The sequence below is a fragment of the Scleropages formosus genome, chromosome 24 (assembly GCF_900964775.1).
Source record: "Scleropages formosus chromosome 24, fSclFor1.1, whole genome shotgun sequence".
NCBI lineage: Eukaryota > Metazoa > Chordata > Actinopteri > Osteoglossiformes > Osteoglossidae > Scleropages > Scleropages formosus.
The window spans coordinates 12,402,158-12,530,975 of record NC_041829.1 but is presented as its reverse complement, the minus strand read 5'-3'; the positions used below and the strand labels follow the sequence as shown (position 1 = coordinate 12,530,975).

General features: G+C 40.0%; 14 protein-coding genes across 16 annotated transcripts; 7 read left to right on the top strand and 7 right to left on the bottom strand.

Annotated features, from left to right (window-relative positions):
• Positions 1-36,000: 36,000 nt before the first annotated feature.
• emx1 (empty spiracles homeobox 1) lies at positions 36,001-42,838 on the bottom strand. Its single transcript, XM_018726481.2, has 3 exons — positions 42,289-42,838; positions 38,230-38,414; positions 36,001-36,551 (listed from the first exon to the last, which is right to left on the bottom strand). The coding sequence occupies exons 1-3, from the start codon at positions 42,632-42,634 to the stop codon at positions 36,384-36,386; spliced, it is 699 nt and encodes a 232-aa protein (XP_018581997.1). The 5' UTR covers positions 42,635-42,838; the 3' UTR covers positions 36,001-36,383.
• A 13,552-nt stretch (positions 42,839-56,390) lies between these two features.
• LOC108918853 (M-phase inducer phosphatase 1-like) lies at positions 56,391-65,256 on the top strand. Its single transcript, XM_029248576.1, is given in 14 exon segments — positions 56,391-56,754; positions 57,565-57,644; positions 57,997-58,048; positions 60,523-60,553; positions 60,985-61,110; positions 61,236-61,358; positions 61,562-61,669; positions 61,774-61,891; positions 61,923-62,096; positions 62,161-62,264; positions 62,840-62,902; positions 63,010-63,108; positions 63,994-64,239; positions 65,116-65,256. Coding segments are annotated over 14 exon segments (1,707 nt in total). The 5' UTR covers positions 56,391-56,512.
• A 4,542-nt stretch (positions 65,257-69,798) lies between these two features.
• ap5s1 (adaptor related protein complex 5 subunit sigma 1) lies at positions 69,799-74,196 on the top strand. Its single transcript, XM_029248871.1, has 4 exons — positions 69,799-70,044; positions 70,646-70,907; positions 72,652-72,943; positions 73,286-74,196. Exons 2-4 carry the CDS (start codon positions 70,726-70,728, stop codon positions 73,412-73,414), a joined length of 603 nt encoding a protein of 200 aa, XP_029104704.1. The 5' UTR covers positions 69,799-70,044; positions 70,646-70,725; the 3' UTR covers positions 73,415-74,196.
• LOC114909430 (gamma-crystallin M2-like) lies at positions 73,963-74,998 on the bottom strand (the record flags this gene model as incomplete). Its single annotated transcript, XM_029248575.1, has 1 exon — positions 73,963-74,998. A coding segment is annotated over one exon (780 nt), but the record flags the coding sequence as incomplete, so codon positions are not given.
• Positions 74,999-79,406: 4,408 nt separating this feature from the next.
• On the bottom strand, positions 79,407-81,458 carry LOC108918890 (gamma-crystallin M2-like). Its single transcript, XM_018726496.2, has 2 exons — positions 79,923-81,458; positions 79,407-79,747 (listed from the first exon to the last, which is right to left on the bottom strand). Exons 1-2 carry the CDS (start codon positions 80,199-80,201, stop codon positions 79,466-79,468), a joined length of 561 nt encoding a protein of 186 aa, XP_018582012.2. The 5' UTR covers positions 80,202-81,458; the 3' UTR covers positions 79,407-79,465.
• Positions 81,459-82,826: 1,368 nt separating this feature from the next.
• Positions 82,827-84,314, bottom strand: LOC108918889 (gamma-crystallin M2-like). Its single transcript, XM_018726495.2, has 3 exons — positions 84,300-84,314; positions 83,840-84,079; positions 82,827-83,578 (listed from the first exon to the last, which is right to left on the bottom strand). Exons 1-3 carry the CDS (start codon positions 84,312-84,314, stop codon positions 83,297-83,299), a joined length of 537 nt encoding a protein of 178 aa, XP_018582011.2. The 3' UTR covers positions 82,827-83,296.
• Positions 84,315-86,166: 1,852 nt separating this feature from the next.
• LOC108918886 (gamma-crystallin M2-like) lies at positions 86,167-102,152 on the top strand. The gene is made up of 4 exons (XM_018726492.2): positions 86,167-86,203; positions 101,172-101,254; positions 101,445-101,684; positions 101,871-102,152. The coding sequence occupies exons 2-4, from the start codon at positions 101,240-101,242 to the stop codon at positions 102,150-102,152; spliced, it is 537 nt and encodes a 178-aa protein (XP_018582008.2). The 5' UTR covers positions 86,167-86,203; positions 101,172-101,239.
• Positions 88,073-89,182, bottom strand: LOC108918884 (gamma-crystallin M2-like). Its single transcript, XM_018726491.2, has 3 exons — positions 89,168-89,182; positions 88,649-88,888; positions 88,073-88,443 (listed from the first exon to the last, which is right to left on the bottom strand). The coding sequence occupies exons 1-3, from the start codon at positions 89,180-89,182 to the stop codon at positions 88,162-88,164; spliced, it is 537 nt and encodes a 178-aa protein (XP_018582007.2). The 3' UTR covers positions 88,073-88,161.
• LOC108918887 (gamma-crystallin M2-like) lies at positions 92,102-93,735 on the bottom strand. Of its 2 annotated transcripts, XM_029248802.1 has the most exons (3): positions 93,138-93,152; positions 92,617-92,856; positions 92,102-92,411 (listed from the first exon to the last, which is right to left on the bottom strand). In XM_029248802.1, the coding sequence occupies exons 1-3, from the start codon at positions 93,150-93,152 to the stop codon at positions 92,130-92,132; spliced, it is 537 nt and encodes a 178-aa protein (XP_029104635.1). In that variant the 3' UTR covers positions 92,102-92,129. The 2 variants fall into 2 exon arrangements, with proteins under 2 accessions (XP_029104635.1, XP_029104634.1); XM_029248801.1 differs by having other exon boundaries at positions 92,617-93,735.
• On the top strand, positions 96,944-97,810 carry LOC108918888 (gamma-crystallin M2-like). Its single transcript, XM_018726494.2, has 3 exons — positions 96,944-96,964; positions 97,161-97,400; positions 97,529-97,810. The coding sequence occupies exons 1-3, from the start codon at positions 96,950-96,952 to the stop codon at positions 97,808-97,810; spliced, it is 537 nt and encodes a 178-aa protein (XP_018582010.2). The 5' UTR covers positions 96,944-96,949.
• A 3,684-nt stretch (positions 102,153-105,836) lies between the features above and the next one.
• Positions 105,837-109,717, top strand: LOC108918861 (gamma-crystallin M2-like). 2 transcript variants are annotated; one of them, XM_029248795.1, is made up of 3 exons: positions 105,837-105,965; positions 108,951-109,190; positions 109,436-109,717. In XM_029248795.1, the coding sequence occupies exons 1-3, from the start codon at positions 105,873-105,875 to the stop codon at positions 109,715-109,717; spliced, it is 615 nt and encodes a 204-aa protein (XP_029104628.1). In that variant the 5' UTR covers positions 105,837-105,872. The 2 variants fall into 2 exon arrangements, with proteins under 2 accessions (XP_029104628.1, XP_018581982.2); XM_018726466.2 differs by lacking the exon at positions 105,837-105,965 and adding an exon at positions 107,398-107,406.
• A 4,894-nt stretch (positions 109,718-114,611) lies between these two features.
• On the top strand, positions 114,612-115,804 carry LOC108918862 (gamma-crystallin M2-like). Its single transcript, XM_029248797.1, has 3 exons — positions 114,612-114,626; positions 115,097-115,336; positions 115,523-115,804. Exons 1-3 carry the CDS (start codon positions 114,612-114,614, stop codon positions 115,802-115,804), a joined length of 537 nt encoding a protein of 178 aa, XP_029104630.1.
• A 4,427-nt stretch (positions 115,805-120,231) lies between these two features.
• On the top strand, positions 120,232-123,167 carry LOC108918854 (gamma-crystallin M2-like). Its single transcript, XM_029248799.1, has 3 exons — positions 120,232-120,246; positions 122,401-122,640; positions 122,886-123,167. The coding sequence occupies exons 1-3, from the start codon at positions 120,232-120,234 to the stop codon at positions 123,165-123,167; spliced, it is 537 nt and encodes a 178-aa protein (XP_029104632.1).
• A 3,007-nt stretch (positions 123,168-126,174) lies between these two features.
• LOC108918867 (gamma-crystallin M2-like) lies at positions 126,175-127,150 on the bottom strand. Its single transcript, XM_018726475.2, has 3 exons — positions 127,142-127,150; positions 126,784-127,026; positions 126,175-126,447 (listed from the first exon to the last, which is right to left on the bottom strand). Exons 1-3 carry the CDS (start codon positions 127,148-127,150, stop codon positions 126,175-126,177), a joined length of 525 nt encoding a protein of 174 aa, XP_018581991.1.
• Between the last annotated feature and the right edge of the window lie 1,668 nt (positions 127,151-128,818).

Here is a 128,818-nt window from a genome sequence, read left to right as displayed (position 1 = left end):
TATATATATATATATATATATATATATATATATATATATATCTATACCTATACCTATATATACATATATATATATATATGTATATGCAAAGTGATATATAAATATATGTGTGTGTGTGTCTTCAGAAGTGGAATGGTTATGCAAGATATTTTATGGAAAGATGAAAGCTATGAAGGGTTTTGATATATGCTGCAGACTGAGATCAAAACATTTTATTTTTTAAACAAATAGTAATGGTGGGTATCATTTGTAGCCAATTTTTTTGGATCAGACAGTTTTCACAATTAGTGTCCAAAGTCTTTTTTCTTAGGCTACCTTTAATTGCCTGCCTCTGGTTATTGCAATTTTAAATAAAACTCTGTGAATTAATAACAAAAGTAATAATTTCAGTTTCTCAAAGCCACACAGGTTCATGTGTGTGGTGATGAAGTCCAGCAGTTAGAAATTACCGCTCGGTACAGAATGCACTGTTTCTGATGCTCTAAAGAGGCTGGTCTTGGATTCAGAAAAGCAAACAGGTAAGCAGCTGGAGCAAGGAATTTGCTTTTAATTTTAATTGCATTAATGTGAGTTTCTTGAATGATAAATAACATAAAAACAGTTGGTAAAGGACCTTAATAGGAAGCTGCCACCTGGCTTTCAAAACATCTGGCGTGAGCAGTGATATAATTTGCAGCACAACATCTGGAGGACACATCTGGAGAGAGCTGGGTCTGCAGAATTTGTCATGTTACAAAATCTGTGGTTCCTGCTGAGAGCTACAGTTTGCACTCTGAAAGTTGTTAGGTGGGAAACGGTAATGTATGAGAAAAGTGTCAGGTCTGGCAGAACATGGCATTGTTCTCACTCATATCTTACTTCTCCTATATGCATGCTCTCCATGCTTATGTTTTCATTTTCACAAGGAACATACAAATAGATGGCAGATAAGCATCTTACATTTACATTTATTTATTTAGCAGATGCTTTTCTCCAAAGCAACTTCCAATGAACTCTATGTAGAGTTACCAGCCCACACACCTTATTCACCAAGGTCATTTACACTGCTAGATACACTACTTACACTGGGTCACTCATGCATACATCAGTGGAACACACACACTCTCTCTGTCACTCACACACTAGGGGTGAACCTGAACAGCATGTCATTGGACTGTGGGAGGAAACCAGAGCACCTGGAGGAAACCTGCGCAGACACGGGAAGAATATGCAAACTCTGGGGATCAAACCCACGTTCTCAAGTTCAAGTTTATTGTCGTAGGTACAGGTATCATGAAATTCTTCCTGAATGCTTCTCCACAGACTATGGACAAAGACAGAGACAATAGAAATACTGCACAAAAAAAACAATGACAGTGACAGTGAGTAGTGCAACAGCAATAGCAATAAATAATGGTAACAGTAGTAACAATAATGCCAGTTGACGGTCAGAGAACTCAGAACGAGAGAATGAGGATGAGAATGCTTAAACTGGCAGTGTAATTTACCGATGTGCTTGGGTGGAGCAGTCCAACTCTAGTTACTAGAGGTAGCACATTGGTTAGTGTTGTATACCCTCACAGCAGTGGGGTAAAAGCTGTTCCTGTACCTAGCCGTGCGGCTTCGAATAGACGTAAGCCGTTTTGCAGATGGTAGGGAAGAGAAAAGTGCTCGTGCGGGGTGACTACGGTCTCTCACGATGCGCATCGTCTTTCTGAGGCAGCGTGTGGTGTAGGTGTCCTCGACTGCTGGTAGCTGTGTGCCGATGATTTCCTGAGCCGTTTCGACCACCATCTGTAGGGCTTTCTTGTCCTGTATTGAGCAGCTGCCACCCCAGGATGTAATACACCCTGTGAGGATGGACTCCACAGCACACCTGTAGAAAGCGGTGAGGACTGTAGTGGACATCCAGGCTTTCTTCAGACGCCTGAGGAAGTGGAGGCGTCGATGGGCCTTTTTGATGGTCGATGCCGTGCGCTCAGTCCACGTGAGTTTGGCAGCGAACTCTTGCACCACTCGGGTGCTGTGAGACAACAGTGCTACTTGCTGTGCCACTATCCTGCTGTTCTTGTAGTTTCAGTTATTATTTCCCATGAAACATTGCTGTAAGACTTAAATATTCTTTGGACATGTGTTTTTAGTGAATTCTTGACTATCAGTTCCCATTGTGCGTGTTATATTACTTTGGTGTGTAAACTGATTTTGAATATAGGGACTGTATCTAGCACTGTAAGTCACCTTGAGTAACCAGGTGTCAACTAAATATCAGGACAAGATTTATGGGACAGCTATTATTATATTATTATTAGCTACTATATTATATGGGACAGGGGGTAGTGTAGTGGTTAGAGCTGCTGCCTTTGGATCTAAAGAGGTTGGATCCCCACCTCTGGTTGTAGTACCTTTAAGCAAGGTACTTACCCTAAAAATTGCTGCAGTAAAATTACTCAGCTGTATAAGTGGGTAAAGAAGTGTAAACTTGTGATAATGGAAGTTGCTTTGGAGAAAAGTGTAAATAGTACACGGACTTCCTTTTAAGTCACTCTAGGAAAAAAAAGTGGCCACCAAATGAATAAACGCAAACCTGGAATCGTAGGAATTCAACACCAACTCCTACATTGCCCTTCATCCAGCTACAAGCCTAGAGTATGTGAACGCAGCTTCCGCTATGAGAGATCAGAGACACCAATGGATTTGAGACAGGGTTGTTTCCTTGTCCTACAGCTGGCGGAGAGCTGAGCAGCGGCAGATACGAATGCGGACCGAGACGACGTCCACACCCCTTCCTGCTCCCTACTGGCGTCACCTCCCAATGCAGCGTGATGGAGCACCGTGCCGTGTTTGAGGTGAATAATGCATCAAACATGGCACGGTGCTCCATCACACTACATCGGGAGGCGCGCACCGCCGTGACATTAAATGTCTGTCGGGTGCTTCGGCTGCCAAATTTCCGACGGCAATATATTAGTGGTTATTAATAGAATAGGGGCTACCTGCCGAAGGCCGCAAAATAGTTACAGCCCGGAGTGTGAAAACGTCTGAGCCGGCTGATTTGCCTAATTCAACGTGATTTTTGATAATAGCGGCTGTGCTGGGGAGCCAGTCAGACCTGACCAAGTCCTGTGGAGTGAGGGGTGCAAACGCGGGGACCCTGGGGAGGGCCCCGTGGTGCTCAGTAATAAGGAGGTTAGGCAGCGCTACAGCCATGGTAATTAAAGTGTGGGCTTCTGCAATGAGACAGGGTTGTGGATGTGTGATGCTGCTCCCAGGAAAAAGCTCCCTCCCCCCCAAAACTCTCCACTGCCACCAGCCCTGCTGATATGGCTCCAGGCAAGAGGCCTGTTAATTAGGGCTGACCGGCCTGCACCCCACCCAGTAACATTCACAGCTGCTTCAGCCCTCAACCTGGTTGCCGCACGGGGCAATTAAAGTCGCTCCGGTCTTTCCAGGAGATAACCGATGCTTCACGTCGGGAAAGTAGCACCGAAAGACAGAGGATTGAGTCAAAGCAGTTCTCGGGGTTCGCGACCGGAACCGACCACAACTATTGAGATACTATGACGGAAACTTTTCGACTTTTCCCTCGTACCAAGCAACAAAGTTTGAACAAAATAAGTAATGCACAAATATTTCAAATATTTGCAGGAATATGTACGTGCGTATTGAAGTTACGTGACCGTGAAAGTGGAAAAGGCAGCAGTAGCAAATATATATAATTGCAACTGACAGTACATTTAATAAATGGATTGCATTGAGACATACATTATGTTACCTGTGGAAAGTGGAAGTGCTAACTGTGTTCTTTGTTATTTTAGGAGCCGGACCAACCAACATAATCGTAATGTCCATTTATGTGTGGCATAGATTGCAATGTGAACTTCAGAAGGAAAAAGCAGTTTTTGTGCCTTGGTGTTTGAGACCTGGTTGACCTATTTCTCCATCCACAACCTTGGAAATGTAATAATAAGGGTGGGAAGGATCTGGTCTTGGGCAGCTCACAGAGAGTGATCCTCTTTGCTGACTGTGTAGTTCAGAGTATTCTGGCCTTGTCACGTGTGATAGCTCCTCCAAAGAGATTCAATGACTGGTTGAAAATTTCATTCTTGGGACTGATGACAATTCTTTCACAGGGATGGTGTTTACCCCAACCGGAGGGGCTGTTTAGTTCTATCAAATAATACTGTTAAGAAATTGTTGCATGAGAGATTTGAACAGTGTGCAGGGCAATACCTGAATATTTCAGTCCTTGGACTGATTACCTTATGTGTTCTCCATCACTCATAGTGCTTCCTTGAAACTTAGTTACAGTTACCTGGAAGTTTGCATATATACTGGTTCCTGCACTTCTAACTGAATCAGCATGAATTACATTTACTTTTATTTATTCAGCAGACACTTTTCTCCAGAGCGACTTCCAATGAACTGTATGTAGTGTTACCAGCCCACACACCTTATTCACCGTGGTGACTTACACTGCTAGATACACTACTTACACTGGGTCACCCATCCATACATCAGCGAAACACACTCTCTCTGTGAGATTCACACACTTCGGGGAAATCTGAACAGCATGTCTTTGGACTGTGGGAGGAAACCAGAGCACCCGAAGGAAACCCACGCAGACACAGGGAGAACATTTAAACTCCACGCAGACTGAGTGGGAATCGAACCCACGTCCTCCCGCACCACCCAAGATAAAACAATAAACCTGTTAAACCTGCTTTCTGGGATTCTGCTACTCAATACATGTTTTAAGTGCACTAAAGCTGTTTTGTTTCATAACATTCTGCTGGACAGTAAAATAGACATGTTTACTGCACTGGGAACGTGGCTTTAACCAGGTGTCACTATTTCGCTAGTGGAGGCCCCATTGCTACTTCTTTTCGCATAAACCAGCAGGCTTTACCTAAGCTAAGGGTCTCGGCACCGTTTTTAAGGAGAATGCTGAGACTGCTGAAAGAAAGGATTATCACTTTTCTTCCTTTGAGTTACTTTCTTTTGCACTAAAATGCAATTTACTTGTTATTATTACTCTTATTTATGGATTGCCAGGATTTAACGGCGCATTTATGAGTGTTTGGGATTTATTAACAAAGCCTGATAGCCTTGTAGCTCTTGGCAACTGCTGTGAAGAAACTTGTGAACATTTATAATGCTGTCTTGAGGGAACCCCTTGAGCAGACAACATCTCTTGAAACTGAAGCTATTACAATTAAGAATCACTGCTTGTGGTTTCGGGGGGTGTGCGGTGGATTTGGCTGGGTCTTGCTGTCTGGTGGGTCTGGGGTTCAAGTCTTGCTTCGGATGTCTTGTGGCAGACTGGCGTCCTGTCTTGGGTGTATCCCCTCCCCCTCCAGCCTTGTGCCCTGCGTTGCCAGGTTAGGCTCTGGTTCACTGTGACCCTGCTCAGAACAATTGGTATCAGCCTGTGCTGTTTTGGATTCTTTGAGCCTTTTGATGAACAGGATCTGATCGGTTATGAGGCAGAAGCAACCATAGGAGCAAGACTGCAGCACAAGACAGCAGGATTTTCCACCAAACAGGTTTATCATCAACTGTTAAGAACCCTTTTTGGGCAGGCAACAAGCACAAAACCACACCGAGCCTCAGGCTAATAATCTTCCCAAACCAGCTGTTCCCCTAGTTCCTCTGGTCATCTGCCTTTATGGCAGATATGAGAAGAGATGGAGTGACTGCATTGATAGCAGTATGGGATGCCCCAGTGATGAGTAATGTCATTCGGCATCAGTCTGTGGGGAAACTAAAGCTATTACGTGTAATTTTTTTGCCGGAGGTCACCTCTAAGAGGTTCTATACAACCGTGTTGAAACATTGACTCCATCCCTACGTGTTTCGTTCTAATCTGATTTCGCAACATCAAAACAATCACAGCACTTCCTCAATCTTGCAAACAAAGCAGAGCTTTGGCAGGTAATATGTCTAAAATAATGTAGAACAGTTTGTCTGTGTGTGTGTGTGCGTGTGGAGGAAATGTGAGGGAGTTTGTCATGATTAGAGCCATTTGAGGACTTCTGCATTAAAAGGTGTGGAAGGCAGTAGCAGGATTGAACACCGCTGTGAGGATAATTAGCCAGGCTAAGAGGAGGCCCTGGCAATGGGCAGCGCTCTGCAAGCTCCAAGGGTCAAAGGACGAGTTCAAGCAAGGAAAAGTGAACAACTGAAGTTCTCACTAGTTCGTAGCGATGCCCCCGTAGATGCGGACTGTGGGAAGCAACATGTTGCGCTATTGCCGAAACTGGTTGTTTGTGTGAACTTGTTTGCATTTATGGTGGCTGTAGGGACAGCGGGTAGTGTGATAGTTGAGCTGCTGCCTTCGGATACAACGATCACACCTTTGATCCCCACCTCTGGCTGTAGTACCCTTGAGCAAGGTACTTACCCTAAATTATCCAGCTGTATAAATGGGTAAATAATTGTAACCTCAGCAATGTAAGTCACTTGGGAGAAAAGTGTCAGGAAAATGTTAAATTCATCTTTTAAATGGTTTCAAATTAGCTTTCTTACTGACAGGTACCACTTAGCATCAAACTACATTTTCTCAGGTCAATGTTTGTAAATGACGCATACATACTCTCAGAATTTAAGTTGCTGTCCTTCACATATCCTCACAACTTACCCGTAGTATCACATCTGAAGCATAAATGCAGACGTGTGACTGACGGTACGCTGTGGACAGAATGACTGCTTTTGCGAAAGCGGCTGCACTACTGAATGTATATTTCTACTTTACAAAACAACACCTTTAAACCTTAAGGCAATTTTAAAAATGAGACGAGATGCTAATTTTCATTTTCATAGTTCTGCATGCATACAATGAGATTTGATTGCATTCCTTTCTTCGAGGGTGGTTCTACAGAGCAGTTGAAGAGAAGAGGATGTTATGGACTGTGACGGGTTCAGGTTCCTTGTGTTAGGAATGTTTGAGTAACAAATCATGCATTTATTATTATTATTCTTATTATTATTATTATGGAAGGCTGTCTTCATTCAGTTTGTTTCTGCAGTGCTTACAGCTGGTTTCCGGTGCTTGTGAGTGTCGGAACTCGTTAAAATAATGAACACCGCACATGTTCATGAGATTATCTGGTCAACAATCTATAATAAATATTACTTTGTACAGAGAATTTGTTTTGTTTTCAGTCATTTAAATTAATTCTGAACTACATTAAAATGAAAACTAAGAAAAATGTTAAAATTATAAATATTTAAAAGTATGTTGATTATTGCTATAACCAAGGTTTTCACATGACCTTTTAACAGCTTTGATTTGAATTTAGAATTTGATTTTGTTGATTTGGCTTTGGCAGTCTTAGTTGACAAGAGACTTTATTTTGCAGGAAGTTCAGGTCCTTCAATCCAGATGTATTCTAACAACATTCACACACACACACACACACACACACACACACACACACACACACACACACACACACACACACACACACACACACACACACACACACACACAGAAACCACTTGTCCCAAGCGGAGTTGAGAGAACAGGCACAGGTGACCAAACCTGCCATGCCACTGCATCCCCCCCACCAATATTCAAAGCTCTTTAAAATCTTCCTAAATTTAGAAGACAATTCTACTCACTTCTGTTCTTTCTTGATACTTAGAGGACTTCAAAATCAACAAAAATCAAATCAAAAGCACAAAGGTTTCTGGTTCTGGCTCCAGTGTGGTGGAATGACCTCCCGCTTTCACTCAGAACTGCTGACTCTCGCTCAACATTCAGTCAGAATGTTTTTTTTTTTTAAAATCTATCTGAAGCTACTCATTGGAAGGTGGGATGGCACAGGGGGTTTGGCCTGTGCCTGCTCTCTGGTGGGTCTAGGGTTCGAGTCCCACTTGGGGTGCCTTGCAGGGGACTGGTGTCCCATCCTGGGTGTGTCCCCTTCCCCTCCAGCCCTGTGCCTTGTGTTGCTGGGTTAGGCTCTGGCCTGCTGTGACCCTGCTTGGGACAAGTGGTTCTAGTGTGTGTGTGAAGCTATTTGTGTAATGTACACCAGTTTAAAGGGTAGTATGTGACAAATTTACTGTAATCATGAATCACATGCCTGCATCTTGATCTAACCATATGTTGCTGTAATACACATTTGCTCTGTTTTCTGAGATATACATTGCTTTGGAGAAAAGCTAAATCAATGTAAATGTTAATTTAATGTTTTCTGAAAGACTCATATGTGTTCTGCACTTCACAAAATTAATAACATGGATTAATTTTCTATGAATAGGTGGAGTAAAATGTGGTCTTAAAACAAAAAATCACACCTATCACAGACTCATGAGATTCAATCCATATTTATACATGGAGCCATTCATTCAGCCCCGACTACCAGATATTATGACATCACTAGTTCAGTTAGTGGTGCGCATGCACTTTGGCTGAAAAGACTTTCTCCACCAGAAACCTGACAATTTGGCTTTGCAGTCTTTCAAATGCCTATTAATGTGCCATTCATAATATTGGCCGATGTGTCACACGTGTTGAAAGATGTCTTGCTTGCTCAGTGGGTGGGCCTTCGACTGCCACAAAGCCCCCCATCCTCATCACTGTGCGCTTTAGTGCCATGGCAGTGGCTTCATTATCAGCCTAATTACAGGCCGTCATCCATCCCCATGCGAGGAAAGGAGGTTTTCGTGCCCTTTCACGTGTCAGGTAAAGCAGCTCGTTATGCCCACTCCGGCATGGCCTTTGTCCTAGTAAAACGGCAACACCCAGCAGGGCGTCAGAGACTCAGCGAAGACAAGGTTACCCACAGCTGGACTCTGATTAACATGAGAGGAACATATACATTTTTAAGGAGTCTGGTTTGGTCAGATGTTGAAAGGGCTGCTCAAAGCATGCCAGGCCTTATAAAAAAAAAAAAAAAAGTGAATATGATATAAGATGCCTGCTATTAGAAAGAAGCACACCAACATCCTGACCCCAATAATCTCACCACAGCTAGTTCTACCCATCTTCTCCCTCCTACTTTAGCCCCTCCACTTCAGTCATGAATCCATTAGTCTCTAGAATGACTCTGAAAAGTCTTTCTGTAACTGTATTTGTACCAAGATATGTGTTTAAATTAAAGGTAAAACAGTTCTTCACTTTGTCTAAAACATAAATTTTTAACCCAATTCAAGTTCAGTTTGGGGTTTCGTTTCATTTATTCATATAAAGTTCAAGCATTTCAATTGATACAATGTCACCATTCTCATAGAAAAAATTTGCATTTTTATTAATTTATCTTTAGGAGATACATTCATAAAACTAGATAAACTTCACTAAGCTACTTATATACTTGCATACTTTATGTATATGTCTTATTCTACAGTAAGACATTAACTATTATAAAGCAACAATCAATCAATCATACAGACATACACACAGATAAACAAAAAAACCCGGTACTGATTTTTTCACCATTTGAAAACTTAAGATTTAACTGAAAGCAATAAGTAAAATGTGCAAACTGTGCAACCTGTAAAATGTGCAAATTTTAACATTTTGAGGAGTACATAAAGTACTCTGTAGATTTCTTTGGAGCTTACTTGTCTGCATTTGAACTTACTAGATAATTTTCACACTTTACATTTCATCCATGGCCTATTTGTATAGGATGCCAGTTAAAAAAAAAAAAAAAATAAAGCTACACTTGTAAAAATGTAAAGTTTCTCCATCTAACACTAACTCTTGAGTGGAGCAGATGTGTTGATGCAAAGAACACAAAGCTGCCTCAGAGACACCTGTGAAATCAATATCTGAAAAGATATCTATCTTAAAAAAGATGCGTATGTACAATGAGGGTTGCATGCGGACAACAGCAAACAGACGGAAAACATGTAACTGTGATAGGTGTGATAACCCTGTGATAAGATGTCTGCGTCCACGTCCTGTGTATTTATTTACTGCCTTGTACTCCTGTTCTGTGTTGCACTGTGGTCTCCGGAGAAACGGCATTTAGTTCCGCTGTATACAACCTATATAGAAGAATGACAATAAAACAAATTGAACTTGATTTTATGAATATTGCTTGTGCCAGTAACTCACCTTACAGGCCTGAACTGACATACCTTTAGCACTGAGTTGCACATGAATTTCCCATCTTCCCCGGAGATAACAATTATATCTGATCTTGCAGTTTTGTTATGAGATGGCAACTGGGTGATTGCCAGGATTATGGAAAATGGGAAACTTATGTCACTGTGTTCCTCAAACCTGCAATTCAGAGTCTTTACCCTAAGGATTGGAGAACGGTGGAGGACACAAATACTGTGTTAAGGGAAGCAGATGAAACACATTGATGGACTAATTACCTTTCAGTGAAATGAGAAGACTCACCCATTCCAGAACATGTTACTGAACCTCAGAAAGAACCACCAGAGGCGTTCACAGATGAAGCCACCACACAGATTCTTGGGCTGTCTTCTTAAATGCTTGCTTGTCTTGGAACAAATTGCATTGCAGAGAGATTAAATTAGGCCATATGCCACTCACAGCTGTGTACCATGCACATCAAAGTAGACACTTGACATGTAGAAGAAAACTAGTGTTTCTCACTGGCTGGCTTTGTCATCAGTCAAGAATTCGAAGGAAAAAAAGAAGTTTGTCCAAATGTGTATGACTCAGGTCAAGGCCTCAGGTGGGCTGCAGAAAACCCAGTCTAAAGCAACACCTCCTTGACCAACTGCTCTCCACCGGCCGGGCTGTGTTGGTGTCTTGGGGGAGGGTCCCCAGACGGTCCTGGCGTGATCACAGGGCCAATTAGCCTCCTGCTGAGAGGCTGCAGGAGACCAAGGGCCCTGACAGCAACAGATTGCTTGAAGCCAGGGAGCAGGAGAGAGGGGACTAATTAAACCTGAGCCCCTCAGCCTGCCTCAACGGCCCTTTCTGCAGGCCGGAGATGAATTAAGAGTCATGACAACATACTTGTGGCTGCTGCCACAGCTGTCGGCAAAAGCAGAACCCAAACACTTGGGAGGATGCAAATTTAACCTGCAGATGAAAGGTAAAAAGCTACTAATGAGTGATATATTTTGGTGGCAACTACAACATCTAAGGCAGACAGTTCGCTTACACTGACTATTCTGAAAGTTTAAAGGGAGGTTAAAAAAAAGCCGATAGATGAATTTTCTCACACCAGAGTTTCACTTGCTGAGTGAGACTGACAGCCCTATTTAGATTCCCACCGAATGGATAGCAAGCTAAGCTAAGGAACGAAGGAAGAAAAAAACTCCCAACTGAAAGGCAGGGAAGAAAAAACCTCTGGGGTTCCAAGTGGCAGTGGCTGCCCACCCCTCCAGGGCATTCTAAAGACTTTTAAGACAATTTACAAGTAATAACGACATTGTAGCCGATTGTTAATATTTCGATGTCCGAGTTCACGTAGACATGTCTCATCCATCATCTCAGGCAGTCATAAGCTTCAGTCAATATGGGGTGCTGCTAATACCTCACCTTCCCATGTCTACCTACATTTCCCATGTTGAACTGAGACAAGAAGCACCTGCATCCACAGTATGAGATAAAAAATGGTGTAATGTAAATCTTCCAGTATTGTGACCAAAATCTTTTGATTTATATTCTCAGCAAAATCTCTACGGTAGCTCTTAGTTTACCAACTTAAGCCCTTGGGTGTCAAATAGCTCAGAGTGGTTGCGTTCAAATTTTGATAAGACACATTCCCGCTTGCGCTGTTACGCAGGTAGACTGAAACATGGAACTATTAGATTATACAGCTTTTAGAAACTGTAATGTTTCCCTATGAGAACTTTAGGGTTAATTGTTAAATTGGGAAATTATCCATTTATCTCATTTACAGGGTGCCTCAGTAATGGAGATAAATCAAAGTATAGGAGGCTAGTGAAGGACTTTGTCTTTTTCTGTGGGCCCCCCTCACTATATCTGCACCTCAACATCGGCAAGATAAAGCAGTGGGTGGTGAATTTCCAGCATGTTAAGGAGTGCCAGGGAACTATACAGGGGGAGGAGATGGAGGTGGTGCAGAGCTACAAGTACCTGGGAGTCCACTTCAGCAAGAGACTGGACTGGTCACACAATACAGTAGTGCTATACAAGGAAGGTCAGAGCAGACTACTTTTTGAGGAGGCTCAGGTCCTTTGACATTTACAGCAACCTACTAGAAATAATCTATCAGTCTGTAGTGGCCAGTGCATTTTCTTTGCTTTAGCCTGCTGGGAAAGCAGGCTTAGTTCAGGTGAGACCAAACACCTTAATAAACTCATAAGAAAAGCCAGCTCCATCACAGGATTGACCTTGAACCCCTGGAGGTAGTGGCAGAGAAGAGGATGGTGGCAAATTGGAGGCCATCGCAACCAGTTCTGCCCATTTCCTTCAAAGAGAACTATCCTGGAGCACTTTTAGCCACCGGCTCATTCCGCCACGGTGTGTCTGGAAGTGCTGCCACCAGGAAATATAATGCCTCTTCCTCCTGATGCACCCCAGCCCAGCAACAACTCGAGTCAGGATGGTTTTTCAGGAGTTGCTAATTCCGGTAATGGTACATCGTACCAGCTCATTTATACTTAAGGTACACTTAATATATTCTTCATTTATACTGCTATTTGTATTTTCTGTGCACCTTGTCACAAGTCTTTGTTCTATGTGTTTGTGTAGTGTTTCTATCTATCTATCTATCACTTCAGCATAAGTGTCTTCATGCAGAATAAGCAGACTAGAATGAATTTGTAGGACTGTTTGTAATAGGTGTAGATATACATACTTCAGGTAGATGAAGTCTAGAGTTGGCACAGACTTTTTCTTGTGCTGCTCTGGTGTACAGACTGGAGAGCACAGAGTCAAGGGACGGCGTACCTACAGTTCTGAACACAGATATTCCTGTTGATGGCTATTGTGGACCTGGAGAATGGCATAACAGTAAACCATTAATCAAAATAAACTTTTAATGAGAAGCCAGCCACAACAGGTAAAGTGAAAGAAAATGTGAAAAAGAATAGTTAGAAGGCTAAGGTAGAGGACACTTAATTGGATGTTTTGGGGAGTGTTTACATTATATATGTTTATTTGTTTGGACTACTTTCCCTCTTAGCTAAGAGGTTGCCATAGTCTAAATGTGTCAGAACCCCATGTGCCTTCTTAACCCTAGTCCTACCTATTTCTTGCCCAAAGGGGGCCATAATTGATTTCCCAATGCAGGCCAGTAGCTGCTGGTCTGTAATTAAATTGTTTGCATACTACCCTAATTAAATCAACAAGTTTCTGCTGCCCTTGGGCTTTCCTCAGTAATTGGCACATCCTTAGGTCTGGGCTGCTGCAAACCAACTGGATAATTACCCATAAGTGGGTTCTCTGTTAAGGCTGCATTTTCTGTTTGTTTGTTTGCTGCTGTTATTCTTTTGACGTCTAATAGAGATTTTGACATGTAAAAACGTCATTAGATTTGATTAACCGCAGTCAGCAGAATTAATGGCTCTTAAAGAAAATTAGTCTTTACTTATGAGAAGCTATGACACCATGTTTCATGGTTATAGCCTAACTGTTCTGCTCCAATGGTTGGGATTCAATTGACTGTAAAAGAAAAATAACCCCCTATTGGTCCCCTCAGGAGAGAATCTGCCTGTTCTTAAGGTAATTCATGCATTCAGTTCTGATATCTTACACTCAGAAACCAAGCAATGTGTTTCATTTTTTCTAATCTTTCTCATTGTTTTTTCTGACATAGGACACAGTATACGGACTCCTGGTTTACAGACTTTGTGTATAACAGCGCATAGAACAGTTGTACCCATGTGTAAAATAAATTTATTTCAGAGCATTGGAAGTTCTTTCCAAATATTAGGAGAGTATAAAGCAAAAGAAACGATGAAAAACAATTAGAATGGAGAAAATATTATCAGCAAAGTAAAGCATGATTTGTCCAGAGGGAAGTTCTGAATGCTATCCATATTTTCTGCCATGGAAAATTGAAAGATTGATAGGGGAAATATTTAAAACTGGCCAATATTGTTTATTTCCCAGAAAAACTAGGAGACAGGCCAATCTAAAGTGGTCTGACCTAACATCCCAGGATAGAAAATTAATTTTTTTAAATGACTGCTTTTATTTAACTTCTTCCAAATAACCTTCTGCTGATTTAATTATTTGATTTCAGTTTGTCAGTCATATTATTGAGTCACCAGTCATAACATGGGGCAGGGGGCGGTGGTGGCCGGGTCCTGCTCTCTGGTGGGTCTGGGGTTTGAGTTCTGCCTGCGGTGCCTTGTGATGGACTGGCGTCCTGTCCTGGGTGTGTCCCCTCCCCCTCCAGCCTTACACCCTGTGCTGCAGGGTTTGGCTCTGGTTCACCGCGACCCCACTAGGGACAAGCAGTTTCTGTGTGTGTGTGTGTGTGTGTGTGTGTGTGTGTGTGTGTGTGTGTGTGTGTGTGTGTGTGTGTGTGTGTGTACTTCTTCTTGCAAGCAAATGGTATTAAAGAATTATATATTATGGTGACAAAAGATGACTCAAAACAAGGTTTGGATATTTGCTCTTTCATACATGTAGCAAAGTGCAACACAAGCACAAATCCCAGAATCACACAAAACCCTCTGAGAACACTGTGCTGCAAAAGACATATACCAGCCCAGGACAACCGAATAATACAAAATGTGCACAATAACAGACCCAACTAACTAAACCATCAGTGACACATAACACCAGACCCTTATTAAGTATAATTGGAACAGCACATATACAATGACAAACGCTGATCAGAAGCGTTCAACCATGTTGCTGCCGCAATAGTTTAACACATAATAAAATATAATTCCATTACATTTACATATATGCATTTAGCAGTTGCTTTAGTTCAGAGTAAACAAAAGTGCATCTCATAACAGATAAAGTGCTTAGATACACATTACTGTACATGCATCATTTTAGGATGCTCTTCCATCAAGAGCTTGCATACAACAGAAACACCAATTCACAAAAGCAGCAGATCTTTAGAATCTGGGAGAAAGGCCAAGCAGCTGGAGCAGAACAATGTGAAAACCTGGAGAAAATGCAAACTTCTCTAAAACAGACCTGCATCAAAATGCAAACAACTAACCCAGGAGCTACAATGTGACAGTACACTGTACTGGTTACCTGAATAATCAGATAGCCAAAACTTTGCAGTATGAGCTTAACCTTCATCTTCAAACGCTAACATGGAGTTATAACATTTTGAAATAGAAAAATAAAAAATCTAACAGTTAAAATAGTGATTTAAATGTAAAATTATTCAAATAATTTTCTTTAATGAGTAACTTCCTAATTGGTTTGTAATGGTTTTTATAGGGGGCATGGTGGCGCAGCAGGCTTGGCCGGGTCCTGCTTTCTGGTGGGTCTGGGGTTCGAGTACTGCTTGGGGTGCCCTACGAGGGACTGGTGTCCCGTCCTAGGTGTGTCCCCTCTCTCTTCAGCCTTGCGCCATGTGTTGCCGAGTTAGGCTCCGGATTTCTGCGGCCTCGCTCGGTGTGTGTGGGTGGGTGGTTTTTTATACTGATAGTGCCAGTGTCAAGACCTGTAGGAGCAATAACCCCAGTGACCACCCTGTTTATCAGTCCAAACTCATTCACCTATTTCTACTACAACAATTACCAACCACCAGGTAAAACGGGCAAAGAACATACCCAAGGTTATAAACTCCATTTCAGCCCTCTACTGCCTTGTTTGTGATATCCTAGTGATCCTTGTTTCCAGTTTCCCAAGTCCCGTTCCTAGGACTTCCTGTCCTGTCTACATCAGTCTCCTGCACTCTTGTTCATGTCTGTGTTCTAGTCCAAGTCACATACCCCCGTTCCTTTTACAGTCCTTGTACGAATACTCTACGCGTCTGTTCCGTGTTCATTGTATCACGTCTGCTCTCCATTTCCCACTTTGCACTGTGCATTTGTAAAAACACTCTGCACTTGAGACCATCCTACTTTACATCCGTGTCTGTGGTTTTAAAACCCGTAACTGGAGTAATTTCGAGAGAAGTCTTGTCCTGCAAATGTCTGAAACATTGACTGGCTTCTGTGTGGTTTCACGTGGTTTGTTAAAGGTAAAAGAAACAACCGCAATCACAACAGAGAATTGTCTTTTTCTGATAACCTAATCTTCACTCATCGAAGAGTACTGCTGGCAGGCACTCTGCCAAGTAATGGACTGTGGGTGCATCACTTCACCCGTTTGACAGCTAATTGAACCGTTCCTACCATCAGACTGCGAGCTTTGTACCCTGTGTATGATAACAAGTACTTAGTCATTTAATGAAGGAGTTGTTAATGTTGATGTGCAGAGCTTCGCGAGCCACAGCTGTGTACAGCTTTGTTGCTGTGACAACGTACATCATAGATCGTAGATTATCCCAAAATTCACAGGATGGCTCGCTCTTAATGGCCCTTGCAATGATGGGGCCTAGCCAACCAGTAGTGATGGCCCAGGTGTGTTTGGGATTCCAGGGGGTGACCAAGCTCTAGAATGAGTGAGAAGGGTGAGCTGCAGATGCCTCTCCCAGAGGACATGACCGCAGTCGCAGGTGAATTGCACTTAGCAATTTGCCCAGTCCGTTTGCTTTCAGTGACTTTCAATGGAGCGGCACTGGGGATTGTGGGGGATGGGAGTAAAGGGGATAGGTATCAGACAGCACCCGATGATGGATGAAACTGCTGAAAGGCCTGGAAGTGGAACAGGGAGTGGGGGAGGCCAAGAAGGGGGAATTATATTCACCTTTGCATAAATATTTATTCAGAACAGCTCAGGCACACAGCTGCAGTGTGTCAGTACTGTAAGTATTCTGCTGATTCTGTCCTTCCCCCACGTTGTGAAGTGTGCTCATTTGGCAAGGTGGTTCCATTTTTTTGTGTAGGCGGGCTGTTCCTCTGTTTTCTTTTGAAAGTGATTCAGACAGTGTGTACCGTTTTTAAATCAATGTAAATTTCGCTTCTCATTAGACTGTGTGTTGTAGTTAAACAGTGCTTTAGAACCTTTCCCACTGGTGTCCCGTACCAAGACGATGATCACGTGGCGATGTAAAACACAGTAAGACAAACTCCAGAAAAGGTGAATCGCATTAGTAATAAAAAATAACAAAGCACAATTTGGCAGGGGTGGAAAGTATGCCTAATTTCTGGATTATTAACACAATTAAGAGATTAGGGTCAGGTGCAGCCACAATATTTAAAGGGACTGACTGAGGAAAGGAGTTTTTTACTGTAGAGTTTGACCGGACTGAGCGTGGGTGCAAGAACATGCGAAAGCTCCTTTGTTGTGTTTGCCTACGGTTTTGTTGCATTATTTGCTGTATGTCTTATTAAAATCTATAAATCCACCATGTATCCCCTCACACCTGGTCACTCCCCAAACTTGGCATGCCCTAGTGTGCCACAAGCATTTTGACATTTTAAAGAGAATTAACAGTAAAGCAGAAACTCCACGTCCTCCTGACAGTCCAGTCTAACTCTTAGGACTTACCCCATTTTCCTGATTGGTTTATTCAGTCTGTTTTTTCAATCTGTTAAATGAATAAATGTAATGTAAATCTTAGCATTGCCTATTGAAATGCCAGCCCCCCATTGTACCATTGCATGGAAGACTGCTTCTACAACAACAGCCTGTTAGAGAATCTGCAGAAGTGACCTGCCTACTCCAAAGGACATGACCTCCTCAGAATGTGAAGGCAACTCTGGCATTTCTTGTACAGAATCTCAGCATTGCAGGTCCACTCCAGCCTCATGTCGAGATATATTCCGAAATACTGTAAGTCCCCACCAGCTCCACTGCCATTGCATCAATGATCACTGGACACAAGAGACCCTTGAACCTCCTGTAGTTTACCAACGTCTTCTTAGTCTTTCTAGTGTTGAGCTGCAGTTGGTTCAGTTTGCACCACTCAGCAGGCACTTCACCAAGTCTCTATACACATCCTTCTGCTTTTCCCTGACATACCTAAAAACTGAACTTCTACAGATGACACCACTTTGGGTTATGACTAAATTATGGGTGTATATCGCCAACAGGAAGGGAGCCAAAAGTGTCCCTTGAGGGGAGCCTATGTTCTTTACAGCCATGTCTGACATCCTTCTTGTACAGGACCTCAATTTTGCAGGTCTGTCCTGCAGCCTCAGAAACTGATGTGACAGTGAGGTAGCCTAAAGTCCAGGATGCAGTGGCTGCTCCTTTCCAAACAGCTCAGCTGTGTGATACAGCAAAAGCACTGGAGAATTAAAAATTCATGATTCTGCCAACACAGGCATAGACTATCTTCAGTAGGTAGATGACAGCATCATTCACTTTTATGTAGTCCTGGTAGGCAAACAGGAGAGGGGCCAGTGTGGTCCTGAACAAGGGGTTGAGAAGTATTAAATTCAGCCTTTAAAGGAGTTATGACCAGCTGGCTGACAGTTATTCAGTTTGTGGTTTCCTTGTTCTTTGGTGTTGGTAGAAAAACAGAATGTTTTGTACATCAATGAGGCACTTTCTAGACTCAAGCTTAAGGTGTAGTTGACAAGTTTTGGCAGAAAATCACTTGCATGTCTTCTCACCTATTCCACAGCAGTTCTCGGGGATGCATGACACCTTTTCCTTTGCTTAGACTATTCTATCCAGTTTGCCTTGAGCAAGTACCTTCGTTACATACTAGATGAAAGTTTTCATAGCCTGGGCTGCACAGTTTTCTGTGAATAATTAAAGATAACCAGTTTTTTTTTTTTGTTTTAATTTTATTTAATTTTTAAATTTTGTTTCATTCAAAATTTCAACATCTGTGGTGTATCCAGTCAGATCTGGAAGAAATGAATGTGTGACACTCAGATAAACAACAAACAGAATTGAATGCCAGATTCAGGAGCTCATACATACACAAGTGGCATCGTTTCAATTAAAGAATGCCTGCAGACCATACATTCCAAAAAGAAGTGTAAAACGTCATAATGGCTAGCAATGAAGTTGGTTAAGAGGTGTAACACAATATTAGACAATAGTCTACACTTGTTAGATGATAATGAGCAATCTGGTTTTGAACGCAACACAAGGGTTAAGGATCTCCACCAGAAATGTTTTTAAAGATTTTACTGAGCTATCTCTTGCTGGTTTTGAAAGATGGCAAGTGGTTCTGTGCTGGTACATTGCAGGCCAGGATCTTAAAGACAAAACACAAATTTAAAACACAAAGCCACCCATTTCCATTTTCCAGAAACTCCGTCATAAACAGAATACATGAATTTAACAGTGTCCTACTCTCTGCCAGTTTGGTCATCAGTCTTTTCCAACATACAGGAGAATTAGGCCCCAAGTGATGGATTCATTCCTTCCTCCATCTAGCGTGAAACATTGCTTTCTTCTCGCATTCAAAACTTTTTTTTTTTTGGGGTACTTTCTGATTTCTAAATTCCATGTTATAAAAGCACTCCCCAATTAAGTCAGCGAACTCATATGTGTTAATGAGCTTCCTCATTAAGTGGCAGCTCCCCTTCATTAAGGGGGTGGTGGCAGGAGTGGGAAATCCTGCTGAGCACTCTGTCCCACAGGCTGAAGAGAGATCTGCTCAAACTGAGAGGATCCAGACAAGGGATGGGGGTTTGGGTAGCAGGACAGCAATTGTACCCAAAGTCAAAGGTGAACATGCAGTTCATTTTTTGGTGGTGTAAGCTTTTCCTCATCACCACTAACACTATCTGTGCAGTTGCTTTGGGTAATAAACCCCTGTAATCACTTACACTACTGTGTGAAAGTCTTAGGCACTTACATGTTTCACAGAAATATTTGTTTCAGATGGTTATTTAATGTCTTCTGCATTAGTTTCAATGGGAAAGAGAATATTTTAGATTTCCAAGCATTCCTTCTGCAAAAAGTTACAGTATTACAGTAAGGGTTTTATATGTTGTTAAAGAAAGTAGACACACACACACACACACACTGTCTGAAACCACTATCCCAAGTGGGGTCACAGCGAACCGAAACTTAACTCAGCAACACGGGGCGCAAGGCTGGAGTGGGAGGGGACACACCCAGGACAGGATGCCAGTCCATCAGAGGCACCACAAGCAGGACTCAAACCCCAGACCCACCAGAGAGAGGGACCCAGCCAAGTCAGCCGCCCCAAGCGGTTGTTGGCGATAGGTGGTTACTAAGCTTCATAGGAAGTTTATGAATTAAGAGAATTACTTTTGGAAGCATTCTCACTTTATAGCTTTTTTCCCCAAGTGCCTAAAACTTTTGGACAGTACTGTATTTGTCACATCCCCACTTTACCAGTGTTTAGTTACATTTATTCATTTTGCTGATACTTTTCTTCAAAGCAACATACAATGTTAAGCTGTTTACAATTATTTAACCATTTGTAAAGCTGGGTAATTTTATTTGAGTAGCTTTAGCATAAGCATCTTGCTCAAGGGCACAACAGCTGGAGATGGTATTTGAACCTTGTACTTTTTGGCCCAAAGGTAGCAGCTCTAACCACTACACTACCAGCTGCCCCCCACTTACTGACCTTTAGCCTCCTCCAATAACGGAAGAAGCTAGAAATGTCCATCCAGAGGCAGGTTCTGTATTCAGCCAGGCCTTGTTCTTGGCCATCAGCTGATTCATACAGTTGTTCTAGGGAATAGTTCAGTCCATTTTCTGGTGTTGACATCATGATTGCTGACATGAGCAGAAAAGCAGTGTGTGTAACATTTCTATCTTCTTCAGTACAGAGCATCAGGATCTACAATGTGGAGGTTCTTCCTATGACATCAGAACTGATCAGGAAGGTTCACAGATTTTCTGGAAAACAATAGTAGCCCAAATAAGCTTTTCTTCTGAACAAATTACACAATGATGCTTTTACTGTTCATGATATTAGGGGCTCGAGGGACAGGAGTTAAGTGCTTTATTAATCAGTTCACATCCCACTAACACATCTGCTAATTTACCTTATGCATTCCATATATAGATGCAGATTTGAGAGTCATTTTATTTTTTAATGTCAATGTATGCTTGAAGCAATCTTTTTTAATAGCTTTTTTAAAATAGCGGTGTGATGTGTGAGAACTGGCTCTCAGTCAAAGAATAACTGCTTTGAACTCCAGGCATTTAAGAGCCTACTGCTTACAAGCGTGGGTTGTTCTTTCGGTTACTATGCTTTCTGTGTAGTGGAATTTGCTCCAACATGAACTGAGAGCAGGCAAATCATTTTGGCAGGCACATGCGAAGCGAAATCATCAATACTGGCAGTTTGCTACAAGTAAAAACTTTATTCCAGTAGAGCAACTTAACTGAATCGAAAGGATCAATTTTTTTTTACCCTACTGACATTTACTCATTTAGCTGGCACTTTTTCTCCTATGTTAAGCTACCTACAATTATTTACCCCTTTACACAGCTGGGTAATTTCATTTTACAAGAGCAATTTAGGGTAAGTACCTTGCTCAAGGGTATTACAGCAGTAGGTTAGATTTAAATCTATGCCCTTCAGATCTGAAGGTAACAGCTCTAACCACTACACTATCAGCTGCCCCTTGAAAGGTAATTAACATAAATTCCCAAGCTGAAAATCCAGTTGAGGAAATTCACCAAAATTATAAGCTGTTGGACGAATAAAACATATAAATCATATTTCAATAACCGCTTGTCCTGAGCAGGATCACGGTGAGCGAGAGCCTTTCCTGGAATCATTAGACATAAGGCTGAGGGGTACACTATGGATGGGATGCCAGTCTATCAGAGGGTAGCAGTACACACGTTAACTAAGGGTAATTTAGAGTCACTAGTCCACCTGATCTGTGGGTAGAAACGAGATCACCTGGAGAAAATTCACACTGATACAGGAAGAAATGCAAACTCAGCGCAGACTGAGCAAGGACTGAACCAATGTTTGCTCAAGCACCTAGGCGGTGTGAGGCAGCAGCACCACTGTGCCACCCTAAAGCAGATACATGTATTGTAGTGTTTTTTCAATGTGAATTGTTTATACACCATTTGTATTTTCCATACAGAGAGGTGTATAGCAGGGAGGTGAGAAATACTTCAAATGACAGATTTAAAACAACCTTTCCTTAATAGTCCCATTGCGCTGGAATGATGCCTTTGTGCTCTTTCTGACACAGAAGCAGAAGTTTATTTCTAAAAGATGGCTTTTAACATAATAGGTTGTGGATGCAGTTATGGCATCTGTGTTGTAGATGAGCAGTGCAATACTAAAGACAATAGCAATTTATTTTTATTTATATTTATATATTATTTATTTTTCTCTTGTATTTTTTGGTACTGGTAGGGGGCACAATGGAGCAGCGGACTGGGCCGAGTCCTGCTCTCTGGTGGGTCTGGGGTTTGAGTCCTGCTTGGGGTGCCTTGCAATGGACAGGTGTCCCGTCCTGGGTGTGTTCCATCCTCCTCCAGCCTTACGCCCTGCGTTGCTGGCTTAGGCTTTGGTTTGCCCTGACCCTGCTCGGGTAAAGCAGTTTCAGACAGCGTGTGTGTGTGATTTTCTGGTACTGGGCGTATCAGTAAACATTATTCAAAACACTTGTAAGCCATTGAAGCCTAATTCAATCTTCTGATATACACTTGAATACTGTAACAATCACAATCGTGCATTTTAAAATTATTTGCTTCTCCCGTAACACACAAAAAACCATTTGTGAAGATAGTTTATTGGTCACCTAGAGCCTGGCTGTACCCGGCGAGTGACTCCCACTCATGACACCAGCTAGCACAAATAGCACTTAAGGTCTCCCACTCCACTGGATACCTACTCCATCTTTCAGAATTTTATACATGATCATCTGCTTTCTATATTTGATTTTCGTCTTAGATTATTTATTATCGTTGTAGTGGTTCTAGTTGTTAGAGCTGCTGCCTTTGGACCTGAAAAGATTGCAGGTTCAAATCCCACCTCCAGCTGTTGTACCTTTTAGTGAGGTGCATATCCTAAAATTGCTCCAGTAAAAGCTCTGTTGGGTAAATGGGTAAATAATTGTAGGAAACGTGACATTGTAAACTGCTTTGGAGAAAAGAATTAGCTAAATAAATAAATGTGGTCAATTTTTTTAGTCCTTTATCAATACTCAAAATAAGTAACTTGCATAAAATTGCATATTATAGCTAAATTAAACTGCACAAACCTAAAGAGCCCTTATAGTAAGTTGATAAGTTCAGAAAAGGGAGGTGGTGGTAAAGAAAAGTGTTGATGGACTGTCAGTAATGGCAGATGATTCCAAATACACAGGTGTATGCCCCATCTAAAATTAGGACTCATTTATTCTGACCATCAAAACATGCTGAGTAATGAAATGCCATACACCAATACACATGTCTGACAATGCACATGCAAACAAACACACACACATTATATTTCATTATATTTCTTCATTATATTTCTTCTTTATAGTCTTAAATCATGGCTTCGAAGTATTAGTATCAATGCAATTTTAAAATGAGCACAGCTCCATTTATTCAGTTTCTACATCAGTGGTTTACCATTTTTAAAACGTATTTGAGTGACATTCATTCTACATGTCATAAACACAGCCACAACCAAAGTTTGAAAAGGGTGGGATACTGTAATGATGTGTAAAGTTCTTCAATTAATGCATGCATACATCAGCAAACAGACACCACAGAACATTAGGCAGGTAACATTTGTCATAAACCCTCATTCTTCTCTCCCCCAGCACTCTCCAAATGTTGAGATGTAAGTTGTGATTTCTATGACAGTCTGACAATGAGAACAGATACAACAAGAACAGACAAGCTTTCTGGATTTCGAGTTGTTCATATCTTGAACGGGATACCTGTGGTCACCATTACTGTACTCCAGCAGTTTTCCTACAGTGGAGCATGAAACGATGATATCCTTGCAGGGACTTCAGGCTTTGTTGGATCAGAAGGATGCGGTTGTATGCACAGGGTATAAATGCATTCGCTGACTGAGATTATTCCCCATCTTTGTTGAGATCTAGAAACGGCGGCAAGCTCCGAACATAAAATCCAAAACGACACCTAAAGCGCGAAAGAGGTATGAGAACTGAATCGGCACTCTACCGCCCTTAATCGTATACATTTTTTGTAAATTTTTCTATTCTAAATGCAATAGTGCAGCAATTGGATGTTGTCTGAGTTATGCGATAACAAACATGCTATAATGAAGACAGAAACTTTTACCTCAAGTCGATAAAATAATTTAATAAATATTTTAAATTGATTTAATTTTAATAAATTTGATGTAGGATTAATCACATACACTCATGAATAATATTGCCATTTACTTCAGCCTAGCATGTTTCTATAAACTTTAATGCTGCTCTCATCCCCTCCCAGAACAATTTTCGTTTATCCCAGGCTCTTGGTCTGTAGGTATTATTTTTTCAGGTTACATTTCTCTGTTTACTTTCTGCCAGTCCCACTCCTTCCATCCTTAACTTTCTCCTATATTTCAGTTCCTCATCCCTCTTGTAACCGCAGTAGCCATGGAGGTGCCATGGAGAGCCAGCAATGCTTTTTACTGAGCTTTAAAGATGTTTAAGATTTAATTACAACTGTAAATAGCCCAGGCAGCCATATGGTGTCAAAACTTGAGACATATGTGCTGCCAAGCATCTCACAACATGCTGCCTCCCATAATGCACTGGGGCTCCTTTCACTCTCGAGTCCCTTTGCTCTTTCAGGGAGGGTTTGCAGACAAATTTCTCAAAAGAGGTGCATTAACAACAAATGTATGCTCCCTCCCCCTCCATTTCACACTCCACAGGACCACTGATTAAGATTCTGTCGTTAAAGCCGTAGCCATCTGCTTCTGGTTCAAATATTAGGAGTTTTAATTTAAAATTGGAAGTTAACCAGTAGACTAAATTTCCTTTGTGAGTATATATGTGATTGTTGACTGTGACAAAGGGCTTAATATTCCAAACGGGTCTATTAAAAAAAATTAATGATATAGTAACTTAAATAGACGAATTTGTCATTCCAGTAAACAGAGATTATAAAACAAACTTCTAAGAGCAACACTTCAGTAAGAAAGTTTTTTGTTTTTCTGTGTTTTGTGCAGAATTTTTCACTAATATTTAGTGGTTATGATGTGGGTACAACTCTGTACATAACAGTTCAAAAGACAATAATGTTGCTCGGCCACTCAGAATTCATTGTAGAAATACAGAATAATTCTGATTTCATTTAACTTCACTTCAGCACCTGAAATTCTTTTCAATTGTTGATGAATGTTTAATTTACTTAGAACTTTGGTTCTATACTAGAAAACAAGTGCATCTTACCTACAGTATATTTAGGTTAAAACAAGTTCCACAGCAGCAATTCTGTATTATTTACAGTCATTTAGTAAATGGTGTGTACTCTACTACTAGTACTGGTTATGTGAAATGAAAGATTGATAGCTGATCCTAATGTTTTGGAAGTGACAGTCAGTAAATTAAATTCTGAAAGTTGCAGTATTACAACACTAACATAAACACAGCGGACTACTTTTGTCTGCAACCATATGTACAAAGCAATAAAGTACTGCAAATTATGCTTAAAAATATTTTAAATGTCTTTTATATTGAAAGTAATAAGTACATATTTCATGCCGGAAGTTGTGCCATGTGCATGTTCAGAGTGGGATAACAGCATATTAAATTTGACCGGTTTAATGAGCTTAGTTTTACGTACATAAACTTCAATAAAGAATAGGAAATAATCACAGACAGCACTAAAAATCTAACATTTTACCCCTTCTATTACTTTTAACATAATCACAGATTTCTTTTGACACCAATGAGATACTTCGTTTCTGTTCCATGGGCTCTTCCCCATTACCTGACGTTCATTGAGGGCTCCTACGCCAGGCCTGATGGGGGCTGGTTCGAGTTCATCACAGTGTATCCGTACATGCCTTCCTGCCCCATGTGGATGAAGTACAATGACTCATTAACCGTTCACACCAGATGCACAGGAGTCACACGGTAACTACAGGGATGAAAACAGACAGAACGTAAAGCCAAAAAGTACACATTAACTCCTCTGACATTTTAGACATTTCCTAGTGATATGAAAACAAGATAAAATCCAAAGCACAACAACTGAAACAAAACTAATCCCTTTTATGGTCAGCAGGGGAATATTTTGGCGTACGTTGATCATTTCTATGAACCAATACCACTCCATGTCTTTGCGTATCTCGGAAATTATTGTGTTTTTTTTTTTTTTTTTGGACTGCAGAACATTCAGGCATTTAGAAGACTTTTTACTCTTCACCTGGTTTAGCTTTCTAAATAATTATTTACTTTTCTAACTAGGTTAACTGGTAGTGGCACTGGTTAATTATTCTGAGGTTACATACTACATATATATATTGTACATGATATTGTTCTTCTATGACATTTAGAAAGACGACATTAGAATATTGTCATATTCTTCCACTATATACATATTTAAGTACAATACTGTATATGAATTAATTAATTAAACTATTAATCTGAGATAGAAATTCAATAAATTGTAGTTATTATATAATATGTATTGTATTATATAATAAATAGTTAGGGATTGTGTTGTGTTTAGGTATAAATCATTAATTTTTGATGTTATTCTTTTAATTATCTCTGAAAATTCTTTTTGTGTGTTCACTTATGTGAAAGAATGACAAGCATTTTTGCACCCTAATGTATTTAAAACACATATATCATATTTACCTGATGCTTTTCTCCAAAGTGGCTCTTGGTGTTAAGGTAACTACAATTATTTACCCATTTTTACAGCTGAGTAATTTTTGGGAAAAGTACCTTGGTCAAAGGTACTACCGATGGGAGTTGAACCTGTGGGTCCAAAGGCAGAAATTCTAACAACTACACTACCAGTTGTCTGACTACACTAACAATTTAACCATGAAAGTGTTTCAGTTTTGTGGTCACTCTACAAAATTTCCTAAATCAAAACCTAACTGTAATCCAGCACTAACCCTTACTGTAAGCATTTTTGGGTTTGTCTTGGTTTGACCACATTCCTTGACACCATCCAAACAAATATACAAGAATGTCTCAAAGGTGTAATGAACAAATGAGATACTGGCACATACAGAAAAAGATATTTCTTGCAGTATTAGAAGCCATTGCTCATTCCATCTATTCCTCATTGATTGATATATCAAGGTGTCTTAACTAGAACCTCATATTACCATGGCAACAGAGAGCAGGGTATTGGCATACAAGGGCCTGTGAATTACAGCAAAGAGGTTGCACAATGTGTATGGCAACGTGGATAAAAGTTAGACGTGAGAATCTTTAGGTTTTACCCTCAGCTGTCATACCTTTCCCCCCATTTCATATTCATTTTTTAGCATTGTGAAAACCAAGTAGCCTTACAAATTTCAGCGGAATCATTTAAAATCACCCATCAGTCCATCTAATCATTCGAGTTCAGCCTATTGCTAAGAAACACAGGGGGAGGCTCAAGAGGGAGTCAATCCAAATCAGTGATACATTTTTTAATATTCTAATCAAGTTTTCACAAAGCATTTTAAAGCAGCCTGTTGAATGAAATCAATAAAAGGAATTCAATGGGACATACAGTGTCAAAGAAAGGAGAATTTATTGATCTTATCAGGGCAACAGTCCAGCAATACTATTTGCATGTAAATTGAATAAATAAATAAATAAATAAAACACATAGCATATTTCTGAATGCATGAGGACAGGTGATTGGGGTCTGGTAACCGCTGTAAGGTGATCTGATTGCCAGAATCAGGGTTTTGGCAAAGGACCGGACACAGTAGAGTGGAACAGGCTGGACTAGGATAAACCTTATGAATGTGCACATTGGTTATAGTAACAGTCATGGTGGTTACTGTCACACGTCTGGGAAGAGTCAGCTGTTCAAGGATTTTCACTGCTGGTCCCTTAAGTCCCTGCTTCAGCATCTCTGCTGTACATACGTTTTCAACTGGCACTGGGGGCTGCTGGTAGGTTAGTGGTTAGAGGTGCTTCCTTTGGACCCAAAAATCACAGGGTTGAGTCTAACCTCTAGCTGTAGTAGCCTTGAGCAAGGTACTTACCCTAAATTGCTCCAATACAGTTACCCAGCTGTATAAATGGCTAAATAATTGTAAGTAGTTTAACACTGCAAGCAACTTTGGAGAAAATCATCACATAAATGTAAATGCATTTTCACACAGGATTATTTCATTGGTTGAGTCACCCCTGTGCTCTACCATTTGTGTTTTTTCACTGACATTGCTTATTACTGCCTTTTAATATTTTGTAGTTGGACATTTCACCCAATACTGCTTTACCCTTTGTGGAGAGGCCTGCCTTTTTTGTGATTTTCAAAAGATGTTTTTTACATATTCAAAAGGATTTTTAAAGCATACATTCTCTTGCAAAAGCGGTTAATGTACAAGATTTAGAATGACCACACAGAGGAATACACTTTGATACAGAGTATTACAGTAAAAAGTGAATTTTTACATTAAGTAAATACAAGCCATAGTGTGTGAGTGACAGAGAGAGATTGTGTGTGTGTTCCACTGATGTATGGATGAGTTACCCATTGTAAGTAGTGTATCTAGCAGTGTAAGTTACCTTGGTGAATAAAATGTGTTGGCTGATAACACTACATAGAGTTCATCGGAAGTCTCTTTTGAGAAAAGCGTCTACTAAATAAATAAATGTAAATGTAGTATAATTGTGTTGCTGGTCACACACACATATACTATATATATATATATATATATATATATATACATATATAACTTTGCAAGAAAAATTACAGAACTGATAGTGCAAAAGCAACATCACTTAATGCTGTTATCACACCCACAAAGATCTGTCTGAAATGCAGAGAAATGTATTTTTGTGTAGAACAGGAAATGTGTAAAAATAAGTATAAAATATTATTTACCAGCAATGGGTCCAAAGCCATGATTTTAATAAACTGTATATTCAGCAGAAACTGAGAAAAAGTTTCATGACTTTTCAATACCCGTGGCAAAAAATATGCCAGTTTGCCGGCAAATCCGGAGTTGTCCTGGCAACTCTCAAGCTATTGCCTGTAGGGGAACCCTGGGGTGAATCTATCCCTGTTCATTTCACACTTTAGCCTTTGCCCCGGGTGAGAATATTAACCCAGGGTGAAACTTTTCGACCCTGGTGTGAAGCAGGGTTAACTGTAGTAGGGTTGAAAATTTCTCCCCAGGTTGAAAATACCAATGTGAAAAGTTGCATTTTCTCATCCTGTGGTCTCCACTGCTTCAAATTGCCAGGGTGAATATGTCTTATGAATTTAAAAACAAGTAATCCAAAGATGACAAATTTTTATTTTCCTTACAGTGCTGAGGTAGCCAAGTGTAATTCAGAATTAACCATGGTCTACTAGACCAGTGTTTCTTAGCCCTGCACTACAAAAAAATAATTGCAATACAAAAAATAATTGTCACATTTATCAACGTTTGAAAGATAGAGGATCTTTTAAAAAACTCTTTACACTTGTGCCAATAAACTAAAACATGTTTCCTTTCTTTGATGTTGTTTGCTTGTGACACCAGCAGAATAATTTACCATTAAATTTCATTACGATTATTCTATGCTTTAGTTACGTTGTTGTTCAAGACGTAAGACAAAGTAATAATGTATATCACCTGAGGGCCAAACACCAGGTCAACAGGTACTGCAATAGCCTCCCAGCTTCAGAGGCCTGTAGCATATCTGCGATTTCACCGGTGAATCAGCGTTTCATCTCTTTGTCTGCATATACTTCCTCCAGCTGTTCTGTTTGCTCCCATCTTCCAAAGATATGCTGTTCAGGGGAGTTAACGATTCTGAACTGCTCTTAATCTGTATGTTGTGCTATCCTTCCATTTTTCCCTCTACTTTTCAGATCCTGACTGCATGGTTTATGAAAATTAATATATGAAAGGGATTCATTCAATGATGGCTATGCTATTCGGCTTGATGCGGGCGGTGACGTGCAATTGCTTTTCACAGATTATTGTTGATATTCCTAAATAACAGAAATGCTTTGAGGGCAGATTATGAGGAGCCCTTGAACAACATGTTCAAAAAATCCGTTCACGAACGCTGAAACCTTCCTTTCTGTGAAAGACTTTATTAGTAAGGTATGATTTTTAAATTTGATTTTACCATTTTACTTTTGAATGTAAAACATCTTTGAAGTATTTGTGCTGTCACTTTGAATTGTTTTCCAAGACTTTTTTAAAAGTGCTGTGTTGAATCTCAAACCAACAATTATTAACTCCAGTCCTTAGGGGGAGACAGTTTATGTTCACTTTTATTCCAGTTGAGTTCTTAATTAGGCATGATAGAGCTGCTGATTTGATGATTCTTTGATTCACATCATAATAATATGGTTACGTTTCTCTTCTTAATCACTGTAGCAGGTGATCTTTGAGCATATTTACTGATTTATCCCACAGTCTTCTAGACTGTCAAGCATTTATTCATACAAAGGCTGTTACAGTGACTTAATAACAGGATAAATATCATATTAGAGTTGTTTATTTGGAAACACAGCCACAATAATTATGAAGATTTGTGACACTGTGATTAGACTTGCAGTAACCTTCCCTACGTGAGATTCTGCATCTATGTTTTGTTCTAATTTCTACCACCTATTTTCTGCTCTTTCATTTCTGATTGTTTTTATTTATCCAGATGCAGGTATATCAAGGTTTATTTGCTGAATTATTCAACCCAAGGGTGTGCGGTGGCCCAGTGGGTTGGACCATGGTCCTGCTTTCCGGTGGGTCTGTGGTTCGAGTCCTGCTTGGGGTGCCTTGTGACGGACTGGTGTCCTGTCCTGGGTGTGTCCTCTCCCCCTACACCCTGTGTTACCTGGTAGGCTCTGGTTCCCCGTGACCCCGTATGGGACAAAGCGGTTCTAAAAATGTGTGCGTGTGTGCGTGTGCGTGCGTGTGTGTGTGTATTCAACCCAACTTTCAAACAAAAAGTAGCGAAAGTGACATGTAGGGGACATGCATACAAGATCCATATATGCACTGTTCAGTTGTGTTCCTTTTAACTTTCAGATATTTTCTTAAACCATATCAGTCACGTTAAGTATGAAAAGGGTTTATTAACAAAAAAACTTCATAAGTGGTTTTAAAAGACATAATAAGCATTACTGATTACTACTTCTGCTGTTAAACAATGCTTCACCGCATCTGATATGAGTGAGCATGCTTATGAAATCTTACCGCCTTATCGTCTCTCTCATCAAGATTGTCCGATTGGTTGATTTAATTTGTTGTCGAGGAAACGTAGCGAGGTCAACCTCAGGAAGATATTTGAAGACAGAATGTATTACATTTTGTTTCAAGGGTTTAAGCATATCCTTGTTTTCAAAAAAATCCACTACATGTGTAATGTATGGTTTAGTAGCTAAAATCATTTGTGAGTACATTTTTTTAAATTTAGCATTTTAAATAATTAATATTGTCGTACAAGGGTAGGTTTTTAAATGTAAAAATGTTTTATGAATACTAAAATATAAAAACTATTTGTTTTTTTTTCTTTCATGGTAGTTTCCTGAACACCTTATTAGCCAATGGCCTTCAGAAAATGTGTGTGTGTTTTTTTCTTTGTCTTTTCTATTCTTCATACTGGTCATCACTATACAGTCATTACTTGCCTCTTATATTCTTTATTATCAGTGGTATCATTGATAAAGATCCACATCTTGCCCATTTCACATTGATCTATAACACGTCTCACATTTCATATATAACATGTCTATCACGCCAATCACTACATTCCTCTCACTCACTATGTCAGTGAGCCATACACATTTATAATTGGTAGTTCCATCTTTTGCTTCGTCAGGGACGTCCAAAATGCAGCCCAGCACTTTCCGTAATACTGCAAAAACATTTGTAAAATTGAGAGATAGCTACCAGAAGTGCTATTACTTATTTTTCGTAATGGTTTCATCTCTCCAAAGGGCAGCTTGTAGCATAGTTTTTAGAGCTGTTGTCTGTGGGCCCCAAGGTCATAGGTTCAAATCCCACCTCTAACTGTAGTACCCTTAACCAAGGTATTTATCTTCAGTTGCTCCAGTAAAAGTTACCCAGCTGTATAAATGGGTAATTAATTGTTGGTAACTTAACACTGCAAACTGTTTTGGAGAAAAGCATCAGCTGCATGAATAAACGCAAGGATTTCTATCTTGGATTCACTGTGCCCAATGCTGGGGGTGCAACCTCACAGGACTCCAGTCTGTTACAGGGTAGCCACACACTATAGGAAACTTAAAATATCCAGTTCCCCTAACTAGACTGTGAGATGAAGCCAGATCACCTGGGAGATACTGTGATACTTGTGATGCTGTGTGTATCTCTGTCCTAGAAGGTCAGAATGTTTTCTCCATACAAGCGGAAAAAAAATGCATGTCATGGAAGTAAAACGAGGGTGTAAAGAGCAGAAAACGCCAGTACACAGAATAAAACGCTTGTTGTATGAAGAGTGAAGAGTATTTTCCTAAGCCAATGTAACAATTTTTTAGTGACACGGGACCCCATTAAAAAAGGCTGAATAGACATAAATTGCTGCTATAAGTCTGGCATTGAAGAACGTATTTATAGGATAAAGCTTAATGCATTGACTGAAAGTATAACCTATTTCTTTTGTAATTATCTAAAATATTTGTTAAACTCATTCATCAAAGTCATTCAACGTAATTATTTTACAGGTTGGCTTTTTAAAAAAAAATTAACAACCATAACGTTATTTCAGGGGATGTCAAAGTATGCAACCGAGCTAAATATCAGTCACACGCTAACCGGACTGACTTTAGTTCTTTTGCCTTCGAATTGTTCACTAACGGAGCGTTTCACAGTGTTACTAACTTCCTGTTCTTACAGTTCTCACCTTGACCCACCATCTTCAGATAACAGCCCAAGTGCTAACAGCCTACCAAACCCCTCACCCACCCCCCTCCGCAATTTGTTACGCCCGCCTGTCCAAGCCACTAACATGCCTGCCCCACACCTTCCTCATGATTGCAGGTTCAGGTGGGCTGGGATCCCACGAGTGCGAGCTGCCAGTAATTGTTGTTGACTTGAGCGCTGCTGGGTGGTATGTGATGCAGGCCTTGTTAGCCAACCTGACAGGCAGACACCTGCTTGTATGCTGGTGTGCTAGTCGCATCTCCCCATTCCTATCCCACTGGGGAGGGAATGTGGAGGAGGTGGGGGGAGGGGCATACCTCCATGCCTAATCTCATTTCTTCATGAAGTTCCTCTAATGTACAATTAAAAGATTTGCTTCTAACATCTGCATTTCATTGACTTTAAATCACAGTTTCATCTCCATTTCATGTATATACTGTATATGTATTTTTCAGGGTCAAGAAATATATAAAACACTTAAGACAACATTACGAAAAAGAACATAATTCTGTTAAAAAACAGCAGTAACAACGTATTATTGAACACAAATGATACTGAACACAAGTATACTAATACGTTTTTTTTTTTTAATACTTTTTCTTATATTTTTGCAATTAGTTCTTTGTGGATTTACTGCCATTAGCTTGTGGAAACGTTTTTTTAAGAATAACTCAAGAAATTCTCATAAAGTATCTTAAAAAAAAATAAATACAGCTCCTTCAATGTGTTACTTTACTTAAAGGAAATGCATGCACAATTAAAGCCGGAGTCACCATTCGGAAAAGAAATTCAGCAATTAGAAAATGAGCAGAACATAGGAATATAAGCAGGATATTTCCTACTATAGCAAATGTAACCCCAATTTGTAATCACCGTAGCTAGATGTGACTAAAGGGAACTTAAGGTCCGTTCCTGTGAAAGTGTCTTCATGTTTCAGAAGTTGTTTACTGGTATGGTAGGTATGCCGTGTTGTACTGGATCTTTGTGGCGTGTGTTTGCACCTGCAGCCGGTATAGAATGTCCCTCAGCTGAAAACAAGCCAGTGGCCCCTTTTTGAGTGGGGATGTATCTTTCTGGAACCTGCTCCTGCCTTGAAGACAGACAGACAGACAGAGAAGCTGTTCCCCTGGGATCCCGTGTGCTCTCTCTTCCGGTTCAGGGTCACGAAAATGTGTGACTGGTCTAAACAATTGGGGATCGTCCAGCAGGCCCCATGGTCATGCTTCCATTCCATTGCTTTGTTTTTCATTCAGCGGTGCAACCGTGTGAATGTGAAGTTGCATCTTCCCCTTATGGGAGGGGTCTGACAGGTGTATGTCAGTGAGCCAGGCAATGGGGCCTTTAATCCACCAGAACTATTACATTTCTTTTATTAGTTAAGCAAACAATTTGTTAAACTCCTCCTTTCTCAAGGTCATACTAAAGCTTTCCTCTCATTGCTCAAATTATCAGAAATATCATTTTTAACCAATCTATTATCTGGCACATAAAAAGCCTCTATTTAATAAATGACATTCATATTTGCCTTTGTAACTGTTTGCGTATTTGCTCTATATGGAGTATATTTACTATTCAGTCACGTTTGTACTGAATAAGACAGTCTTTTTCTTGTGTCTTGTTTGGTTAAAAAATGTCAAATAATCATAAAGAAACTAAAACAAGGCAGTACAAACGTCTCAGTCTTCTGTTTGGTTGGTAAAAAAAAACCATGCATTCCTAACATAGGCACAGAACTGATCCATAAAGGAGTAAGAGACCAAGAAGAATGCAGTGTTCCATGGGTTTACTGGGTTCCAGGTACTCACACAAAGCACTATACACCCATGCATTAACTACTGTAGATTCTTTTAACATCTTACTGTGAGCTCCCAATTCCAAAAAACACTAAATCCTCAAAGCATTTTTTCATACATAGCACTATTCAATGTGCAAAAATTAATATAATCCTCTACAATTTTTTTTACAAAAATGTAATTCTGGTATCAGCTGCATTAGAACTCCATTATGGTAGATGCCATTTATGCAAAATCATATTATCTTCGCAATCATTAAAATGTTTTTCACTGAAGGGGGTTGATAAGTAGCGTACTGTTGCCTTCGTCCCGGTAACTCACGTCTGTGGGAAGAAAGCAAAGCAAAAACAGGAGTAACATACAAAATCAACAGACACAGCCAGGTTTTAACCTGGTATCAAAACTACAGACCAGAAGTTCTGGGGTACTAGCATTTTCAGCTGTCCAATCCAGTCAGTGAAATTTATTCCACACTTTTTTTTTTTTTTTTTGCTGAGGACCAAAGTAATTTTATTATTTCATGTTTCACTGGAGTAATTTCGAGCTCTGCACCTGAAAAGGGGGTACTATAGCAGGGCCCCTGACTTAAACCAGTAGCTTTCAAGTTTAGCCCTACTTGTTTATCTCTATTCCATACCCATCTGTCTCAAACTTTGAATCCAGGCTAAAAATTCAATCTATTCGCTCTGCTATTTCCATAGCTTATGTGATTCCTGTTTGCTGCATCTTCATGTGTATTTTTACTGTAAAACTCTCTAGTCTTGTTATATTGCCAGTTACCAACCGTTTCGTTTTTGTTGAACATTGTTTCCCCATGGCGAGACCTGAGACCAGTCATCATACCAGCACTCCATGCTGACGGGAGCTGATGACTGTGTGCCACAGTGGACGAGACCAGGATATATGAACCTGGACATCAACTCATCAATTTATTAATGTCTAGTGACTGCAGTAATGCTATAAATAGTTGTTTGTGTTATCTTAAAAGTCTTTCTCTATCCAGAATGCCCAGGAGGGGTGGGCAGCCACTGGCACTTGGACCCCCAGAGTCTTTTTTTCTCCCTTGCCTTTCAGTTAGGAATTTTGTTTCCTTTCCTCCATGGCCAGTTGGCTTACTTAGTCCTTTGTTCACTAATATAGTTCTTGTAGTAATTTAATCTATAGCCAACCTTTTATTTTTCTTTCTTCCTTTCTTCAACGCTCTGCGTCACTTTTGCGAGGAGAGCACTCTATAAGAAATGAAATTAGGAAGGTTCACAAAACCGGAAGTTTGAAAAACACGCTGATTGTGCACATAAAAAAGAGCTAGTTGTAAGCATGAATGCACTTTAATGCAACTCAAAAGCAGCCTTAACATTGATGGTACACATTCATGCTACCAAGCCATCCAAAAAACAGCCACTGAACTCGAATAAGTCTTAGTTTTGATCCTTCCCTATGTCAGAATAATTTCAAATGCCAACACACATTAAAAGCATTATTGTTTGTTAAGGTTGGTATGATGACTTGAAGATTGTATGCACGAACCAAGACACAGGGCATAATCACGACTAAATAAACGGATGCGTTTATTCCATTGTTCAAGGTGAACCCATGAGCAACTTTCTGTAATGTGAAAACCGACCAGCTATTCAGTCTTTCTTGCAGTCTTGTTATATACAATAATTATACCCAATAATATTACATAATAAATAGGGTTGCAAACAGGAATGGTCTCTTGTGTTCCAGGTGTTACGGAGGTGCTCTAGTCATCAGACGTGACATCAATGTCCTCAGAGCTGGCCTGCTTTGTGGCAATCCTCCACCTGTTGATATGATGGTTGCCCTTCTTCTTCTGCTGGCATTCAGGACCCTCTTCCTCCAACTTCTGTCTCTTGTATTTTGTCCTTCTATTTTGGAACCAAACCTTCACCTGGGGATGCAAGAGGTAGAACTTCAAACCTTTTTAACAGGTACCACAAGTGTTTTTTGATTAACAGATGTACAGTTTATAGTCTTCTTAAGAAACACTAGCAGATATCTATGGTTAAAGACATGATCTTAAATTCTAAATACTGATGGTCCAAATCCCTGACTAAAGAATTTATTACATAGTATATAACTTATGAATGCCTTAAAACAAAATCATGTCTTCAAAATACATTAAAAAAAATTTATACCGTGGCATGCTTTGAATTATGCACCTCTGACCATTTTAACTTTGACAGATGTGTGAGTTTCTCTACAGAGCAGCGGCATTTTGTACAGTGAGAAGATTTCCACCTTCTCCATCTCGATGTTGTAAGTCCTATTTAATTTACATACATAAATGCTCTGGGTACTTGAAAAATAAATGCAAAATACTAAATGATAAAACAAAAATGAATTCACTCAGATATATATTTTCGACATATTTAATATGTACAGTAAGTTGACTTTAAAAAGGTTCTTCTAATGAGAGCACTGCACAATGGAAATATTTAATATTTTATAGTGTTGTTTGTGTTAAGTTCCAACTAATATTTTGCTTGCCTGTTGGTTTTGTTTCTCTTGCTCTCGATATTTACATGCATTTATTTATATTGTAAATAATTTTGCAAGACCTGTTCCAGATAATTACAGTCATGGCAGTATTATAATAACTCAAGTTCTGCCACGACAGTATAAATATCCCCAACAGCTCTGGGGGGCAAGGGACCTCAGTCCACTGAGCTCTGCCAACATAGTAACACATTGGGGTACAGCTAGGGGCCCATATGATCTCCTATAACGGGCAGATCAGTTCTAGGTCCAGTGCAAGGCCCGTATGCAGAGAACGATCCAAACCAATTCAAAATGCAAACGTTTTTGTCCAAAAGAGAAAAGGCCCATCTTTGTGCCCATCAAAACTTACAAGAGTGTGTGAAATTATTTTTTACACAGAAGTGATGAACTTAGTCATTGTTTCTTTATTTGTAAAACATTACCATGAAAGACACTATAAAAATAAATAAAATAGGAGCACTGGTCTTGTTACATTTAATAACATTTATACACTTTACTGTAACTTATTGTTCTGACACCGCTCTGTATTGTTTTATTATGGCTGCTTAAGGTTTTAAAATACAGTGAAGTAAATTCAGGGTTATTAAAACAACGTCCATTGTTAAAATAAATTACCAATATTTTGTTGTTAAACATAAGCAGCCATAGGAATCTGTTTTTACAGTCATCCGTGTAAAAGTTTTAATCATTTACTTATTATTGCGCGGGGGGCCTGGGGGCGCAGTGGATTTGGCCAGGTCCTGCTCTCTGGTGGGTCTGGGGTTCGAGTCTCGCTTGGGGTGCCTTGCGATGGACTGGCGTCCCGTCCTGGGTGTGTCCCCTCCCCCTCCAGCCTTGCGCCCCGTGTTGCCGCTCCGGCTCGCCGCGACCCCACTCGGGACAAGCGGTTTGTGTGCACTTATTGCTTACACGTTAAAAAAGTCATCTTCAATCAATCAATGTAAAACTGGTAGGTCTATAGTATAATAATTAATAAGGCCATGTGTCTCACTCGGGTTTTGGAGCAAGAGACGCGTGTGTGTGAGCACACAGCGCCGGGCGGGATGCGCAGCACAGCGCGGCCCTACCTGTGTTTCCGAGAGGCTGAGGCTGCTCGCGAGCTGTTTCCTCTCCGCGCCCACGACGTAGTGGTTCTTCTCGAAGGCTCTTTCGAGCCGCAGCAGCTGCGACGGGGAGAACGCGGTGCGGATCCGCTTGGGCTTCCTGGCGAAGGGGCCGTGCAGCAGCAGGCTCTCCTGGGAAACGTCATTTCCTGGGAACGGAGCCACACGCAGCGGTTCAGGGCCGTGATCCCGAAACAGCCCGCTGGATGTGGGCCGAAGGGGCCGCGCGCGAGCCACCGACCGACCGAACCGCGCGCTCCGCTCCACGTCGCTTCACCGGACGAGCGCGAGCGCAGCGCTGTAGACCTCATCGGCTTTGGTGTGGGCTGCTTTTCTCTCTCAGCTCCACTGCACTGCATTCCTCTCGAATTATACATAAGTATTGCACGTTCATATTGCTCTAATTATTTAAAATGTAAACACGCAAAAGTACTTATCGCTCATTATAGTCCCCTAGTGTGGCGTCGTACTTAAAACACAGGATTTTTTCGTTTATTATGACACGAAACACAATTACATGCCAGTCTGAGTCTCATTACATTTTTACAAAACATGATTAAAATAATTTAAAAATTTTTTACGTTGTACATAGCGATGTACTTGGAAAGCTTGTTAAAATATAGCTATTAATTAAATATTACATACGTATTATAGCCATACTATGCAGGAACTGTATATAAGATGGTGAAAGAAAGATATTTCAGAATATTTCGAAATAGATTTTGCAGCTGAAGTCGAAGGCAGACAGTTCCTCACAAAATAGTTGTTTAAAAAAATGAACAGTGAAGTTTTGAAATTATTTGTGAATACTGAAACATTTTCTTCATAAATTCTTTTTCTTTTAAGCGTTTTAAGTTTGCAACGGAAATGGAGAATGGCGTTAATGCACATTCTAGTGGAAAAACTAGAAGAACCGTAACGGCATGCTTCCTTTTCCCCCCAAAACAGTTACAAGAAACCTTGCAAACAGCACACCCTTTTTTTAATGTTGTTGCCAACATACATTTTTATGATGTTGCCAACATACAGACAGTGTAAAGGAATACAACCTGACATAGGCCTAATATGTATATAAATCACGGCGGAGTGCAGTTTGGGGTGTGAACTCAGCAGGAGGTCGGTCGCCCACAAAGAAAATATTTCCTTTACAAATTGACTGCGCAGGGAGGTAAAGAGCGGCCAATTATCTGGAAAACACCGTCCTCTCCAAGTGCCCAAAGCAGAGCTTCAACTTTAAGATCCATAAACTCTGAAATGTAATGTAATTAATCCCCTGATGGTTTTAATTAAAAACTCTTTATTTAGTTTCCTGTCCTCTGAATTACCATAATGAATTTATTCAGCAGCAAACATATTATACGAAAGTGAAGAAAGGGTTTAAAGGAATTCACCTTTTTTATTTAAAGGTAATTGAATTTAGCTGTTTTTAATTTTTTTAATAACGAACATAACCAATTTATGGTTAAAAGGTACTATAGTGCCTGGTACTTGGTTAGAAATGCAGGTTTCAAGTGAAACTGGACATTTTAACTGATTTTGACACCTGGGAATGGGATGCTCTGTAGTGCCACACCAGGCCACGTTTTCCGAGTCAGAAATGGAAATGTATCTCCACAGTCCAACACAACTGTTTTCCACAAAATAATGTCAGGACCAGAAACAGAACAAATGGGCGAAACAATTGAACTGGCAGCAGCATTTTTTTCCCAAGAAGTCCATTACATATTTTTTAGGCCTAAAGTACTTTATGGGTAGATGACACCTGAAGTCCATGCAAATAAATAAATAAACGACAGATTCAGATGGAGGATTAAATCAATCACTTGAACGTTGCGGCATTTTTTGGTTAAAGAACAAATCCGAAATACTGCTACATGAACACGTTAAAACAGCTGTATAAGAAACAGGATCACTCCCTCAGGGAAAAAAAAAAAAAATACACAAGTGCTGATTTCCAAAAAGCCCAAACACAGAAAAACCTGCGCGTTTATAACCTTAAATATATTAATTAGACAACAACAACAATAATAATAATAATAATAATACTAATAATAATAGTGTATATTACTATAATAGAATAAGAATAATATGGAATACAAAGTCTGCCGTTTATTTTTTTTAAATATTATCCCATAGTAGTGAAAATATTACGCATTTTCAATGCAAAAGCAAGCCGAAATCAGATGATGGGCCACGGATTTTCCAGGTTATTGACTGGTAGAGCATGGCAAGTTGAAAGGATCCTAAATAACTCAAGTGCAACTGAGTATTTGTCGCCTATTTCGGCTGTTCAGGCTGTGCTTAAAGTGAACAAAATGTGGCAAAAGATACGCGAAGTTCCGCGAGTTGTTTCGAGTTTTCTCGGCCACAGGAAGACATTCGGATGAACTTTGCGAAGTACTGGGAAATAACTGGATTAAACAGACGCCAATGGAAATATAATGAAAAATACTGATCTTGTTTACAGCGATCCTTCGTAAAGTCTTTAACGCGTGTCACAGTCAAATTGTGTCTGACTTTGCCCTTTCTAAAATGTGAACTAAAGAGACAGCTCTTCCGAACCGCAATAAAGCTGCACGAGAACCCGAGAAATGTAAAATAAAGCGATACATAAACGATACAATCTGCTACTTTTCTCTGCAGGCGGAGTATCGTTTTATCTGGTGACATAGTTAAAATAATTAAGCCGCTAAAACAGCCGCAAGTACATATGACAAAAGCTGACAACCTCCGAAACATGTTTGCAGCAATAAATCTGCTACAAAACCTCTTTAACAATTTGAATGACCGTTTTCTGCGCCTCGTGTCGCGGAGCACTTTCAGAAATCGCTGTATTATAATCCATAGCCACAGGCAGAGCAGAAAGCGAAGTATTTTCATGAAAGGCACCTAATACCCCCCTCTGCAAACGTCATTCAGTCTACATACACGAATAACACATTTCCTCTCTATAAAGAAAAAAAAAAAAAACATTTCCTCCCTATCATCTTTTACAATGCAGGAAAAAACAAGCAACTACTACTAACTTGTCAGACCGGCTCTGTGGGTGGTGCCTAATTTTTGTTTATTACTCACTTTTACTAATTACTTTTGTAGACTGCATGCAACGAGAAATTAAACATTTACATATATTTACATTTACTCACTTAGCAGACACTTTTCTCCAAAGCGACTTAGAATGAACTCTATGTAGTGTTACCAGCCAACACACCTTATTCACCAAGGTGACTTACACTGCTAGATACACTACTTACACTGAGTCACTCATCCATACATCAAACATGCTATGAAATGTACAGTAACAGTGAAAAATGACATCATACTCGTGTGTTCAGTTTGTTGAACTTGCAAAAATAATTGAGATAATCACAGATATTTGGCACGAGCAATAAAAATAAATAAACAGTAACCGCAAATGCAGTAATCTACACACTAGACTAGTCTAGAACGATTTAAAATGAGTGTATCTCAATCTTGTTCATTTATGTGAAGTATATAACTTAAGAGTAGCCTGTTAATGTGAATACACTGTTCGTTTCTTAATACATATTTTCACATTGTTATATCCAAAATCGTTCATCTTCTACACATAACTATTCCTGCCGAAAAAAAACATTTTTGCTGTGACCACTAATCATTTACAGAGTCCAGATAATTAAAGAAACGACGCAGAGACTATTTTGTTGAAGGGGGATACACAGAAGGTGTTATTAGGAACAGCTGGTAGCGCAGTGGTTATAGAGCTCCTGCCTTTGGACCCAAAGATCGCAGGTTTGATCCAAACCTCTGGCTGTAGTACCCTGGCTTGAGCGAGGTACTTACCCTAAATTGCTCCAGTAAAATTACCCAGCTGTAAAAAATGCGTAAATTATTGTAAGCATGTAATTGTGACCTTACACTCTAAGTCGCTTTGGAGAAAAGCGTCAGCTAAATGAATAAATGTATTAATTAAGGGATCGAATGACGATTGCTGCGCTTCTTAACTTTAGTTTAAAGAGAGAGCGGCGAAGCAGGATTAGTTACCTTGAAATCTGTGTCCGAAGAACCTGTTCCGTAAAACCCAGGGGTAAAAATGGAGGGGGTCGCGGTGCTGTGTTCCGAAAAAGGAGTGTGGGTGCTGTAAGTGAGTCCCTCCGAGCTGGTGTGGGTGCACCGACAACGACGGGTGGTTCACCGTCTCGGGAAACACCAAGTCCGGGTTCGTGTACAAAGACCTGCTCGCCGGCCCCTGGTAGCCGTTCATAAAGGCGTCGGTGGGGTTCGAGTAACTCAGCGCCGTGGGTCGGATGGGATCTTCTGCAGACAGAGGACTTTCCTTGGCCACCAAGGACTCGATGGTGAAACAGCGCTTGGCTGCCGGCGGAAACATCTTCTGACAGCCCAGCAGCAGCAGAAGTTCGCGAAAAAAAAGTCAGGTGCTTCAGCCGCAACTTCTCAACGGCAAGAAGTAATTAAACGCATCTGTATATGAAAAGCGGCAAACGAAAAACAGAATTCGCGAAATAACAAAGAAGGCTGCGCGCTCGAAGCTGTGGCGTTAAGGATATGCTAATCCATGGGGTTGAGCGCGATGTGGTACGAGCGAGCGGAATAGTATTGTAGGACACTGCGGAGTGACAGGACACCGACTGTAAAGGGCGGATTGGTACCTGCGGCGGACGCTCTGATTGGACAGCCACACCTGTGCGAATGTTGGAAGGGGCACCTGGAGAACGGAGCGCCGAGCGAGGACCGGAGTTCCTTCGCGGCTCTGCCGTGGAATACTGTACATGGATGCGATTTAAAGTAGTGTCATAAAAAAAAAGGGGGGGGGGGGGATCACAATTTAACAAATCGTGATGCAGACTCAATTCAACGAAACAAAAGGTAGACAAAATGTACATTCCTAGGCCTGTCAAACAAGTACAGATGGAACGTAAAGTCTCGCAAGTACATGAATTGATTAAAAAGGGGCAAAGAAGAGAAATGGGATTAATTTTTTCACATTATTCAGACAAAGATTAGACAGAATCGTGTGTTGAACTGTTTTTTGTAACTCAAGTGGCGGGTTAAAATCGTTTGATTTTAAAATACCTGAGCAAGTTCAAATCCTTTTTAGTCGCTGCTGTAAATTTGTATTTTTTGTTGAATGACAGGTTCTTCCCGTCTTTGTCATTCATTCAGCCTAAACTGATGTCATTGGGAACTGATGTACTGTCGAGTTTATGGAATCCTGGTTAATGCAGAATTCCTATTAATCAAAACTGTTATAATATCATAAACTGCTGCATTATAGCGACCATTACGAACCACAGGAACCACTTCCTTCATGCGAGAGCCACAAAATATGATACAGTGAAAGAAATACCTAAAAATGCATTTTTCTGATACACTTCATTTTGGTGGCAGTAACTGAGTAGGCAATATGCGGTACTTTAGGTCTATAAACATAATAAAGGTAACCTACACGAAGACTTTTTCACTGACTACACTTATAGATTTATCTCTTCCCTCTTACTCTATGTATACATATAATAGTCAATGGGAATTCATAACATACTACATATAGCGTGTTGTAGCATAATATAGTACCGCATATTATTTACAAGCCTTATATATACTTTAGTGCAACGTAGTAGATTACCTCATAATACGTAAGCAAAAGTAGATAATTAGGTTACACTTAAAAATATGGGAAATTGTCGCAGTGCTGGCAACGCCGGTACCACTGATCGCAACGGTATTATCAGCCGGGGCATTAAAACAGATTTGCTCCTTTCTTGTTCTCTGCCCCTCTTTCCAAAAAATTCACATGTAGGCTACGTGAACAGCATACAATCTCTGCAATATTTTTTTTTTTTTTTTTTTTTTTTAAAAAAAAAGGCCGCTCACGCGCGAGGCCCATGTCGCGTGAATGATCCTTTTGATCCACACCAGGATTTCCGCGTGTCCGCAGCTTTCGGACTCCTGCAGGCGATAAGATGCCCGAGCGCAACAGCATTTTGGTGTTGACGACCCCATAAATGGTTCTCACCGTGCTTCAGGCCACTGAAAAATGACCAGCGGTCCGAAAAAACGTTCTGCAAAGCAAAATACAAGAACAACAATAATAATATCCTATAGTCTGGTTTCTTTAGAAGGCAATTTACAGTCTGCAATAAATTTAATTGAATAATCTGCTTACTTCAATGATGAGAAATAACTACTTTAGTCTGCATGTGTTTCCAGTTATTACAGTCAAGAGTAGATAACGTTAAACACAAATATCACTTTAATTGGGGTTATTTGTGATACCGTGTGTGGTATGAAAAACACGAACGTTAAAATAGAAAGCTGTTAATGTGTTGTTTAATATAATTTAGCTTAGGTTTTATATTAACTTCGGTCAAAGTTTAAAATTGTATAACAGTGTTTTAATGCGATGGTGGTATCTTTTGCAGGGTTACGGTTAATAGAATGGATAAGTCCGCAAACATTCAGGTCTTCTTTTCTAAACTGTTTAACAAATCAGAAGACATTTTCCAGAGTTACTGACACTGAAATAAAGTGAAAAAAAAGAAAAGAAATAAACCTTTAAAACAGCAGCGACAAAAAATGTCACACAACTTAAAAAATATTACTGTTCAACGGTATCACCTGTGAACCTGGTTGTATTAATGTTTAATTAGATGGATAATTACTTTCATGTTAAGCGAGGCGGTTTCGTTCTCTCTGAACTGCGGGGATCAGTTCCGACTAAATCTATGTGAAAAGTTTATTTTTCAACCAGACTCCCCTGGGTCTAATATGAAACCTATAGAAAGCCTTGCGGGATAAATATTAACTCGATCAATGGCAGTTTCCACCGGTGATCTTAATGAGACGGAGTGATAACATCTCGCGCGCTCAAAGTGCTCGAGCAGCTGTTGCAGGTCCACTGGTCCAGGCTCAGGACTCGGGGTTTCCTGGAAGTCCGAGAAACTGTACCAAAAAAAAAAAAAAAAAAAAATCAGAAAGCTGCCACAAAGTACGCTATCATGTATATGAGGATTTTAACAACGACGTAAAAATTACGGTAAAACCACTTGTGAAAAACTTGCCTTCAATGTGAACCAGTTACGGTATTTTTTAAAGTTGCTGAAACTGTCCTCTTGGCTTCTTTTGCTGCGAAGAAGTTTTGTATTTAAAGTTAATCCCTAACTTGGTTGTTTACCCAGAGAGTGTATTAGAAAATCATTAAAGACGAGAATAATTACCCGAGACAACATGTTGATGGGGTGTTTAGATGTCAAAGGCATTTAAACGGGCTGCTTTAGCCCACTTAATTATTTCCTGTCCTGACGTTATTAGGAAGGAGATGGCCGAAATTCAGCAAAGTGCTAAAGAACCCTAATAGACAGTGTGACTAGGGGGCAAACGGACAAGAATTCAAAACAGAATTGTGCTCTTGGCTACAAACGTACACAAATACTGCTGAGTCGTATTTTGATATTTTCTCTTCTTTTTCCAGCACTCTTTTCTGCCGATATGCTGCAATACAAAATGATCTTACAACCACAACTACAAGAGGCGTCGTTCATGATCAGCAGCCCGTTTAAACGCCTTTGACGTCTAAACACCCCATCAGCATGATCTCCAAAACCATTAAGAAAACTTTGCAAAAAACCGCAATGTGTTTGTAATTTCTTGATCAGATGTTATTAATTGTGTTGAGGGGGGTCGTTTTGATGCATTCGGACACGAATTTTGCATTGCACAGATTTGCATTTTTCTAACTGCTATATATACAGTTAGAAAGATGGAAATTTGCTCAGTTTATATACACAGATATATATGTATCTTTTTTTTCCCAAAGCGATGATTTGCAGTTTTCTGATAACGCTAAACTCAAGCTTCACGTGCCCCTTAAGCAGTAAAATCTTCATTGTAACGATCGAAATAAAAACCTCAGTTTTCCAGGACAGTCAGTGTCTATTGGAAGAAGAAAAGTGGCTAAACTATTTCTTGAGTCTTTTTGTTGTCATGATATCCATTTCTAATTATGCTTCAGGATATTATTGATCATAAATACTGGGCAGTGTACGTAAAGCCTCGAGGCTGACATATTCTGGAGAATTTGACTCACTGACGCCTGAATCGCAAGAAAAATCGCATGAAAAATGACAACTAATAAATGAGCTAAGTCCGATTATTGCTAATTTGTTGCGTGAAATGAAAATAAATAAATGCATAATAAATTAAAATGTCGGTTTGTGATGAGTAACCTTAAGTCACTTGATTATTCATCTCGAGTTCTTAAGCGACTGCTCGTTCATTATGGCGTTATTATGTCGCGGTTTGTGTCACACTGAGCCGCAGACGGGACCGCCTTCAGCAACGTGTTATTCATTCAGCCCCCCAGGCGCAGAACTGTGTTCATCGGCGATTCTTTCATTATCCACATCGTTATATTACTGCGAGCGGATCGTTTTCCAGTGATAAGGTACATTTTTCTAGATCTTTCACGTGCGTATAAGCGAAAAGCTCTGCAGTCATGTCCAAACAATTAAAAAAAAAACTGCTGCAAGAGCAGCAATAGGAGTAAAAATAAATGCATACATGTAGCAATTGTGAAATATTACTCTAATTGTGCAATCAGAAACTGTCCATACTGAAAAGCCATAGAGATAGATAGATAGATAGATAGATAGATAGATCCGTTTTATAGTGAATTTAGTTCAGGGCTGACAACAGACAGTGACAGAGAGAAGCGAGATTTTATGGATGAAAATGAAGCTTCCGTCGCGCAAATAGAGCCGAAAAAACTGGAACTGAGAGATCAGCTTCAATCTACGGGCAAAAATCCCATCGTTTAATCGTTTTCATCGTTTCGCCTTCAAGTACAAAAACAACCACGTTTATTTAAATGGATTACTTCGCTCTTGTTATTCAATGTCACTTTCATGCAGTGTGTTCTAAGCGGCGGGCTAATAGGCTCTTGAAGCTTTGGAATAAACACCAGCCGCCCTTGGCGCAAGGTCAGCATCGCACACCCCAGTGCGGAGTACAGGGACATCGCGGTGAAATGAGGTATTTTATGTCAAATAAACACATTAGAAGGAAGTCTGCGTTTTTCCATTTTTTTTTTTCAAAACGCAAGGACGAATCTATCCATTTGCCACTGTGTCGCAGACATCGGTGTGTCGGCAGTGGCCCGAGGTTCTAGTAAAGAACGTTAATGAACCACCCGTAGAAAAATGTATTAACATATAACCAGCTTAAGGGCGAAAACGGAGTTAAAAGTCGGAGGATGATACGGATCAGTCAAATTTAATTTAGAATAACGATGGCCACTGGTGAAGTTTAGCGCAAGTCAGATATTGATGATTAAATTGTCCAGTGATGTCACACTTTTTTAAAAAAGAGATGATTGCTGCTCACTTCTTCATACGAGATCCCCGTTTGGTGGCTGTGACTAAGAGCCTTTGGGAGGTGCCATCACATTAATATGGAATCTAATAAAAACAACACACACCAGAAAAACAAAATTTAGTGGTAATTTTGGTAAAGCTGGTGAAAAATCCCCATCGAATAGACTGGCCCTGAGAAAGATGCCTACGCAGGTGTAAAATGTTTTATTAAACTGCAGGGAAAAAATTAAAGTGAAAGCAGAAAAAGTAAACATTGTATTTAGGATACTTGGGAAAAATATTTGTGTTTACCAAGAAAAACCCGTATAATAATAATAATAATAATAATAATAACGGAATTATTGGATTATAATGGAGTCTAGAATCTTGAGCGAGTAATCCCAATGATATTGCTCATTTTTTTTTAAAATCCAGCAAGGGTTTAGAGGAACATGCGATGACAACCTAATAGCTGCATCTGCTATTAGTGGATACCCTGCATACGCCTTTAAATTGCAAAAAAATAATGTAAAATAAAATAAAGAATAAGATATTGTAATGTAAACTGCGTTTTAGTGAAGCATACAAATAATGTATAATAATGCGAGTAACATATAATAATACACATGAGCGTGATATGTGCGTAACAGAATAACATGTGCATAATAAATAATAATGTGGAGGAATTAAAGACAATGTAATAGAGACAATGTAGCCTATGCGGGAGAGCGACAAGGATCCAGCCACTGAACCAAATAAGCAGTGGTTAATGATCTGCCATACAATTGCTTATTACTAAAGCAAATGTTCGAAATTAGCGATCCTAAACATTATTTGCTTTCAGAAATGGGAGGCATTACAGAACATGTTAATCGCAGTTGTTACCTTTATGCGAAAATAGGAACATGTATTCAAAGTGCTGTGTTCAGTTGTTTAATCGCAATAAACTGCATATTTCAGTTTGGTCACATTAATGCTCCTTGGACCTACCTACAAAACCTTGAGAGGAAACACAAATATGCAGTTCCTCCAGCTACCAGAAACATAAACTTTTGAAATATTTTACTTTTCAGTAGTACTTTAACTTCGATAATTTAACTTTTTTCTGAATGTTATTCAGCGTGTGATTTAAGTTTTTAATAAATAATACCTAATAACTATAATATTTATATGAAACATAACTAGGGGGTGTATAATGTTTAATGCTTGTTGTATATAGTGGTTAGCGCTGCTGACTTTGGACCCACAGGTTTGATTCCAACCTCCAGGTATAGTACCCTTGAGCAAGGTGGTTACTCCAGCCTTTTTTTTTTTTTGTTTAAAAAAAAAAAAGAAAAAAAAGCTCAGATGTGTAAATTCAACTGGTAAATAATTGTAACTAACGGTATAAGTCGCTTTGAACAAAAGGGAGAATGAATAAATGTAAATATAACTGAAAAGTGTATTTTCTTGGGATGATCCCGCTTCTCCCTTTAATTTTCAGGAAACAAAAGTGATAAAGATCATGTAGCGAGTTATGAATCGTGTTTCAAAGACACATCGTGATACCGGATTTTTTGTGAGTTCGATCGCAGGAGAACCGGGACCCCGTTTTACTGCAGGGCGGCTTGTGGTAACTTATTGCCACCTTGTGGATAGAAGCGTTTTCAGCGAAAACAATGTTTGACTCGCGCTCGCGGCGGAGGTTAACGTGTAGCTAAATATACGGGTAAATACCTTGGCAGTTAAACTGAAACAAACTTTCACAGGGGTTTTAACCAAATTGTTGAGAACACATTCGCAGATGTAATGTAAGTCATGTAAATGTAAGTCTTTCTAGCATTTAAGAGACTGTAACTGTAAGGCAGAATTCTGATAATTTTACTTACTGCACACATAACTGAGCAACCAGCAGTAAAAATGGCGATATATTATGAATACACTGGATTTTATAACAATATACAATAAAAATACATAATACAATAAAATTTCTCAAACATATTAAACATATTTTATAATATAGTGTGGAAAGAGGCGCAGCGGGTAGCGTTGGTGCCCCACAGTGTAGATTGGGTTTAGTGGGTTAATGCTCGTCGGTGGAGTTTGCATGTTCTCCGGCATCCGCGTGGGCTTCCTGTGGGTGCAAAGGTTTCTTCCCACAGTCTGAAGACAGGTAGTTCAGATAGACTGCTGGTGGCCCTAAATTGCTCGTGTGCGTGCGTGCGTGCGTGCGCGCGCGCGCGTATACACACTTGTGGCTGCCAATCCAATGGACTGGCCTCGTGTCTTGTCCAGGCCGGTGTATCCCCACTCACCCCCTTGCACCCAGTGATAGGGATAGGCTCTGGAGCCCTGCTACCCTTTCCAGGACAAGCAGTGGATGAAGACGGATGAATTGTACAAAATAAGTTATTAACATCCTCTTATATTGTAGGCTGTCGTATGGAACTGTATACAAAATATTCCATTCGTAGCCTATGGGATCGGGGCGCTGGGTTTGCGCATGCGCATTAGGCATTATAAAGCAGACGCATCAGGCACACTTTGGGACAGCTTGGGTCCTGAGAGTTTTTTTTATTTTTTTTAAAAATACAACATATTTTTAATTTTTTTTTAATATCGCGATAGACTGGTTAGTCTTTCCGAGCACTCTGGATGAATGTGGTATTTGGAGGTTTGCCAGGTGAATTTAATTGAAGTTTTTATGACGATACCCTCTCTGAATTGCTAACCGCTCTTTTTAATATTAGGATAATTTCTTTGATAATTAATAAAAGTGTGTTTTATTAGGCAGTACTGTAAAAAAAAGCCTACATTTGACCACAGCCTAAAAACTCTAGGGGGAAAAAACTGCAAGTGATATCCTCTCTTGAAAAAAGTCCACAAAATGGCAGTGCTTATTATTTTTAAATAATTTTTAAAAATATTTTGATAATATGACGTGGGAAAAAGTATGCTTTCCTGTATTTTGAAGTTATTGGGTTTCTGTAGGATAAGGAAGTGCAACACACTGCTGTGTTCAAGACATGTTGCAGGTAAACTTGATCTGGATGTGATGGCCGTGAGGTAATGTTTGTCCAGGTTTGATTTTCAGTTATAACATAGCTGTTTCAGCCAAATTTCATAAATCAGTGTCCATGTAGGTTCAAGGGTTATTATGCTGGTGAAGGCAAGTTGCCAGTAAGGTGCAAACTGACAAGACAGCCTTGCTGCCCATGGCCAAAATTAATAGAAAAAGAAAGTATTAGGCATGTTTTGTGGTGCTGTGGCTACTGCAAAATTCTGCATGTTAAGATATTCCCAGCTCATGCAAACTTTTAGAACAACCACCCTTTGGAATACGACATGAAAAAAAATTAATACTGAACCTCAAAAATATCTGTGAAATTTGCATATCCCCAAAACTACCACCCCTCTGCCTGTTACAAATTCTGAATAATGCCATAGTAAAAGTACTTAAGTTCACCATGGGTGTCAAAGTGAATAAGAAATATTATGAGGAAAATATAATGATGACATGGGTGAAATAGGTATAAGAGTTACTGAAAGTGACTGTTCTGCAACACAAACTTTTTAGCTTTTGATTACATTCAAGTTCCTACAAAGAAAAAAAAATCTCCTCTTAAAACTTTACAGCTCATCACTTTTAAACTGCTCAGTTGCAATCATATTGCTTCATCTTAATTGTATAAAGTCATTACACACAAGTCAGAGGTAAGTTGCAATTTAAATTTTGGAAAAAGTTAAAGCAGAACTATTCATTTCCCTCCGAAAGATCTCTGTTCACAGTAATTGATGGTACTTTGGATGACAGACGTAACTTCTGAATACAGCTTTGATTTTTCCTTTTTCTTGTGTAGCCCCCAAAGATGCTAAAAAAAATGTAAAAAAAATTACATGATGCAACTGCCAACAGCAGTGACTACCTTTTTTCTTTCGTTTTTTTGAATAGAACAATAAAAATATAATCTTTCCATAAAAATATTTACTGTCTAACCAGACAGATTTTTATCTGAAATCATTTCATTAATCAAACTGTATTATTATCATACAAAATGCATGTTGAGGGCAGAATTTATGAAAAAGATAGTACCATCTGGCATGTGAAATGTCTTATACCTGTGCATTTGAACCACAGCAAAGGGTCTGAACACTGGTCTATGCACATTTCAGGTCTGGTCTCTGTCTAGGGTAGGGGGTGTGGTGGCGCAGTGGGTTGGACCACTGTTCTGCTTTCCAGTGGGTCTGGGGTTCGAGCCCTGTTTTGGGTGCCTTGCAATAGACTGGCATCCCGCCCTGGGACTGTCCCCTCCAGCCCTGTGTCCTGTGCTGCCGGATTAGGCTCCAGTTCACTGTGACCCTGCTCAGGACAAATGGTTTCAGCCAGTTTATGTGTGTGTGTGTGTACACAGAAGGTCTAGTTTAGATCAGGCAGCATGGCTGTTGTAAGAACTTGTGACACATTGTTATCAGTCTACTGCACTTTGATTAAGGGATTGTACTTATCTTGAATTAATATAAACTGAAGTGAGATATTGAAATGTGTAAATTAATGAATATGCATTTGCATCCTTAGACATATGTATCCACGGCTTGTGCTTTAAATAGCTATTTGCTGCTGTAGCCCCATTTTTGTACTTGTGTTGAGTGTGTTGTTTTGTTTAGTAAAAATTCATCTTACACTTATCTGTGGACCACCCACATTGATATACAAATAGGAACAATACCACTTCTGCTGTGTACTTCATTTGCAACTGAATAAGATGGAAGGCTGTATTAAGTGTCAGTATTTCATTATCCTTTAAAGCACACACTAAATGGTTTAGTGACGTGTCTTTATAATATTTATCTAAATGCTGACTTTTATCATGAAAGCATTTTTAAATTATATGTTAAACTTAAAAAGACAATTTCAAATTAAATTGACAAGAACAGAGATATATACATTTCCCGATAAAATAGTTCTATGAATAAAGTCATTTAAAATCAACAATAAAATAATAAAATCAGTAAAATTTTATTTCAGATTGAAAAGCACTGGACATGTGCTGCTACACTAAACCAAAGAAGAGGAGCAGCTAACAGCACAGTAGTTAAAATTACTGCCTTTGGACCCAAAGGCTGTAGGTTTGAATTTCACCTGCTGCTGTAGTACTTCCGAGCTAAAAGCTACTCTTAAATTGCTCCAATTCGAAAAAAAAAAACAATACTATGCCAATGAGTGAACAACTACAGGTAAATTAACATTGTAGGAAGACTTAGTGCAAAATATGTGCTAAATAAATAAATATGAACACTGGAATTATTCTTCTGCTATCTTGTACTTCTGAGGCTTCATTGGTTAGACTATTTGGGTATTACTCAAGTGCTTGAAATAATATTATTAAGCAACAACATTGTTGTTTATTTACTCACTAAAAATACAGAAATAATTTGTAACAAGTACTTACTGAATGAACTCAAGCAAATGGTTCATTTTGATGCTGTTAGATATTTGTCCATTCAGAATCTGTTATTAAACATTACTTCGATGGATGATTACTGTAATTAAGACAAATTTAAAAATAAACATGATGACACAGCGAATTGCTCCCTTACAGTGCCTGAGCTATTTGGGAATAGGTTCGACTCTGGCTCAGTCTGAGCCAGGTTTGCATGTTCCCCCCCGTGTCAGCAAAGTTTTTCACATTTCCTCTCACAGCCCACAAACATGCAGTTCAGGTGGACTCTTGTGATGCTGAACTCCCCATGATGCATGTATAAGTATCCTGCAATGAACTGGCATCCCATCCAAGGTGTACCCCCTCAGCCTTGTGCCCAGTGATTCTGGGATAGGTTCCAAACCCCCCTGATCGGGACAAGCGATTAATGAAAATGAATGGATTTATTAATTAACTTTAAAATCTAGGTTTTCAACAGAACTTTTGCTTATGATTATTATCATAAACATTACTGTATCAGTTCAGTTAAAATCCCTTGTTCACATTAAATGAATTGTAAATACCCATTATCCACATCAAGCAATGTTTATCCATGTACTGAAAATATAGAAAATTACATCACTAAATGCACATAAATGGTGAAAAAAACTAGTATTACTGCCTTAAACATTAACAGAATATTGTCGAGTAAGGGCAATGCTGTAAATGTACATGTACGTACATCTGTATTAAAAAAGATATACTAGATATAGTAAAAGAGATACAAGTATAGACCAAACAGGCAAAATACTAAGTTGTTAAGAACACAAAGACAAGTTTTTTGTTTTTAATTCATGTCTTATGATTTTTAACAATGCTGGGTACTTTTCCAGCTCTTCGATACATTGCTGGCCTCCTGCTCTACCTTTGTCATGCCTTTGCATGTGCAACAGCTGCCTGTATTATTCCTTAAAGTGTTTAGCCCCCCCAACCTTCAAGCCCAGCAAGTGTTTCCCTCGAGGCCCCGCCATTCTTTTTCTGCACCATCTGTCTGCTCCTGCTATGGGGCAGATGTCTGCCCTTTATGCTGCTTGGGGCTCTGGAATCTTTGTCTGGGCCTAATTCCTCAGGTGTCCCCCTGACCTGCCGACTGCTTCCCTTTTCAATGCTTTGGAGGCATGCAGCTTCAGCTACCAAAGGCTACACACAGTCCAGGCCATTTAGCGATGTGTCAGGGACATCTGTTTGGTTTTGCTGAGGATACTGGTAAGACATTGATGCAGCAGTGCAGTGAGTAGCACTGCTGCCTCATAGCCCCTGGGTTGTGTAAGGACCGTGGGGTCGATCCCTACTCCGCCTGTGCGGAGACTGCACGTTCTCCTCACGTGTGGTTGGGTTGTTCTGGGAACTCCGCTTTCCTCCCACATGAAGTTCTAGTTAAATTGTCTGCAGTGTGTGTGGCTACCCTGTTATGGGCTGGCATCTGACCAGGGTGTACCCCCCTCAGTCTTGTGTCCAATGATTCCAGCATAGGCTCTGCTTCATTGTGACCCTGCTCTGGACAAGTGAATACTGAAAATGGAGAGATAATTAATAATGGCAAAAAGATAGGGCAGCTGGCAGCATAGAGGTGAGGACTTAAACTGTAGACTGACCTCTAAAATCAAGAAAATGTATGGCTAAAGGATATTTCAGAATGTCACTTAACCTCAATAATACAAATTAAGCAATGCAACCCCAAGTCATATGTGATGTGTTTTTTCAGTCTTTCTTTTTCAGGGACTTTTATGCAGGAGCCACTCCAAGGAATATGTGAGAAACAGACTTAAAAATCATTATTATGCCGAGGTTTATCAATTGAAAGAAGCAGCAGTGGTTTTCAATTGTATTTAGAACCTTGCAGTTTTCAGTTCTTTCATTTTTTTTTAATATTTTGAACTTGTGACACTTACAAATGAATGAACTACTGCACATTTCAAGCAAAAAATAAAATAATCCAATAAACTGTTGTGGAAAACCAGAATAAACTTGTAATGCAGCAAAATAAAATTCCTTGGCCAGCTAGTTGCATAAAAGACTTATCATGGGAGACTCTCAATTCTAGACAGTTTTGATATAAGGATTTAAAACCTTTTAGTATATTGAGTACAGAGCCTGTGATTAGCAATGAAAATAGACATATAATGAAGTGTTTTAATTTCTGAAAAGTCTATGTGCAGTAGACCTTCTTGGGGAAATACTAATCTCAAGATCTATTGTATGTAAATTGCAAGGGTTGATTTGTCAATCATTCAGCGGTGATTTAATCTTCTTTCCCAATTGTGGTCTTGAAGGACAGTTTCTTTCTATTGGAGTTTCTCTTTGAGTTCTTTGCCATGACCACAACACTTGATATTCCACTTTTTTTCCAGAATAATTCCGTTAAAATATTCACGTTAACAACATATTTTTAAATATGGTAATTAAAATGGATAACTATGGTACTATCTGAAATAACTGAATACACAATGTTATCATCCTTCAATGTAAAAGAATACAACACTAAGTATGTTGAATGATGCAATTCGCTTTCACTAAAAACTAATTTATCGAAGATTTTTTAAAAGCCCACTTATTCATTACCAATTTTTGCGTTTTTTTTTGGATTACATACTAGTCTAATGCGCAAAACAGAACTGTTGTTGAGCTTCTTTCCGTACAGTTTACTTGAGATGTTTTTGTTCAACCAAAGCAATTATTGATATTGCTTGGAGGTGAACACTAAAACGCGTAAGGAGTCTTAAATAATTAAATAAAGCTTAGAAAATAAAGATAATTAAAGAAAACGAAAAATAAGTCATAGAACTGTTATCGGAATTTTGCACAATTAGCACATGTAACGTGTTTTATTATTAGGATCTTTTGAAACAAATTCAACCCTCAACATCTGTTCTGTATCAGCATATCTATCAAAGAAACCATTCGCAATACACGTTTTACTTGGAAAATCATCATAGAACATGATGATGGACTTGTCCGATTAGACACTTCTCATCTGTCACTTTACACTTCTTTGATTATGCATGCGATTTTCAACGGGGAAAAAAGCTGTTGAAAACAACTTTCACCAGTTTCCCCCGCCGTATAACGGTTAGACCTCTGATATGTTTAATTTCTTTACCCAACTCTTCTTCGGCTTTGTCCTTTGATTCGCGCCTTTGTGTGTTCGAGTGCGGCCACACACTTGCATCGCTTTGCATTCGTCTTACGAACCCCATTCTGATTGGACGAGCCGGAGACGTAACCTCGTCAATCATTGGCTAGACACCTTGCCGCTCTCAGGCTCTATTTGAACATAAATTGAGGCTGCATCTTATTTATCCCCTTGCTCATTGCAACTTTTGGAAAGGTGTGGGGCGATGTAATGAAAGAGGCAGCTGTCTAAGGAAAATGCAGACGAAGTGACTCATTTGGAAAAAAGATCCGTGAATCGCCATTCTCTGAGTTTTTTGCACTTATCTTATGGTTTTATCTGAATTCGGTCAAAAGGATCGGCGGCTTTGCTTTTCTTCTGGTTGCGGTATCATGGATTTGAGCCCCGTCATGATGAGCTACAGCTTGACGTCCCGCAGGCTGGACGGAATCCGCGGCCTTTCCCCGCAGCCACAGCCGCCCGCAGCCCGCGGGGACGCGCATCCACCACACACGCTGTCCCCGGTCACGAGTCTGGCTCGCAACATGACCAGCCTGGCAGTTCTCGGGAGGTAAGAGGACACGTGGGCGGCCGCGCGGCGCTGCGCTGTATCTTATCAGTTTCTGTCTCACCTCAATATTTCTCAGTTGACATTTTGTATGGTTTATTGAAGTATAAAACAAAGATTTTCAAAAGTCTTTAAAAGTAACTTCGGGCCCTTTAAAAATGCTTATATGTTTTTTATGCTTTATATATTTAATATACTTATTCATTTGATTAAGTGAATGAATATACTTATTCATAATATATTATTCAGTTAATTTACTACTTTTTTTTGTACTTATACTACTGTCTATACTCATGTTTGTATATAATACTCTGTAAATATGTTATTATTTATTTATTCTGTAATTCTGTGTTAGTCGTTTTGTTTGTAAATACTGGAGGCACCTAGAACCACAGCAAATTCCACTGGGCAATAAAACTCATTCTGATTTTGAATACACTGAAAAGTGTTTGAGTCTAAATGTTTCATTTGAATACAAAACAAACTTGATTCCTTTAACAAATCAGTTAGGGGCTCGAATTAAAATTTATTTTTAATACAAAACGTGTAATGTCATATGTAATGGCACAGCAAGTGGCGCAGTGGTTTGGTTACTGCTGCTGACTCAAAGGTCCCAGGTTTGAATTCCACCTCTTGCAATATTACCCTTGAGCAAGGTGTTAGTCCTGAAGTGATATGGTAAAATCACTCTGCTGTATAAATAGATATATAATTATAAGTAGCTTAACACTGTTCACAAATCACTTTAGAGAAAAGTGTCAGCAAATTGAATAAATGCAATATAATGTAATATAAAGTGCTCTGCCATTACAGCCACTGTTACACCCCTGAGAGGAGAGCTGTGCCCCTCCTGAAGATTCCCTCCTTCCAGTCGGATGCCTCACTGGATGTTGGTACGTTTTTTTCCGTCTCTTCTATTATCCCCTTCCCTGCAACATCAGAACGAAGAAAGATCCCCTTGTCGTCTAGTGTTCTAACAACAGGGACAGTTTGAATTAATTTTTTTAGATTTTCCTAAGCTAATTGTTTAGCTTTTTTTTTTAGTTTGATACAGCAGTAAAATGTTGTTAGATTTTCTTTTTCAAGAATAAATTGGTTAATGTCAAACCCATGAAAAAGCTGTATTTACTATTTTTGTAGAAAATAATAGCAGGTGAGCTTGTGGGTGCCAGTGTCCATGTTGCTAAAAGGAGCCTTCGAAGAAGTTAGTGACCTGACTGATGCTGAGATTTATTTCTCTTGTAGGACTTGGGATGGAGTCCCCCAGCCAGCTGGACTCTGTGGAGACCGAGGAACTGTAAGTTGTGCTAATTCTTACATTTTACATTTACATTTATTCATTTAGCAGACGCTTTTCTCCAAAGCGACGTACATCTCATAAATTATGTGTATATTAAATTAGCAGAAAGAGATGCAGATGCGTGATTCTAAAGTACAGTTAGTTTCTTTCCACCATAGAACAAATGTACTTCATACGAGTAGCTGCATAAAACTTTATCCGAATATCGATGATTCCTGGTCACCTCCCTAGCTATTTTTTTAGTATATTTAAACATTTTATTACATTACAGGACTAGAGACTTTTCTCATTGGATTTTCATTTGTGTCCATTGTTTCTGTAGGCATCATTTCAAATGGCACGCATCACGCTTAGCTTTGGGATTAATATAATTATGTCTGGATCCTAGGTGGGAAGGCTGTGTAACTGGATCAGATTTAAGCCCTCATTTTTGGTCACAGAATGGTTTCCAGGCAGTTTATTCAGACACAGCCACCAGTTCCAGGTTCATTGCATATGTACATAAAGGCTAATTAATTTTTATGTGATTTATGTTTATTAATTATTTTTCAGATGCTTCTCCCCAGATAAGTGCAGCTTAGAGTATACAAATGTTTTTAATTTTAATATACATTCTCATTGTCATAGCTGCTGAGCACAGCAGCACTTCTTTATGAGATGTAAATGATTGTTTGTAGTTGACTGTCTGTGATCTTTGATTCAGCTTCATCAGTTATTGTATGAATTTAAACAATTGTTTAACTGCTCTTTCTCCAACAAAAATACATGTTCAGAAGAATTTTGTGACCACAGTTAATGGAAGAATTACCCATTCAACATGGTGATATTACTTTTGCACCCATATAAAACCTGGTTGTCCTTGGTCCATTAAGCTCTGGCTCTTTTTAGGCAGACCATCTGCTTCCTGGGCTGAATTCATGGGCTTTTTATTATGCAAGAGCTAATGAACTCCACCACCTTGTCATGCATCTCCAAACTGCACATACCAACCCCTTTGTTATGCATTTTGGACTTTGATAACCAGGGCTCAGCTTCCATAGACACCTCACTCCCCCATCAAATGTTTGGCACGCTTTCACGTGTGTTTTTGACCTAAAATTTTGTGGGGGAATGGGTGGGCAGGATCTCTGTATTATGGCATTTCTATAGCTGGACCTTTTGGTGCTTTTCTGCCTGAGTAGAGAATAGTTTAGCCTCATGTGTGCTATTGTCTAAGACACATCCACCCCACCAAACGTCTCTCACTCGAGTCTAACAAAAGACCCCTGTTCCAGAGAATGGCCTATTGCCTCACAGCAGGCAAATGGTAGATATGCAGAAGGCCCCTCTCCCCTCCCTCTTCCCCCACTCCCCACAGTGCAGTCTGCTTTGCATACAGGTGGGTTCCACTGCTTAGAGACGAGGCAAGTATGGGACTTCAAACTTTGTCCATCAGGCCAGTAATTGACGTACGTTAATTTTAAAGGCGCGTCCACATCAGTGCTATGAAACATACCGACAGCGTCATCATTCATAATGTATATTATAGGATGCTTTATTTTCATTTAGATTCGGTTGTGGCAGGAATTCAATCAGCTGATGGTGAATGAAGTGGGTTCGCTAAGGACAGAGGGGGAAACCTCATTTATAGTCTCTTTAGCTTTTCAGCATTTGAATTGTGCCGAGAAAGATAATCAGCTCTTTAGGAAAACAGTTATGTGGTTAGAAACTATGTAGACGGCCTCGCATTCAGAGGCATGTAGCAACCACGTTGGCTGCTGGTATTTAAAGATAAAATGAGTTATTAACGCAAAGGTGATGATTTTGTCAAATTCTTTTTCAAGCATGAAAACGCACGTCGCTTTGGAGAAAAGCGTCTCCTAAATGAATGAATGGAAATGCGTGAAAAGCCCATCCCCAACCTCTCTCAGCCAGTTTACACCTAGAGTGCTTTTGTACTGCATTTTGTTTGATTTATTGTTTTTATATCATATTCAAAGCTGTATGCTACTGTTAAAAGGTAGCAGTAATTAAAAGGAAAATGAAAAATGCGCATCTTGTATAAAACAGAATCTTAAAACCGCTGTTGGTTCATGGGAGCTGCAGTGTTGGAAATGAGGGTCTCCGTAAGTTCGAAGAAACTATGTGTTTTGCAAATATTAACACTCTCTGGCTATCTGCCACCATGGATGGTGGGTTTCAGAATTAATCTTCTTACAGAAAAAATTACATTTGGTGGGAGGTTGGTCTTAATTCCCAATTTTGGATGGTACTCAGGCTCTTTGCATCTTGATGCTTTCTCACCCTCTCCCAGCACCTGCTGTATGGGTTACCCCCCTCCCCCAATGTGGGACTCCATTCTTAAGCTTTTGTGGGAATAGACAGGCAATGTAACAGTCTCTTGTGTATGTAGGTCAGGATCTAATTGGTAAAATGGGATTTAGTGGAGGAGTAACAGTTTTTCAATGCGTTTTCCGTACATCTTCCTACAGGTTTGCAAAGGCAACAACGGAAGCAGGGAAAGTGATTATTCAGTAAGTTTAATTGATTTATATTAAGTTCTTTTCTTTCCCTTCTTAATGCATACCACTTGCATTCACCAGGTAGCCTCAGTTTTAGATGTATAAGATGTCCCTGTTATGACATGATGGTTTTGCGGTTCTGTAACTGATATTACATTTTTTTCTGATCCTACAGTAAGATGCCTCTTAGAAGAATCCACTCCTTACCAGTAAGTTTAAGCTCTTTGATTTACTGGGAAAATTTCTCTTTCCACTTTGCAAAGAGACTTGGATTAGTGAATATTAACAGCTGAACAATAATGATGCTAAAGAGCTCTTTTTTTTTTTTTTTTTTTTTTTTTTTTTTTGCTTCATTTGATAGATTACAGGTATCACAAAGCTTTCCAGTTTTTATACTTTGTTTTTTCTTTTTCCCTTGAAATTTTATTTAAGGTTGATGTTGTGGACTCAGGTCTATTGCCAAAGGGCAGGGACTTGAAGCCAAAGAGTTGCGGTGCTGTCTGTGAGCAGGATGCCCAACATGATATGGGATATGACAACAAGGAAAACATGTTTAAGGTACTCGCCTTTTTTTCCTACCGGTGTTGTGGTATGATCCCCCACAGTAATACTGTTAATCTGTCCTATTATGCCGTGTAGTGGTAAAGAATTGAATGCATGAAATGGCCACATTCCCTTCCTAGGAGTTGTTTGAATTCAAAAAGCCGAGTCAGCCAGCCTCCCGTTGCCACCTGCACTCCACTCACAGTGGAGATAACGCCATTCACCGGCTGAGTTCCACCCCTGCTCTAATGGTACGTACCCAGGTAAGTTCAACCAGCACTGATCACTCGTGTTTGGGCGATGGTGTTACGTGCCACCTGTGAGGGATGCAAATTATTCCGTTTCATGTTTGAACATGTTGCCTTTCAATGTACTTGCAAAGTGCACATCCATACAGTTGTCAACGTATGGTAGGAACACTGTGGCGTTGTAACATGTCAGTTGACAAACTCCCCCCCGTCTTCAGGAGCTTCCCTCACCCACATCGGAAGACAGAATTCCCTCAACCTTACGCCACCCCTCACTCACTTGCCTTTTGGATGATGAGGGCTTTCTTGACATTCTTGAAATGGAGGTGAGTTCCAAAGAAATGGCATTGCCTCAATGTTTTGACCTGCAGGTTCAAGTACTCGGTGCTAGTAAATAAATCTTGGTGAGTTTGGCGTTTCATTCTTGCAGAGTGACTCTGATCTGCCTAAGGGAATGGCCAGCCTGTTGACTGCCCCGCTGGTCAGGGAAAACTCCATGGAGGACATTGACTCTGTATGTTTGCACTGCGAGAACAGCCTCCTCTTGTGTACTTGTGCTGTTGGCTGTTTTATGAATAGCTGGTTCATAAAACTAGATTTCTCCCCCACAGCCTGTAATCCATGGCCGTGCCCTGCAGAAGCGGCACAGTGGCCCTCAGGATGACAATACGCCAGTGCGGGTGAAGAGGCCACGCAGTATGATGAGGCTGCAGACTGAATCTGGCCCTCAAGACAAAGAGGACACTCAAACAGTGGGTCTTTAATCTGCCCCCATACCGTGTCTCAGTAGCTTTGCATTGTCCTCATTTCTTTATGTGCTGTTCTCTCAAACAGGGCAATAAGTTATGGCAGAGCTGTCACCCTGATATCGAGAAACTTCTGGAAAATGATACCAAAGATCTGATTGGAGATTTTACTAAAGTAAGTTGTGTTTTGTAAGCTTACTTGCCTTTGCTTAGCTGATTCAAAGGGTAACGTTATAGTACTGAAATGCATAAAATGCATGGCACGGTGGCACAATGAGTAGTGTGGCTGTTTCACAGCACCTGGCTGGTGTGAGAGAACGGGTGTTTGATCCCCGCTCAGTCTGTGTGGAGTTTGCATGTTCCCTCTGTGTCTGCATGGGTGTCCTCTGGGTGCTCTGGTTTCCTCCCACAGTCCAAACACATGCTGTTCAGGTTCCCCCATAGTGTGTGAGTGACAGAGGGAGAGAGAGTGTGTGTTCCACTGATGTATGGATGAGTGACCAATTGTAAGTAGTGTATCTAGCAGTGTAAGTTACCATGGTGAATAAGGTGTGTGGGCTGATAACACTAGAGCTCACTGGAAGTCTCTTTGGAGAAAAGCATCTGCTAAATAAACAAATGTAAAGCACTGCTTGTGAGAATGTATGCAAAACAAGGTAAATGGCTTGGAAGGCACCCCTTTGGATAGAAAACAAAAATAGACTGCTTTTTTCTCAACCTGAAGAAACCGAGTATCGTTTTTCTTCTCAGCCATTTCTTTTGGCCACAGTGGAGGGAAAGCATCAAGATCTCAAATACATCACTTCAGAAGTGGTGAGTGAACTTACATTTCTAGTGTAAAAGAAGGCCATGTGGTACTGTATGTGCATCATGACAATCTTCCAGGGCTACCTGACGGTTACCTGACATTCATTTTTCAGATGGTATCTGTACTCAGCGGCAAGTTTGAGCACCTTGTGGAGAGGACCCTTGTCATCGACTGTCGCTACCCCTATGAGTTTGAAGGAGGGCACATCAAAGTAAATGTTCCAGTGTTTTCTGTTATTAGTTGTGCTATTAAAAATTATTTTATATCTGTACATTAAGCACTGAACATTGCTAGCTGCATTTAGCAAAGGTCAGCAAAGGAATTAAATGAGTTCTTAACAGGATTAATGAATGTTGAAGTTATTCTTCACACACACACATTTTCAGAACCGCTTGTCTCATATGGGGTCATGGGGAACCGGAGCCTAACCCGGCAACTCAAGGCATAAGGCCGGAGGGGGAGGGGACACACCCAGGACAGGACGCCAGTCCGCCGCAAGGCACCCCAAGCGGGACTCGAACCCCAGACCCACTGGAAAGCAGGATCCGGTCCAACTCACTGCACCACCATGCCCCCCAAGTTATTCTTCGGTGCTTGTTAAATATTTAGTGTATGCATTTTTTGAAGAGGCCGGCCTGGTGGTGCAGCGGTTGGTGCTTTACAAGCTCTGTGGGTTTGGATCTCGGTTTGCATCTAGCTCTGTACAAAACTGACAGATTCTCCATGTCTTTGCTGTGGTTTATCCCCACAGTTCAAAGAAATGCAGTTCTGGTTGCCCTTGGTGTGTGATTGCCTGCAGCTGACTGGCATCCCACCCTGGGTGTACCCTGCCTTGCCCTTGTGGTTCTCGCAGTGCACCCCAGACCACCACAACATTGGATTAGATGAATGGAGAGCAATTAAAATAAGAAAAATCAATGGAAATTCTTGGCTCAACTGAATTCTGAGTCTCTCACTCGCAGATGCTGCTTTTTAACCATGTAGAATGACTGGAGGAGCTATGTGGAAAGTTCTGTCATCTGTTTCATGACTCTTTTCACCTAAATTTTGATGCGGACATGAGTTTAGCCTTACTCGTGCTGTATGTTTCCCCAAGGGAGCCCTTAACCTACACCAGGAGGAGGAAGTAGAACGGTACCTGCTGAAGAAACCCATCACCCCATCATCCCCAGACAAGCGCGTGCTGCTCATCTTCCACTGCGAGTTCTCGTCAGAGCGTGGGCCACGCATGTGCCGCTTTGTGCGTGAGCGCGACCGCATGTTGAACCAGTACCCCGCCCTGTTCTACCCTGAGCTCTACGTACTCAAAGGTGGCTACAAGGAGTTCTTCCCACGCTTCCAGGTTTGTCTTCCAGCCCCTACAGATACAGAATGGTGGTCTTGTCTGCATCATACAGGAGCATAATGATTCTGCGTGTATAATTATACAATTTCCCCACATGTAGAAAATGAATTGAGAATGTTCTTCAGGACATTATTTCACTGTGTATCCTGTGTTGTTAATCTCGTCTACATCCGCATGTATAAACTCACTCACTCTTCCTCCCTCACTTTCGTCTCGTCACTGGGAGCAAGGCAAGGGTGGGTACGCCTAGGAGGGGATACCAGTCATGGTGTAGTGCCACACAAAAATGCCCAGTTGACATGAACAGTCTTTGAACTGTGGAAGGAAACCGGAGCACCTGGAAAAAACCCACATAGGCAGGGGGAGAACATACAATCTCCAAACAAATTCATCTGGATTTTAAATTATACCTGAACAGCCCAGGTCAAGCAGCAGCTACAGGCCATAGTAGTTACAGTGCATCACTGTTTGTGTGGTGGGGTGCCCTTTATAAATCAAAACTGGTTTTTATTTTTATTGACTTCTGCACTCGCGTATACTTTTAGGTATATTTTTAGACAGCGGGTGGTGTAGTGGTTAAAGCGGCCATCTCTGGACTCAAGCTGCAGGTTTAAATCATACCTCCTGCTTTAGCACCCTTGAGGAAGATACTTGGATGAATTGCTCCAGTAAATTATTCAGCTGTATAAATGGGTAAATAAATCACTTTGGAGAAAAGTATCAAATATATTATGAAAAGAAAATTTAATGACAATACATAACGTTGAAAACCTTGGGCATAGCTATTAACAACTTGCAATTGAAGGACCCCAGCTCTGTAATACACTCTGCCATTGTGGTCTTTGGCATGATTTTGGTCTCTTTTCCATACAGAAAGAATGTGAACCCCAAGCCTACCGTCCCATGGATCATGAAGACTTCAAGGAGGACTTCCGCATGTTTCGTCTGAAGAGCCGCACGTGGGCTGGAGAACGCAGCAAACGGGATTTCTATAATCGCATGAAAAAGCTTTGAGCTTCCAGCATCTCACCCAGTATGGATATCAAACTACTATTTTACTGTATATATACTGCCAGTGCACAGTTTTGCCTGGATGTTCACTTCCATAAAAGCAAAACATACTTTAAATTCCCTGTCAGATTGTTCTGATGTCTGTCTGAAGTGAACTAACTGGATGTACAGTACATCCTGCTCTGTTATATGTAAGTTCTTATGGTAAATATTGTAATATACACAAAACTAATTTATTGCATTGTGCATTAATGGGTAAGTTCAGTGTAGAAATGAATTAATTTGCCATTCATAGTACAGTGTATTTGAAAGTCTCATTTGCTGTATTTATTTAAAATATTTATTAATACCCCCACCGTTTCCCGCCATCATAATATTAATAACCTAGTAGGCCTCCAGTTGCAATATAGGCTTTGAATCTTAATCACACAAAGTGTGGTGTGCCCATGTTGCTTGATTTCCTTAAATATGTGGTTTTGATTTTATCAATTGCTCATTTTTGATGATCAAAATTAAGTTTATTTTCACAGTGAAATGGGAGTTTACCAGGACAGGGTAGGATTGGGTGGGAAGATGGAAGGGTAATAAAAACAGAGGTACACTTTTTTTTTTTTTTTTTTTCTTTTTTTTTTTTCCCCCCCCCCCAAAATATAACCTACCTTGGATGTAGACATTTTATGAACCTTGAATGAGATGTACAGCCACAGGATTTTATACTTTCATACATATCTTGAGCTGTATACAGTGTTCTGAGTACAGGAAAGTGTGATACGTATAACTTAATTATAGTGTTTACACCATATCTGATCTGAACCTAGAGCTTATAAGAGTGTGGGTGATAAATGCAGGCATGTGTCCGACGGGAACCTTTGCTTGAGACTAAAGAAGTTTAATTTTAACTTACAGGTGGGTAATATTTATCCCTGTGAATATAATGTGAATATTTATCCTTTCGTTCCAGGCGAAGTAGTAATGTTTCAGTCTCAGATGTGGTGCCAAATTTGAAAATAGCTTCATTCATGTTGAACAAAATAAATCTTAGAAAACCTTTACATGTGTTTTTGTGTTAAATAGAAGTATGTTCAATTTATTTGTGAAAACAAAAGTATGCAGAATACATACACACACACACACACACTTTAATTTTTACAATTCTTACAAAAACCAAGATTGAAACTAAATAGGACAAATTTTTTTACCTTGGTTTTCAAAAAGCTAACAATTATTTTTCTAAGTCTCCACTGCATTGCTGGTTGGTTTGAAGGACTGAGATAGAAACCTCCTTTCATCCTGTTTTAATACAGCTTTGTTTGTTTCTCGGTTCCTGTGTTTCGCCATGTTTATTTATTTTCCCTCTTTATTTTATCAGCGGTGGGTCTTGGTTGGCTGAGGTGTAGCCATTGACGTCTAGTTAGGTGTCAAGAGGTGTTATTCCATTCACACACATGCTGAAGGTGTGTGAGGTAGGGAAAGCTCCTGGCGCTGCAATAATCGGGAAAGCGGAGATGTTCTTATTAATTGATTTTAACAAGCAATGTATAACATCTCATCTTAAACAAGGGAACTTCTGCTGTGGTGAAACTATAACCACAGGTTGAATGAGCTTGCCACAGAGTTCATGCACAGGGGATGAGTGTAATCAGAAGTACAAAGGCAGACACACAAGATGAATAACAATCACTAAAGTGTATTAGACAGGTGATCCCCAACTTACGATGGGGTTGCGTTCTGCGAAAACCATCGTAAGTCGAAAATATCGTAAGTTGAGCATCTGTATATAAAAGAGGTTTGAATATCTGCACTGAAATATATGAGTTTCTAACCCAAGAACAGACAGCCAATACTGTATATCCATAGAGTCCAAATAGCCAGCTCCTGAACTGCAGGAACATCATTCACAAAAAGTGCATAGATACAGCCCCTGTAAAAAGAATGAATTCATTTTTAATTACTGCTAAAAGTCACATTTACTTAAACTTAAGTTCTATACTTGAAAATAAGTGCACCTTGCTTACAGTATAAGTTGCTTGAAACAAGTTCCACAGTGTTGTCATCCTTGTCAACCAAAGGATGTGAGTCTCACAGTAGCCTACATGAACTCGGCAACCGCTCCAAAAAAACCCAACAGTAGCTTGTTACTCTTTTCATGTGTAACTAGCTAGCTGACTATTCAGGAATAAAGTAATCAGATCAGTGTACTTTGTACTTTCTTACTAGTATATCGATGTTGACATTAGATTGCAGTATCACTTACGTGTTTAAGTTAGACAACATTTAGTGAGCTGCTGTCAACTACCTCTATATGTGAAGGATGAAAGAAGTAATATAAGCACCTAGATAACTTTTCTTTAAATTATATTTTAATGCATGAAACACATAAATAATGCTTGAACTGAGCTCCTTCATTGCCTGTACTTGCTTTTCCAAATAGTCACCACCACTCGCCCCACACTTATGCCAATGACAGGTTTTGGAAAACCATCATGAAAGAACCCTACACTTTGTCTCTTCAGTCAAGTCATGATAGTCCTTTCTACCTCTTCATCTGAGAGTTCCAATGTTGCAATGCAACACATAGCAAAGTGTCAATCAGTGTAATTGATAAGGGTGCTGTGTTCTTTGAAAGACCAAATAAGGCCTCTATTTTGACTAGCGACGAATTCTGAGCATACACACAATATTTGTAAAGAAGAATGGAGAAACCAGTCTCTGAACAGCAAATTTGGCATCTCCCAAATGCTCCTGACAGGTGAACAGCAACATGATATGTCTCTGTTGCCTTGAGTAGAACCAGAGTTTCATCCACAGACTTTGTGACTGATGGGACCACATCATTGAACTGGAGAAGAAACTAGGGTCCACAAATGCACTGCAACAATCTTCGTCACAGTCTCTTGCTTAATCAGCTTTTGAGTATTCTCTACAGGACTGTGGTGCCAGCCAGGTGTCCCCTGAAATGTTTGCAGTGGTCCTCACTGTTTTCTATTCTTTTTTGCCCAAGATGGAATATCTTGCGGAGCTCTTTCCTCTGCTCCTTCTACATTTACATTTATCGGGGAGACACTTTTCTCTAAAGTGACATCCAGTGAACACCATGTAGTATTTTGCTTATACATTTCAACCAAGGTGACTTAGAATGTTAGATATGCTACACTACTTACACTGAATCATCTATACAGTGGTGGAATACACTCTCTCACGTACACATACATTATGGGCAATTCAAAGTCAGCAGTGAACTTGAAAGACACATCTTTGGACTGTGGGAGAAAATCCACTGAAATAAAGGGAGAAGATGAAAACTTCACACAGACTGCCTAGGGATCAAACCCACATCCTCTCACACCACCCAGGCGCTGTGAGACGATAGGGCTATGTGTTGCACCACCACGCCACCCAATTGTACCAAACTGCACATCTCAATTTAATTTTCTGTTAGACATAGATAAATGTGTTACTTGCTTCTCGTAGGTAATTAAGGAGTACTCATCAACCCAGATGCCCTTTTTGTATCACACTTCTGGAGACGCATCTGAACATTTCTCCAGTGATGTAACCTGAGGTCACCGAGTGCTTTGGGTATTTCAACATCAGACACCCTCACCCAGGTGACCAGATGAGTTGATGAGACTTCAACCTACCACCAGGTACAAACAAGACTTCCCTCCAATCCCTCTGTAGCCTGCTGTAACAGATACACAACTTGTCCTCCAGTTTTCAAATATCCCTGCTCCACCAGCTCTTCATTCGCCTTTCGTTGTCCTTTTTATCTTCCCAAGGAATTCTAAACTATATCAAAATTACTTGCTTAGAGGCTTCAGACACAGGTACAACGTGTGGCCTTAGAGACGTCTCTGTGACAGCAGCTGAGAACCTGAGCTGTTTTCCTAAGTCACCCATCAGTTACCAGTCTTGTGCCCTCCTTAGAAACCTGCCACAGCCTTGAGCACCTTGTTCTGGTACCAGCAACTGTGGATCTCACCTAGAGGGCTCATAACTACAACTAAGTGTGTTCTAAGGAACTGCTTCACCGTGGTACTTTCTGCAGTGATGAAACTTATTAATCCAAGTGTTTTTGGACTTGTGTGACCTCTAGTGTTAAAAGTTGGTAAACCAACAGTTTTATGCTAATTTTCACCCTTGTGAACTGCTGTTTGAACTGGAGATCAACGCTATTCATTGCTTTACTCTTTCATGTCTCCATATGGCATATCAAAGAAACGGCACTGACTGAACAAGTTGACAAGAACCAATAATATGCAGTATTATACTAATTCTTGGTTCTCACACTAAATGAGTGTTATACCGCTTATATTATTTTTGTATAGCATTATTGGTCGTTACAGATGCAACGAAACCATCTTGTCTGAAACGCCCATTGACTTTTGTAGTTTCACCACTGTAATAGCACATAAAGCGAGGATCCGTATTTTAAAAGAGAAGTAAAACTGCTTGGAACAAAAGGATTGTGGGAAGTGTAGTTGTCTGTCAAACTATAAAACGACGTCGCAGGCGGCTGCCATATAAATGACTACATCTCCCAAACACATTTTTTTGCTTCCCCTGTCAGGCTTGGGAAATTCGATTCTGTTAGGAGTATGTATTTCAGGACTTAGCTACATAGTTGCCCACGTATCAAATACACAAATAAAAATAAAAGTAGTTTGCGTAAACACTATCATCTGAACGGACTGTTTCCTAACAATCTTGTGTTTTTGTGATTTGACTTTTGTAGCCGAATTATTACTAAAGTAAAAAAACGTTAGCCTGACCTGCTTATACGCCGATCTGGTAAGTTTTTATAAAATTTATTTTTTATTTTTTTTTACTGATCGCCTAAATGGCTGATGTTTCAACTGGGCATTTAAAAGAAGTGGCTTATAAGCATGTGTCGTGACAACGTGTCCCCTGTGTCTTGAACTCGTACGGTACCGTTAGTCGTCATCATGTATTTCACTAGTGAAATAGGACGTTTTACGCTTCAAATTTGAATCCGGTAAGCTAGGATGTTTGTGTTTATCCGCATTAAAACCACAGTACTGCAATATAAAGCAGAAGGAGGAAGCTCGTGCTCGGAGTCGCTATCGCGCATGCGTTACCTTCCTTCGTAATACGAAGTTGCGCCATGACAACTTAAAAAAAAAATAATAATAAATCACCACTCATATGAATTGCTTGCCTTTTACGTCCCCTAGCGTCACTGACTACATGGATTTATGAGAGTGGACTACAGTATGCAAATATTAAATGTACTGTGTAACAAAAAAGTGTATTTGCAGCGATATGGTTTTTAGTGGGAAATCATCTGCCAGCCAGGGCAGGTAATGTTAAAATAATTTGAAACCAATTTTTAGCACTTATGGTGTTTACTGTATTTTTTTCCTCTCAACAGCACCCATCAGAGTTCACTGTTAAGAAATTTGGACCATGTTGTTTTCAAGTTGAAGATCAATAGGTAGTGGAGACGCAGATATGGTGAAGTGCTTCCTCATCCACACGCTGTGCTCTGTGAGCACGCTGTCTCCCGGAGAGACCCGGATCCTGTATTCCCGTGTGTTTGGCCCAGAGGATCTCCAGTCAGCAGCACCCGATGGAGAATTGCACATGGAGGAGAGACATTTGCTCCAGAAAGAAAAACTGGCTTTAATAGCAAGGTACACACTTTTTTTCCAATGTGAAATTGTCCTTGTCATGTGCCATCAAGTCGGGTTCAAGTCTTGGTGACTCGATAGACCAATGAATTAAAAAGGGCTCGGTTTTGTCCTAGTCTAATGAGATCCTCGAGCGTCCGCCCTGTCATTTTAATCGCATCGATCCATCTCGTTGGTGGTCTTTCTCTGCGCCTTGTACCCTCGATCTTTCCAGTCATGACATCCTTCTCCGGTGATCTTTCCCTTCGAACCGTTTGACCGAAATATGACAAACGCATCTTCATCAGTTGCGCTTCAAGTGGCAAATTGTCCTTGCAGAAGTTTTTGTGCAAAAGCTGTAAGATGTAGGGCCAAATTAAGGACCACGGTCTAACCTAAGTGTCATGAGAGGCTGTCCTGTTGCAGCCTTTTTTTAAAAGAGAGCTCCCTCTGTCCTCATAACTGCTGAATTCCTTTCAAGAAGGATCTCAATACACATACTTCAGACCCTTTTCTATAATGATCTCCTAACTGCTCCACAAACTTGCATCATATCATCTATCAGTCACCTCTTTATTTCCTGTCAGTTCCATAGGCAGTGACTTGTGTAACATGGAAGTTATTATAAGGGTTCCAAATGGGTTGGTGGTGGCGAGAGGCTGCAGGACAAATCTTTTGATTGTTCTTAGAAAGGTGGTCTGGAGAGGTTTTATATCAATGAGGAGGTAATTCTCTCTATTGTAGAACAACCAGTCAAAAGCCCAGGTAAGTGTGACAAGGAGCATTCCATGTTGTGTGACAAGGAGCAAGTTATGAGTCTGAGGGAGGTTGCAGTGAAAGGTATTGAGAGTGCTGATGCATCCCTGCTGCCCAGGAAATTAAAGTTGTGGTGCTTGCAATTTGGGTTCTTGCCATGTATTATATGCCATTTACGGTGTTAGGAAGGTAGAGAAGCTGAAGCGAGTTATTAGTAAGATGGTTAGGAAGTGGCTGGGAGTGCTGTGCTGTTTAAGTAGTGTAGTGTTATACAGTAAGGGCGTGTTGGAGTTGCCACTGAACAGTTTGGTCCAAGAGTATAAGTGGGCTTGGAAATGAAATTGGCGGAGTTGACGAATAATGAGCCTGCCAAGATGTGTTGGCTAAGGAGGCAAGTTGCATTAAATTCATCGTTGGAGTAAAGTACGACATGCTGCTGACGCTGCACAATGTTAGGCAGGGGTTACGTGGCAATGATTGTTGTAAGTTCTGTAGCGGTGTTGCCACTATGAGACACATTTTGTCTGGATGTAAGGTTAGTTTGGCACAGAAGTGTTGTGCTTTGTGCCACAATCAAATTCTTTAGTGTTTAGCGGAGGTTTTAGAGAGGAAACGTGGTGAATTTGCTGCCCAGTGGTAGGAAATGGTACGATTGGGTTTGTGTGGCAGGGAAGGGAGTTGGAGAGGAGATTAAGCTGCTTAGTCCTGAGTTGTGGAAATGTATGGTGGCAGTGCCAGATGTTTTCTCTGGGACTTCATGTGCAAAGTGGTGAGATTGGTTGAACTGTTCCTTATGTACAGATGTTGATATATGGGCACAGGATGTAACATGTTATCCTGTGTATGTTGACTGTGCACTGGCAGTAATGGGGATACTGGACAAAAGTAGTGTGCTTTGAGAGTTGTATCTGCATCTGTAACTTTGTTGTTGGTGCACTTCTTTTTACTCTGATTTGAATGTGGCTTTGGAGAAAAGCATGAATTGAGATTGCAGTCTCTTTCCTTGACTCAGGCAGGTTCAGAGCGCCTGTTCCCTGTGGAGAGAGGCACTGGGACGCCCTCCTTCGGAGGTGACGCTGGGCGGGGAGAGCGTGGCGCTTCAAGAGGCCGAGACTGGAGTTCTACGGCTACCAGCTGGGGAGCCCTATCTTGAGGAGTGCTTTGTGCTGTGGCTGGGGGTCCATTCCCTGGGCTTCACCATGGTATGCGAGCCCCATGAAAACTTGCTGTTGGCAGAGGGCACACTGCGGAGCTTGGCAGGCCACTGTCTTGAAACCCTACGCCTGCTGGGTCCGGGCAGTGAGGTGAGGCAGTGGGTCACAGGGGGACACACTTACTATATAGAGTGAAATAAGAAAACAAAGTAGTGTAAAATGGAATAGTGCTTTGGAAGGAATGTAGGGTACCTATGAATGGAAAAATCTTCCTACACTCTGCTACTTGAAGAGATTGCAAATTATACCATGTATCTCAGTGGGTAACTGATTATTTAATTAACCCAGTTGCATAAGTGGATCATTCATTTATAAAAATGTTAAGTTCATTGTTCGATTCTTCCATAAGTCCCCTTCTGGGCCTTCAAATGATACAGTAGTCATCCATGTTGCAAGTCCATGTCCTTAACTATATTACCTGCTGGGCTATAGGTGTTGCTGAAGAGTGACCGCATAGAGGCGATGCTGCACCACCTGCTTCCTCATGGGCAACTGCTCTTCCTTAATCATCGCTTTACCCAGTGTCTTGGGAAGGAGCTGGCTGCCTGTATAGGCAAATGAAGAAGTACAATGGCCAGCTAAAGGAAAGGAGAGTACTTCCATTGTCTCAGGTCTGCAGGAGCAACCATTGCATGTTGGATTCCCGCTGTGATCTGTCTCATCTTCAACTTTCTACAGTGCCTTTTTGACCGATTAATTCTGTGGCAAAGTATTCAGTTGGAAGTGGTTTTTTGCCTTAAGGTTTCAAGAAATGAAAATGCCCTTGTTTAAAAGTTTTTGGGGCAAAAAAACATCAGTTGTAATTAAATACAATTTCAATTTGCAAACTGATATGTATGTGTAGTCAAGAATTAAACTCTGGGTAAAATTTGAATATGTACACATTTACAGAGAACAAGTCTTACAGAAACACACCTCTGTACTACATTACAGAACAGTTTCACCTAAGTGCAAAGAATTTCACCACCTACCTATATACTCTTGGGTATTTCATAGATTTCTAAACAAAATAAGGAAGGCAGAAAAACTTTTCTTTTTTTTTCTTTTTTAAACACCCAAAGTTAAGAATTAAGCCTGGGTTTTGGTACCTAGAGTAGGTTAGTGTTCTGTTTTATAGCTAGTGTATTCTACTAATGAAGTACTAGAAGTGAAATTGTGTGCCTGGCTACTGGGCTGCTGGAGGACAGTATGAGGAAGCGTGTATTCACATTTGGGGGGTGGGGTGAGGTTAGTGTGGTAGGTTAATAATAAATATACATGTAATGAAAAGTACATTGCACATTTTTAGAACTTTGATCACACTGCTACATTTAACAAATTTTCAGAGCCTTTTTTTAATGTATTTAATTTATTAAATTATTAATTTTAATACCAAGAATCCATGATACGTCTCATAGACATGAACCTCATGCCACTGCCCCATCCCATGCTGCTGAAGTTCCTGTACTCCCCAGGCCAGAAGTACATCATCCTTCCTCTATAGTGGGGCTGCTCATACATGAGCCAGTGGCCATCCATCACGTGGCAGGACATGCAGTTGGACATGCGGTAGCGATCCATGATATTGTCGCAGTCGTCCATCAGCTCATACATCTGACCTCCAAAGTTCTCCCTCTCGTAGATCCTCATTCTGTAGGATCCCCTGTACTGTGTAGAGGAAAAGGGAATTCTGTTGAACACTGATGAATACCTAAAACCCTTTTTTAATTTTAAAATTAAAGGAGAATAAATGTGTGCAGAGATTTTAGATGCATAAATACAGAATTTCTTTGCAAACGGCAGAGGAAAAAAGGTTCCACCAGCATAACAAATGAATACCATGGGAATCATTCGGCAGGATCTGAAGAAGTCACTCATGCCCATGCTCCTACAGTCGGGGTACTCTCCCCTCCTCAGAAAGTACTGGTTCCCCATGTAATTGGCGCGGTCATAGACCATGAAGCAGCCACTGTGAACCCTGCAGGAGTAGCAGTGGCTCATGTAGGATGTGAGGTCGGCACAGTCGCTGCTGCTGTCATAGGAGCGACCGCCGAAGTTCCTCTCCTCGTAGAAGGTGATCTGAAATGGAATGTGGGTTGATATCAGAAACTGAATAAATGAACCATGATGCTTGCAACAGTGTGGTTTTTCAAAAAAATCACCAAAATCATTTTTTTTTTAATGAAAAATTATATCAATACAGCATTTAAATCAAATGAAGAACCTGAAAAACCTTTACTTATACAGGTTTAACTTTTTTAATCACAACTTGTTTTGTCTTTGTAGCACCACTTACCCTGCCCATAGTCATGGTGATGGATATCTGTGCTCACGCTGTCGTGTTTTTACACATACCATACTGTCACTTATATACCTGTTGTGGCCCAAAGAACTTGTTGTCTTATTGTTGAAAATCCTGAATCAGCTTTATGTCACAATAGCTCATTGGAACTGACGTGTGGCATGTAAAAGGTTTTAACGTGGCATTGTGTTTGGTTTTGAATAAGTAACATGTGCATTGTTTAGTCAAAGAATAAGTCTTTGTGTAGAATGAAAAAACATACAATGACTTTCGTACAAATGATAAATGAAGCCCTGAGCGTACTGTTTTAAGACTTACATAATGTTAAGGTATTCTAAAATGAATTTTAAAAAAATGTTTCTATAAATCTGCCATCAGAAGATTTTCTATCAAGCTATCTCGAATTTGAAGACTTTCTGGCTTGGTTTCAAATATTTTAAAGATGTATGATTATCTTGTATTCTGGCACACCCCTTCTGTATGTTGTTTTTCTTTTTCCAAATGAGGTGTAAGTAAGTTTGCTGAAGCTGTTAATTGATTGTAAGTCCTATAATCTAAAGTCCTTAACTGCAGGGTGCAGTATCATTTTAAAATTATGATATGAAGATTCTGATTAATGAAATAAGTTAATGCAGTATTTTATTTCTCTCAGACATATCAAAATTACTTTTTGTGTTAGTCAACCTCAAAGCACTGTTTTACAGAAATGGAAAAAGAGTAGTTAGTGAATATATACAGTGTGTATGTATATATATATATATATATATATATATATATACAGGATTTATAAGTGGACTGTGCAAAATAAGAGATGAAGTGCTGATGTGATATGAGGAGCGAAGAGACTCACTACACGGACTAGAGCATGGAGGACTGACACAGACAGGACTGGGACTCCTGGAACACAAACACATTGTAAATATGAGTCTGGAAACGAGTGAGTAGCTATGAAACAAGAATTACTATGAAATCGCCAGTAAATAGTTGATCAAGAATCCACAACTAGATGTTTGGCCTTTACTCTTTTTATAGTGTTGGAGATCTGGTGTTCATTGAAATCAGGTGTGCTGTTGCTGTTGAGTGGACCTGGAGCGATGTCCCCTATATTCCTCCTGAGTATTATGGGTTATGTGTTAAGGTGTGTGTACAGCTTAGTACATAATATGAGGTAAGTGATGTGTATATGGAGAGAGGGAAGATGAAGATTTGATGGTTTGTTCCGCATCCACGTGTGAATGTGTCATTGATTCAATTCAGACTACCTAATTCAGGCAGTAAGGTAGTACCCAAGTTTTGGTGGTGACAAGCAAAAACCAGATAAGAGATGCTATAGTAAGAAAATGTACATCTGACTATGTACGCTGCAGGCTTTCAGAAGAAACACATGGACTCGCACTGATATGTGTCCTAGAGGCAGTTTCACTGTGCGAGAGAGTCGAAGAACACATGTCTGCAATGGCTGGTGTAGATGTAGCTATAACTACAAGACACTATCAGTCGTATTGCACGCAAAGTGAGAAAGTGTGAGCGAGAAGACACATAAAGGCAAACGGAACAACCAACCAACATCAACAACCGCTTGTCCTAAGCAGGTTACAGGGAGCCAGAGCCTATCCTAGAAACACTGGCACAAGGCTGAAGGGGGGTACATGCTGGATGGGACACCAGTCACAAGTATATATCCGGACACACAGCTGGATCATGTTGCTGGAGCACAGTGTAAGCACCTTGCTCAAGGGCCCCACAGCTGGAGGCAGGGATCAAGCTTGCAACCTTCAGAGCCAAAGGCAATTGCTCCAACCACCGCACCCCCACCTCAGAAACAGAACAATGAGAGAAAAAAAGACAAATAGAAATTGCTACAGATGTGGAAGTACCTGAGTATAGCTATCACAAGTGTAAAGGAAAAGATAATTTTTCAAAACTGTGACAAACCAAAAATCCTAAGAATGATAAATTTGATCATGTAGAGAGACACCTCGATTATGCATTTGTTGTTTCAGAATATAATATGCCGGAAAGGTTAAAAATTTGCCTTGGTAGAATAGATTTAAAAATGCTCATGGACTCTGCTGTAACTAGCAACATCGTTGATGGAAAAAACATGGGAAAAACTGAAATCTCTGCATAATAAATGTCACTCATAAATACCAAAAGCAGAAAAAAGTTTTCTCACTCAGCAAAACAACCTCTACCTGTGAATGGAGCCTTTATGTGTGAAACTAAAGCGCGGAATCATACTGAACAAGCAGAGTTCATTGTCAGAAAAGGTGATGGAGAACCACTGTTGGGAAAAGAGATCACTATGAACCTTGGAATATAGAAAATAGGCCCAAACGTTACAGTCCACACAGATCTGAAACAAAAACTCCAATACCCAAAAGTGTATTGTTATCAAGGCATACAAAATACCATTTGTGATGACCAAATATTTACAAAAATATGAGTGGCAATGGCAATTAGGTAAATTTTGTATTATGCTGACAACATGGCTGAGAATGGGAAGAAATTTTTTACGACGAAGATACTGAAAACCAGTGGCTGTTGTGGAGTCTTTCAAAACTGAGGGAAAGGGTGGTGTCCGTAACTAGGCAGTGACAGCACAAAACGAGGTTGGACTGGAGCATAAAAATGATCGACTTTTCCAGTGGAGAAGGAGAATATACCAGAGCTCCAGTTCAGCCATGCAGGAGCTATCTGATGTCATGAGATTGCAGAGGGTTTTGTTGAAAATGGCAACTGAGAGAAACTAAGAGATGAACAATTGGCCTTTTGGAGTTTTTTCTATCTCAAGTGGTCTGGCCAGGCTACTGATCATCCCCTCAGCTTCCCTCATCTGGCATCCCACAGTGCTTGGTACTGGGCTCCCTACTTTTCTCAATCTACACCTCTTCCATCAGCCCTGTCATCGCCTCCCATGGATTCTCCAACCACTGCTATGCCAACAACAACCAGTTTTTTCTTCTCTTTTCCACCACGCATCGCTGCCTGCCTCTCGGACATTTCTGCATGGATGTTGGATCACCACCTACAACTCAACCTCTCCAAAACGGAGATCTTGCACCTTCCAGCTGGCCTGTCTTCCTCTCATGAACTCTCCATCACACTGGATAACTCACTCATTTTGCATATCTCATTGGCTAAGAGCCTGGGACTAATGATTGTCTCAAGTGTGTCTTTCATTCAACACATCGAAGCCACAATCTGGTCCTGCAGCTGCATGCAGCATAACATCTGCAGGATCCTCCCCCATCTCACAACAAACTCTACACAACTCTTGGTCCGGGCCATGGTGATACCCTGCTTGGATGACTGCAACTCTCTCGTCTGGCCTTCAAGCCTCTGCCATCAAACCTCTACAGCTGGTGCAGAATGCTGCTGCAAGCGTTGTTTTTGACCTGCCGAAGCGTTAAGACATATCACCTTTCCCCGTCTCTCTGCATTGACTTCTTATAGTTGCCCGGATCAAATTCAAAACTCTGGTTACAACCTAAAAAACTATCAATGGAGCTCTTCCTCGACATCTACAAGAGCTGATCACTCGCTACACCCCTACCTGACTCCTACGCTCCTCAACCTCTACCTGCTTGGTGGTCCCAAACACAAAAGATACAAAATCAAAATCACAAAGGCTTTTTGGTTCAGGCTCAAATGTGGTGGAATGACCTCCTCCTCTCTCTCATAACTGCTGAATCTCTATATATTCAGGAAGGGTCTCAAAACTCGCCTCTTTCAGACTCACTTCTCCACTGATCTCCAATTAGAAATTGTGATTAGAAATTGTTGAAGAATGGATAAATCTCTTATTTAGTCTAGAATGCCTAAGAGGGATGGGCAGACACTGGCACTTGGACCCCCAGAGGTTTTTTTCTCCCTTGACTTTCAGTTTGGAGTTTTTTGTTCCTTTCCTCTGTGGCCATTAGGCTTACTTATAGCGTTATAAAAGCATTGATAACGTATTACGATTCTCTGTAGTCAACTGTCTTCTTTGTTTCTTTACCTTATGCCTATGTTCAAGCACTCTGTGCCACTTCATGAGAAGAGGGCTGTATAAAAATAAATTGAATTGAATAAACATTTATGCAGCTACTCTGAGTAGTATCAGTAAAGTGAAGCAGTTGTGTTCATGGCTACTGGGCTGCTGGAGGACAGTGTGAAGAAAAGTGTACTTCCATTCAGAGGATGGAGGGGTAAGGTCAGTGTGGTTGCTTGATAATAAATATACATGTAATGAAAAGTACATTCCACATTTTAAAACTTTGATCACGCCTTTACATTTAATAAATTTTCAGAGCCCTTTTTTAGTTTAGTTATTAATTTATTAAATTATTTTAATACCAAGAATCCATGATACGTCTCATGGACATGAACCTCATGCCACTGCCCCATCCCATGTTGCTGAAGTTTCTGTACTCCCCAGGCCAGAAGTACATCATCCTTCCTCTATAGTGGGGCTGCTCATACATGAGCCAGTGGCCATCCATCACGTGGCAGGACATGCAGTTGGACATGCGGTAGCGATCCATGATGTTGTCGCAGTCGTCCATCATCTCGTACATCTGACCTCCAAAGTTCTCCCTCTCGTAGATCCTCATTCTGTAGGATCCCCTGTACTGTGTAGAGGAAAAGGGAATTCTGTTGAACACTGATGAATACCTAAAACCCTTTTTTAATTTTAAAATTAAAGGAGAATAAATGTGTGCAGAGATTTTAGATACATATATACAGAATTTCTTTGCAAACGGCAGAGGAAAAAAGATTCCACCTACATAACAAGTGAATACTTACCATGGGAATCATTCGGCAGGATCTGAAGAAGTCACTCATGCCCATGCTCCTACAGTCAGGGTACTCTCCCCTCCTCAGAAAGTACTGGTTCCCCATGTAATTGGCGCGGTCATAGACCATGAAGCAGCCACTGTGAACCCTGCAGGAGTAGCAGTGGCTCATGTAGGATGTGAGGTCGGCACAGTCGCTGCTGCAGTCATAGGAACGACCGCCGAAGTTCCTGTCCTCGTAGAAGGTGAGCTGAAATGGAATGGGGACTGATGTTAATAAATAAAACATGATACTTATAATAGGTTTGGCTTTTCAAAAATCATCCAAACCTATTGTGATACAGGCTTATTTTTTTAATTAGAAATTATTTTGTCTTCGTAGCACCACTTACCCTGCCCATAGTCATAGTGATGGCTATCTCTGCTCACGTTGCTGTGCTTTTACATGTGCCATACTGTCACTTATATACCTGTCGTTGCCCAAAGAATTTGTTGTCTTATTGTGAAAAGTCCTGAATCAGCATTATGTCACAACAGCTCACTGGACTGAAAGGAATCATGAAAAAGGTTAGTATTTCACATTGTTTGCTTTTGAGAAAGAAACACGTAAACATTGTTTATGTGAAATGGTAAGAACACACAAATCCTTTTTCCCTATATAATCAAAAAACTTACAAAGGATATCATGATTTGTTGAATGTGGTGATTTTTAAAAATTCCAGCTCATTTGCATTGAAATACGCAGGAATCAACATCAGTTACAATGGATACGCTAAGTGAACAGATGAATCCTGGATTTAAAGGCTGAGACAGACGGGCATTTTGGAAAAGATCGTACCTTCCAAAATTGTACAAGACCTTAAGCATAACAATATATTTGAAAAATTTCAGTCTGGTTTCAGCTCTGGTCACACTATGGAAACACCCCTCACTTTAATTTCAATTTTCATAACAAAGGGTCTTAATTCTTATGCCAGTGTGGTATTTCAGTTTTTTATGTTTAATAAATTAGCCAAAAATTCTAAAATCCTGTTTTTACTTTGTCATTATTGGGGTATTCAGTGTGCATTGATGAGGGAAAACAGCGAAATCAAGCAACTGAAGCAAAAGGCTGCAACATACGGCTGCAAAAATTTGAAAAAAGTGAAGGAGTCTGAATACTTTAATTTCATGTAGGTTGGGCTATTGTAATGCTCTGTTATCAGGCTGTCGTTACCAGACTGTATCCAGGTTACAATTTATACAGAATGCTACTGCCAGAATTATTATAAGAACTAGGAAGTATGACCACATAACACCAGTATTTTAACTGCTGCATTGTCTTCCAGTTAAGTTTAGAGCTGATTATAAAATCTTTCTTTTGACCGATAAGGCAGTAAATAGCATCACTCCGGCTTACCTTTGTGAGATTATTTGATTCTTATATTCCGGAATGATGTCTTAGTTCATTTGATGTGTGTTACCTTAAAGTACCTGCAATCAAAAAGATCTCAGCAGGAGGACAGGACTTTATTATTATTATTATTATTATTATTATGATTATTATTATGATTATTATTTTATTTTTTATACTGCGCTCTTCTCACACAGTGACACAGAGCGCTTTAACACAGGCATACAGCAAGAAAAAGTGATACCAACAAAGAAGACAGTCAACTAATGGCTACCATAATGAAGAATCTTTATCTATAGAGAGGCTAAACTTTGGAGTAGTCTGCTAGTTATTGTCATGCCCCATCTAGCACAGCCTTTAAATCCAACCTTAAGACTTGTATGTTCACTCTGCTATGTCAATGACCAATGTAATGACTGTTCTGGTCTTGTTTTTTATTCTGTATAAAACTCAAGTCTCGTCATGTCATCAGTCACGACCCCTTTCTTTCTTTTTTAGCATTGTTTCCCCATGATGACACATGTCATGCCCCACGGGGACATTACCCCCTGAGACTGGAGGAGGCTCCACTCAGTGCCACTAACCCAGATCTGTGCATCTGTTCATAAAGTGTTGATCAGTCACATATAAAAGCAGCAAACACTGAGGTGAGATTGCGGATTCTTCATCAGCATTATCTTGCATCTTCCCTTGCAAACTTTAGTAATTTACTTATTTCCAAAGTCTTGTCCCATAGGTGTTTCTTTATGTTGCAGTCCTGAGTGCTGGTCCCATCTTCTCTTGCCTTTTGCTCCAGTCCAGGTCCAATATTCCAGTTTGGTATTTCATCACATTTCTGTGTTCAAGTCTCACTCACAGATTCCTGGTTCACTTTTCATCTTTGTGAGAATACACTGTGTGTCTCTTTGCCCCGTGTTCATCGCTTCACCTACACTACACTCTACTTTCCAGTTTGCACTGTGCACTTATAAATACAGTCTGCACTCCTTAAAAAACTTCTTTTAATTTTAATTTGGTTTTACTTATTGACATTTAATAGTATTTTATAGTATTATGTTGTGCTTGTTTTGTTTTATGTGTGAAAGGTTGGATTTTTTAAACATAATGATAATGGACTAGACAAAGTTTAGAAATGTAAAGATGATGTGATTTTGAGAGGTTTTACACTGCACTGTTGGCTATTTCTTTGTTTTTTTTTTTGTATGTTTTATGATGTCTAGTGATTACTGTTGATTTTTCATGGCCTGTGGTCTTATATACTGTGATATGAAAGTAACATTTTCAGTTTTACTTTTGCACGTGTATATCGTATAAAGAGAATGTAAATTAATGTTGTTTTCTTATATGGTTATTTTTAAATGTCTTGTACAATCAGTTCATTTTTTGGGAGTTGGTTGTACTTTGATGTGTTTTAAGTACTTTATTATTGTTATAAATAAAGTGGGGGAAAAAAAATTAATGGTGTAAATTAAAGATGGCAATTTATTCTCAAACTACAAGCTAAAACAGATTAAGTAACGTTGCAATTAAAATCCAAAAAATGACCTAAAGCTTGTAGCTTTCATTTTTTTATTCTCTTTTACTTGTCCCCCGCTAACAGGTACTATACATTCATTTTTGTGACATAGTTAGTATTCACCTATTCGCACTAATGGAAAAAGCAGCTCACTTGCAAGGCAGATCATTTGTGAGGGGGCACCCAGGCAGCTGCTTATGTCACTTATTACATAAGACTAGCTCTGATCACACTAATATATTGTAGTGATCCAAAAAGCAATTCTACAATAGAATAGGTTTACAATTTTTGCTTTCAAACTGGAAAATTGATTTTCAACTTCTCTTTGTACAGGCACAGCGTTACAATTATTTTTGTGTGTTTGTGTAATTTTATTATTATGAATGCACTGCCATTTGTTATTGATGTGAGTTTATATAATTATTAATAAGACAATTTCACTGTTTTTTTCTGGTCATATAGTAACATATTTATTTCAGTACCAAGAATCCATAATACGTCTCATAGACATGAACCTCATGCCACTTCCCCATCCCATGTTGCTGAAGTTTCTGTACTCCCCAGGCCAGAAGTACATCATCCTTCCTCTATAGTGGGGCTGCTCATACATGAGCCAGTGGCCATCCATCACGTGGCAGGACATGCAGTTGGACATGCGGTAGCGATCCATGATATTGTCGCAGTCGTCCATCATCTCGTACATCTGACCTCCAAAGTTCTCCCTCTCGTAGATCCTCATTCTGTAGGATCCCCTGTACTGTGTAAGGTACAAATTCAAAATGATGTTTTATTACAAAAACAAATCTGATATTAAAATCCAAAAACAAAAGTAAAACTTAAATTCTTAAATTCTTAAATTAGATTCTTGAAATTTAAACTGAAAGCTTATTCTATGGTTAAATTAGTAAAGGAGATAAAATATGTGCCTATATAAATATTAAAATTACAAATATGCAGAATTTATTTTCAAAATGAAAAAAAAAGGATTCCATCTCAACATAACGGTGGGTTACTTTACCATGGGAATCATTCGGCAGGATCTAAAGAAACCACTCATGCCCATGCTCATGCAGTCAGGGTACTCTCCCCTTCTCAAAAAATACTGGCTTCCCATGTAATTGGCACGGTCATAGACCATGAAACAGCCACTGTGAACCCTGCAAGAGTAGCAGTGGCTCATGTAGGATGTGAGGTCGGTACAGTCGCTGCTACAGTCATAGGAGCGACCGCCAAAGTTTCTCTCCTCGTAGAAGGTGATCTAAAGTAGAATTGTAAATTATGTTAATATTAGAAACGAATTTAAAAATGTTTAGAATCATTTGGCTTTTCAAATATCTCCAAAATCATCATATTTTGAGCTAGGAAAAAATACCATATGTATACATGTTGAAAGCAATTCAAGGACTTGTAAAATCTGACCTGTTACAGGTTTGAAATCGTTCATAAAAAATGTATTTTGTCTCTGTAGCACCACTTACCCTGCCCATAGTCATGATGATGATTGTCTGCTCACGCTTCCCTGCTTTTACACATGCCATACTGTCATTTATATACCTGTCGCAGCCCAAAGAAAATGTTGTCTTATTGTGGAAAATCCTGAACCAGCATTATGTTACAACTCTTCATTCATTGAAACTGAAATGTGGCATGTAGAAGGTTACACTTTGACACTGGTTTGGTTTTGAAAAGGAAACATTGTTTGAGAAAGAATCATTCTTACAAAAGGGACATTGTTTACTCGAAAAATAAGGATGTAAAAAATTCTTTGTTGTCTGCACAATGGCTCTCATATGAAAAATAACTGAAGATCTCAGCGTACCATAATATTAGTTTTACTGAAAATGTCAACATTTTAAAAATGAAACTCTTGTTTTAATATGTGGACCCTATGTAGAATATATATATCTAGCTTTCTTAAATTTGATCATTTTCTTCATTCCTACTGGCTCTTCTGGATAGAAATATTTGGAAAGGTCTATGGTTTTCAACAACTCTAACCAGTTGTCTATAAAGTTTTGTTTCTAACTGAGGGATTAAATAATTGCTTTATTGTCACCACTAAATTTGTCTTCTAAAAAAATATGTGTTTACTTCTTATCTTTGTCCAGGGAGATTAACAGTGTTCAGTTTGTATACTATGCTCTCTATAGTTGAAATTCCACCTCCAGCTCCAATTAAACTTTTAATTGCTCCAGTAAAAAATTACCCAGCTGTGTAAATGGGTAAATAATTGTAAGAAACTCTATAGTGTGTCATTTCTGAGACTAAATTACTACGATATCCATGTAATTATTAAATCTATAACCAGGCTTACTGGCCATGGAGGAAAGAAACAAAAAATTCCCAACTGAAAACTGGGGACAAATAAAACCTCTTGGAGTCCAAGTGTCAGTGGTTGCCCACCTCTCTTGTGCAATCTAGATAGAAAAAGAAGTTAAGTCAGTTTACAGCTATTAATAACATTTTAGCTGTGTGCTAATAACTGGTCATTGATGTGTTAGAGTAAGCACAGAAGTCTTAAGCCTGGATTTAAAGGTTGACACACATGGCGCATTCCTGACAATAACAGGCAGACTATTGTAAAGTTTAGGTGCCCTATAGCTAAAGGGACACCCTCCTACTGAAATATTATTGATCTTGGGTACTTTAGGGTAACTTGCACTCAGTGAAGACAATATCCTGGAATGTAAGAAACAATAATCTCACAAAGGGAAGGCGGAGTGATGCTATTTACTGCCTCATAGGTCAAAAGTAAGTTTTTTTAATCAACTCTAAACTTAACTGGAAGACAATGCGATGATTTAAATATGTTATGTGGTCATACTTCCCAGTTCTTGTAACACTTCTGGCAGTAGCCTTTTCTACTAACTGTAACCTGGATACAGTCTGGTATGGACAGCCCAATAACAGAGCATCACAACAGTCCAAGCTATATCAAATAAAAATGTTAACCGTGATAAGAATACCAGACGAGATAAGAATACCATTAATGAGGTTTGGTCACCTGACAGAAAGATGACCACTCAATTTCTAGCACCACTCCAGAAATCCACAATGTTTACTTTGTTGGAACCAGAATGACTTATACAGACCTCGTCTGAAAAACTACAGCTATGTCACATCCAAAGGGTGTTTAAAAAAGATTAGAAAACTCACTCAAAGAGCGGTACACATATACATACATTTTCTGAACCGCTTGTCCCATACAGGGTCTCAGGGAACCGGAGCCTAACCCAGCAACTCAGGGCATAAGGCTGGAGGGGAAGGGGACACACCCAGGACGGGACGCCAGTCTGTCGCAAGGCACCCCAAGTGGAACTCAAACCCCTGACCCACCAGAGAGCAGGACCCGGTCCAACCCACTGCGCCCCCCCAAAGAGAGGTAAATTAACCAAAAGAGTAGTTAAAAAAACAAGATCTCATCTTGGTTCATAGTCCAAGCATGTAACGATGAACATTGCTATAGACGCAACAGGAGAGATGGTAGCAGGTGCATAAAGGCCCATCAGCTCGTCATTCAGTGAATGAGTAGGGTGGGAACTCGTCTCACAAAGCTGGGCAATTTGGAAGCAAACGCTGGACAATATTAAGACCGAGCTTAACATTCAATGGTGATTAATAACACTTAAAAAATATTATAGACCATTTTACTCTCCTTAGGTGTAAGATTCAACATATGAAATACAACCATATTTATAAAGTTTATCACTGCCTAGTGTACATACTTAAAAGATTTAGGACTCTATTTGATCAATACCTTTGGATAAAGTACCAGGGCCCAACAACTTTCCAGTGAAATTTTATGAGAAACTTGAGTCCAAATTATACTTTTTACTGATGCCAGTAAATAATAATAGACTCAAAGAGGGCCATATCCCTCACCCTTGGAATTCAGTTTCAATTAGTTTAATTTTAAAGAAAGGTCAAAATCCATTACAATGTTCTGCTTTCCTACTAATCAGTTTCCTTAATGCGGACTTTAAATGGAAACCAAAAAAGTTTCTCTGTTGCAAGAGGGTTCCAAAAAGGCTGCTCCCTCTCTCCATTATTATTAAAACTGATTGAATTCTTGACAGAAGGTATTAGGAGCAATGAAGACAAATCCAGTGTTAGGTAGGTGGAAAAGACCATTGCATTTCTCTACATGTTCACGATGTACTGTTATACCTGAGCATCCATGAAACATCTATAGTAGACTTTCAGATTATAAAATCAATATCTCTAAATCTCTGGCCATGTAACTGAACACTCCTCTTAATTGCTAAGGAGTGTTTAGTTGGTATTTTCCCTTTAAGTGGCAAACTGTGGTTTTAGATACCTAGTCAGTTTTGTTACTCCCGATTGTAGTGGCCTTCTAGACATCACCTGCTTGCCATTATTTAAGAAGATTAAAGAGGGCCTAGCTTCGTGGATCTCTTAACCAATTTCAGTATTTGGCAGAATTAACGTTTTTCTGATGAATGTTTTACCTTGGCTGTTATACAACTTCGAAAACCTGCCGTTACTTTTAAAAATATTTTTAAAAATAATTTTATAAAAATTAGACACCTTAATCTCTGGATTTATCCAGAAAAATTAAAGGCCATGTGTTACTCTCTCCAAATTTTAACAGTGAAAATGTACCCATAAATAAATTAGGGACATCTGTATTATTAGCTTTTTTAATTTTGTTGAAAATAAAAGCTGAAAGTGGGAAAAGCTGATAAACATTGGACATGAATGTGGAATAAACCTGTCAGCAGTTAGGACTAATTAGGAGGTAGTGGAAATCTTGTTATTTTTCTACAATTTTTCATTAGTTTGTACATAAATATTGCTTGAATTTAGGGTAATTCTAATACAAAAAAAATGATGTTTTATTAATTATTGTTTCATATGAAGGGGGTGTGGTGGTGCAACGGGTTTGGCTGGGTCCTGCTCTCTGGTGGGTCTGGGATTTGAGTCCGACTTGGGGTGCCTTGTGACAGACTGGCGTCCCGTCCTGGGTGCGTCCCCTCCCCCTCCAGCCTTACACCCTGTGCTGCCAGGTTAGGCACCACGACCCCACTGGGGAGAAGTGTTTTCAGTTAATATGTGCGTGTTTCATATGACTTAAAAAAATAACAGTTGTTTTTTTTTTTAAAAAAAAAAATTGCTTATGAATTTGTTTGTCTCTTTATTGCTTGAAGTTAGGGTTATTATAGAGAAAAATCAACTATTAGCTAAACTAAAAAAAAAATTTTCATACATTTGTTCAGGAGTGTGCATTTTTTGCTTTTTCCAGGTTTTACCCACCTGAATATGTAAATTATATCAATGAAATAACACAGCCATTGTTTGCTGATTATTAATTTATTTGTTTCAATACCAAGAATCCATGATACGTCTCATAGACATAAACCTCATGCCACTTCCCCATCCCATGCTGCTGAAGTTCCTGTACTCCCCAGGCCAGAAGTACATCATCCTTCCTCTATAGTGGGGCTGCTCATACATGAGCCAGTGGCCATCCATCACGTGGCAGGACATGCAGTTGGACATGCGGTAGCGATCCATGATATTGTCGCAGTCGTCCATCATCTCGTACATCTGACCTCCAAAGTTCTCCCTCTCATAGATCCTCATTCTGTAGGATCCCCTGTACTGTATAGAGAAATTAAGGATTTTATTGTCATGACATTGATAAATTATAAAGTCTTGATTTAAAACCTTAATTAAAAATGTTTTGTTTTATTCAATTAGTCAAGGAGAATTAACATTTGTACAGGTATTTTAAATACACATATATAGCATTTATTTGCAAAGGAAGTGGAAACCATTCCATCAGTATAACAATTGGATACTTTACCATGGGAATCATTCGGCAGGATCTGAAGAAGTCACTCATGCCCATGCTCCTACAGTCAGGGTACTCTCCCCTCCTCAGAAAGTACTGGTTCCCCATGTAATTGGCGCGGTCATAGACCATGAAGCAGCCACTGTGAACCCTGCAGGAGTAGCAGTGGCTCATGTAGGATGTGAGGTCGGCACAGTCGCTGCTGCTGTCATAGGAGCGACCGCCGAAGTTCCTGTCCTCGTAGAAGGTGATCTGAAATGGAATGGGGATCGATGGTAACATCAAAAACTAAATAAATGAAACATAAAACTCATAATCATTTGGCTTCTCAGATTTGCAGAGGAAAGATGGATTCAAATTGGTTTTTTTAGTAATCCAAATAGCCTCAAAAATGTCATGTTTCAAGCTTACTTTTAAAGACGGAAAGGATGGATAAAAAAGAAAGCGAAATAAATTTAAACACACTTAACACCAGAATTTTGACAAGTTTGAAATTCTGACAAATAGTTTTTTCTCATCAGCACCACTTACCCTGCCCATTGTCATGGTGATGGTTGTTCGTGCTCACACTGCTCTGGTTTCACACATGTCATGCTGTCACTTTTATACCTGTCATCACCTAAAGAGCTTGTTGTCTTATTGTGGAAACTCCTGAACCAGCACTATGGCACAGTAGCTCATTGGTACTGAAGTATGGCATGTAAAAGGTTACTCTTTGACATTGTGTTTGGTTTTGAAAAGAATCATGCATACATTGTTTGCTCACTGGGTAAATGCGTAAAACAATATCTCTGTTGGCTTTCTCCACAGTGAAAAACACGTAATGGACCTCATGCAACAGCTTAGAAAAGATTTCAGTGTGTTAGTGGAACAATTTTAAATAATGTTGAAGTCATTAAATCACAACTGTTCACAAAAAAAAGACAAATTCAGGCTGACAGTGGACTCAGATGCAAAGTTTAATGAAAAAAAACAAACACTTGCTCAAAACTAAAGTAAAAAGAAGACAATGAGCTTCTTGAAATAACATGATAAACAGGCAAAGGTTGATAAGCAGAATAACTAGCATGCATGTAGTCGAACATGCAAAGGAAGTAGGACAAAAAAATCTCTTTTATACTAAGTTACTGGAGCTCCCCAAACAGCTCGAATGATGATATTAGCAATTATTTCTTCCAGGTTTTGACGTCATTCAGACCCCTTACGGCAGCGCTGAAACTCTAAGTCGGGCTCGTTCTTTACTGCTGCATTTGTGCCAGTTTGTGCCGTTTAAACCGTGATTCCATCTTTTTTAGTTTTAGAGATATAAAGGTTATTTACATGGCATGTGATGGCACCCAGTCCTCCTACAACATTTTAGATATTCAAATTTGGGCTCATTTGTTTGCGCTTCATCTGTGCCAATTTGTGCCTTTTAAGTTGCGGTCCTACCTCCTTTGGTTTTTGAGATAATGAAAACAGTAAAGGTTCTTCATATTTTACATGATGTCACCAAACCAACAAGACTGTATACACTTGAATTCCTGCTCATTTTTCGGTGCTACATTTGTGCTGTTCAAACAGTGGCTTTGTCTCTCTAACTTTTTCTAGGTATTAATGATTGTATGATACCTGATATCACTGCTTTCTGTTAAGCAGGCCTCTTAGCAATTTCTTTTTGGTTTTGGAGATTGTAAAATGTTGCACAAGACATCATCCACACACACATGACTGTTCCTTGGGCTCACACCCTACCAGTTAACTCAGTAGAACAATTTTTTTATCTGGCACTTTGACTGAAAGGTGAGCTTGGACAGTGTAAGCTGATGAGCTGCCTACATCAGTGGAGACGCAGAGGGGTGACAGTGGCGTCTTTCAGGGCAGAGGTCCTGAGGGGTTTCAGCGGGGACACTTGGGAGAGACGGTACTGGGCTGACAGTTATAAACATTGGGTTACTTAGTTGATTTGCTTGACTATCTTGAATGTGCCCATGAACTTTTTACTCAGCATCTTGGAAAGCAAGTTTATTTGTTTTGTCAAAAGACAAAACAGCTGACCCAGCTGACTGTTGAACATGGACTGGGTCATATGATTGTATGTACTGGCAGTGTGAGGTGGTGGACAGTGGAGTCTGGTGAAGGAGACAGTTAAAACATTCCCATTTGTAATATTGCCAAAAGGCAAAAAGTGACTACTGGGAGATGTGGCCAGTGAAACAAAGGGACTTGTTAAATGTGTTTTTTGCTGGCACAAAGTAAAAGTACCCTGGCTGAGGCAGTTTGCAAAGCGAAACATTGGAATCAGAAATTCCCAGAAATATCTGAAGACATACAGTACATTTATATCCGTTTACATACAGAATTTGATTGAAAGATTCTGCTTGTCTAGAAATGTCGTGGGCGTGACAAGTAACTCACACTCCATGTCGCATTCTAGTACTTCTAAAAATGGAGCTACATGAGGAGCTAAACAGAATAGAAGCTCTGAAAGTGAGCAAAAGAGTTGAGGAAGCTACAGAATGAGTGAACTCAGTGGTCTGCATAAAGACAAGTAATAATACTTTGCACATCTGCATGGATCCAAAAGACCTCAACACCTCCATATTGAAGGAACATTTTCAAATTCTTAAACAAGAAGAAATCTTAAGTGAGATAACAGGAGCACAGTATTTCATGAAACTGCATGGATTTTGGCAATGGAATCTAGATAAAGAAAATGCCAAGTTATGTACCTTCAGCATGCCATTTGGAAAGTACAGCTACCAAAATCTTCCCTTTGGGATAAAGTCAGCTCTAGAAGTCTTCCACAGAGCAATTTAAAATGTGTTTGAAGACTGGAAAGAGATTGCATATATATAGATTAGATCATCATTTGGGGAAGAACAGTACCACGGAGTAGAGAGGACTCTGAAGAGAGTTAAAAAAGATGAACTCAAGCAAAACGAGAAAAAAGTGCTAGTTTCAGAAACCTTTGCAGGAGATCCCCAAGCCACAGCTGTTGAAGGAGAGCCATAAACATCCCCAAACCAGAGCAGCCAAAAAGTGTACTAGTGCAAGAGTCAAAGGGGAAACCAGCACTAGTGCCACTGGACCCAACACAGAGCCCTGAGGCACACCATATTCAATCAGAAACAAGAACAAACAGATGCTATAACAGTCAACAGATTTTAATAAAGAACATTGGACATGAATGGGAAATGAACCTGTCAGCATTCGGGACTGACTAGGAGGTTGTGGAAACAACAGATTTTTTAAAATTTAGTTTTTATTTAAATATTGCTTGAAGTTAGGGTTATTATTATGGAAAAGTTTAAAAAAACAACTATTGTTCTTCATTACAGCTTGATATGACAGAAGAAAATAGCTACCCAACTAATAAATCATTCGATATATTTATTCAGGAATATGCTTTTTTTTTTTTTTTTTGCTTTTTCCAGGTTTCACCCACGTCAATGTGCAAATTATAACAATGAAATAACACAGCCATTAATTGTTGATTATAAATTTATTTGTTTCAATACCAAGAATCCATGATACGTCTCATAGACATAAACCTCATGCCACTTCCCCATCCCATGTTGCTGAAGTTCCTGTACTCCCCAGGCCAGAAGTACATCATCCTTCCTCTATAGTGGGGCTGCTCATACATGAGCCAGTGGCCATCCATCACGTGGCAGGACATGCAGTTGGACATGCGGTAGCGATCCATGATATTGTCACAGTCGTCCATCAGCTCATACATCTGACCTCCAAAGTTCTCCCTCTCGTAGATCCTCATTCTGTAGGATCCCCTGTACTGTATAGAGAAATGAAAGATTTTATTATCATGACACTGATAAATTATAAAATTATCATTTAAAACCTTAATTAAAAACATTTGGCTTTATTAAATTAGTCAAGGAGAATTAACATTTCTACAGGTATTTCAAATACACATATGTATCATTTATTTGCAAAGGCAGTGGAAACCATTCCATCAATATAACAATTGGATACTTTACCATGGGAATCATTCGGCAGGATCTGAAGAAGTCACTCATGCCCATGCTCCTACAGTCAGGGTACTCTCCCCTCCTCAGAAAGTACTGGTTCCCCATGTAATTGGCGCGGTCATAGACCATGAAGCAGCCACTGTGAACCCTACAGGAGTAGCAGTGGCTCATGTAGGATGTGAGGTCGGCACAGTCACTGCTGCTGTCATAGGAGCGACCGCCGAAGTTCCTCTCCTCGTAGAAGGTGATCTGAAATGGAATGGGGATCGATGGTAACATCAAAAACTAAATAAATGAAACATAAAACTCATAATCATTTGGCTTCTCAGATTTGCAGTGGAAAGGATAGATTCAAATTGGTTTTTTTTAGTAATCCAAATAGCCTCAAAAATGTCATGTTTCAAGCTTACTTTTAAAGACGGAAAGGATGGATAAAAAAGAAAGCGAAATAAATTTAAACACACTTAACACCAGAATTTTGACAAGTTTGAAATTCTGACAAATAGTTTTTTCTCATCAGCACCACTTACCCTGCCCATTGTCATGGTGATGGTTGTTCGTGCTCACACTGCTCTGGTTTCACACATGTCATGCTGTCACTTTTATACCTGTCATCACCTAAAGAGCTTGTTGTCTTATTGTGGAAACTCCTGAACCAGCACTATGGCACAGTAGCTCATTGGTACTGAAGTATGGCATGTAAAAGGTTACTCTTTGACATTGTGTTTGGTTTTGAAAAGAATCATGCATACATTGTTTGCTCACTGGGTAAATGCGTAAAACAATATCTCTGTTGGCTTTCTCCACAGTGAAAAACACGTAATGGACCTCATGCAACAGCTTAGAAAAGATTTCAGTGTGTTAGTGGAACAATTTTAAATAATATTGAGGTTGTTGGCATATAGCTGTCATACAGAAAAAAACAGACATTCAAGCTGGCACTGTACTCTGATAATACAGAGTTTAGTGAAAACACCAGAATACTGGCTATGAATGTAAAAGTTAATGAAAGCAAGAACTAGATAATTAGCTTCTTGAAAAAAGATAAACAGGGCAAGGTTGATAGGTGTGTTTGTTGCAAATTCTGCAAAGCAGGTATTGTGCATGAACAATTAATGTCAGACTGGAGCCGAGGCACATCTCCTGAGAAATACATATGATGTCAGAAGCAAGTTTGTGATATTTCTCCAGACTCTCAGTGAGGGGTCCTTAGCAAGCACCCGTGACTATTCCTTGGCTCATACCTTCCCAGTTAACAAGGCAGAGCAAATTTCTTCCCTGGTACTTTAAGTTCAAGGGAGGTTGGACAATGTAAGATGATGATCTGTCCACATCAGTGAAGGTGATAGTGGTGCCCTGCAAGGTTAAGAGACTGTGGGGTTTCATTAGAGACACATGACACTTACATTTATTCATTCAGCTGACACTTTTCTCCAAAGCAACTTATAGTGGTGAGGTTACAATTATTTTATGCATTAATAGGGGCAGGGTAATTTTACTACAACAATTCAGGGTAAGTACCTTGCTTATAGGTACAACAGCTGGGGGTGATTCTTGAACCTGCAACCTTTGAGTCTAAAGGCAGCAGCTCTAACCACTACCCTGCACTACCAGCTGCCCCAGGAGCAAAAAGAATCAAACTAGTTTTACTGGTCACTTTGGCTTCTCTATATTAATGATTAACATCACTATATACATTTTCAAATATTCTGTCCCACAGCATTAGAACACCAAATTGAAAGTTTCCTTTAATAAACATCTTCCTCCAATGCTTAGAAATAATAAAAAATAAAACAAAGTATTCATATTAAATTTTACAAGTGAGGTCACATCTTTATTAAAAAAATGGCAGAAACACTGATAAACCAAACAGTATTAATATTTGTTAAAAGAATGAAGTAGCGAAGGAAAAAACTAATCTTTTGATTTATAAATTGTAAGGAAAAACTTTTGTTATATTACTTTGTTTAAGACCTGTTCTGGAGGCCGGGTTAAAATGCTGTAAGGACTTTTGTTACCCAACAACGTCCACTTTGAGTGGGAACAGATATTGACTATAAACCATTGATGTGAATAAGGGTTACTGGGAATTGTATCCATCCATTCATCCATCCAGTTTAAATAATTGGTTTTCCTATTTGAGCAGTGTCTGGTGAACTGGAGCCTATCTTGGGATCATAGAGGCAAGGCTGAAAGAGGTACACCCTAGACAGGACACCAGTCCATTGCAGGGTAGCCACACACTGACACACACAAAAAATAGTTGCAATATTTACATGGTAATATTTTGCTATTGTCACGTCCATGCCCACATCTCAAACGACAACACCTGAATCTGCTCCAGCACCAGATTAACCACTCACCCTTTAAAAGACCTCCCTCAGCTCCCATACCTTTGCGGAATCTCGTCAGAGATAACTGCCCTTCCTTGTGACTCCTTGCTCATCTCCGGTTCTTAGTTCACGTTCTCTGGTTGTTGACCCTTCGCTTTGTTTCTTGACCACGTCCACGAATCATCATTTCAACTCCGATCGCCGTTCGACCAATTCTTCGCTTCGTCTCCTGACCTCGCCCATGGATTCCTGCTCAGACCCCGATCGCCGATCGACCAACCCTCCGCCTGTCCCCGATACCGAGAAAAACTTGCCTGATCCTCTGAATCCAGACAAACGACCCCGCACTTGGGTCCTTCCATCCCATTTCACCGTGACAGCTATTTTGCTTCAGTTTGTGATACTAATTTTTTTTTTGGAATAATAGAATTTAAGCCATACAACTAAAATAGCCTAACTGTAGCATCCATGACTTAACTTTGATTCAACATTTTTGAAGTTTTGTTTCAGCTGCGGAGCAATAATCCAGTAGTGAAGCCTGCCCAGTATAAACCATTTCAAGATGGTGAAAACTCTGTCGGGACAAGATGTAAGTGTAGTTGTAGGACTGTATATTGATGACTTAGAATTTTCAAAAAGTGTGTATTGGGTTATAGCCAATTGCCGAAAATATAGATAATCATTATCATCCATCTACCATGCTGCACTCTGTAAGACTGGACATATCAAAACATGGGTATGACCGGGTTTTGAAGCCACTTCTTGAATATATTGAACAGTCAGAAAGAGACAATGTGTTCATATTCAATTGGTTCTGCTGTTAAAGGGACAATGCTATTTGTGGCAGCTGACAACCAGGCCGCACATTCGGTACAAGGATTCCAAGAGACCTTTAAAGTGGGACCTTTACTTTGAGAACACCAGAGGTGTCTGCATCCAAATCTCTCCTAATGCACTCTTTCTACTTTTCTCTGAGATGCAAGTTGCTTTGGATAAAAGTGTCTGCTAAATGAATTAATGTAAATGTAAATGTTTGATGAAGCTGTAATGTTTGATTAAGTGCTTAAACGAAATGGATGAAATCACACACACCGCACACACAGACACACACTAGTTGAAACGCTAGTCCCGATCGAGGTCGCGGTGAACAGGAGCCTAGCCTGACAACAGAGGGCGCAAGGCTAGAGGGGAAGGGGACACACCCAGGACGGGACTCCAGCCCGTCGCAAAGCACCCCAAGCAGGATTCGAACCCCAGACCTGCCAGAGAGCAGAATCCGTGAATGAAGTCAAAATACTTCCAACACTACAGTGCAACTTATAAGTAAAATTCATCCACATCTTGGGACAGATGATGTTGTCATTGTCAAGTCATTCATCAAGACTCTGATGGTGTTTGGCAAACCCTGGACTGTGGACCTCAACACTCTACCTCCACTTCATGAGGATATTTATGGTCAGAGCAAATAGGATCACAAGGATATTACAAGCTGTAATTTTTCCCTTCTCCAGTCTATGCCTGCCAGAGTCAAAAATCATGAAAGCATATGCACACCACTAAAATAAACAGTTTTGAAAATGAAGATAAGAAATCAACCCTATAGATTATCATTTAGTTGCTTCAGTGCAGGATTTTGCTCGTGTTACATCTGAGGTCTCTTTCTCAGATGATTTCTCTCTTGGCAAAATAACTATTTCATGTTTCCACTTTTTATTTTCTCTAGTTCAAGCTGTTCCTGATGATCCGCTGGCTTTCTATATATCCACATTACAAAGACTTTGTCTCTCAGTGAAGCAAACAATGTAGACATGTATCTACTCCCTACACTGAGAACAGAGTTAGATAACTCCGTTCATTCCCCTCAGCAGTCCAAATGGGCTACTGTATGAAATTTGTACTATCAGCATTTTACACAATTGACATACAGATTCTTTTCATAAAGAAAGGTATAAAAGTAGCAGGAAGGACAGCGGAAAAGCAAAGCAAAGTGAGCACAGATAACTATCTCCATGACTATGGGCAAGGTAAATTGTAATTTGCCCGGCATGAAAATTTATGTCACAGATCAAAAAGCCGACTTAAAGAAAAGAAAAAGCTTTACTGAAATATAGAAACTTTATTCTCTTCTGCTTTTAAGGCATCTTTTCAAATGATTTCCGTACATCCAATTGTATATTTTGTATTGAAATTCTGAAACTGACAGTGATTAATTGATTTCAGATCACCTTCTATGAGGAGAGGAACTTTGGCGGTCGCTCCTATGACTGTAGCAGCGACTGTGCCGACCTCACATCCTATATGAGCCGCTGCTACTCCTGCAGGGTTCACAGTGGCTGCTTCATGGTCTATGACCGCGCCAATTACATGGGGAACCAGTACTTTGTTAGGAGAGGGGAGTACCCTGACTGCATGAGCATGGGAATGAGTGATTTTTTCAGATCCTGTCGCATGATCCCAATGGTAAATAATTTGTACAAAATTTTTATTTTGTGTAAATGAAATTAATAGTTCTTACTTTTTATCTATTTTGTCATCTTCATGTTCATCATCTGTTAATATATTGTTTTGTTTAAATATTTCCTAAACAGTACAGGGGATCCTACAGAATGAGAATCTATGAGAGGGAGAATTTTGAAGGTCAGATGTATGAGCTGATGGACGACTGCGACAATATCATGGATCGCTACCGCATGTCCAACTGCATGTCCTGCCATGTGATGGATGGCCACTGGCTCATGTATGAGCAGCCCCACTATAGAGGAAGGATGATGTACTTCTGGCCTGGGGAGTACAGGAACTTCAGCAGCATGGGATGGGGCAGTGGCATGAGGTTCATGTCTATGAGACGTATCATGGATTCTTGTTATTAAAATTTAAAATAGACAACATGGGTTTCTGCTATTTAAATAAGTAAACAAATAAAGGGAGTACAATAATTTTATGTTAAATGTACCAACAACTAAATAATATTTTCATGCTTATCTGAATAAATTTTATTTCTTTTAAAGGCTGACTTTTTAAGTTTGAATTAAAAAGAGGGTTAGCTATATTTCTGCTTGTGTCATAAGAAGTAAAGATAGACTGTTAGTATGGGAGTGTTTTAAAATATCATTTGCTCTTCCATATTCCAAACTGGTTTGGAAAATCACTATTTTATTAATAATTTTGCAAAATTTGACTGATTTTGGAGAACAACCAAGGACAAGCTTTCTTAATTTTTCATTGAATTTCTTAATGTTCTGCCAAAAAACCTCAAATCTCAAAATTGTCTATTTTAATTTTTACTGGTTTTATGAACAGCACAGGATCACAGTAACATGTAGACAAGTTTCAAGTTTCAAGTTTATTGTCATAGGTACAAGTACCGTGTACAAGTATCATGAAATTCTTCTTGAATGCTTCTCCACAGACATTCCACAAGACAGAGACAATACAAATACTGTACAAACAAAACAATGACAATGACAGTGAGTAATGCTAATAGCAATGACAATGACAATGTATCAATATATCTTGATTTCTCCTAATGACAATGACAGACAGTACACCAAGAAAAAGCAAATATTTCCATACATAGAGTGAGGGCTCAGGTACAATAGTTGAAAATATGTCACAGTTATGATGATGCAGCGCTTTCTACTTCCAGAAGGATGCCTAGATATTCCAGAATTCATAATGATTGTCATGTAAATCAAATGTAAATTTTTCAAGTGGGAGAAGCTTAAAATCTTCAGTCATCCACATATTTACAGAAGGAACTTCTGCTGTAGACAACAACAATAAAATACATTTTTTTGCTAAATATAAAAGAGTTACTCTACAAAGCATATCATCTTTACCTGTACTGAAATAGGTAAAGAAGTCCATGAGGCTAAGTTTTCATTAATCTTCTTAATTTGTGGTGAGGAGCTGGTGTTGAAACAGCGATAAGGATCGAGAACAATAAAAATATCCAAGTGTCTAAAACCAGAGAATGACACTTTAAAGAGGAAATACCAGGTGAAAGTAAGATTAGTATTCAGCTGTGTGGCCAGAGATTTACAGAGATTGGAGTTGTAAAATTAAAGTTGGATGTCACCTTCAGTACTTGCTGGGACTGATATTTTGGAGTTACTCAGGTATAACGGTACATTGCGAACATATAGAGAAATGCAATGGTGCTCTTCATCTACTCTAATACTGAATATATCTTGATTTCTCCTAATAACTTCTGCCAAAGGTCTAATCATGAGTGTGAATAGTAAGAGGGAAAGGGGACAGCCTTGTTGGTACACTTACAGTAGAAAAACTATCCAAGGGAAATTTGTTTTAACTTGTTTAAATAGAGAGATAGTCTTTAAAAGTGGAGAGTTGAGAGGAGGACATTGGTAGTATTGTCAGTTGACAGCTCTGAGAACTGTGCAGTAGAAGAGAGAGAAGGTGTGGAATTTTAATGTTTGCATACACTATGCCATCAATTAGTAGTGCAGAGGCAGAAGATGGGCAACTAGTAGTGTAGTGATTAGTTCTACTGTCTTTGGATCCAAAAGTTGCAGGTTCAATCCCTCTCCTTGACTGTAATACCCTTGAGTAAGGTAAACTCAATTGCTCCACTAAAACAAGTTAGCTGTACAAATGGGTAACTAAGTATAAGTGGCTTTAGAGAACACACACACACACACATTTTCAGAACCGCTTGTCCCATACGGGGTCACAGGGAACCGGAGCCTACCCGGTAACACAGGGCGTAAGGCCGGAAGGGGAGGGGACACACCCAGGACGGGACGCCAGTCCGCCACAAGGCACCCCAAGCGGGACCCGAACCCCAGACCCACCGGAGAGCAGGACTGCGGTCCAACCCACTGCGCCACCGCACCCCATCGCTTTAGAGAACAGTGTTCGCTAAATGTAAAAGAAGCATTTACCTCCAGTCATCTATAAGCAAGGGGTCTTTGTCAGGTTTAGGTATTAAGGAAATAGTATCTTGTTTTGTAGTACTGCTCAATATAATGGAGATTATACATATATGTCCATTATATTGGTCATTCTATTTTTACTTATGGGGGGGTGTGGCAGTGCAGTGAGTTTGCCCGGGGTTTGCTCTCTGGTGGGTCTGGGGTTCGAGTCCCGCTTGGGGTGCCTTGCGACAGACTGGTCTCCTGTCCTGGGTGTGTCCCCTCTTCCTCCAGCCTCACACCCTGTGTTGCCGGGTTAGGCTCCGACTCGCTGCAACCCCCGCCCGGGACAAGCGGCTTCATCCAGTGTATGTATTTATTTTACTTAGATTCTGTTGAATTTATTTTTTTTTCACAAAGTCAGTTCTGAACAACACTGTAAAGCAAATTCAAATTACACGAATTCAATGATAACACACTAAAAACAAATAAGGATAACAATAAATAAAACCATCTGGCCAGGGAGGAGAAGAAACGAAAAACTCCTAAAACACAAGAGACGGTCCAAATAACAGTAGTGTCCACCACTCCTGGGCATGCTACTGTGCTGTGGGATTTTCTATATAAAACAAAAACATTTTCCAGGAACATATGATTTGTGCTGAGCAATGCCACCTAAATGCTAAATTAGGCAGTTTTAACGTGTTTAGTATTAATGTTTCAGAGTTCCCCTGACTCTCACAGTCACACTTACTTGAATAAAGGTATGAAAATGAAACCAAAGTACACAATAAAAACCACTGCTAACCAAAAGTGCAAGAATGTCATCAGTTTAAATGGATCGAGAATTTTGTAGAATTAGATGCAGTCCCATTGGCTAATGTCAATTTAACATAAACCTCATTCTTTGATTAGCTTATTCAATCCAGGCATGATTTATTAGTGATGACCTATAAGTAATAAATCATTGACCTGAACCCTATTCTCTCTTTAAGTTAAACCCTAAATCCAACACACAACTAGAATTAAGAGTTTTTCCCTTCACCTTCAAGACTTTGATCAGCTACATATTTTTAATATTTTGTAAGAACAATTCAGCCATATTTTGCAATATAAATTACAACTTGACCTTTAGCTTTATGGAGTTTCTGGAAATCCACAGTATTTTCAGTGCACCCACAGCACAGTTTTTATTTGCTTCCATGTGAAGCAAACAATGCAGACATACAGTAAATGTACTTCCACCACTGTAGATGACAACCCTTTTCATTGTACACAGCAGTAAAAAATAGGCCAATGTCCCAGTGTTGTAGTATCAGCATTTAACACAATGAAGATACAGGTTCTTTTCACCAAGGCAGGTATAAAAGTGACAAGAGGACACTGTATGGCACCGAAGCAAAGTGAGAGCAGATAACCATCATCATGACAATGGGCAGGGTAAGTGGTGTTTTATTTCGGAATTAAATACATCTGACAACACATTACTTTAAAGAATTCACAAATATATAAAAGATGAGGGTTTTATCTTAATTTATTGCTTTCATCTGCTGTGTAAATTTTCAAAATTCATAAATTATTTCAGCTCACGATATTAATATATTTTTTTAATTATATGATTTTATTTCAGATCACCTTCTACGAGGAGAGGAACTTCGGCGGTCGCTCCTATGACAGCAGCAGCGACTGTGCCGACCTCACATCCTACATGAGCCACTGCTACTCCTGCAGGGTTCACAGTGGCTGCTTCATGGTCTATGACCGCGCCAATTACATGGGGAACCAGTACTTTCTGAGAAGGGGCGAATATCCTGACTGCATGAGCATGGGCATGAGTGACTTCTTCAGGTCTTGTCGCATGATCCCAATGGTAAACTACAGTTAGTGTTTTGGAATCTTTTCTTTACATTTGCTAAGAGCAAGGAAAAAGCAAAGGAAAAAACTTACCTTTTATTTATTCAAATTGCAAAATGCCAGAATTTTTTAATTTCTTGGTTTTAATTTACTGTCTAATTCTTTCTGTCTAAAATGCTCTGTTAACATATTCCCTAAACAGCACAGAGGATCCTACAGAATGAGAATCTATGAGAGGGAGAACTTCGGAGGCCAGATGTATGAGATGATGGACGACTGCGACAATATCATGGATCGCTACCGCATGTCCAACTGCATGTCCTGCCACGTGATGGATGGCCACTGGCTCATGTATGAGCAGCCCCACTATAGAGGAAGGATGATGTACTTCAGGCCTGGGGAGTACAGGAGCTTCAGTAACATGGGGTGGGGAAGTGGCATGAGGTTCATGTCCACGAGACGTATCATGGATTCATGGTATTAAATGTATAAATTTATTAATTTAAATTAAAATTGTTTTATTACAAAAGACATTATGGTTATTTTTTTCCACAGAGAACAAAAAACATTTTTGACAGACTAAATAAAATTATTTCTTGCAAAAACCATGCTCTGTGTGCTCCCACTAACATAATGTTGTAATAATATAGTGTTTTATCTTTGCCTTGTTCCCAGTACACTGAGAGTAGTTATATGAAATAACGTAGCGGTCAAACTGGGACAGCCTCGCCTGCCATAATAATACATAAAATCCTCTTGTTTCATTATTTCAGAAAAAACAAAAGATTGTCAGTCATTTTGAAATATGCTTTTTCTTCTGTGTTCCAGTACATTTGGGTTAGTGTAGTTTTACTGATTTTCTACCCACAGGCCTGTGAACAACTGAATATGGACCTGGCACCCAGAATCACACACACACACACATTGTCTGAACCACTTGTCCCATTCAGGGTCACGGGGAGCCAGAGCCTAATCCGGCAAACACAGGGCATAAGGCTGGAGGGGGAGGGGACACACCCAGGACAGGACGCCAGTCTATCGCAAGGCACCCCAAGCAAGACTCAAACCTGAGAGCAGGATCCGATCCAACCCACTGCGCCACTGCGCCCTCCTCACCCAGGATCACTTAAATTGAATTCATGTTAAGTTCAACAATTGTTTTAATATGTGACAGTCTTAGTATTGCTGACAATTTTTTGTCTTTCTTCCCCCATATTGATTTTAGTAGAGTACTTTTAAAGAACAACTATGTATGTCCCTCCCCAAGGAGTGCAAAAGTTGTGTAACTTCTTGATAAAAGATAATTTTACTGAAAGTGAAGTTAAAGAAAGAGCCAAGCCCCAACTCATGGTCCGAGGATGTTGCCATGGACACTGCCATGGATGCAGTGGGAGAGTATGCTGTGTATGAATTAAGCTGTACCAGCCCTTTCATTTAATGAATACTGTGTTTTATGGGAAGGGGGTGCAGTGGGTTGGACCGGGTCCTACTCTCCAGTGGGTCTGGGGTTCGAGTCCCGCTTGGGGTGCCTTGCGACGCACTGGTGTCCTGTCCTGGGTGTGTCCCCTCCCCCTCTGGCCTTATGCCCTGTGTTGCCGGGTAGGCTCTGGTTCCCCGTGACCCCGTATGGGACAAGCGGTTCAGAAAGTGTGTGTGTGTGTGTTTTATGGAGGAACGATAAAGTGAGCAGTAGACATCCCTTAGCCTCTTAGAGAACATTTCCCTGCAACTTACCTCTTTCACCTCCAAGATAATCAAGTCCTTGCTTTCCTCTGGCTGCTTCCCATCTGTCTTCAAAACTACCCTCAATTCAAAGCTATTAAAGAAACCCTCTCTGGGATCAGAAAGGTGGCACACTAAGTAGCTTTGCTGTCTCACAGCCCCTGGGTGATGTGAGAGGATGTGGGTTCGCGCAACGCTCAGCTTGTGTGGAGCTTGTATGTTCTCACTGTGTCTGTGTGTGGTTCCTCCCACAGCTCAAAAATGTGCTGTACAGGAGTGTCATGCTAAAATCACCCATGGTGTGTTTGTGACAGACAGAGGGAAAGGGTGTTTCACTGGTATATGGATGAGTTACTCATTGTAAGTAGTATATCTAGCAGTGTAGGTCATCTAGGGTTAATAAGGGGTAGTCTGATAACACTACATAGTGTTTATTAGAAGCTATTCAGAGAAATAGTTTATTGTTGTTGCCACTGAGTCAAACCTGACCAATAGCAACCACCCATGTGGTTTACATGGCAAAGGCAGAACAGAATCAAGTTGCCAGTGCCTTCTTCTGTATGTTGGAGACACACACAGGGAGAAACACAGAATTGTCGCTTACCCTGAGCAGGGCTCGAACCCCACACCTGCCAAACAGCGAGGTACTGGTCAAACCTGCCGTGCCACCACATCCTCCGTTTGGGAGAAAAGCATCTGCTAAATGAATAAATGTAAATCCAGAACTATAGGCCAGTCTCCCTCCTCCCTCTTCTGTCAAAAACTCTGGAAAAGGCAACCTGTGATCAGCTGTCTGCATTAGTCTCTGAATGATCTCCTTGGTGGTTAGCAGTCTGGATTCAAAGTTGGACATTCTACCGAGACAGCTCTCCTCACAAAATCAGATACTCTGTAGTCAGCAGAGCAGCCTCCCTTTCCTCGGTCCTCATCGTCCTTGGCCTTTCTGCAGCATTTGCCACTGTAAACCACAAGACTCTTCTCTCTTGGAAAGCTTGGCATCAGAGGAACTGCACTGAAATGGTTTAAGTCACCCTTATCAGGTAGACCCTACCAAGTGGCTCCTGTTCATCCCTTCAACCTCTCTCAACCTGTGTTCCGCAAGGCTTGATACCAGGCCCCCTACTCTTCTCAAACTACGACTGTTCCCTTCGCTCTGTCATCGCCTCCCACAGATTCTCTTATTACTGCTACGCTGATGAAACCCAACTCTTCCATCTCCTTTCCCTCCAGAGCAACAGCTATATCCTTGCGCATTGCTGCCTTCCTCTCGGACATCTTTACCTGGATGTCTGGTCACCACCTGCAATTCAGGCTCTCCAGAACAGCAATCCTTCACCTCACAGCTGGTCCGTCCTCCTGCTCTTTGTCAAAGAACTCACTCATTTCACCTACCTCATTGGCTAAGAGCCTGGAAGTAATGATTGACTTACGTCTGTGTTTCTCTCAATATTCTGAAACTACAACCAAGTCCTGTAAATACATCCTGCATAGCATTTGCAGGATTTACATTTACATTTATTCATTTAACCAAAGGTTTTCTCCATCGTAGATCTCAGAAAAAAATTAACTCTAAGCAACTCTTGTTGCAGGTCATGCTGATATCCTGCCTGGACTACTGCAACTCTCTGCCCGCTTGGTGGTCCAACATACGAAAGGTCCAAAATCAAAGGCAGAAAGGTTTTCGATTCTGGATCTGATGTGGTGGAATGATTTTCCTCTCTAGCTCAGAACCGCTCAGTCACTCTCTACATTTAAGAAAGGTCTCAAAACTCATCTCTTTCAAACTCACTTCTCCCCTGATATTGTAACTCCTCTATAAATGTGTCCGTGTTTGTTAATAATAATTTGTTTAATACCTGAAAAGCCTATATGCAGCTACTCATGTTATGTATACTGGTTCATTTTGTGGTATGTGACAACTCGACTGTACTCAAGACTTGCGTGTCTGCATTTGTAAAGTCCGGACGTAATACGGACACAAACGTGTATAACTGTAATGTCCAAGCACTAATGTAAAGTAAGGTGATCCCACATGCAGAGTGTATTTTTCTAATGTACTGTGCAATTTGGGAAGTATAGTTCAGAGGTGAAACCATGATCATAGAACAAAGAGATGGATAGCCCATGTGTTACTCGAAAACAGAGCTGTTGGGAGATCCTCAGTCTCTCACTGTTCCAAGTCAATGATGTGTAGCATGCTTGGGGAGCCACTTTTGGAGGCTTGTCTGGTCGCTCGGGGTAGCCCTCTGGCTCCCCCTCAGGCTCTGGCACCGAGGTACCCTCTGAATCCCGCTCTGGCTATGGCACTGTAATACCCTCTGGCCCTGGGATGCACATAGACTCCCCCTCTGGCATGGAGATGCACTCTAGATTCAACCTTGGCTTAGAGACATGGGGATACTCTCTGGATCCCACTGAAGTGCAGGGGCAGGTGGAAGGAGTTTGAGTAACAGACAGAGGGCTGCGGTCTACCTGGGTTGGAATGGTACAGGATATGTCACCTGGATGGACCTCTCCTTCAAAGGAGCTGGGAAGGAGAGAAGTAACCAGCAGGGGAATTACCCTAGTTTCCAAAGCAGTGTTGACACCCCAGTGACACCCCCTTAGACTGAGATATTTGGGCACTCCCAACCTCCTTAACCAGACCCCAGTCTCTCAGACATCTGAAATGCACTCTGGCCCTTGTCCCTTTCCAGCATCTCCAGCTGCTGCTCAAGAAACCCATGCAGTACCCTTGACTACAGCAGAAACCAATATTGCTGGGGTACATGCTCACAGAAACATACCTGTGATTCCCACTGTCATCTAGTGCCCATATCAGGGAATTAAGGGCCTCAAACTGCCATGTAGGGCACAGCAATATGCCTGTACCACCCAGGATAGAGACAGGCTGCCACCTCCAACCAGGACATCATCTTCTGCTCCTACCATCACTAATCCATCATTACTCATCCACCAGTGGAATTTAGCACTCACACACTATGGATGAACCTAAACAGCAGGTCTTCAGACTATGAGAGGAAACCCATGTAGACACAGGAAGGACACACAAACTCTACACAGACTGAGCAGGGATTGAACCCACATCCTCTTGCGCTACCCAGGTGCTGTGAGACAGCAGCACTACTTGGTGCTGTGCCACGCACATTATCTGCTTATCCTGGTCATCCTTTTGTCCCAGCTCTGACAATGGAGACAGATGCAGGTGAGAGGGGCTGGGTTTGCAGACCTGCTGGGCATGCTTCTAAGGGATGTGACAGTACTTGTTCCCATGCAAGCATTTGAAACCGCATGACTTTGCCTGAAGTGAAGATGTGTTGCTGGGCTATCCAGATGGTCCCGATTGAACACAGGTATCAGGGAATGGTCAAGAATGTTGCAAGCAGGAACCAAAACTACTTTACTCTTGGGAAAATTTTTAAGATTTTGAAATTAAATCACTATTATTAACAAACTATCCTAAAACTGTTTCGGGAGTTCTTTTATAATTACATGCACACATCGCTGGAGATCGCTTGTTCCAAGCAGGGTTGCGGCAAACCAGAGCCTAACTCTGCAACACAGGGTGCAAGGCTGGAGGGGACACACCCAGGACCGGATATCAGTCCACCATAAGGCACCCCAAGCACAACTTGAACCACAGACCCACCACATAGGAGGGCCTGGTCAAACCTACTGTGCCACCATGCCCCTCTTTCTCTTCTGATTTTAGTGACAATTTGTTTCTGTATATATGATGATTACATGCAATTTTTTCAAAGAAATTTCTGTGTTTCTACAATGTAAATAATGCAATATTGACATGCATCTGATTGAAAACTGCACACAAAGGAACACAAAAAAACTATATTGTCCACACTTTACCATGCGTAGCCTTCTGTGCTGATGTTGCTGTATCAGGATTTTACACAATGGTGCCAGAGATTCTTTTGATCAAGAGTGGTATAAAAGTGGCAGAACGTGAACTGTATCAGCAAAACAGTGATTATCCAACCATCGCTACGACCATGGGTAGGGTAAGTAAATCTGTGAATTTAAAAAAGTTTGTTTGAGATAATTAATCTATCATGACCAGAAACTGCTAAATGTTTTAAAGATAATGCGGAATGGCTTAATAGTCCTGAGAAGTTATTGCATTAGAATTATTGTGAAATTCCATGTTTAACTTGCTCATCGGACATGCAACAATACCACTCAGATACAAAATACCGCTCGGAAAATTTCTTGTTTGTATCTTGCAAACAAGGCATAATGTGCAGCATGTTATGTTGCTACAATATCTGATGGCTGCAGCTTGTGTTGAGAATCAAATTGTTATCATCAGAGAAGGTAGCAACCACAACAGATAACACCTTTATTTATCCCAGATGAAATTTTATTAACCAAATAGTGACAGAGGACACTGAAACAACACTGGTATCAATGAACATCACTAGTAACCCTTTTGATGAAGGTGTTAGGATCAATATTATATATTATGGATTATACTCGTCATGAGTGTAATTTTAGACTGGTAACAGCTAGCATGTATTTCAAATCTGTGTTTTAAATCTGTTTAAATGCTTATATTGAAATGAGCTTCTGCAGGAATACGTGTTGCCAGTTTTAAAGGTTACAGACATATCAGTGAGAGATGCTATAAATTAATATATTATTGTGTGAATTTATTTTACTTGTTATTTCACACTTTCACAAAATGTTCAGTACTAAAGTAAACATATTTCACAGGATGCTAGATGTGTTATCACCATTATGTTACATCACCTTTTGAAATTTGGTGCCAACATCCTTGTCTTTTTATTGGTCCAGATTTTCAGTTATCACGTTCAGCATACATTTACTCTAGTGCTATTAACTGAGACCTCATTTTAAACCTGTGCCAAGCAGCTGTGTGAGAGACAGTGAGATACACTGCATTATAGGAATCACACACCCAGTCACTCAGTTACATTTTGTACCGCTGTGGTTTAATTTTGCTATTATTCATTTATTTAAATGTGACATACAGCCTTCATCTTCTTCAAGTCAGTCCATGCGCACTCACAGTATGTTAACGTTATGAAATCTCTATTTTTTCAAATTTATTTCTACACACTACACTCTTCATTCAGGAAATTTCAGTAAAAAGAATTACCTTATATACCGAATATCCCCTTAAAAACAGTATAAAATAAATCCATCATTAATGGATAGCTGCGCTTTTTTACAATTTAAAGTAAATGATAACAGTTAAACAAAATATAGTGAAATTAAAAAACAGTAGGCTTTAGAAAGTATGGCAACATTTGGGGGGGGCTGTATTTTTTTCCTATAATTTCTTCCCCATAAAAAAACTGGAAGATGTAATTTCAGTTTTTCAATATACAGCCCATTTTCAGGAATTAACAGATTATTGTTTAAAATATTTTGCTTTGCTGCATCATGTGTTTGCCTTTTTGTAGTGGATACTGCTGTTCATGGTAACTTACAGTGTTACACAGCTTTATAAGCAACTTAGTTATACATAGCCGAACATTATCAATGTTTTATTTAATCAAATTGTGTCTTCAATTATTTACAGATCACCTTCTACGAGGAGAGGAACTTTGGCGGTCGCTCCTATGACTGTAACAGTGACTGTCCTGACCTCACATCCTACTTGAGCCGCTGCTACTCCTGCAGGGTTCACAGTGGCTGCTTCATGGTTTATGACCGCGCCAATTACATGGGAAATCAATACTTTCTGAGAAGGGGAGAGTACCCCGACTGCATGAGCATAGGCATGAGTGACTTCTTCAGATCCTGCCGCATGATTCCCATGGTAAACTGCATTCTTTTACAATTTTTTAATCTTCTGACTACCTTCACTTGCTTCCAGCCTCCATCTCCATCACCTGCATAAGAATTACTACATAAGAAAAACATAGTTAATTAAGAAGTAACTTAGCGATTCTGTCAGTTATTCTATCCTGAAACTGAATCTAGCTTTCTGTGTTTCTTCTTTTTGCTGGATTTGGTGGATTAACTGAAACTTTACAGTAAAATTTTGATTTCTACCTTAAACAGCACAGAGGACCTTACAGAATGAGAATCTACGAGAGGGAGAACTTCGAAGGTCAGATGTATGAGCTGATGGACGACTGCGACAATATCATGGATCGCTACCACATGTCCAACTGCATGTCCTGCCACGTGATGGATGGCCACTGGCTCATGTATGAGCAGCCCCACTATAGAGGAAGGATGATGTACTTCAGGCCTGGGGAGTACAGAAACTTCAGCAGCATGGGATGGGGCAGTGGCATGAGATTCATGTCCATGAGACGAATCATGGATTCCTGTTATTAAAAATTAATATGGTAGTTCTCTGATTTTGACTGAACTGGAAAGTAAAAAAAAATAAACATACTTTATTTTGCAAATTATTGATTTGTATTTGTACTGTGATTGCTCAGTTTTGAAGTTACTGCTGTGCCTAGGGTACAATAGGTTGGAGTTTTAATAACCATATCACTAAAATATTTATATTTATACATATGCACATAGTCTTGACAAATAGCTTCCTGAATTTTAGTGCTTATTTAAAAAAATAATAAAAAAACAGCACTAGGTCACAGGTACATAGACACAGACACAGCACACTGAAAAATTGAAAGTACATCCATATACATAAAGCAAGGGCAAAAGGCCAAAGTATTTTACATGTGTGATTACATAGCACTAAGATGTTCCAGAAGGGTGTCCAGACTTCCACAGTTCATCTGAATTACCATTGTTACATTTCACGTATAAAGAAGTCGAGCATTTCAGTTGTCCACATGTCCATGTGGTGATCTACAGGTCAAGGGGGAGGGGGGTTGGTGGTCTCTAGGGCTTCGCTTTTTTCTTTCACTTTGTTTTTTCCCACTTTCTATTGCACCGAGTCACATTTTTGAGTTTGCATTCTTCTAACCCTTATGGTAGATGGTATTACCAGGGCTACACAGTTTTTTTCCAAAAAGGTCAGAGTAGTTGTTCATTTAAAGTCATTACCTAAAATGTCAAGTGCATGGGTCACGTAATTAAAAGGTCTTAACATTCTTAAGGAAAGAAGAAATAGCAATTGCTTTTGTTCAAGAAACCCTTCTTTTGCCGAGCTGAAAACTGCCAAGGAGATTGGGTTGTTCAAATTTATTTTTCTACATTTAGCGCTGACACAATAGAGACAATTTTTCTAATTAATTCATTAAAATAAAATCATTTTAATTTGTGGCTTGCTTTCTGGGCTGCATTTCACACTTCTAAATGTTTATGTCCTGAATATGGACTCCCCACAATTCATATCCTGTACGGTGTTGGTATTTAACCAGTAAACTGGCTTTCTGTTTAATGTCATTCTCTTCTTATAAAAATGTTTAAATAACTAGTTTTATATATATACAGTTATACAGTGTGTGTGTGTGTGTATATATTTATTATATATATGGGGGGGCATGGTGGCGCAGTGGGTTGGACCGGGCCCTGCTCTCAAATGGGTCTGGGGTTCGAGTCCCGCTTGGGGTGCCTTGCGATGGACTGGCATCCTGTCCTGGGTGTGTCCCCTCCCCCCTCCGGCCTTACGCGCTGTGTTGCCGGGTAGGCTCCGGTTCCCTGCGACCCCATATGGGACAAGCGGTTCTGAAAGTGTGTGTGTGTGTGTGTGTGTGTGTGTGTGTGTGTGTGTGTGTGTAAAGAATTTGGTTGTTTGGTCGGTGATTTTAATTGTGACAGTAATTTAGATAAATGATCCATGTTTTCTCTGTATAAGTCCTCTGCCACTCTAAACAATATGAGTTCCAGTCTGAGTTTGAACAACATCAGGAAAAAATTTCCTCCATGACATCAAGGATTTTATTCCAACCCTCTGAAATCTTTTTCTCCACTAGATTGTATTTACTTTCATCCTCAACAACTTTATTCATTATTTTGAACCACTTAGTGTTGAGTCTCGGAGATGTATGATGGCAATGTGTGATGTTTTCTTTGGGGCGTCTGATCAGATCTGATCAGTTGCTACACTTGTTTCCACCACTGAGGCTCAATAGTCCCAGCAAAAGGCCAAAAATTAAAAGCACTAAGGTTTTCAGTTCTGATTCTGATGTGCTGGAATGACCTCCTTCTCTCACTCAGAACTGCTGAATCTCTGTCAACATCCAGGCTGAGTCTCAAAACTCACCTCTTTCAGACTGACTTCTCCCCTGATCTTCCATGTGCTCATTAAAATGGACTATAGTATTCATTTAATAATAGAAAAAACCATATGCTGTCACTCATGTATATACCAATTATATGAGGGTAAGGGACAAATTCACTGTACTCATGAATCATGTGTTTACATTCAAATGTCTCCTGTTCATACAATGCATTATTTCTATTGGTCTCGTAGATTGGTTTGCAGAAAAGCATCTGCTAAGTCATGGAGGCATCATAGGCTACTTATTTTAGATAAATGCTGTTTCATATTGTTCTTTAAAGCATTCTTTTACTCACTAAATTGTTTGGACAATGCCAACTGCTGAGTCAACCAATGCTATAGCTGGTTGGTTAGCCAGGAACATAACAGATAATATACCTTTGTAAACTTGCGCTTTGCCATTATGGCTTTTTTACCACTAGAAGAATACACAGAGGATTTATTAGAGACTGATGAAAATGTGAACTCCAACTGAGAAATGCTATCTGTGATTGCATTTCTATGGGAGCACTGAGCAGTGGTTTGATTTGAAAGCTCTGAACATAGAGTGCGGTGTGGTATGGTGTGGTGTGGTGTGGTGCGGTGTAGTGTAGTGTGGTGGGTTCAGCTGCTGCCCACTGTCTGGTGGGTCTGGGGTTTGAGCCCCACTTGGGGTGCCTTGTAATGGACTGGCATCCTGTCCTGGCTGTGTCCCCTCGGCCTTGTGCCCTGTGTTGTGGGTTAGGTTCTGGTTCCCCGTGGACCCCACCTTGGGACAAGCTGTTGTTAAGGATGAATGGATACACATAGAGTTTTAAAGACTTGAGTGACTGAAAAGCAGGTGTGCTGGATTCCTCTGGATCATTCCATGTGAGGACCCCCTGTAGTCATTCAGGGGAATGCTCTCAGGGGTTGTGACAGCACCCCTACCAGGAGCAAGAAAGCAACCTCTGGGAGAAGGAGCAGGACAGTCTGAGTGTGCTCTGTAGATTTTCTCAATGGATGTTGGATCTCAGATGGCAGACCACCAGGAAAGTTTCTCTGAACCACATCCCTCCCAGTCTACCAGATAATGTGGGGTCCTTCCTCAGCATTTGGAGTTCAGAAGGGCTTTGACTGAATACTTGGTTAGGCCTTCAGTGTCAATGGGTGAAGGAGAAGTTGCACAGTACTAGCACCATAAAGAAAAATTGTGATATGTTTTGAGCAGGGAGACATGAAACGTTGGGCATATTTGGTAATGCAGAGGCAACTGTAGATTCTAACCCTAATATTCAGATAATGCTTTCCGCCAAAGCATCTTAGAATTATTTACTCATTTATAGAGTTGAGTAACATTTGCTACAGCAATTGTGGGTGAGTACGTTGCTCAAGAGGACTACAGCAAGAGGTGAGATTCAAACCTGTGAGTCCAAAGGCAGCAGTGCTAACCACCATACTAGTAACTGTACACACAATGAAAATTATGGATTTATATATTTTTGTCTAACAAGGAGGTCCTATCTAGCATAATATGTACCACACTGGCTTTAGATGTATCACTTTCACACACACACACACACACATTTTCAGAACCGCTTGTCCCTTACGGGGTCACGGGGAACCGGAGCCTACCCGGCAACACAGGGCGTAAGGCCGGAGGGGGAAGGGGACACACCCAGGACGGGACGCCAGTCCGTCGCAAGGTACCCCAAGCGGGACTCGAACCCCAGACCCACCAGACAGCAGGACTGCGGTCCAACCCACTGCGCCACCGCACCCCCCTGTATCACTTTCATTTATTAGGAATATCGATTCGAAGCTTTTTAAATGTATTTGGAGGAACAATCTCCATTATCATAGAGAAGACATGCCATCCACAGGCTGAAGAAACACCAAGTATGGAGGACTCAGGGCATAAGGTAAGAACTAAGAGCATTTGGTAGGAGAAGAGTATCAACACATTTTTCTTCATGCTGATGATATACTCTTACTCCCGATGAACCTTGAAACATCATTTTCAGCAGTTTGTTGAATTGTCTCAATTATTTCTGAGATGTGCAGATGCTACTGTTCTCTCATTAATAAGGTCATCTACCTAGATAAGATGTATCCACATAACCTTTTGAGAAGCTTTCACATAACTCAAAGGTGTATAAGTGTCAAAGGGAGAAGCAGACTAACAATAAGAGGAGACAATAATGATCCAGTTGAAATCCCTAGATAGAGTTATCTCCTGATGTCTTGATAGAGTGAGCTCAATATAACAAAATTTTTGGTTAAGACAAAAGTATGTAATTTCTCTATAAAATATGGCAATGTGACATAACTCCTGGGCTATGGTTTTGAACATGATGTGAGCTAGAGAGTGATGAATCCCTGGTAGGGTGCACTGCTGCTGAATATACTGATTGGAAAAAATGTGCTTAAATATAATTGGCAATCCAGACAATGATGGTGTACCTCCCCTTGGCCTTGTGGCCACTGCTTCTGGGGTAGGCTCTGGCCCACAGCTACCCTACTCAGGAAAAGCGGTTATTGAAATTGGAGGGATTTTTTATTAATGTGTGTGTGTGCATAAATATATGCTTAGAAATAAACTGAATTAATACATATTATTATAGGTCATATTTCAGTTGCGATATACACATGACAGATGACAACACATAAATATTCATCAATGCCTTGGTAATGAGGATTTATAAAGCAAAACTCCCTGTGTGTAAATCTGCATTTATGCACTCCACCAGACTGGTGGTTTTCCTTAAAAAATTCTATTTAAAATTTACTTAACATCTTAATTCTCTGTCTCATGTATTTCAAACAGTACAATTCTAAATTCAAGGAAAAAACACTTCTCATTGTCTATAAACAGTACAGATATGCATATATACACAATGGTACATAATAACCCATTACTTGCCACAAAGTACAACAAATACCTTTCTGTTATGTTGCTGGGTCAGGGTTTTACACAATAGGATCACTGATTCTTTGAGTCAGAACAGGTATAAAAGTGGATGGATGTGAAGTGTGGCAGCAAAGCAGTTGTGAGGACGAATACCCAGCGCCATGACTATGGGAAGGGTAAGTGTTGCTGTCTATATGACATATTCCTGATATAAATGTAATTTTGTCAGCATCATCTGCAGGGATAGTAAAATAAGTTTCTTTAAGAAGCCATTACATAATATTTCAATGATGTAATGTTATAATAATATAAAATCACATTTTAATAGTCAGTGGTACTACTGAGTGATGCTGAGCTTTTTTTTTTTCCTTTATGTGCTCGTTTCAGTACTTCCAGTTTTTGTCCAGTCTCTGTTATGATATTTTATTTTCCTCTCACCACAGTGTTGTTGGTTGTACACTGCTGTAACCTCATTCAGTTTCCCTCATGATAGTGATCAATCATTCATTTAAAAAAAATATAAAGTTGTACAATTGTCAATCATTTATTGGCAATATAAAAATATTGCTTGTAAATTTTATACCTTGGAAAATGTGCAGTTCCTGTTAATTTTCTGATACTAACAGTGATATGTATTCAATGTAAGATCACCTTCTACGAGGACAGGAACTTCGGCGGTCGCTCCTATGACAGCAGCAGCGACTGTGCCGACCTCACATCCTACATGAGCCACTGCTACTCCTGCAGGGTTCACAGTGGCTGTTTCATGGTCTATGACCGCGCCAATTACATGGGAAGCCAGTATTTTCTGAGAAGGGGAGAGTACCCCGACTGTAGGAGCATGGGCATGAGTGACTTCTTCAGATCCTGCCGAATGATTCCCATGGTAAGTATTCACTTGTTATGTAGGTGGAATCTTTTTTCCTCTGCCGTTTGCAAAGAAATTCTGTGTATATGTATCTAAAATCTCAGTACACATAATTATTCTCCTTTACTAATTAAAAAAGGTTTTACTTTGAATTTTTGCTATTTATCAGTGTTGTTATAATGGAATCAATTTTCCTCTACACAGTACAGGGGATCCTACAGAATGAGGATCTACGAGAGGGAGAACTTTGGAGGTCAGATGTACGAGATGATGGACGACTGCGACAATATCATGGATCGCTACCGCATGTCCAACTGCATGTCCTGCCACGTGATGGATGGCCACTGGCTCATGTATGAGCAGCCCCACTATAGAGGAAGGATGATGTACTTCTGGCCTGGGGAGTACAGAAACTTCAGCAACATGGGATGGGGCAGTGGCATGAGGTTCATGTCTATGAGGCGCATCATGGATTCCTGGTATTAAAAAAGATTATTGAGCAATTTGGAAAAAAGAATAAAACTTACATTGCAAATGACTATTTCACTTTAACATTAACTGATGACTTAACAAAATAAATTAAGTAACATTTCAATATTGTTGTTGTGTTTGTTTATAGATATAAAAGTTGCAGTATGTAGGCTTTTTAATATGCTTTGAATCTGAAACATTTTGAAACATTATTCATAAGAAAGAAAATGGTGAAAAATTCAGGGGCTGTCGGTCTGTCACGAGCTTAGCTGGAGTTTAACTGCAATTTGAAACAAGTTCAGCTACATTGGTCATTATAAGGGTTTAGCACACATCTACGTTTCAACGTTTCAAACGTTGCTCTGTCAAAAGAAGCATGACTTGAACTGATCTACAGCTGAACTGCAGCTAAACAATATATACTATAAAGTTATACAAGACAAAGTAACACCACATAATAATGACATTTTAGGAGTGCAAGTCCTCACACACTTTTCTCAACTTTGTCACTCCCTGGAAAATGTCAGTCAGTTATTTAGATTCATAAGACACTGACGATTTGTAAATATGCTATATGTTGCTGGTGACATGCAGAACTAGGATGAAATACTTTAATTACTTTTGGTTCCTGTTTGTGAAGTTCCACAAGCTTCAACAAAGCTCTCCTGAGACAAGCTTCTCTGTGGGCACCAACATAATGGTATTCTGGAGATAATTGGGGAAAACTGAAGGGAGAACTCAAGCCCTAGAAAATAAGTGCAAGATATTCTGGACTTGCATGCAAAGATCAAGAGTGACAAGGTTGTTGTCATACCCACCAACACACTCCAGACACCTCATACCAATCAGCACAACCAGGGATAAAAGGCACCACTCCACCACTTTCCAGTCGCAGAATCTGACATGAGACAACCATCCCCTCAGTGCTCTCAATGCCTGTCTAGCTATCCTGATCCATGCCCTTCTCCTGGCTACCTTGCCCTACTCTACCTCTCCCATGATACAACCTCTTGCTACACCCATCAACCACATCTTCAGATCCTCACTTCAACAAATTTCACCCATTAACTGTCTCTGACCACAAGAACCTGCCTAACTGTCTAGTGCTTAACGAAAGATCCTGCACTTACATTTATTTCTTTGCAGACACTTTTCTCCAAAGCAAGTTCCAATGAACTCTGTGTAGTGTTATCAGCCCACACACCTCATTCACTGGGGTGGCTTACACTGCAAGACATACTACTTACACTGGGTCACTCATGCATACATCAGTGGAACACACTCTCTCTGTCACTCCCACACTATGGGGGAACCTGAATAGCATGTCTTTGGAGTGTGGGAGGAAACTCATACAGACATGGGGAGAACATGCAAACTCCACATAGACTGAGCAGGAGTTGAACCCAAATCCTATTGCACCATCCAGACACCTTGAGACAGCAGCACAACTCACTGTGCCACCATGCCACCCAGTGGGGCACTTGGGTCCAGTGTCCTGTGTGTCATCTTTCCGACCTGACAATTGTTCCTATAACAACATATTCATACAGTTAGGCCAGGAGAAGAGCTATTTTTTCTACTCCCAACTTCACATTCCAAATTACTTGCAACATGGAAAGCACTCCTTTTGGTCATACAGTAAGTTGGAGATGTCAGCTATAAAGTGATTTGCTCTGACATAGACAAATCCCAAAAGCTGTACCACCTCAATCTCCTAACAAAGGCTGGAGGATGCAGGTGCTTTCATGACAACCCTGGAATTCATGCCAAATCCTCCCCATTCACTGCTGTCCCCAGCTCAACAGGAAGCTGTATGTCAGTTGATAAATCTGTTGGTCAAATGCACTTTTACATTCTCTAAGTTGTACATTGTTTTGGAAAAAAAGCATCTGCTAAATGAATTAATCTAAATATAAATATAGTCAATGCATATGGCAGAGAAAGACAAAGAGGGAGTGACATGCAGAGTTAATTATTCCAGTATGTGAAATGCTAACTTAAAGCAATGGCTCTAATTTTAAAAACTGAGAAGAGGGGCCAGAGGGTAGCCAGTGCAAGAAATGAGACAAGAGTACCGTGATCGTGAATGTACTTTTTGTGCCAGTGACAATCCGAGATGCAACATTTTGGACAAACTGAAAGGGAGCTAGAGAACAAGTTGCAATAGTTGAGCCTGTTGGAAATAAAAGCGTGAAAGAACTTTCTGAAGAAAAGGGTTTTAGCATAGTATTCCATAGGTGTAAGAAGCAAGTCTTTGTGTCTGAAATATTATATTATGAAGTTTTTTTAACTTAATAATATAAAATTATGATGTTGTAAGTGGTTTGAAACTGTGTGCGTGTGTGTGTGTGTGTGTGTGTGTGTGTGTGTGTGTGTGTGTGTGTATAAGATATAATATTAGAATATTTTATAATATACAGTTATAACTCATCCTTAAATTTAACATCAAAAATACATTAGAAGACTACTTATGAACACGAATCTTTAGTAATGAAGACTGCAACATCAGTTTCTAAGTTAGTGTCACGGAGAAAGTCTACTGGAACAGATGGAATTACAGCAGAATGTTAGCAACAGACAGTTAATCAGCTGAGATGCTCACCAATTTAATAAAGCATACGTGGAAAATCATGCAGTGGCCTTTGGACAATTTGCAGTCAAAGAAAGGGGATACAACATTGTGTAGAAAGTATTGCATAACTTCTGTAATTTCAGATACCATTTAACTTCTGTAGCCTTTCATTGAAAGAGAATATCTTGGTATACATGCAGCAGACAATAGAAAATTCAAGAGAATACCAAAAAGAGCTCTAAGTACAGGAAAGCCTTTGATTGCATCAGTCATGATAAAATGTAAGATGTATTAAGCAAATTGGGTGTTGTCCTAAAAAAAAAAAACACACACACAATGTCTACAACCACTTGTCCCGAGCAGGGTCGTGGCGAATCGGAGCCAATGCAACAACACAGGGCACAAGGCTGGAGGGGGAGGGGACACACCCCGGATGGGGCGCCAGTCCGTCACAAGGCACCCCAAGCAGGACTTGAACCCCAGACCCCCTGGAGAGCAGAACATGGAATCAAAACCGATAGAAAGAACATCAATAGTCTTTGGCATGTCACACAATTTGTATCTATTGTAACCCATATTTTCATAGATGATGTTGAAGATATTAAAATCCAATTAAAAATTCAAAGGAAAGAATGACAGAAAGCTGAACTACATTTAAATCTGAGGAAGGATAAATTCATTACAGTGGGTACCCCAACAAACTCTGGTATTTGTGGTGAAGACATTGAAGAACTTGGAAACCCTTTGGCATCAATACTTTGCAAAAAATGGTATCTAGCAGTCAAAAAGCTATGTCTAAAACTAGCTGTTGGCAGAACTATTAAAACAACTATGTTTTTGATAACATAATATTTGTGAAAGCTGGACATTGAAGAAGCAGGAAAAATGCAGACTCCTTTGAACTGTAGAGCAGGAGAATACTTTTAAGGATACCATTGTGGAAGAAAACCCTTTGAAAAGTGAAAGTGGGGGATTGTTGCTGACACAGTCTAATTAATGGACAGGTATCAACATTACAGGCATGTTGGCAAATATGGGATAGCTGGTAATCTAGTGGTTAGTGTTGCTGACTTTATACCCATAGGTTGCAGGTTCAATCTCCTTCTATAGCTACAGTACCCTTGAGCAAGGTACGAACTGAATGCGTTTTATGGCCGCTTTGAGTTCCAGAACAAAGACCCCCCCCCCGCTGCACATCCCCACAATACATGATAACGCTAGTCTCACCGTCTCTGTGGCACAGGTGAGAAAAACTTTTAGCCGAGTCAGCATCCGCAAAGCTGCTGGTCTGGACGGAATTTCAGGGCGAGTTTTAAAAACATGCAGTGAGAAACTGGCTACTGTCTTCACGGACATATTTAACACCTCCTTAAAAAGCTCAACTGTACTCACTTCTTTCAAAAACACCACCATCATCCCTGTTCCTAAGAAAAACAAAGTGAGCTGCCTTAATGACTGACCCCCATTGCAATGAAATGCTATGAGAGGCTGGTGCTGGGACACATTAAGGACACCATCCCAGACACTCTGGACCCACTGCAGTTTGCCTACCGCCACAATAAATTCACTGAAGACGCAATATCACACACACTTCACACCATTCTGTCTCACCTGTATAATAAAAACTGCTATGCAAGGCTATTGTTTGTAGACTATAGCTCAGCATTTAACACTGTCATCCCAGCCAAGCTGATCCAGAAACTTCTACGGCTGGGCCTGAGTGCCGCATTGTGCAATTGGATCCTGGATTTCCTCACCAACAGACCCCAGCGTGTACGGATTGGCAGTAATACCTCCTCCCCACTGATCCTCAACACTGGCACTCTACAGGGAAGCGTCCTGAGCCCAGTGTTATACTCCTTGTTCACACATGACTGTGTGGCAAGTCACAGCTCCAACACCATCATAAAGTTTGCTGACGATACCACCATTGTGGGTCTGATCACCAACAACAATGAGATGGCCTACAGAGAGGAGGTGAGGCTCCTGGCAGAGTGGTGCCAGGACAACAACTTGTCTCTCAATGTCAGTAAAACTAAGGAGTTGGTGATTGACTTCAGGAAACAGGATACGGTTCAGGCACCCATCTACATAGGAGGGGACATTGTAGAGAGGGTCCAGAGCTTCAAATTCCTCATGGTCACCCTCACTGCCAAACTCACATGGACTGAGCGCACGGCATCGACCATCAAAAAGGCCCATCGACGCCTCCACTTCCTCAGGCGTCTGAAGAAAGCCTGGATGTCCACTATAGTCCTCACCGCTTTCTACAGGTGTGCTGTGGAGTCCATCCTCACAGGGTGTATTACATCCTGGGGTGGCAGCTGCTCAATACAGGACAAGAAAGCCCTACAGATGGTGGTCGAAACGGCTCAGGAAATCATCGGCACACAGCTACCAGCAGTCGAGGACACCTACACCACACGCTGCCTCAGAAAGACGATGCGCATCGTGAGAGACCGTAGTCACCCCGCACGAGCACTTTTCTCTTCCCTACCATCTGCAAAACGGCTTACGTCTATTCGAAGCCGCACGGCTAGGTACAGGAACAGCTTTTACCCCACTGCTGTGAGGGTATACAACACTAACCAATGTGCTACCTCTAGTAACTAGAGTTGGACTGCTCTACCCAAGCACATCGGTAAATTACACTGCCAGTTTAAGCATTCTCATCCTCATTCTCTCGTTCTGAGTTCTCTGACCGTCAACTGGCATTATTGTTACTACTGTTACCATTATTTATTGCTATTGCTGTTGCACTACTCACTGTCATTGTCATTGTTTTGTTTGTGCAGTATTTCTATTGTCTCTGTCTTTGTCCAGAGTCTGTGGAGAGGCATTCAGGAAGATTTTCATGATGCATGTACATGGTACTTGTGTCTATGACAATAAACTTGAAACCTGAAACTTGAAACTTACCATGTACTGTTCGGGTGGAATTACCCAGCTATATAAATAGGTAAAAAGGTAAATAGCTGTTAGTCTTAACATTGTAAGTCACTTCAGAGAAAAGTGTCAGCTAACTGAATAACTGTAAATGATTCACATGAGGGAACAATAGAAAGGACCCTTATATAGGTTTAGAAGTTATTATTTTCCACAAAACCCCAGTCTAAACCTAGAATTTTGAGAATAATATCTTATCCACACAAAGCCAGTTTCAATTATGGAGCTTCAATCCTCAAAACATCCTTCAACACTGCAATATCTGAACATTCAAAACTGGAGGAAAGGTCACTGCTAGTCTAGTTTGCACACCATTGACAACCCAGAAAAGACATGGATGAATCTTGGGTCAAATCAAACCATAACTCTAATTGAAAGTATACATGAGATCAACGTTTTAATATGTTTAATACGTTGAACACTTCATGTGAAGACTGGATTCGCTGAAAAACACAACAATGCTTAGAAACGTTGACAGAAGAAAGCAGAAGAGGATACAACAGGTAGATGGACTGAATCACAATCACAGTGTATGAACCTGTTCGAACACTGAAGGACAAAACATTCTGGTAGCATCTATCTCATGAATTATGAGTCATATATAGGTGCATGTTACAAAAAGAAAATTCAGTTTCTCTTCAATGACATGGAAAGAATGGTATGAATCTGTTGCAGAACTGCACACAATGGGGCACAGCAACTATTTACCATTCTCATTGTTGGTTTCTGGGCTATGTTGCTGACTCAGAAACTTAAACAATGGAAACGGATTCTTTTTTTAGTCAGAAAAGGTATAAAAATGCAGGATGGAAAGAGTATCAAGAACTGCAGTGAGAGCAGAGATAACCATGGCCAGGGTAAGTGCTACAGCATCTCCACAATCTGAAAAAGCATGTAATTTACAGTACACCATCTTCCAAAAGTTAAATTTCAATTAATTTCTGCAATAATTACAAACTGGTTAATTATTTATTATTAAATTTATTTCATATGACTCAATGCCTTTTGAATCTTACAGAAATCAATTAATTTTAATCACTGTGTTTTATTTACTTAATTACAAATTTTAAAATAAGTCCCCATTCAATTTCAGATCACCTTCTACGAGGAGAGGAACTTCGGCGGTCGCTCCTATGACTGCAGCAGCGACTGTGCCGACCTCACATCCTACATGAGCCGCTGCTACTCTTGCAGGGTTCACAGTGGCTGCTTCATGGTCTATGACCGCGCCAATTATATGGGGAACCAGTACTTTGTGATGAAGGGAGAGTACCCTGATTGCATGAGCATCGGAATGAGTGACTTCTTCAGATCCTGCCGAATGATTCCCATGGTAAACAGTGACATTATTACATTTTTTTGCATTTTATAATATACTGTACAATATGGATCACATATATTTGTAGAATTACACGTATAAACATATATTTCTATAATCTAATAAATCCTAATCCTGTAATCCTAATTAAAGTAATCTTATAAGAAAAATATTTGAGAAAAAAATTTTCTGAATTGCTTTGATTTGATTGATTTCAATTTCCTTGAATTAAATGTGTTGCTGGTTTCTTCTTTAAACAGCACAGGGGATCCTACAGAATGAGGATCTACGAGAGGGAGAACTTTGGAGGTCAGATGTATGAGCTGATGGACGACTGCGACAATATCATGGATCGCTACCGCATGTCCAACTGCATGTCCTGCCACGTGATGGATGGCCACTGGCTCATGTATGAGCAGCCCCACTATAGAGGAAGGATGATGTACTTCTGGCCTGGGGAGTACAGAAACTTCAGCAACATGGGATGGGGCAGTGGCATGAGGTTCATGTCTATGAGGCGCATCATGGATTCCTGCTATTAAAAAACATTGTTGAACAATTTTAAAAAATAATAAAACTTACATTTTCAAAGTCAAATAATGTCAAGTAATTATTTACATTTTTTAAATTAAATCATGATGGCATTGTTCATTAAATTTATTGAAATAAATTTCTAGCATAATATCAAAATAAGAGTTTATAAGTGAAAGCAAAATAAGTGCATGATAGTGAAAGGAGAGGACTGCTGTGTTAGCCAATTCCAACGGAGTCATAAGGTAAGTTTTAAAATACACAGAATGACTATCTCTCCTAGGCATATAAAAATACTTTGGTTCCAGTTCTGACATTTAAGAATTATTTTTCTCAAAATGAATGCCAAAATCAATACTAATCAATAAACAGTGTTCACATCATTCATGGTAGGCTAATGAAAAGGACAACAAAGTAAAATGAAATACGAAGCCTTAGAACTATAAACATTTCTATTGAATTTATTTAAGTTATGAACAAAAATCTTGAATGAGGTAGGTACTAATGCTGCAATGTATGTGTGTGTGTTTCACAAGAAAGATATTGTGAGGTAGGCATGTGTGTAGGTGTATTTTCTCTTTTTTTCACTTTAATTTTCAACAATAGTCCAGTGTGACAGCCAACTCAAGAACTGAGAAACGCAACCCCATTTGACCTCTAAAGATAACCTTCGCTCCAGCTTGCTTCTACTCTGACCTTGAACATAAGCTTAAAGCTCCTCCCTCCTTTTTTGATAAGTCTATATTTATGCAGTCTGTATGTGACAATGATTTTCAATTTCAAAATGATACAAACATTAAAAATTACTCAGAACCATGAAAATACCAATTTTTCACTGACTTCAAAAATGTTTGGTTTCTTCCAAATCCACAAAAGGAAAGACATATATAACCACGACAAGAGTGCACAGCTCTGATTTACAGTTTTGTAGAATGCCCTCTAGTTTGGCCATAATTAGCGCTGTGACAACCATCCCATGTAACAACCAGCTCTGGTCTCCCCTATCTCTTAGTGTTTGGTAAGAAAACACTCCAAAAATTTCAGTAAACTTCATACTGATATGTATTTTGAATCTTTGGTAATAATGAGCAAAACACTCATATTCATTTGAGAATGTGTTCATTACACATTTTGCAATCTAACATAAAGAATCCATTATATGTCTGATAGAGCCAGTCTTCATAAATCCCATTCTCAAATCTATGACGCTCCTGTACTCTAGGATTTAGATACATTATCCTGCCTCTGTAGTGTGGCTGCTTGTACATAGGCCAATGGCCGTCAATTACATTAAAAGACTGACAGTCAGACATCCAGCAGCTCCTGCATCATACCTCCAAAGTTTTCTCATTTGTAGATTCTAATTCGGTGGGACCCCCCCGTACTGCGGAGGAAGAAAAATGTGCCAATATCACTTTTTCTGCGTAATATCATGTCCATTAACACATAACACCTTTTTCGTCAAAAATGTTGAATTCAGTAACACTGAATTCTGAACACTGAAATATTTAACATTATTCCAAATAGTCACCAACATAATTAATTTCAAGAGTTTCTTATAAAAGGGGGTGCTGTGGCGCAGCAGGCTTGGCTGAGTCCTGCTCTCTGGTCAGTCTGGGGTTCAAGTCCCACTTGGGGTGCCTTGTGATGGACTGGTGTCCTGTCCTGGCTGTGTCCCCTCCAGCCTTACACCCCATGTGGCTGGGTTAGGCTCTGGCTTGCTGTGACCCCACGTGGGACAAGTGGCTTTAGTCTGTGTGTTTTTCTTATAAGAGTCTTTACAATGACTGGCTCCATTCCTCATAAGTACGTGTTGTGGTTGGCAGCGTGGGGTATAAGGTAAGATTGTAACAACTGCTTCCGTGCTTCTCTCACCTCAAGCTTTTTGTGGCTCAGGCTTGTCCAGGCCAGTATTTTTAAAAATTTTTGAACAAGAAGGATAATCTTAGTATTTGTTTAATTTTCTTGCGTCTTGGGTACGTAGTACTTACCTGTGACTTGTACTTAACATCAACTATGACAACTTTTAAAGTCATAATATAGAAATTTGGAAACATGATGAAATGTGCAAAATGTGTGTCATTTACTTTAATTAGAGTATGAATTTAACCACTGACAGATTTTGAATCTTCAATGCTGAACTTTAAAAATATTTCCTATATCAGTTCCGTCATTGTGTTATAATAGTGACACAATGCATAGGACAGAGCCCACATTACTGTCCATTTTTAGTTTAAAATGTAATTATTGACTAGAGTATTATAATATGTATTATGACAAATACTTAAAATAATATATTCATATATATTAATAATCTGAGTGCCTCATACACCTGGGCTGTCCAGTGAAGTGTAGTTTTGACCCCTTTTCAGTATATGCAGAATTTTCGTGTTTGCTCTCCGTTTGCCTGGTATTTCTTTGAGTGTTCTGGTTTCCAAACACAGTCCAAAGATATGGATTTCAGGTGAGTTGGTCATTCAAAATTAACATTGGTCTATGAACGTGTGAGTATGTGTAGGGTAACCCTATGATGGACTGCTGTTCTGTCCAAACTGTACCCTTCCTACATTGGTGCCCTGTGCTTCCTGGATAAGCTCTGCCATGACCCTGCCTTAGAATAAACATTATTGATAGCGCGTGTGAGTATTAGGACTGCAGATGCAATTGAAATGGAAACAGAAATGGAACCTAATCTTGACACAGAGTTATATTCTTGGCAAAATTATTTTTTCCAGAAATAACACAACCATAAAATATACTGTACCTTTAATTTAGTAAACAGTTTTAAAAAATCATTAATTGAACTATTTGGAAAATATATTTTGAATGTAGTTTCTATCAATTTAAACATTTGAATACATGTAATATTAATTCAATTTTATTATGGACTATCAGTAAAAAAATGTAGGGAACTAAACTGACTTTTGAAGAATGAAATTTTAATTACTGAAAAGGCTGGCATAAAAATTCAAAACGTCTTTAATATCAGTTTATACACAGTATATGAGTCCAGAATGACTAGAATTCAGTCACCTTTCTGAATGACCCAACAACAGAACACGTAGCGCACCAGTCACGATATCTTCTGTACTCTCCAGGCCTCAGAAAGTACTGTCGGCCTCTGTAGTTTGGATATTCATAGAAGATCCAGTAGCCATTCATTACATTACAGGAGTAGATGTGGCGATGGTGGAAGCGGTCTGACACGCAGGGGCAGTCATCCATAAACTCCATCATGTGACCGCCGAAGTCTGCCTTCTCGTAAATCCTAATCCGGTATGGTCCTCTGTACTGTTGAGCAGGAGCATACGTTCCACAATATCAAATTTGTAATTACAGGGTATTTACCTCATTAAATCAAACCACATTTAGTAGAATAGAAAAGACATCGTTTTAAAGCGGCTACTAAACAATTACTACAATACCATCAGCAAAAGAGTATTATTGATGTTCTAATTACATAACATGTAAAATTCACATAAGATGCAAGGTTTACAGTCAGTTACAAGAGATACGATTCACTCAGAGGTATTAACTCTGTTTTCAATAGCTTTGTAGTAAAGGTTTTCTCTTTTCTTAGGAAATGGAAATGTGATTGGCGAAAGAGAGCTATTAATGGTCACTTACCGATGGAATCATTCGACAGGACCTAATACAGCTGCTGAATCCCATCCAGCGCTGGTAGTCCGGGTATTCACCTCTCCGCATGAAATACTGGTTTCCCATGTAGTTTGGGCGCTCGTAGATCATAAAGCACCCGCTCTCCACCCGGATAGAGTTGCAACGGGTAAAGTAAGAGTGCAAATCTGTGCAGTCATTGCTGCACTCATAGGAACGACCCTGGAAGTTCCTGTCCTCGTAAAAAATGATCTGCAGGAAGACATTTCGGACCATAAATGTATCTTAAAAATTGCATCTTAGAATAAAAAAGGGCAGATTCAGAGTTGCAAAGTATGAAGCATTAGAACAGGAAAACAAGTCCTACCTTGCCCATGATCCCCGTTGGAGAGGTTCCACCTGTTTTCAGACCTTTATATACCAGCTCTTGACAAGCAAGGTATTGTTATTCAAACAAATACAAAAGTTATGTTAGAATAATGCCCCCTTTTTTCTCTCTTTGTTGAAGTACAATATTGTTTCAGAAATATGGATTTGAAAAAGGATTTGTTTTTGAAAAACATAAACTGGTATGGTTTCATGTGAACGGGCACAGGAAAGGACTAGTACAGTATCCACACATCCAAAGGACAATAGACAGAGAACGCTGTGGAAGTCCTCTTTCACATTAAATTTGTTGTATGAAGAGAAAGAGTTACATATCATTCACTGTACTCATGTCCATTTTCTAATCACATGATCCGCATGAACCCAAAGAAAAAAACCATGCTCCTCTACTCTTAAGTGATGCTGAATATGTAAACATACATTTATTCATTTTGCTGACACTTCTCTCCAAAGAGACTTACAATGTTAATCTACTCACAATTATTGACCCATTTATCCAACTAATTAATTTTACTGGAGCAATTCAGGATAAGCACCTTGCTCAGGGTTACTACAGCCAGAAGTGAGATTTGAACCTAGAACCTTTGGGTCTAAAGGCAACAGGTCTCACTACTACACTACCAGTTTCCCCCATACAAGCATCTAAATTTACTGTACACACACACACACACACACACACACACACACACACACACACACACACACACACACACACACACACACACACACACACACACACACACACACACACACACACACACACACACACACACACACACACACACACACACACACACACAGAAAATTAAATACACCTAGATATTGCAACATGGGATCCTCCTTTGCCTGCAGAAGAGACTGAATTTAGCAACATTCCACATGGTTTTTGGCCCATACTGGCTTGAAAGCTTCACACAGCTTTTGGCTTGACTGGTGGGGACTATACAGGCTATTGGAGTAAAGTAAAGGCACTGTTGTGTTTGTAAAGCCATCCAGAGATGATGTGTGCTTTGGCACATGGTATGTCATCCTTCTGGAAACATCAGTTTGAGAAAGGCTAAACTGGGCATGAAGGGACTGACCTGGTTAGCAGCAATGTTCTAGTACTTCGTGGCATTCAAATGAGGTTTGGTTACTACGAAAAAAATCTTAATGTGTGGCAAGAAAACATTCCCAACACCATTACATCACTGCCACCAGTCTGTGCTATTGACACTAGGTATGATGGGGAAGATAATTCAACTGACAGACCAGGCAACATTTTTCCACTCTACAAAGACTAAGTTTGGTATTGCATAAGCATCCAGTTTTGGTGCTGGAACCTCACCTGATGCAGGTGGACCCCAGCATGGTCTTCTGCTGCTGCAGCCCATTCCCTTCAAGGTTTGAGAAGCTGGGTGTTTTCCACATCACTGTTGCACAGAGCAGTTTTTTTTCTCTAGTTACAACCTTAATGTTAGATTTAATAAGCCTGGTCTTTCTCTGCTGACCCCTCCCATTAACAAGGTGTTTTCACCCATAAAAGTGCCACTGAGTAGATTTTCATGTTCACCACAACATTCTCTGTAAACTCTATGCACTGAAAGTACATGAACGTTGTAGGAGATGCTGGAAGTACCTCGTCTGGCACCAAAAATCATAAAATCAGGGACACAGT

Coding starts and splice junctions, on each gene's coding strand:
- emx1 (XM_018726481.2), bottom strand. CDS start 42,634: ATGTTTCCGCCGGCAGCCAAGCGCTGTTTCACCATCGAGTCCTTGGTG. Junction 38,415..42,288: donor CTTCGGACACAGATTTCAAG/GTAACTAATCCT, acceptor CTCCGTTCCCAG/GAAATGACGTTTCCCAGGAG. Junction 36,552..38,229: donor TCAGCCTCTCGGAAACACAG/GTAGGGCCGCGC, acceptor TTGCATCCCCAG/GTGAAGGTTTGGTTCCAAAA.
- ap5s1 (XM_029248871.1), top strand. CDS start 70,726: ATGGTGAAGTGCTTCCTCATCCACACGCTGTGCTCTGTGAGCACGCTG. Junction 70,908..72,651: donor AAACTGGCTTTAATAGCAAG/GTACACACTTTT, acceptor TCCTTGACTCAG/GCAGGTTCAGAGCGCCTGTT. Junction 72,944..73,285: donor TGCTGGGTCCGGGCAGTGAG/GTGAGGCAGTGG, acceptor GCTGGGCTATAG/GTGTTGCTGAAGAGTGACCG.
- LOC108918890 (XM_018726496.2), bottom strand. CDS start 80,201: ATGTTTTATTTATTAACATCAGTCCCCATTCCATTTCAGCTCACCTTC. Junction 79,748..79,922: donor CCTGCCGAATGATTCCCATG/GTAAGTATTCAC, acceptor TCCTCTACACAG/TACAGGGGATCCTACAGAAT.
- LOC108918889 (XM_018726495.2), bottom strand. Junction 83,579..83,839: donor CCTGCCGAATGATTCCCATG/GTAAAGTAACCC, acceptor TACCTTACACAG/TACAGGGGATCCTACAGAAT.
- LOC108918884 (XM_018726491.2), bottom strand. Junction 88,444..88,648: donor CCTGCCGAATGATTCCCATG/GTAAAGTATCCA, acceptor TTCTCTATACAG/TACAGGGGATCCTACAGAAT.
- LOC108918887 (XM_029248801.1), bottom strand. CDS start 92,886: ATGTTACCATCGATCCCCATTCCATTTCAGATCACCTTCTACGAGGAG. Junction 92,412..92,616: donor CCTGCCGAATGATTCCCATG/GTAAAGTATCCA, acceptor TTCTCTATACAG/TACAGGGGATCCTACAGAAT.
- LOC108918888 (XM_018726494.2), top strand. Junction 97,401..97,528: donor CCTGTCGCATGATCCCAATG/GTAAATAATTTG, acceptor TTTCCTAAACAG/TACAGGGGATCCTACAGAAT.
- LOC108918886 (XM_018726492.2), top strand. Junction 101,685..101,870: donor CTTGTCGCATGATCCCAATG/GTAAACTACAGT, acceptor TTCCCTAAACAG/CACAGAGGATCCTACAGAAT.
- LOC108918861 (XM_029248795.1), top strand. CDS start 105,873: ATGGTACAGGATATGTCACCTGGATGGACCTCTCCTTCAAAGGAGCTG. Junction 105,966..108,950: donor GAATTACCCTAGTTTCCAAA/GCAGTGTTGACA, acceptor AATTATTTACAG/ATCACCTTCTACGAGGAGAG. Junction 109,191..109,435: donor CCTGCCGCATGATTCCCATG/GTAAACTGCATT, acceptor TACCTTAAACAG/CACAGAGGACCTTACAGAAT.
- LOC108918862 (XM_029248797.1), top strand. Junction 115,337..115,522: donor CCTGCCGAATGATTCCCATG/GTAAGTATTCAC, acceptor TCCTCTACACAG/TACAGGGGATCCTACAGAAT.
- LOC108918854 (XM_029248799.1), top strand. Junction 122,641..122,885: donor CCTGCCGAATGATTCCCATG/GTAAACAGTGAC, acceptor TTCTTTAAACAG/CACAGGGGATCCTACAGAAT.
- LOC108918867 (XM_018726475.2), bottom strand. Junction 126,448..126,783: donor CCTGTCGAATGATTCCATCG/GTAAGTGACCAT, acceptor CCTGCTCAACAG/TACAGAGGACCATACCGGAT.